At 38.2% G+C, this 128,417-nt stretch overlaps 1 long non-coding RNA gene and 1 pseudogene across 1 annotated transcript; both read right to left on the bottom strand.

The window, feature by feature from the left end:
- Positions 1–22,878: 22,878 nt before the first annotated feature.
- LOC121443741 lies at positions 22,879–77,205 on the bottom strand (annotated as a pseudogene).
- Positions 77,206–115,799: 38,594 nt separating this feature from the next.
- Positions 115,800–122,532, bottom strand: LOC121443718. Its single transcript, XR_005973691.1, has 4 exons — positions 122,401–122,532; positions 121,423–121,494; positions 119,479–119,587; positions 115,800–115,875 (listed from the first exon to the last, which is right to left on the bottom strand). It is a non-coding gene; the product is annotated as an uncharacterized LOC121443718 (long non-coding RNA).
- Positions 122,533–128,417: the final 5,885 nt, after the last annotated feature.

The following is a 128,417-nucleotide window of genomic DNA, read 5'->3' on the forward strand; positions in this document are numbered from 1 at the left end:
ACTAGGTACCACACTCTTCCATAGACTATATAGCCATTCAAAATGTGCTATATAATTTCATTTTGAAAATTATCTACCCTATATGTATGTTTGTATCTACTGTCTGTCTGTCTATCTATCAGTCTATCTATCTATCTATCTATCAATCATCTGTCTATGGGTCTATCTACGTATCTATCATCTGTCTATGGGTCTATCTATCTATTATCTATCTAGCCTACCATGTTTCTGAGGATTGAACCTGGCATCTTCAGCATACTCAGCTAAGCATGAATTCTGCCACACAGCTGCACTCCTGCCCCCATTATTTCTTTTCTTTTCTTTTTCTTTTTGGACTGGTATATTGTTTACAAATGTGATTTTTAGTTTCCTCTACTTGGATATTCCAGGAATGTTTATAATTGATGTATAATTTCATTTCATTGTGGTCAAAGAACATACTCTGTTTGACTTGAATCCCTTAAAATTTGTTTTGGCTTAAAATTGAAATTTATTATCTCATAGTCCTGGATGACAGAAGTTCAAGGTTACTTACATTGGAGCAATATCAAAGTATTGGCAGGAATCACTCCTCATATCATCTAGCTTTGATGGCTTTTGCCCTTGAATTGTGTCTTTTGAAAGTAGTAAGATATGGGTATGGTGCTGCATGCCTATCATAGCAGCACTTGGAATTTCGAAGGAGGATTGTGAGTTTGAGGCTGCAGACCAGACTGGCCTCAAAAGTATTGATTTGAGCTGGGTGTTGCATGAATAATAAAAACTCAGAGACAGATATTGGGGTTCAACTGGAAGATCAGAAAAACAGAGCAGCCAAGCCACTAGAGAGCTCTTACCTCTATGAAATCTTCAGACTGAGAGTAAGTTCCTGTCTCATCCTGCCTTTCTTGTTGTTGTTTTTTTGGGTTTTTTGTATGTTTTTTGATTTTTTGAAACAAGGTTTCACTGTAGCTTTAGAGCCTGTTCTGGAACTCGCTTGTGTAGACCATGCTAGCTTCAAACTCACAGAGATCCAGCTGTCTCTGCCTCTCAAGTACTGGGATTAAAGGCTTGTGCCATCACTGCCCAGCTAAATAAATAAATCTTTTTTGTTTTTCTTTTTTTCTTTTCTTTTCTTTTTTCTTTTTGGTTTTTCAAGACAGGGTTTCTCTGTAGCTTTGAAGCCTATCCTGGAACTAGCTCTTGTAGACCAGGCTGGCCTCAAACTCACACAGGTCTGCCTGCCTCTGTCTCCCGAGTGCTAGGATTAAAGGCGTGTGCCACCACTGACTGGCCTCATCCCACTTTATGTTCCTCTCTAGTTGATGGGGGAGTGTCATAAATCAATCTGTTGATTTCATTGGTTAAGCAATAAAGAAACTGCTTGGCCCTCATAGGTTAAAACATAGGTGGGAGGATTAAACAGAACAGAATGCTGGGAGAAAGAAGCTGAGTCAAGGAGTCACCATGATTCTCCCACTCCAGGCAGACGCACAGGTTAAGATCATTCCTGGTAAGCCAGCTTGTGGGCTACACAGATTATAAGAAATGGGCTAGTCCAGGTGCAAGAGTTAGCCGAGGAAAGGCTAGATATAATGGGCCAAGTGGTGTTTAAAAGAATACAGTTTCCGTGTAATTATTTCGGGGCATAAGCTAGAGCTAGCCATGTGGGCGGCCGGGTGCCCGGAACGTAGCCCTGCCGCTCCTATTACAACATCTAGTGCTGTGATTACAGGTGTGTGTCACCACTGACTGGCCTGTATGGTTGACTAGTGTGGCCATTTTGCGTTCAGTTCTTCAGGCAAGTTTTATTAAAATACAAATGAAATATTAGTACATTTCCCTTTTTTTGTCTAAGAAGGAAGGCAATAACTAATATATGAAAAATTATATATGATAAATACAATAACTATATACAATATATAAGCATTAAGTACATCAACAATGTATTTTGTTAATTGTAAATGTAAATGTAAATTCTCTATTTGCATTTGACAAATTCATAGAAAATACTCCATATCTGTCCTATCTTGGTGAGCCCAAAGTGAAGGTGTAAGTCACAAATAATGCCACACCAGTTTGGAATTATGATTAATAGGGTGGTATTTATTTAAAGGGGAAAAAACTTACAGATCACTGTCCCAGGCAACAGCCCTCTACACAACCAGGAAGGGAGTCTAGTCGTTGGTGGAGCAGGAAGTGAAGAGAGAGAGGAGAGGGAAGTGGCCGCTTTTTTAAAGGGAGAGAGACCACGCCCTAATGGGCTGGTATCTCAGCAGCTATAGGCTGGAGAAGTGGGAGGACCTCCCACAACACCTCTCCCTTTTGTTTAAATAAGAGAGTTCTAAACCTACTATGAAATTATATACAATAAGTACAAATATCCTATTCTAACTAGCTTGGTCTTGTATAATAAATAACTTGGCCAAGTCATGAGAGAAAGTAACTACATTTATATAGTCTTCAATCCCATCAAATATCTGAGAAACTGAGAAAGGAAATAATGTTACCCGGGTAATTAGGAAGTTCAGTAAAACAACTTCCAAAACATGCAACAAATCACAGAGACAACTAGCTACCTGGGCAATCACCCAAAGTCACATTAGCAGCGTTGAAGCAACCAACTTTGGCTAAGGCCTAACATAACTGAAATACCATTTTCAAAGGCAAGCAACTTTTCAAAACTATCTTACCCTGTCTTGGCAGGATATGACAGTCCTGTTTTACCCATTGATGCACGCTCTGTATCTTTGTCAGTGGTTGAGGTATGGGTATTTCTTTGCCCAAAGGCCAGTTCTGCCAAAAAGAAAGGCTCCAGGTGGAGTGTCTTTGGTGCTCAGCATTCTCTCAGGAATAGAGTGGTGTTGCCAGGAGCAGTTGTGTCTCACTACCACAAAACTCTGAGTTAGATTAAAGGCCATTTTCTACAGCTCTTTGAAGAAGTTGAAGATTATCTATCTATACTGAGTATAATCTCTATATATCTAAAGAACCTGATTAGTCTAATTATAAATGACAAACTTAGATGACTATTAGTCTATATAATTCTCAATATCTATCTAACTTAAAGACTAAGTAAATAAACGACTGTGAAACAAATGAGGACAATGACCTCCAAATATAAACAATGTACAAATATACATTGCAGTAGGTAAATATATATCAACACACAAACATTATATAAGTATCTTAATCAGAGGTAGAAATGTACACTGCAATATGGTAAATATATACAATATATATATATCAATACAATATATGTCAATACATAAAAATGTTTTAAACAGAGGTAGAAACATGCATGCATACAATAGTCAATATAATTTAACTTTGTATCAATATACAAGAATGGATACCAATATATTTGTCTAAAAACAGTAACTCACAATTACAAATCTATTATCCCATCATCCCTCTTTTTTTTTCAAAATGATCCCTGAGCTTATAAAATTCCTCCCCCAACCCTCAAACATATACTAATTATAATCAACCCCTAAATGATGTCCCTAAACCCAAGGGCAAACTTTACTGGGAGAGGGGACGTCGTCCTCTAGAATTACTTCCAGCTGTCATGGGGGCGACGTTCTTTCTGGGGGATCCTGTGAAAGTAAAATGATGGTTAAATTTCAAGATCAATGTCTTTTAAAATTGCCAATAGTCTCTGAGTATTTTGTGCTGGTCTGGCCAAAATGTTGTATAAGATGTGCACCATTTCAGCTAACCAAGTTGGAACTGTCTTGTGCAGCTGGTACCCAAAACAGGTCTTGTGCTATCAGTATCATGACGTCATATCAACCAGGGGGAGTTGTTGTTATGGGGCCTCATCTTCTTCCTGGAAACTTCAAATGTCACTTCAGGAAAAACTCATTGTTCATTGTGAAAAACTTAAACATTAATCATATAGACATATATAGACATACATATATATTCAATGAAAGGCATGATAGATATATTCAATGAAAAGTATGATAGATATGAAGAAAAGCAAAGATGTTTTCTAAACTCATATTTCTTTCTGTCCCATATCATGGCTCTTGACATGAGACAGAAACTCCAGAAACTCTGGGTTTTTCTCTTACTAACAGGCTTGGAATTGGAGAGGGATTGAGCCAGAGTCCAACTTCAAAACCAGCTTTATAAATTTAGAAATATTGTTTAATATATTTTACTTACACAACTCATTCAGTTTTCTTGATATTTCCTATTGGGCAGGTATTTTTCCATCTGTCAGTATCCAAACATCCAGGGTCCCTTGAATTTTTCAAAGATGAGTGTTTTCCTGTGGAGATAAGAACAGAACCCTGCCCCCATTTTATATGTTTTTCTTACCACCTGTATGAATATCATCATTGTGGATGAGTTGTCATTTCTCCTTTTCAAGAGGTTTCTCCTCTTCAAACCGAACCTTTATTAATTTTGATGGTATCCACAATTTTTCCTCACCTGTGGAGATAAGAGCAAAACCCCTTCCCCAACGTAGCACATCTCCTGGCTTCCACTGAGAGGTCAGCACATCTTTGAAATAAATCGGTTGATTTAGTTCAGCAGACTTTTTTTTTTTCGAGACAGGGTTTCTCTGTGGTTTTGGAGCCTGTCCCAGAACTAGCTCTTGTAGACCAGGCTGGCCTCGAACTCACAGAGATCCGCCTGCCTCTGCCTCCCGAGTGCTGGGATTAAAGGCGTGCGCCACCACCGCCTGGCTAGTTCAGCAGACTTTTCCATTATCCAATGTCTTTCTGCTGCTGTCGTTCCTTTCTCATTAGCGTTAAGAAAATTCAAGGTTAATAAAGCATTATGTAATCTATTTCTGGGGGTATTTTCAGTCCCTTTCTGTTTGTTCAGCATATCCTTTATAGTACGATTTGATCTTTCTATAACTGCCTGACCTGTAGGATTATTTGGTATACCTGTAATGTGTTTTATATTATAATAATCAAAAAAGTGTTTCATTTTCTTAGATACATATGCTGGACCATTATCTGTCTTTATTTGTGCTGGTATACCCATGATGGCCATAACTTCCAATAAATGTGTGATTACTGAATCAGCCTTTTCTGAGCTCAGGGCAGTAGCCCATTGAAAACCTGAATACGTGTCTATGGTGTGGTGTACATATTTTAATTTACCAAATTCCATAAAGTGGAACACATCCATCTGCCAGATTTCATTTCTCTTAGTACCCTTTGGGCTACTCCCTGCAGGCAACGGTGTTTGATTATAGAAAGAACAAGTAGGACATCACTTTATAATGTCCTTAGCTTGTTGCCAAGTAATGGAAAATTCTTTCTTTAGGCTTTTACTATTGACATGATGCTTCTTATGAAATTCTGAGGCCTGTAACACACTTCCAATCAATAATTGATCAATCTCAGCGTTGCCTTGGGCTAGAGGACCAGGCAGACCTGTATGGGACCGGATGTGTGTTATGTACATCGGACAAAGCCTGTTCCTGATTATGTCTTGTACCTGGATAAACAATGAAGTCAACTCTGTGTCATCTGGTATAAATTCAGCAGTTTCAATATGCAAGATAACTCTTTCTGCATATTGTGAATCTGTAACTATATTAAGAGGTTCTTTAAAATCCCTTAGCACCATAAGAATGGCATATAATTCTGCCTTCTGGACAGAATTATAAGGGCTTTGTTCCACCTTACTCAATTCATCTGACTTGTAACCTGCTTTCCCTGATTTATTTGCATCAGTATAGAACGTACGGGCTTCAGTTATTGGAGCATCATGTAGAATTCTAGGAAGAATCCAAGAAGTTCTTTTTATAAGGTTGAGTCTACCACTTTTGGGATAGTTGCTATTAATTTCTCCCCAAAAATTAGCACAAGCTCTTTGCCACGGTTCATTGTATTCCCATAACTTTTTTTATTTCTTCAGTAGTAAAAGGCACTATAATTTCTGCTGGGTCTATACCTGCTAGTTGACGAAGTCTCAGCTTACCTTTTATAATTAATTCAGAGATTTTTCCACATAAGTTTTTAATTTTTTACTTGGTTTATTAGGTATAAATATCCACTCTAAAATAATATCTTCCCTCTGCATTAGAATCCCTGTAGGAGAAATTCTGGAAGGCAATATGACTTGGATGCAGCTAAGATTTGGGTTCACCCTATCCATATGTGCCTCCTGTAAATTTTCCTCAATCATTGTCAGTTCCTTTTCTGCTTCAGCTGTCAGTTTTCTTGGACTATTCAAATCAGTATCACCATCTAAGGTTTTGTTTAAATGAACTATTAGATCAGGTGTTATCCCAACAGCTGGTCGTAGACTGGAAAAGTCTCCTAACAATCTTTGGAAGTCATTAAGAGTCTTTAACCGGTCTCTCCTAATTTGTGCCTTTTGCGTTTTAATTTTCTCTAACCCTATTCTGTAACCTAGGTAATTAATAGAATTTCCTCTTTGAATCTTTTCAGGGGCAATTTGTAATCCCCACCTAGGCAAGACTTTCTTTACTTCTTCAAACATCCTTTCTAAAGTATCTTTATTTGAATCAGATAACAAGATGTCATCCATGTAATGATAAATGATGGACTTGGGGAATTGTTTACGAATTATTTCCAATGGCTTACTTACAAAATATTGGCACAATGTAGGACTATTGAGCATATCCTGTGGGAGGACAGTCCATTGATATCTCCTATTAGGCTGAGAATTATTATAAGTAGGCACTGTGAAGGCAAATTTTTCTCTATTGTTTTCTTGTAACGGTATAGTGGAAAAACAATCTTTCAAATCAATAACTATACGAGGCCATCCTTTTGGTAACAGAGAAGGCAAAGGAATTCCAGATTGTAGTGGGCCCATAGGTTGAATTACTTTGTTGACAGCTCTTAGATCTGTCACCATTCTCCATTTACCAGATTTCTTTTTTACAACAAACACAGGAGAATTCCAAGGGCTGGTTGATTCTTCAATATGGTGAGCATCTAGTTGTTCTTGCACCAGCTGTTCCAATGCCTGTAGTTTATCTTCAGCTAGAGGCCACTGTTGGATCCATATTGGCTTCTCAGTTAGCCATTTTAAAGGTAGGGCTGTTGGTACCTCTAAAAGTTTGGTATTTGCTGTATGTTCTTGTACAGCCTGAATGGCTGGTGACCTTTTCCCATAATACCTCATCATATTCTTCCCAGAATTATGAGTTCCTGGAACTACAGGAATGTTAATCTGGGTATTCCATTGCTGTAGCAGGTCACGGCCCCACAAATTTATGGCAATATTGGCTATATATGGCCTTAGTCTTCCTATTTGCCCTTCGGGCCCTATGCATTCAACCCATCTTGTGCTTTGTTTTACACGAGATAGGGTTCCAATTCCCAGGAACTGAACATCTACCTCTTAAAGAGGCCAATTTGGATGCCAAGATTCTGGGGTAATGATACTTACATCCGCACCTGTGTCTAATAAGCCTTCAATAAAAGTGCCATTTATACAGACTCTAAGCTTTGGTCTTTGATCGTTAATAGAAGTCTGCCAAAATATATGTTTACTCTGTCCTACTGGGTTTTTTGACTCATCCTTCACACGTAATTCATCATTTAGACCAGTATTACTTTTTACAGCAGAAATTGGAGCTTTTAATTTTCTTGGTGAGGCACGTTCTCCACTGTGACTGGGAATGACTGGGCCACTGTTGGCTTGGGGGCCTGCGAGAGGCCCCCCAAGGAGTTTCCCGATGGTATCGGATTGCCCCGTCTGTCTGTTGTTGACCTACATTCGTTGGACCAATGCCGGCCTTTACCGCATCTCCTACACATACCTGAAGGCCAAGGTCTCCTATTTTTGTCATTCCCAGAAGAGATATTATTCCTAGAAATTCTGTGCCTGCAATCCCTTTGCAAATGTCCTAATTTACCACAATTAAAACACCTGGCAGTTTGATGTCTCCTCTTTGCTTTGGAAATTGCTTCTCCTACCCAAGATTCATCGTTATAGCTAAACGTCTCAACATTCATCGTATGCTGAATCCATTCATCCATAGGTGCTGATCTAGACTTTAAAGGCCCAATTATCTTTTTGCATTCTATGTTTGCATTCTCAAAAGCAAGAGATTCAAGAAGTATTCGTCTAGCTTCTGGGTCTGTTACCCCTATGTCCAGAGCCTTAATTAATCTTTGCAAAAAGTCAATAAAGGGTTCTCTCTGTCCCTGCCTAATTCTGGTATATGATTCAACCCTTTTTGCTGGATCTTGTATCCTATTCCAAGCATTTAAAGCTGCTTGGTGACATAGACACAGTACTTCATCGTCATAAAGAGCTTGGACCTGTGGATCAGCATATTCTCCTGCACCAAGAATTTGATCTTGGGAAACCTCAATACCTTTTGCTCTTCCTTGCTGTTCCATATGTTTGGATTCTTCTCTGAAATAAATTCCAAACATCAAGGAAGGTCCATTATCTAAAACTGCAGACACTAACTGATGGAAATCATGGGGAGTAGCTCTAGCATTAGAAGCCCAAGTCCTTATCATTTCCTTTACATATGCATTGTGCAAGCCAAAATTAACAACAGCTTGCTCAATTTCTTTCAGATCATTCATGGCTATTGGCATCCATCTAGCTTCTCTGACTCCCTTTGAGCCTTTAGAAGTTGATGCTTTGTCAGAATTAAGTATAGGGTATGTTGCTAGAACCCTGGGTAAGCCAGTTCTAATAGCTGGTGGGGAGGCATTGTATCCTGTCCTTGTGCCTCCTTCCTCTGTTCACCAGCTGCAATAATTTCTCCAATCTTTTCAAATCTTTTTATCATTGCCTCTCTTAAATCCTGAATCTCCTGACCTGGATATATTTCCAGTGATTTCACTGAGGCATCAATTTTTTGGTCCCCATTCTGCACCTGTGATTCCAAAGCTTTAATTTTTTCCTTCAAAGATAACATGTCCTCCTTAAACTTTTCTTGTATATCATGTAGATTCCCATCTTGGAGGTACATTCTGTCTGTTACCTTATCAAAACTTTGTGATAAAGTCTGAACGTCAAATTCAACAGCCTGAACCCTTTCAGGTAACTTTCTAGTACTCTTGGATATGGAGTCTATTTTGTCTGTCATAGTATCCACTTGTTCAAATAACCTCTGATTTTCAATAATTTTAATCCTGTCAATTAGTTGTTCATTATTAGTTCGTAAAGATTCTATCATTCTTAGGAGTGCCATATTCTTCCTTAATGATAGAATATGGAAAAGAAAACTGAAACCTAGTAACAAGCAAATTAAGGTATCCCCATAATCATATAAACCTTGTATGACATAATCCATTGTATTAGTAAATATAAATTTACTAATCCATTGTATTAGTGAAAACAAAGCAGTAAAATTTGTGTTAGAAATGAAAACTGCCATATTACCTATTATCTAGCAGGTGGCGCTGTTGCAGAGTTGCCGTGAAAACATGGTCCTGTTTCAGTGCCTTAGTAGATGTTAAAAACTGGAAAATGCGAGTTTCTCAACAAAGTAAATGTAATTAAATCAATTCCAGAGACAGAACCAGAAACCCAGAATCCAGGGGTAGAGAAGAGCAACCTGGAAGCCACTTATGCCTCCACGTGACAGAGTCACCCTGAGGGGTTGCAGCTTTCAGGAACCACGTGCTCTGGTTCATGCCACTTAAGAGCTGTGCTTGCAAGGGAGATTTAAAAACGACTCAGAAAAGAGCAAACCACACAGGCAGAGACTACACCGGGCCTGTGGAGTTTAGGCCTGTGGAGTTTACATCCACGTGGGGAGGCCAAGGCCACTGCTGCAAGGCACAGGCAGCGGCTGAGGAAGAAAGGGCTCCCGCCAAGCCGAAATCGCGGCCGGCAGCCGAGCGGGGAAAGGAGAGGTTCTAAAACCAAACGTTGGGCGCCAACTGAAGGCGTAAGTCATAAACAATGCCACACCAGTTTGGAATTATGATTAATATGGTGGTATTTATTTAAAGGGGAAAAAACTTACAGGTCACTGTCCCAGACAACAGCCCTCTGCGCAACCAGGAAGGGAGTTTAGTCAACGGCGGAGCAGGAAGTGAAAAGAGAGAGGAGAGGGAAGTGGCCGCTTTTTTAAAGGGAGAGAGACCACGCCCCAATGGGCTGGTATCTCAGCAGCTATAGGCTGGAGGAGTGGGAGAACCTCCCGCAACACCAAAGTCTTTTTTTCTCTACATGATGATGTTTAATTAATTCTTTTTTCCCCTCCATTTATTTATTTATTAAAGATTTCTGTCTCTTCCCCACTGTCACCTCCTATATCCCTCCCCCTCCCCCAATCAAGTTTCCCTCCCTCGTCAGCCCGAAGAGCAATCAGGGTTCCCTGCCCTGTGGGAAGTCCAAGGAACCCCCACCTCCTTCCAGGTCTAGTAAGGTGAGCATCCAAACTGCCTAAGCTTCCACAAAGCCAGTACGTGTCGTAGGATCAGAAACCCATTGCCATTGTTCTTGAGTTCTCAGTAGTCCTCATTGTCCGCTATGTTCAGTGAGTCCGGTTTTATCCCAGGCTTTTTCAGACCCAAGCCAGTGGCCCATTGTCTCAGTGTGTGGGTGCACTGCACCCCTCGCGGTCCTGAGTTCCTTGCTTGTGCTCTCTCTCCTTCTGCTCCTGATTTGGACCTTGAGATTTCTGTCCGGTGCTCCAATGTGGGTTTTTGTCTCTGTCTCCTTTCATTGCCTGATGAAGGTTAATATTCAGGAGGATGCCTATATGTTTTTCTTTGGGTTCTCCTTATTTAGCTTCTTTAGAATCACTAATTATAGGCTCCATGTCCTTTGTTTATGGCTAGAAACCAAATATGAGTGAGTACATCCCATGTTCCTCTTTTTGGGTCTGGCTTACCTCACTCAGGATAGTGTTTTCTATTTCCATCCATTTGCATGCAAAATTCAAGAAGTCCTCGTTTTTTACTGCGGAGTAGTACTCTAATATGTATATATTCCACACTTTCTTCATCCATTCTTCCATTGAAGGGCATCTAGGTTGTTTCCAGGTTCTGGCTATTACAAACAATGCTGCTATGAACATAGTTGAACAAATGCTTTTGTCATACGATAGGGCATCTCTTGGGTATATTCCCAAGAGTGGTATTGCTGGGTCCAGGGGTAGGTTGATCCCGAATTTCCTGAGAAACCGAAACACTGCTTTCCAAAATGGTTGCACAAGATTGCATTCCCACCAGCAATGGATGAGGGTACCCCTTCCTCCACAGCCTCTCCAGCAAAGGCTATCATTGGTGTTTTTGATTTTAGCCATTCTGACAGGTGTAAGATGGTATCTCAAAGTTGTCTTGATTTGCTTTTCCCTGATCGCTAAGGAAGTTGAGCATGACCTTAAGTGTCTTTTGGCCATTTGAAGTTCTTCTGTTTAGAATTCTCCGTTCAGCTCAGTGCCTCATTTTATAATTGGGTTGATTAGATTTTTACGGTCTAGTTTCTTGAGTTCTTTATATATTTTGGAGATCAGACCTTTGTCAGTTGTGGGGTTGGTGAAGATCTTCTCCCAGTCAGTGAGTTGCCTTTTTGTCTTAGTGACAGTGTCCTTTGCTTTACAGAAGCTTCTCAGTCTCAGGAGGTCCCATTTATTCAATGCTGCCCTTAATGTCTGTGCTGCTGGGGTTATAAGGAGGAAGTGGTCTCCTGTGCCCATGTGTTGTAGAGTACTTCCCACTTTCTCTTCTATCAGGTTCAGTGTGTTCGGACTGATATTGAGGTCTTTAATCCATGAGCCCGAAGTCTTGTACCTAATTTACTTTATAACAGAACTTGCTTTCTGTGTCAGGTACACAAGGAAAGCTATATCTATCTAGTCTTCAACTCCCTCAGAGACCCAAGAAGGAAATAATATTAACTGAGTAAGCAGGAAGTGCAAGCAAGTGACTCTCAAAAATTGTGAGAAATGGCAGAAACATCTGGCTGCCTGGATAGTGACCCAAAGTTCCTATGCAACATGAGGGCATCCATCTTTGGCCTACTGGCCTAGCATATAAAACAGACTTTTCCATGAAGCAGGATATTCTGTCCCTCCTTGTCTTGACAATGTTTGGCAGCCACATTCTTTTGTGTCCTGCTTGGCCAATAGGACAACTTTACTGTCAGCAGTGAAGGCAAGGGCATTTTCATGCCCAGTGGCTTACTTTTGTCACAAAGAAAGAAAACTACATGTGGAGTTTCTTCAATGCCCATTATCTACTCTAAAGTAGATTGGTGCTGCCAAGAACCAAGGTTATTAAAACCTTTCATATACCATATTCTATAGATATTCGAAGTATTTGAAGAGGAACTGTCTAAAATATATCTTTGACCTTGAAAACATATCTAATGTGAATACAAGTTTGATTATCTTAGGTTATTAACTACTAACCTATATTTCCTTATTATTGTAAACAGCTGGTAATAATAATTTTCAAGAACTAGAAATGTGTTACATTGTTAAATGAGTTGTATAGGTGTGATACCTTCAGCAAGAGTAGAAATGTATGTGTAGTATGTTCTAAAAAAATTAATCTCAAATTTGTATCAACATACAAAATTTGTATACAATATACAAAAATCCAATCCACTGTAAAATATTTAAAACTAGTAATCACTTTTTAAAAGTAGACTCAATATTCTAACATTTTATATTATATCTATATCCATTTTGCTTTTCAGAGTATATTCTACCCTTTTATCTACCCTTTTATCCTGTCATATCTATATCCCTATTTTTTCTTTTCAAAACAAGAACACTGGCTCTAATTTCCTTTCAACTTTCCTCCTGGCTGTAACCAATAACAACTTATAATCAATCCCCCTAAGCAATGACAAATATCCATAGTCCATTGAATGACCAAAACCCACCCCACCTCTTGGTAATGTGGGCATTGTATTCTTAAATTTACTTCCTGCTGTCTGGGAGGATTCTTGATGGAGGAAGGTCATTGGTTAAAAAAATAAAGAAACTGCTTGGCTGGCCCTCATAGTTTAGAACATAGGTGGGTGGAGTAAGCAGAACAGAATGCTGGGAGGAAGAGGAAGTGAGCTCATTCTCGACAGCTCTCCTCTCGGGAGCAGACATCTCAGAGAGACGCCATGCTCCCCTCTCCTGGGAGGACGCGAGAGCTCTGCTCTCTGAGGCAGACACGATTCAGCTCCGACCCAGGATGGACGTAGGCTAGAATCTTCCCAGTAAGCGCACCTTGGGGTGCAACACAGATGATTAGAAATGGGCTAAATTAATATGTGAGAATTAGCCTAGAAGAGGCTAGATAGAAATGGGCCAAGCAGTGTTTAAAAGAATACAGTTTCCGTGTAATTATTTCGGGGCATAAGCTAGAGCCAGCCAGGCAGCTGGGGTACTGGGACACAGCCCCACCGCTCTAATTACAACAGATTCTGAAGAGAAAAATATGTGTTAATTGTCAAGTCCTGTGAGAGGTAGCTATATCATTTGTTGTCCAGTTTATGCATAATGGGAAAATGCAGGAGTTGTCTCAAATCCTGGCTAGAGTAGTCTGTGAGACTGGATCATCTCAGCTAGCCACCTTGAAATTATTCTGAGCAGTTTGTAGTTCAAAGCCAATCTTTAGGTGGTGTTTTTCAGCTTAGTGGTATTATCATAGTCCTGGAGCAGTAGGAGTTGTGGGGCTCCATCCTCCTTATGGAGACTTCAAAGGTTGCTGTTAGGTGTGCTCATGATTCACTGTAGAAAACTGACAGAGACTCAAACCCAAAATGGTGTACAGGAAGGTAGATGAAACCTTTTTCTAGAATTAGTTGGTACTCTATATGACCATTAATATCATAGCAAAGTTTAATATATATATTATATATGATTTATAAACCTAATATATATATAATCTTATAAATCTTATACCTTAAGAAAAGCTGTTAAAGAATCAATATAAAACTAAAAGTTTATAAGATTAATGGCAATAAAGTAGTCCTTAAATATTTGTTTTTCTGCTGTCTGATATCAGGTGGCTCTTCTGACATGGGACAGAGATCTCAAGGTCCAAATCAGGAGCAGAAGGAGAGAGAGCACGAGCAAGGAACTCAGGACCACGAGGGATGCACCCACACACTGAGACAATGGGGATGTTCTATCGGGAACTCACCATGGCCAGCTGGCCTGGGTCTGAAAAAGCCTGGGATAAAACCGGACTAGCTGAACATAGCGGACAATGAGGACTACTGAGAACTCAAGGACAATGCAATGGGTTTTTGATCCTACTTCATGTACTGGCTTTGTGGGAGCCTAGGCAGTTTGGATGCTCACCTTACTAGACCTGGATGGAGGTGGGAGGACCTTGGACTTCCCACAGGACAGGGAACCCTGATTGCTTTTCGGGCTGGGGGGGGACTTAATTGGTGGAGGGGGAGGGAAATGGGAGGCGGTGGCGGGGAAGAGACAGAAATCTTTAATAAATAAATAATATAAAAATATGATAAAGCTAATAATGTTTACAATTTATATTACACAAATCCCATCTAAGTTAGATATTCTCATTTAATTGCTCCATTTTCAAACATTGTCCAGCATTTTATAATACAGAGATTCAAATTCCTCCAATGCAATGGTGTTTCCCATTTTATTAACGTGGGAAAAACTCTCTCTTTTAACTAATTCCTCCCTTTAATAATTCCATTTTCTTATTAAATCTACTGATGTTTATGAAGACGTGAGGTTTATTGCTGCTGCAGAGAAATGTAAAAGCCTGACTGGATTTCAAGGCAGCCACCTAGTTTGGCAACAGCCCGAGAAGGGGGTTCAGGGAGAGCCTGCAACCCACAGTGGAGATAGATAGATAGATAGATAGATAGATAGATAGATAGATGATACATAGATAGATACATAGATAGATACATAGATAGATACATAGATAGATAGATAGATAGATAGATAGATAGATAGATGATAGAGACAGCTGTCTGAAAAACACACAGGGGATTGTTTGGAAAAAGTATGTGTGGCAGATGCTGTCTGTACACAGAAGCAGCCAGTCTAGGCTAGGGTGGGTAAGTTCTGTGGCATTTGGAGTCCAGGTGCTTCTGAAATTTGGATGGCAGCTAGAGGCCACAGCAGGAAAATCCCAAACTCGCTCAGAGGCTTGGGAGAAAAAAGAAAAGAAAGACTAACAGGGTGGGGTTGGAACTCCACATGCAGTTCCTGCCTATGCTGGTGGCTAAAAAGCCACAGGCAAATGTTTCTTTTTGTTTGTTTGTTTGTTTTTTTGTTTTTGAATCTGCACTTGAAATGTTGGGTGCCAAATGTTGCATGAATAATAAAAACCCAGAGACAGGATCAACCTGAAGATCAGAAAAGCAAAAGCGTCAAGCCAATAGAGAGCTCTCACCTCTATGAAATCTTCAGACTGAAAGCAAGTGAGTTCCTGTCTCATTCTGCCTTATATTCCTCTCTAGTGCTGGGATTAAAGATATGCACCACCACTGCCTGGCCTTTATGGCTAACTACTGTGGCTGCTGGGATTAAAGGTGTGTGCCACTACTGCCTGGCCTGTATAACTGACTAGTGTTGATGTTTTGTGTTTTGGTCTTCAGGCAAGTTTTATTTATTAAAATACAAATGAAATGTCACTACAGGGTGTAGTTGCAAATGAGACTTTGGGTGACTGCTCAGGTAGCTAATTGTCTCTGTCACATATTGCTTGCTTTGGAAGCTACTTGATTGTACTTCCTGCCTGCTCAAGTAATATTATCTTCCTTCTCAGGCCTTCAATGGGGTTGAAGATTAGATAGTTGTAGTTACCTTCCTCTTATGATCTAGCCAAGCCATTTTCTATGTAAGACTTAGACTCCAAAGGATATAATGTTTATTAAAATATTTAGCATATGTTCCTTGCTTAATATTATTTATGCTGGTTGTAATTCTAATTATACTTGATATCTGTTCCTAGTATAGTAGTTTTGTATTGGGTTTGGAACTCTCTTATTTAAACAAAAGGGGAAGGTGCTGTGGGAGCACATTCTGCTCCTTCAGCCAATAGCCTTTAAGATACCAGCCCATTTGGGCATGGTCTCTTATATTGTAAAAGCAGCAGTAAACGTGCATCCGCTCTCTTGCTTTCGGCTCCTGATTCCGGCTGCTAGACTGTTACTGTTTGCACAGGGGACTGTTGTCTAGAACAGTGATCTGTAAGTTTTCCCCTTAAATAAATAGCCCTTTTATTAATCTTAATTCTGAACTGGCGAGGGATTGTTTTGTGATTTACGACATCACTGAGTCATCTCACTGGTCCTGTTTAATGTATTTATAGCTGTGACAAGGTATATACACATTTAGGATTGTTTATGTTCTTTTGATGAGTCTGTCTTTGTAGGCTATTCATACAGTGAATCCAGTCTTCTTTCGGTATATTTCTTTCTATTCTTTTATTCTTTTTTAAAAGTTAGGGTTTTAATGTACATCTCAGGCTGGCTTTCCAAGTTGGTATCTTGCTTTAGCTTCCTGAATGTTGGGATTACACTGGTATGTCACTATACCCAACCTCTATTCTCCTAGTTTTTAAACTATTTGTGTCTTTATATTTTAAGATTTCTTATTGGCATCATAGTGTTATTTGATTCCCAAGGTCTGATCAGCTATTTGGGTTCTCCAAGAACTCCCTCTCAAGCTACTTTCTTTCTTGGAGGAGGCTTTGCTAACTAGAGCATCATTCCTCACAATGAACTAGTACTCCCTTCTTCCCTCTCCAATCTGGTTGAACACTCAAGGATTTATTTATACTTTCCAAAAACACTGCTTCAAACAGCATGGGTATACAAACTTATGCCAACCCAACAAGCAGTGTCAGATTGATCATAAGCAGGTTTGTGGATGATTACCCAAGGACAGTTGAGAAGTACTTAGGGCTACACTGGAAAAAGTTGGGAGGGCAAAAATGAAAAAAACTTTCTACAGGAGATTTTACTGATAGAAAAAGATCATGTGTTTTCTACTTCAAGGAAGTATTTCAGATAAGAGAAAAAGTAAGGCCTGATGATATGTAACCCAGTGGTAGATAGCACTTTCCTATCACGAACAAGGTCCTAGCACTGCACAACCAAAGTGAAAGTACAGGACCAACTTCAGGGTATTTCAGCCCAAATAGGTCTGCTGGAAATGAGAACCTCTCTGAAAGGCTGGGGAGCACTTACTCTATGCTCAATTTATTAGTTTCCTACTTCTAACATAAAAAATTGTCACAAATTCAGTGCCTATTTTTATTCTTCAGAAGTCTAAAATGAGTGCGGGGGAAGGCTGAGTTCCTTCTGGAAACTTCAGGGGAGAATGTTACCTGGCTATACCTGGAACATAGCTCTTCCATTTTTTTTTAGCTCTTCCATTTTTATATATCCTGCTAGGATATCCTTCCACCTTCCTACTTTGTATAAAATACAAACAGATCTCTGTGAGTTCAAGGTGTAGTAGCATACACCTTTAATCTCAATGTCTGGGAGGCAGAGACAGGCAATCTCTGAGAGTTCAAGGACAGCCTGGTCTACAGAGTTATTCCAGGTCAAAGATATACAGAGAACCTGACTCAAAGCAAAAAATAAAAATAAACAAAATAGAGTTTAAAATAAAATGCACAAAGATGGAAAATACACAGAGAATCTTGATACTGTATGCTATTATGCTCTGTTTGAATTGTTTGAATGCTGAGGAAGGAGCAACAGCTGCTAAAAGATATTTGTTTATAAATGCTGCTGAACTAATCCAACATAGATATTTTGAAAATGCCTTGACTTTGAAATTTGGATCTAAGGACATGATGCTTTGGAAAGGAGTTTCTTATTTTGTTTTCACAGAGGGTGAGAGTCTGTGGATTGCTTCTTGCTCAATGTGGTATGATGGACCACGCCCTCCTGAAGGGTTGGTGTGAACACCTTCAAAAAATTGCTTCACTCAACTGCCGACTGAGATGACCCTGGCACACAGGTCACCCCATGAAAGATATGATTAACAGCACCCCCATTCAGCAGGAAACAGTTTGGAGAGAAAAAACTGCGCCCATGTTCCCAAATATGGTTTATAAACCTTCTTTTACATTTAAAGGGGGATATGATATAGGTATGAATAATTTGCATTGACATGGATTTTGCTTTAGTGATATATTTTTAAGGTCAATATTGTTATATATATATATATATATATATATATATATATATATATATATATATGTTTCTGATCTTGATTAAGGTATTGTGATTGTGTAGTTCACTTAAAATGTAATATATATAGCTTGTTAATAGATAATCATAATAGTCAAGCTTGTAGTCATGTTAGTTAAGATTTTCTAGATGTACATAGATATATTTTAGATAGGCATTCTTCATATCTTTCAAAGATTACAGAATAGGACATTTAATGTTTTAATAACTTAGGACTTTTCATGACAATGAGACACTCTGCTCCTGGCAGCACCAATGTACTTCAAGAGGAAGATGGGCATCGAAGAGGCACCTTATGGAGTTTGATAGCCATTTGGGCAAGAAACTGCTCTTGCCTGGACGATTGCATAAACTGGACACAGAGAACCCACAGAGAGAGGACTACTAAACTTGCCTAAGGTGAGATGATCTTTCGGGGTCCCTGATTCATGAGAGAGTCTGCAAGACATTCTGCAGGACACAACAGATAGTGACTGAACTGACTTTGAAATGTCCTGCTTCATGGAAATGTCTGCTGGATACTATGGGCCTGAAGGCTGAAGACTGATGCCCCAACGGTACAGAGGAACTTTGGGTGATTGTACAGGCAGTGAGATGTCTCTGTCATTTCTAGAGTTTTGAAAATTGCTTACTTTTTGTTTGCTTAGGTAGTATTGTATTCTTCTGGAGTCTTTGATGGAGTTGAAGAATAGATAGTTATAGTTTTCCATTGTTATGATAAAAGATAAAATAGATATAAATATTGTAACTGTAATTCTTGCTTGATAACTGTTTTGTTATATGTAATTTTGCTATGTTAAAGCCTTCCTTTTTGTTGTTTAAACAGAAAAGGGGAAGTGATGTGGGAGTGTCATATAGCATTCTCATTGTTTTTAACCCCTCTAGATCCTGTTTGCAGACACAAGAGAAATGGGGAAGAATTTAACCAGAGCTTCTGTTTTCCAAAGTAGAAGAGGAAAAGCTCAGGCAAAAACCAAACAAAACAAAAACAAAAAAACCCAACAACAAAACCAAAAAACCAAAAACCAAACAAACAAAAACCACAAGGATAGGGCACAGGTCAGGCAGGCTTATCAAAGGAAGAAGCATTTAAGGCCCACACTCCCATGAAGCAGTAGAATGATCTAGAATGGGTACTATCCAGCTGTGCTCATTTACATTCATTCACTGTTTTAGGGCTGAAGGCATTATTTCTGTGTAATTTTAAGTTTTAAAGAGTTTAAGGTGATGCTGGGTGGTGGTGGCACACACCTTTAATCAGAGGCAGAGGCAGGCGGATCTCTGTGAGGTCGAAGCCAGCCTGGTCTACAAGAGCTAGTTCCAGGACAGGCTCCAAAGCTACAGAGAAAATGTTTCAAAAAACAAAACAAAAAAAAGTTTAAGTGAGAAATGACTTAAGTAACCCGTGATTTTCATATGTGCTTCAAGAAAGTAACTCCATTACAGCTCAACACTTCAGTAAAAGGTGATTCTGAAGATGCTCTTTTTGTTTTAGCTTTTGGATGTCAGCTTGAGCAGCTCAAGGTTCATCTTTCCAGATTATTTCTAAGCTACTTGCCACTTACTTTTTTATTTTTTTTGGATATTAATCTTTTATTTATTTTTTCATCTTTTTTTTCACTTTTTTTCAAATTTATTTAATTATTAAAGATTTCTGTCACTTCCCCGCCACCGCCTCCACTTACTTAACCTAACTGAAACTGAAGGGAACTGAAGAAAACTGAAGGAAAAGTGAAGGGAAGGAGCCTGGTGGTCAGGCCTTGCAAAAACGCTCACACCCCAAATCCACCTCAACAAGGTGATGATGTGCTTATTCAGAAGCATAAGGTGGAGGAATTCAGCAGTAACTAGACGCAATGAGTTGTGTAATTACCTGCCCATTTTATTGTAAAGACAAAGTCTTTAGATTGTATAATCTCTACCATTCTGTGATGTAAAACCACTTGAACTCCCAGAAGCCTCCTTTAACAGTGCAAAATGAGTGTTAAAAGTTGGCTGCATAAGGGCCACTCCCAAGGTGGGATTTATTAACTAAACCTTCTTTTAAAACCATTATCACACAATTTCTGATTTTCACAAAACAATCCAACTGAGAAAATCAAGTGTTTATATCATACAGTTTTTGAAATAATACATCAAAGTTAATGGGCGCTAAATCTGCTTTTGCTGCTGTGTAAAGGGGCTTGGCAGCTCAGTGTGAGAGTGTTTATTTAGCACGTTCAGTCTTGGTTTCCAGTCTCACTACAGTAAAACAGAAAAACAAAACAAAATATAAAACCCAAATAAACAACCAAACATATTGAGGATTTTGATTTGGCTTGCTCTCTACATTTAAACATTTCTTTAACACAAATATTCACCTACCACTGGATATGTATACATTCTTATAAACCCAACAACCTTTTTTGGATGTAACAGGATATACTTAATAGTTTAAAATCTTCAGAATGAATTACTAGAACAGTCATCTACTAACAAGCACATGAGGTAGGTAGAGGCAGAAACAATCATTTTCATCTGTTTCACTACTGATTTACTTAATGATCCTTGACAACTTGAAAATATTGACCCTCTCAAAGTCCTGCCCAATGAGACCATATAACCTTGATTCCATGACAGACTCCCAGAGTTCTGCATAAAATGAGTATTATAAACAATTGTCTTGTGTATCCTGTCACGTTATGTCACTGACCATTTTAAATGTTGATCCTAAGGTTTTTATCTTACTAGCCTGATGAAATCATGGTTTCTGGGCAAAGTACAAAGGGTTCTCTTTGACTTCTGATATTGACCTGAATTGGGAATATGTGTTTTCTTTCTTTCTTTTTCTTTGAGACAGGGTCTTGTATCCCAGGCTGTCCTAGAAGTTATCTTCATGCCTCAGCCTTAAATGCTGGGAGTCTAGGCGTGCATTGCCATGACCAGATGATTTTGTGCTTTTAAACATTCAATTCCTCATCCTTGAACCTCCCTTCTAACATAAGTAAATTCATAGATTTTTAAAAATCAGTATGTCAAAACAGAAAATTACCACACTAACAGTAGTTTATAGTTTTCATAATTTAATGAAAAAGTATTGATAAAAAGGTGACATTTGAAAAAAGATTGAGCTTATCTTCAAAACTTGAATTATATAAGACAAGACAAAAAACATTAACAAAGGTTAAGAGGTAATACTTCAGAACAAAATGTTGCAGATGCATTTTGGGGTATTTGGAATGTATACAAACTGAAGGCTCATTTGTTACCCAGGAAAATTCTGTAAAAAATATTACCATTTTATTTCCCTGACTTGAATGATTTTTCAGGCAATACTCTCCCAATGGCATTTCATATGGAATTTGGCTAAAGCACTGTTTTCATGTTTGGTCACCCCCCCCCCCCAGAATTCAAAGGCATGAAAGCACACAGGCCAATTTACTGGCCTTTAATATAAGAAATTTACCACTCACCTCCATTATACTCTCATTACCATGAAAGTGTTAAATTTATATGTACCTAGAAGTATTCAAAAACAGAGGCCGAGGGTATTAAGAGGAAATTTTTTCCTCATTTTTCAACTAAAACAAAATTCAGAACACCTACTACACATGTTATAGTATGTTCACACATTTCATACATGTTCATAGGCACACAAACATTTTGAAGATGCAGCCAAAGGAAAGGCAAAATACAGGAGGGAGAGGGGGAGAGAGAGGGGGAGGGAGAGGGGGAGTGAGAGGGGGAGGGAGAGGGGGAGTGAGAGGGGGAGGGAGAGGGGGAGGGAGAGGGAGAGGGAGAACAAAACCCCAAAGATGCCTTTAACAAGGTTCTAAGAACAAAAGCAGGAGGGGCAAACTGCTCCACTGCATTGGCTAGAGGGCTACTGCCCTCACTGGCACCTACTGCTGCTTTCACCAGCATGAAACTTCAGAAATTGAAAATGGCCTCTTGTTTGAAAACTTTCTCCATATGTTCCCAAACTAGAAGAAAGAGAATATTATTTTAAGGCTAAGAAGAAAAGGGAGCTGAGAATTCCAGTCTGCCTCCCATTTTATAAACTGCTACTTTCCCCTTATCTTAAATGGGAAGCAGACCTATTTCATTCTCTAATTCAGAATTCTCTTCCTCTAGAAATGAATCAAGGCTGATTATTTGGTAATGTGGTATAATCAAGTTCTGAAAAATGGCTCTAACTTTTACACTTGGGAAATTGCCTTGGATTCAAAATTCATACAAAGCTAAATTATATCCATGTGTTAAACACATGCTTTCAAATTTGTCTGACAATAAAAATCTGTTTCAAAATTAAAGCAGGTAAGAATACTTAACCTTCTGCGCATTACACTATATTTTAATTATACCTCAATAAAAATTTTATAAACATTAAAGCAGGTATACAAAAACTGTCAGCCCAACTTTAGTCAAACTTATTTGAAAACAACACAAAAAACCCTGACCTGGTACAAATATCCCAGAAAAGGTCACACTTCAGGAAAGGCTCTGAAGTCTTTGCAAATGCCTTGAGAAGCAGAGCATTTCCTTGGAAGTAGTACTTTCGTAAACACTATCCACAAGTTAGCTTGTTAGCTGGATAAGAGAGTTATGAGTGTGTTCCCAACAAGCAGGTCTAGAAACAGGCACTGGACACTTAGGAGAATTGACTTTATACGATATGATACTGTGAAAGAAACTCAACCTTGCATGAAGCAAGGAAGACAATAGTGACAGTATCTGAGAATGCTGCTCTCCCAGTCTCTCCCTTAAAGAGGTTTATAGATACCAGTGGAATTAGAAACTTTCTACAGACATGAGCTCTAAGGAGTCACATGTTATAGTTTCAAAAGATAAGTAGCTTTAGTGTCTGTCATGTTCTCTCGCAAATCCATTGACAATACAATGATTCTTAATACGTAGTTTAATCAGTGTGTTAAGATAACTGAAAAGCGGTCCTGAAGTACTCACTGAGCAAATACTCTGGGCCCAACTGTTACCAGCAGCCTCCAACAAAGCAACCCCAGTCAATCTGCAACTCTTGTAATGTGCTTATAAAAACTAGACCTGAAACCTTTTCGAAACATCATACCATCATTTTCCCTGCAATTCCTCCTAATATACACTAGAATCCTTTGGGTGTTTAGATTTCCCCTAGAATGTGGGGCAAAGTCTGCTTAGGTATTTCTGATCACCTTTGCATTGAGCTGTGGGAATGAGGATGTGTCTCGCTTTTCCCATGGCATTCCCGAACAGAATCATGAGAAGGATTTTCTCGGTCAGAACTTTCTCTCTTTACCCTTGCTGTTTCTTTACTCCCTTCCCCTTCTGCTTCTGAATCGCTGGGCTCTAAATCAGGGCAATACCCATCAGTTTCCTGATATGGAGCTCTTCCTGCTGACCGCCTGAGAAGCTGTCTACCCCACAACTGCTCCTTAGAACTCACATTCTTAGTTGGTTTAGCACAGTACTGGAGGTCCTCAGTGGGCCTCACCCATGTATTGGTGGCCTCCTTAAAGGATCTGCTAAAGTGTTCTATGCCAGATTTTCTAATGTTGCCCTGACTGGGCAAGTGGGGGCTGAGCATTGACTCCTGGTCACAGAAAATCTCATCTAAATTATCTTTCTGGGTGATGTTTCCAGACCAGTTGCCCTCCAGACCATTGGAACCGGCAAGCCTGGAGTTAGGCTGATTCTTCCCATTACCAATAGAAGCCTGTCCGTGGAGGGCAGCCTGAAGGGCCAGAGGCTTTCCTAATGATTGCCCATGATAGAGCTCGGCAGATGGAGCTCTCTGAGCAGGACTGGAACTCTTGGCTTCACTTCGAGAATGACTGTGACTAGCCAGCAAACAGTTACTCTTGATTTCTAGTGGATGTCGTGGATACATTTTCACATTCATGTCCAGCGCCTCCTCAGGCATTTGTGGGCTCCTTTTATTGTGACCAGGGGAGCTGCTGCCAGGCGAGGAGGGTTGGTGTTCTGTTTCTGTGGAGCTGTCTCTGCAGTCTTCTGAGGTTGATTTAGGCATTTTCAACTTTAAGGTGATACGTGGTGGTGGGTAAAACAATGAGTTCTCTAGTGCATTTGTCAAAGAAAGTCCTGAAATCAAAAAGGAAGATTTGCTTAACAACTGATTTAATTATTAAGCATATGTGTATCACAAAGAGAGTTCATGAACCTATTGTTCCAAATGTCTAATAAGCAACTGTCTCTGATGAGCATGTATACCATGGTGAGCAGGTAAAGTGAGCTGCAGTAGAGGATGAACCCAGAGTCCCACAGTATCCATGGCTCTCAACCTTTACACCTAAAAAACAATAGCAACAACTAGTGTGCTCTGTCTTCTGTCTCCATTTCCATGTCTTTCATTTCTTGTCTGTTTATGATTGGGCATATGGGTAATGAGTAGGACTGAAGATGTGCCTCAAACACAAGACATTTCAGATTTTATTGCTCATTCTCTTCAGGCATTCCCAAACAAGCCAAATAGAAAGCCACATAGGTATTTTATTTAATCTGGCATTAGAAGCAGTGGGTGGTTCCTGAATACTTTATGTCCTTACTTTATAATATCCTGATTACAAATTCCCATTGTGGGGTATAGAATAATTTAAAAAATATTATTGGACCCATATATGGGCACATGTGCGATAGCATGCACGTGAAGGTAGATGACAACATTATGGAGTCAGTTCTCTCCATCTTTACATGGGTTCTAAGGATCAAATTCAGGCCACCAGGCTTTTGAAGCAAATGCTGCTGAATCATCTTGCTGGCCCTGGGAGAGGTATAGGATGCCTATGCTAGGATGCATTAATTACCCGGATATATTACTATAAAATTGGTCTTTGCCCATTATCTTCTTATAATATATAGCTTCATAAAAATGAGAAAGGATAGCTTGGAAGTATCCTAAAGGATAGCATGCATTCCCCAAGGGACCATTTCGAACAACTACAGCCTCCATCTCTGCTAGGGCTTGCCACATGTTGATGCTGGAAGCTGCTATATTCTTGTTTTTATTTTCTTTTTTGTAAAAATTAATTTATTTATTATATAGACAGTGTTCTGTCTGTTTGTATGCTTGCTGGACATGAAGAGGGCACCAGATCTCATTACAGATGGTTGTGAGCCTCCATGTGGTTGCTGGGAATTGAACTCAGGACCTCTGGAAGAGCAGTCAGTGCTCTTAACCTCTGAGCCATCTCTCCAGCCCAAGCTGCTATATTCTTATAATCAGAAGCCACTTGGCTGAGTCCAATCTTGTTATCACATAGAGGCTCCTCCCTGTTTTCCTTTACTTTTTATTGCTTTGACAGTCATGTTACGGGGTAACCTTGTGGCTGAGTATCCCTGCTACTTCCTGCTATACCAGTATCCTATAATGCAGCCACAAATACCCCAGGGGCTTTTGATGTCTACCTAACATCTTGTTTCTATGTTTTTTCTTATTTTATGGTTGGCTTTTAACAGGTGCTGATTTTATACATTTTGCCTAAGTTACCCTTAGTGATCAGGTTCTCCCACCTATTCTATATTAAAAGACACATAGGGAAGTGTCCTGTACATGACTGTCATGATTCTAGCCAAGCATCTACTGTATCATCATGTATCTTTATCATTAAGTGGGTAATGCAGGGATTTCTCTGTTTGACTGCTCTATCTTCTAGTTTAGTTCTTAGTTCCTAGTATAGTGGTATTCAACCTTCCTATTCTGTGACCCTTTAATACAGTTCCTCATGCTTAATGGTTCCCCAATCATCAAATTATTTCATTGCTACTTCATAAGTATAATTTTGCAACTGTTATGAATTGTAATGTAAATACCTATATTTTCTAATGGTCTTCCATGACCCCTGTGAAAAGGTTATTTGACCCCCAAGGGGTTGCAACCCACAGATTGAGAACCACTACCCTAGTAGGTTCTCAATAAATATTAGTGAATAAATGAAAAGATTAGAACTATATCTTTTAACTTCTAGCCAAAGACCTGTTTTAACAGATTACTTTTAAGATAAGGAACCCTGGAATTAAATGGTTTCTGGAAACTAGAATTTGGTGTTGGCTTCTTGATTTTAAATGAATTTGATAACTACAAAACACTTTCAGGGCTGTAATTAATAGATTATCTGGCTTAGATTTACAACTCTTCTAATCCTATCCTGGAATTTCTTTTCCTTCCTTTCATTTTTTTTCCTGGAAGGGAATTTCTACCCAGGAATTAATTTCTCATTGGAAGTTGACAGTGAAATAGGTCACATAATTATCAGAATTAGACTGAAGCATACAAAACAATTTTTAAGTGGCACAATAGATATAAAACCAAATTGTAAAAATGGATATAATCAGTCTCTATATTTGCTAGTACAATTTTAACACACAGGTTGTTACCTTCTGTAACTTCTTGGTTAATAAGCTGGACTTGCAAACCGAAGATCTGTTCTTGCACTTTGGTGTGTGAAAGTTTCAGCTTCTCTCGCCTGCTTATCATGTAGCATAGATTTCGAACCTGCAAGCCCAATCCCCAGTGAATAAAGATGTTTGTTATAATAAGCAAATTTACAGTTGAAATTGTTCAGTTACACTGAAGGTCACTGAGTTCCGGTGCCTGTGGGAGTGAGGAGTGAAGACAAGACCCAAGGGTCACAGACCATGACCCAAATCAAAGGAATTACTATAGCATGACAATCATCGGGACATGGTTCCCATGTCAATGGGCTTTAAGAGCAAGTGCTCCAAGATTCTCTCTGAAATCTATTCTCTAGTCTACAATTTAAGAGGATCAGTATTTATGTACACAGTCCAGCTGAGAAGATAATGGCATAATACGTTAGCCTCTCCTTTTTATCCCTGAGTATGAATGATAGCACTTGACATCTGTACCACCAAGCCTGGTTAATTTCCAGAATTAGACAATTATGAAATTTCCTAGGATAAACACAGTACCTAACTTTTCTCTCGATTCTTATAGCACTAAATTTACCTGGAAATCATAAATTAAAAGTTCATAGAGCAAGTACTTATGAAGCCTTTCCAATCCCAGTCAAAGTTTAAACAGAACCCAATGTATGGGACCACAATGAACTCACATGATAAGGAAAGACACAGAAGCTCACACTATATAATGGGGTGGTCATTTTAAAAATATCTTCTATCTCTATGTAGACAATAGTAAGAGCTGGTCATCTTACCCTCTCTAGGTCCTGCCGCAGGTGCATAAACATTCTCATGCGAGTATGGATGTTTTCTTCTTTTGGCTGTACCAAGCCATTTTCTTCATCCTCTTTGGGAGGAATTAATGGTTTGTTGAAGTTGCTTTTGCGCTTCAGTTTCCAGTAGTTATAGATAAAGTCAACAGTTAATGCAGATAGCCCCAGCTCTTTGGCAACATCTTCCACCTGGACCAAGGTGTAGAATTCTTCCTCTAGTTCACGAAGTTTCTGTGTCCGCAGGCTGGTTTTCTCACTTTTTGCCTGGCTCTGCTCAGCAACTCTATGGTGGTGGTACTCGGCCTCCCCAATTTTTGGCTTGTTTTGGCCATGCTTGAGGCAAAATGACTTGAATTTTACTTCATCACCGTCATCTAGGATAGTCTTCATTTCCAAGCCGTGCTCAAAGGCACAGGTGACATGAAAGGCAGTGAGACAGCTTTTCACAGAGCACTGAAGGAGAAAAAAATGTGTTAAGGCAGTAGATGGGAAGAGGATAGGGAACACCTATGTCTCTGCCCCCAACTGTGAGCTTATAGAAAGCAAAAAAGACAGGGGAAGGCTTGACCATGACAAATATTTTACAAATAAAAAAAGGAGAAACATATTTTACAAGTAAGAATTTTTTAAAAAATTATTATATGCTTCCCCCCCCTTTTTTTAAAAAAAGATTTATTTATTTATTATGCATACAGTGTTCTGCCTGCATGTATGCCTGCAGACCAGAAGAGAGCACCAGATCTCGCAAGGGAGGTTGTGAGCCACCATGTGGTTGCTGGGAATTGAACTCAGGACCTCTGGAAGACCAGCCAGTGCTCTTAACCTCTGAGCCATCTCTCCAGCCCAAGAATTTTTTTATGTTACCCAGGAAACTTGGTCATATAGAAAAGAGCAAAAATATGAAATTCCCATTTTAAGGTTTCAATTTAAGCTGCAAGTATTGAGTTGCTTTTTTTGAGAAGTCTCTTAATTTATGTAAAGTTTTATATGGTTTCTTCTCTGCGTCTTCCACATTGCCTATATATGCTTTTATTGTAATACTTTTCACACACTACCTACTAATAGCTGAAAAATTCCTGGACATAAAGCTTAAGACAGAACCTACATCAGCTACCTATGTACCAGGATGTCATGAATTCAGGCAATACCATAAACTACTGAGAAAGCAGTTGCTCAGAATAAATGAAAGAAAAGACATAGTTAATATTATTGCTAGGACAGCCATGGCTCTAAAAGGTCACAATAAATCCAGTATCTAAGTAACCTTACTTCCTGAAATTGTTCTAATACACCTGAACTATGCATTAGACCACAGTCATGAATGGCTACTTAAATTTATACTAACTTAAATGGGGCCAAGATGTTGAGCCATGTTAGAACCCTTCTGTTGCATGTGTGAGGCCCTGGGTTTCATCTCCAAAATTACAAAAAAGGCTAATTAAAATTACATACTATGAGGAACAATAGCTCAGCAGATAAGGGGTTTTGCCACCAAAACTGATGATGAATTAGATCCCTAGGACCTACATGGTAGGAGAGAGCTGACTCTTGCAAGTTATTCCCTAATCTCCACGTGTGCGCTCCCTCAATAAATACGTGTTATTTTAAAAAATGACATACATTGAAAAATTTAACTCCTCAGTTCCAAGAACCACATTTCAGCCAAACTAGACAACACACACACACACACACACACACACACACACACACACACTCCATCACTGTAGTAAGTTACTGGAGGATTTTGTCACAGACATTTTAAAATAAGTTTGTACTACTCTGTCATTCACATTACCATGGAACACACTGACTACTCACAGGGAGAAAGAGCAGGAAGAATCTAGCCCATAAATTCCTGTGCCTAAGCTAAATTACCATTTGTTATGATTAAAATGTTATAGCTTTTGAGTTGGGTGGTGGTGCATGCCTTTAATCCTAGCACTCACAGAGATCTCCGTGAGTTCAAGGCCAGTCTGGTCTACAAGAGCAAGTTCCAGGACAGGCTCCAAAGCTACAAAGAAACCCTTTATCAAAAAACTAAAAAAAGTTGTTACAGATTTCCTTTTAAGAGATCTTAAAATACATTGGTACACATATATGCTAACATGAGATTTTTTTTCTAAGAAAATAGAATGAGACCACATATACTGTCAAAACCTTTATGAATTAAATCAAATGTCCTTAATTTTCTGAATGAAAAGTTAAGAGCAAATATTATTTATTTATTTTATTTACTTATATACTTTTTCAAGACAGAATTTCTCTGTGTAGTCCTGGTTGTCTTGGAACTCACTTTGTAGACCAGGTTGGCCTCAAACTTACAGAGACCCACCTGCCTCTACCTCCTGAGTGCTGAGATTAAAGGTATGAGCCACCATGCCTGGCAAGAGTAAATATTTTTTAAAAGTAAAAATAAAAAAGAAAGAAAAAAGAATATGGCAGGACTTTTCATAGTTCAAGATACCCAATAAAAATGAAAACAAAATAACAGCAGCATTATTTTCTAATAGCTGGCTTTCCTCTTTACCACCAAAATGTACAAACTTTTAATTATAATATCACATGACTTTAAAAATATTCATGTGAATGTGTATGCATGTTTACTATGTATATGGAAGTCAGAAGAGGTGTCAGATCACCTGGAACTGGAGTTACAGAGTTGTGAGCAGGTCTATGTGGGTGTTGGGAATTGAACTTGGGTCCTTTGCAAGAATATCGAACTCTTTTAACTACTGAGCCATTTTTTCAGTTCCCAGAATGATCTTTTCTAAAAACTAGATGGGTTTTATAGCAGTTTGCTTAAGAGACATTCCTAATTATCACTTATGTATTTTTTTTTAATCTGGTGCAGTTTATATTTCTACATTCTATAACTTTGATCTGGGAGATGATCTGTTTTTAATACCCCACTGATAGTTGCTGAAGACTGTCTCATATTATTTGTTGTATAATTATTTCATTTTTCTTGAATACTCAATCCTCTTCTTCTAAGACAATACTGTCAACTAGTAAAGGAATTTTTCAAGACAGGTTTTCTCTGTGTATCCCTGGCTATCCTGGAACTCACTATGTAGACCAGGCTGGACTTGAACTCACAAAGATAGTCTGCCTCTGCCTCCCGAGTGCTAGGATCAAGGTGTGTAGCACCACTCCTGGCAGGAGGTTTATCTTTAAACAACTTCAAAGGATAAAAAAAAATCAGGAATGGGATATAACTCTAATATCATCTAATCCAGCCTTTACACTTACTGTTAATTAAACTTATCCTAAATTATGTGATTTAGACATGTCCATTTCCAATGAAGTGGTAATCTAGATACCTACTAGATTCTTTCACTGACAAAAGCACATTCTCACAAAACAGCCCTTCTTAGCTTTGGATAGTTCTTTTGGAAAATTTGGTTATATTACATAGAAATATGTATCCTTAAAATTTCCACATATTTGACAAACCTTATGAAAATGAGGATGATGTTAAGCTCAAGATGCATTTTTATCTGAGTATTTTTATTATCAATTGGCTTAAATCTATATACAGATACTTATAAACCAAATAGTAAAAGGCATATTTTAGCAACAACCAATAAAATGTTAAAAACGAATAAATGTCTTCCAGGATAAATTTATAGACTGTAGAGAGAGAAATTACACAAAAAAGACAAATACATGGATGATAATAAGGAATGTCTCTTAGCAAACTCTGCCGTAAAATCATCTAGTTTTATTTTTATTTTTTTTTTCTGATAGCAATAGAAGACCAATTAGGAGAGGAGTTGAGACGCTTCAGGTGGCTCTATATAACTAGGATGTGTCTTAAAGATGATGTGGTTAATTAGGTAGGAGAGAAATTATTTAATACATGCAGAGAATGGTAGAACAAAGTGAAGGTTATGTCTGGATTTTGAGTTGGACAATTACTTCAAGTTGTTTTTCATTATATTAGATGTTTTCTATTGCCATAGCTTCAATGTAATCTCCAGTTATGGTTTTTTTTCTTTTATTATTTTTTTTCTATTTATTTTTAATATTTTTTACAAATTTCCTCCTCCTCCCAGCCTCCCATTTCCCTCCCCCTCCTCCCACCCTTCTCCCCCTCCCCCCACTCCTCTCCCCCTCCCTCTCCAGCCCAAAGAGCAGTCAGATTTCCCTGCCCTGTGGTAAGTCCTAGGTCCTCCCCCCTCCGTGCATTTCTAGGAAGGTGAACATCCAAACTGGCTAGGCTCCCACAAAGCCAGCACATTAGGTAGGTTCAAAACCCCGTGCCATTAGAGTACTATGCTGCGTTAAAAAACAATGACTTCTCAAATTTTGCATGCAAATGGATGGAAATAGAAAACACTATCCTGAGTGAGGTGTCCCAGACCCAAAAAGATGAATATGGGATGTACTCACTCATAATTGGTTTCTAGCCATAAACAAGGGTCACGGAGTCTACACTTGGTGATCCCAAAGAAGCTAAGTAAGAAGAACCTTCATCTGGTGATGGATGGAGACAGAGACAGAGACCCACACTGGAGCACTGGACTGAGCTCCCAAGGTCCCGATGAGGAGCAGAAGGAGGGAGAACATGAGCAAAGAAGTCGGGACCACGAGGGGAGCACCCACCCACTGAGACAGTGGAGCTGATCTATTGGGAGCTCACCAAGGCCAGCTGAACTGTGACTGAAAAAGCATGGGATAAAACTGGACTCTCTGAGCATGGCGAACAATGAGGGCTGATGAGAACCCAAGGATCATCTAGTTTTAGAAAAGGTTATTCTGTGGTATTTATAATTGGAAGTCTGTGTACACTTTGGGGCTAAAAGAAGAAAGCACAGCCAACTTTTGGAGTCAAATATTGATTTATTGCTATTATAAAATAATGTTGCTATGAAAATTTATGCAGAAGTTTTTATTTATGTTTTCCTTTCTTTTGAATACCGTGTGGCAAAGGATTAACCTTGCCCAAAGAAGGGTTTGACCCTTTGCCTCTATTACCTGAGAAGTAGCAAGTAAGCCTTTGGAATGTTCTAATATGTAGTTTATGCTAACTGTGTGACTATGGTAGAGGCTTTGGGTTACATGATATCAACCTGACTTCCAGAAGGACCCAAGAACAAGGTGTCAGACAAATGGAATATTACCTCTGGCCTCCAAGGCTATGAGTGGAGAAATAAACACGGAATGCATGGTTTTGGGGGTGATATAGTGAGGAGCATAAGATATACACCTCCTTGGACAAGCTGTGGTATTTAGGCAGGGAATGGAGGGCATGGTGGTCACTGACCCTGACTACTCTAATGAGTCATAAACCCAGTTATCTTCAGGTTACCGTGGAGACTGAGAGCACAGAGTGGCCTTTGAGCTGATACTTTATAACTGGTACTTGGTCATTAGGTAGGCCTACTCTTGGGTTATCAATTTATTTCTGCAGCCTCCTTTGGGGTTATTAATTCCTGGGTAGGGTCTGGTAGGCAGAGTACTAGGTTTCCTTGATTCTTTCTGTCCAGTGCAGAACGTGGCATTTTTTTGCCTCCCCATTCTTTGATGCATTTGCAGAATACCCCTTAGCTTATGCATTAACTGGCCATGTAAGCCTTAAATCAAGTATGAGGATTTGGTGTGAATCTTGCCATATCCCCACTAGAGGGGGGAGAGGGAGGAAGAGAGGGAGGGAGGGAGGGAGGGAGGGAGTTAGAGACGGTAAGTGGCAACCTGCTTGGCTCCTATGGCCAGCACTGGCTTTTAGTAGCTAAACAGAGAAACTTCTAGAGCAATAACATAACGGATAACATATCCTGAGTAGGTCCAGCCCTATAGGAGCAGCAGCATGTAGCAGCAACTTGTACTGTGGGAAAAGAGAGGTATTAAGATAGATCCAGTTCTCTCCCTCTCCCAGACCTGGTACATTCTAGTATTTAAAGACTGGGAGCCAGGCGGTGGTGGCGTACGCCTTGAATCCCAGCACTCGGGAGGCAGAGGCAGTCGGATCTCTGTGAGTTCGAGACCAGCCTGGTCTACAAGAGCTAGTTCCAGGACAGGCTCCAAAGCCACAGAGAAACCCTGTCTCAAAAAACAAACAAACAAACAAAAAGACTGGGAAAGGATGTTGTGTCAATTATATATTTAAAAAATTCAGCCTATTTATCTTTTTACTATAGTTTTAGGTTTTTCAAAATTTTGTTATTTATAGTTTTATTCATATTTTATTTATATCTATTCACTTTTACCTGACTTTATTTACATCTTCTATATCTGTATTTTAAAACAGCTTACTCTTTTCCTCAGCTTCATTTTTTGTTTATTTTTTTCCTTTTTCCTACACCATCTTTATTTCATTTATTACCTTTATTCATTTTTTAGTTTAGGCTTAGCCTTGAACTTCCAGTCCTCCTGCCTCCCTGTCCCATGTGCTGGGCTTACAGGTGTGTACCACCTTTACTAATTATTTGAGACACGGTCTCACTATGTAAAACCTGGCTGGTTTAGCGCTTGCTATGGTAGACCAGGTTGGTCTGAAACTCATAGAGATCCACCTGCCTCTGCCTCTTTAGTGCTGGGATTAAAGGTGTGCACCACCACAACCTGGTTCCATCTTAACTTTTAACTCCATAGTTTATTCCACATTTTTGCCACTTTCTTTTCTTTACAAAGATTAAATTTTAATTTCAACTCTGCAGATATGCATGCCTTTATGTGGTTATATGCATAATAGTGCAGTGTCTTGATGATAATGGACTAAACCTCTGAACTATAAACCAGCCCCAATTAAATGTTTTCCTTTACAAGAAAAAAAAATAGTGCAGTGTCTTGGAGCTGGAGTTATAGGCAGCAGCTGTAAGCAACCCAATTCACGCTGGGAACCAAACTTGGGTCTTCTAGAAGAGCATTATATATTACTAACTACTGATATGTCTCTATAGCCTATTTTCTTTTCTACAGCTACTGGTGGTATAGTCGTTTGACTTTTATGTTTCATACTTGCTTTGTTTTGGTGTTATGATGATTAATCACTAATGTCAACTGCCAGGGTTTAGCATCATCATGAAAACACTCTGTGGTGTCTTTGACACTATTTCTAGAAATATTTAGCTGAGTAAGGAAGGTTGACAATGTTGGTGGAACCATCATCATTGGTTAGTGAATTACAAAGGAGAAATTGAGTCGAACATTCATCTCACTTTCTATTTTCTGACTACAGACACAGTATGACTTGCTGACTCATTCTTCTGACACTGTGCTTTCCCTGCCAGGGTGGACTATACCTTCAAAGTGTGAGCCCAAATAAACCTTTCCTTCCTTAAGTTGCTGTTGTCAGGTATTTTGTCACAGGAACACATAAAATTAATTAATAGATATGTTGCTGTTACAGCATTTTCTTCCTGCCTAGCTATTGGCCATTCAGTTTTTTATTATACCAATCACAGCAACACATTTTCACATAGCATACAAATAACTCACAACAGTTTACAGAAACGATGCCATAAATGGTCTACTCTTATACTCTAACATCTACGGTAACGACCAGCTCTTATCTCTCAGCCCTACAATCTGAGAAGAGATGTCACTGAAGTGTTACCTAACTTTTCCCATTTTTTTTGGTTTTAAAATTGGATGGCTTGACTATATAGCCAAAGTTGGCTTTGAAGTCTTCTACCTCCCAAGTGTTGGCTTTACAGGCATGTATCACATCATGACTAGCCCATGTTTACATTTATCTCCCCTTAAAATGTTTTGAGCTCCCAAAGGCAGAGATTATAACAGTCTTAGAACAAGAACAACTTCCATTAATGAATTGTGAAATATATGAAAAAAAAACCAAAAAAACCAATGACATGCTTCCCTAGGTGGGTGGAGGAGTGCTCTTTTATGTGTGGAGACTAGAGGTTGATGTCCTTAGTTGCTCTCCACTTTATATTTGAAACAAAGTCTGCTTCTGAACGTGGAGCTCACCATTTCAGCTTACTGGCTAGCCAGTTAAGCGATTCCAGGATCTGCCTGCTTCTGCACATTACTCCCAGAGCTGGGATTACAGATGTATGATGCCAAACATTTAGTTTTAAATAGGTGCTGGGGATTCAAATTCAGGTTCTCATGCTTGTGCAGCAAGTACTTAACCACTGAGCTATCTCCTCCACCTTCCTTTTAATCTTAGTATTTCATTTTCCTTATTGTGTCACTTTTAATAGTCACTGGAAAAAAATGTACTTTCTTATTTACTAGTTCTCCACTTGAAGATTTTATCTTTTAGAAGTTAATTTCCATCACAATTGAACTCATATTGGCCTAACAGTAAACTCGTGCTAGTTTACCAATTTAAATTTTGTATACTTGTAAGTGACTTCAAACAGGCCCTTATCTCTCTACCATCAATCCAAACCACAAATGTTGGATGATTCTATTTAGTTTGGCTAGCCAAATACATGTTAGAGATTTTTATCAGATAATCAGATTTACTCTAGGGAATAATAATATGGGCATATACAATTACTAGCTGTCCCATTAACATGTATATTTATCTGTTAGGTACTATGCTATGTTCTCTGCCATCTTAAGTAATTACTATTATTGTCTCCAATTATAGTTGTGGAAACTGAAGCCCAGAGATGTTAGGTAACTTTTCTAAGCTTACATAACCAGCAAGAAGACCAGGTTTCAAATCCTGGGAGGCTGGCGCCAAAGAGTATATCCCTCCTCTTCTCTCCTCTCCCCTCTTTCCACTTTCCTCCATCTTTTTTTTCCCACCTTGTGTTTTCAGACAGGGTCTAACTATATGGCCTAGGCTGGCCCACAACTGGTGGTACTACTGCCCCAGCCTTCCAAATGTTAGGGCTTATAGGTGCATGCTATCATACCCAGCTTCAAAGCCATTTTTTTTTCTAGACACAGTCTCAGTTCATAGACTAGGTCAAGCCTCAGGATCTAGATAGAATAGGAACTCCAAAATAAGATATAGAATAGAGAAATTTGGGAAATCTGGCAATTAGAGCAAGTATGTCTAGAAAGCTGGGCAAAATCCAGACTAGTGTCTGCTAAAGGATTATCAGAAGCCTTCATGCTCAAAAAGGCTCTTATTTAAACACTGTCTATGGCCACATTGCAAAGTTGAGTGGCTGTGACAAGAAACTACATGGTCTACAAAGTCTAACATATTTACTATCTTGCTATTTACAGAAAAAATTTAACAGTCCTTCCTCTAACCATTAAAGACCCATATAATTTCTTTGATCTTCTTTCCCAAACATTCCATATTCATCTTGCTGGATTCTTTCTTTTTTATCAAATAGGCCAGGCACACTCCTATCTCATGGCTGTTTCCTCTGCCTGGAACACTTTCATCCTAAACATCTACATAGTTTTTTTGTCTTGCACTGAAGTCTTTGTTCAAATGTTACCTCCATAGTTAGTCCTACCCTAACCCTCAGCTTAAACTTGTAACTCACACTCCCTGCATCACACTTCCAAACTCCTTACTGACCTCCACAGTCTTTTCCACAGCAGGTATCACCTTCTAACATTTTATTTAACATCTATTGCTGTCTACTTTTACAAACTAAAATATAAACTCCACAGTTGTAGACCCAAAGTAAACCCTAGTATACAATTAGGCATATACAGTTGTTGAGCATATTAAATTTCCTTATACTAAAGTTTGTTATAAGGATGCAGTTCAGTGGTAAAGCATTTGCTCAGCATACTTGAGATCTTGAGATTAATCTCCAGCACCACACAAAAATAGAAGTGGGAGGACCTTGGACTTCCCACAGGGCAGAGAATCTGGACTGCTCTTCATTCTCGAGAGGAAGGGGGAATGGAGTGGGGGGGAGAGGGGGAGGGGGCAATGTGTGGGAGGAGGGGGAGGGAAATGGGGAGAAGGCAGAAATTTTATTTTTCAACAACTAAAAAAAATAAACAAAAAAATAAAGAAAAAAATGCATAATAGCAGCATAGACACCAAGAGAAACAATAAATGGGACCTCCTGAAACTGAAAAACTTCTGTAAAGCAAAAGATGCAGTCAGCAAGACAAAATGGCAGCCTACAGAATGGGAAAAGATCTTCACCAACCTCACATCACACAGAAGACTGATCTCCAAAATATGCACATAAGTCAAGAAATTGGTCATCAAAATAACAAATAATCCTATAAAAAAATGGGACACAGACCTAAACAGATAACTTTCAACAAAGGAATCTAAAATGACTGAAAGACACTTAAGAAATGTTCAACATCCTTAGCCATCAGAGAAATGCAAATCAAAACAACTCTGAGATTCCATCTTACACCTGTAAGAATGGCCAAGATCAAAAACACTGATGACAACTTATGCTGGAGAGGTTGTGGGGAAAGGGAAACACTCCTGCATTGCTGGTGGGAATGCAAGCTGGTACAGTCCCTTTGGATGTCAGTGTGACGATTTCTCAGAAAATTAGGAAACAACCTTACTCAAGACCCAGCAATATCACTTTTGGGTATATATCCAAAGGATGCTCAATCATGCCACAAGAACATGTGCTCAACTATGTTCATAGCAGCATTGTTTGTCATAGCCAGAACCTGAAAATAAACTAAATGCCCCTCGACTGAAGAATGGATAAGCAAAATGTGGTACATTTAAAGCAATGGAGTACTGCACAGTAGAAAAAAATAATGACATCTTAAAAATCTGCAGGCAAATGGATGGAGCTAGAAACATCATATTGAGTGAGGCAACTTAGACCCAGAAAAACAATTATCATATGTACTCACTCATAAATGGTTTTTAAACATAAAGTAAAGCAAACCAGCCTGCAAATCACAATCCCAGAGAAACTAGACAACAAAGAGGACCCTAAGAGAGACATACATGGATTTAATCTATACGGGAAGTAGAAAAAGACAAGATCTCCTGAGTAAATTGGGAGCATTGGGACCTTGGGAAAGGGTTGAAGGGGAGGGGAGAGGAAGCAAGGGGAGCAGAGAAAAATGTATAGTTCAATAAAAATCAATAAAATGTGTAATCTTGCCGGGCGATGGTGGCGCACGCCTTTAATCCCAGCACTCGGGAGGCAGAGGCAGGCGGATCTCTGTTAGTTCGAGAGCAGCCTGGTCTACAGAGCTAGTTCCGGGACAGGCTCCAAAGCCAGAGAAACCCTGTCTCGAAAAACCAAAAAAAAAAAAAAAAGTGTAATCTTTTCTAAAAAAATGCATAATAGCCTCAATTTAGTCAGAGTTCTCTAAAATCAAGAATCTGAACTTTAAGAAATAAAATTAAAAACCGTTGGTCTACAGACAAAAAAACCTCTAGAATGTTCCATCTACTCATCTGTTTATCTATTAGCCACCCATTAATCTAGTATTTACTGTATGTCTAACCATGTCAAGGTGTGGGGAAAGCGTAGAACAAAACTAGGTAAGATAAAACTCATAGATGAACAATATAATAGAACACAGAATGTGTAGCCTAATGCTGCAATGCAAACTCAGATCTGCAAAGGATAAGGCCAATGTTTTTTTTTCCTCACTATGTTATTAATTACTGATTGCATAAAAATAATCTTTAACAGCAAAATAGTGGGAAATGTGGGTGCCATAATGAGGAGAATAAGTAATTTTTTGAATACAAAGTCAATCTCCACTGTAAAATTATTAAATAATGCACATGGAAAATATTGTTTTGATGGAATATATGTATTATAAATTAATTCGATACAAGGAAACATATGCATTTATTTAATGAACCCTAAATGAATACTAATGGTGGAATGGTATCATCTTAGCCTTTAAGAGGCTCATATATGGAGAGCAAACAGGAAAGAACTTAAACAAACAGACAATGTGATAGGTTAGTGGCTCAGGGTTTCTACTGCTATGATAAAACACCAATACCAGGCCTGGCACAGTGGTCCGTGAACTTAATCCCAGCACTTGGGAGGCAGAAATGTGTGGATCTCTGTGAGTTTGAGGCCAGATTGGTCTACAAAGCGAGTTCCAGGACAGTAAGGGCTGTTACACAGAGAGCGCCTGTCTCAAAAAACTCAAAACCAGGGAAAACAAAGTAACAAACATCCTCACAAAAAAACAAAAATCCACCATAATCAAAAGTATCTTAGGGAGAAAAGGGTTTATTTCATCTTACAATTTGCATAATCCAAGGAAGTCAGGACAGAAACGCAAGGTGGGAAATGATGCAGAGGCCGTGGAAGAGTCTACTGCCTTGCTCCTATGGCTTGTTCAAACTGCTTTCTTATAGTACCCAGGACTAGACTGGGAGTGGCACCCCCCCCCACACACACACATGGTGGGCTGGAACCTCTCATATCAGTCATCAATCAAGAAAATGCATCACGGGCTTGTCTATTTATGGGCATTTTCTCAATTGAGTCATTTCCAAAATAACCCTAGCTTGTGTTGAATTGACATAATATTAGACAGCAAAGTCCATAAATATTAGGGGGACACTTTTCCTTTATAAATACTAAAATGTTATAGCTAAGATAAATAAAATCAGCCAAAAGAAATTTTTAAAAAACATGACAAGTGCTCATATTTGTTAGATAACAAGTCTGCAACCTGATATGCTAATCAGCAGTGAACACCTAGTGTCATTGTCTTAAGTTATGACATTACAGAGACTCCTTTCTCTGAAGGTGTACAGGAAAATCTAATTTCAACCGTCTGCAGCTTACATACAGTAAGACTATGGAATGGAAGGTCAGTCCTTCCTTCCCACTTACAAGCAGTACCACCTTAGTATGTTTGGAACAGAAAGTGAAGTGATACTGTACCTCAGATATTTTAGAAAACATTACTTGTACTGCCATGTGCAACATAGAAGCCTATGAGAATGATTTTCAAAACTAGTCACCAGACTATCTATTCAAATATACCTTTCCATACTCAAATGTTTATAGAGCCATCTATTCAATCATTCTGGATCTTAAATTGACAATTAATGAATTTACTGAACATGGACTTATAGCTTAGAGTTATAGGCTTATAGCTTTAGAGTTATAGCTTATTCCTACTAAGAATGAAATCACTCAGCTTCAGAGTTCAGTTAATTCATGAGCTCTGACACTAAAAGGTTAAATACCACTATGAGTATTATTTTGAGAAAGGATCTCACTATGTTTTTTCAGGTTGGCCTTGGACTCCTGAACTGAACTGATTCGTCTGTCCCAATTTCCCGAGTAGCTGGGCCTAAGGTGTATATCACTATGCCCACAACCAATATGAATGTTGAAAGGAATAGGCTTAGTGGTAAAACCATTTATTGTTTTTTCAGAGGATCCAAGTTCCCAGCTATGCTGGATGGTTCACAACAACCTGTAAATCCAGTTCCAGGAGATCCAACATCCTCTTCTAGCCTCTGGGGGTACCCACACACATACACATAAATAAAAATAAATCTTTAAAAAAAACCATGAGCCGGGCAGTGGTGGTGCATGCCTTTAACCCCAGCACTCGGGAGGCAGAGGCAGGCAGATCTCTGTGAGTTTGAGGCCAGCCTGGCCTACAAGAGCTAGTTCCAGGACAGGCTCCAAAGCTGCAGAGAAACCCTGTCTCGAAAAACCAATCCCCCCCCCCCCCCAAAAAAAAAAACAAAAACCAAGCTGAATAGCCTGGAAGCAACATCTGAAAAGATTTCCACACATGCTCTGTGGAATGACACCGTCCTGCACATGAGAGGGGAGACTCTTGGTTTTAGCTCATTCCACTACTTCTCAGGGCACTTACCTGAATACAAGCCCCTGTCTTCAACTTGCACAGGCTGCAAACTAAGGCCCACCGGCTAGGTGGAATATGGGAGATTTTTGTGATGGGTTCCATTCTCTCAGGACAAGCGATGCTGACCTACAAATAAAATATCATAAGGCAGAAGCACCAAGGCATCTCAGAAGTACTTTTCACAAACTATAAATGATGTTATATGAAGCTGAGAACATTAAAACAATGAGGTAAGCCGTATCTTCCAAGGTTAGTATGAAACTAAGAATAAACAAAACAGATCTCTTTTCATTGCTCAGTCCTTCAGTTACTTCTAGCAATGTAAACAATTCATATATGTGATGTGAGTGCACGAGGGTAGACTAGGTAGTCATGGTTACCTTAAAGAATCAAGATATATCCATCTTTACTTAGGAACCAAAGAAAGCTACTAAGGAAAGGAAAGAAAGTTTAGAAATTCTAGTATCTGTTTTATGTTAGAGATGGTACCACATGCCTTGCTATTTCATTTAATCAACTAAATATAAAGACAGGCGGTGACAGATCTTTATATTTGGTTCACAAAGCAGGATAATATTGTTGGAAAGTAGCAGCAAATTTATGTAATGAAGAGACTGCAGCATGTAATTAGAAAGAATGAGGATGATATCACTTCTAAACCCCAATCTTTAAAACTATGTAACTATTATTAGCTTACCCTACTCTCTCAGCCAAAGTAGCTTCAAAGTGAAATTAAGTCTTTGGGGATGCTGAAAGGAAAGGTATACTTTAAAAAAGATGAAAAAATTCTTTTCCATCTGGAAACAAAGGGTCAATCTAATTACTGCTAAAAATGTGTTCTTGTTTCTCTTTTATAACTTTATACATGCCTTTTAAAAGAAACTGTTTTCTAAATATTTATTCTATTTGTATGCATATTTTGCCTGCATGCATATATATGTGCACCACACGTATGCCTGGTGCCATGGATCCCCTGCAACTGGAGTTACAGATAGTTGTGAGCTGCCATATGCGTGCTGGGACTTGAACCTGGGTCTTCTACAGCCACAGCTAGTGCTCCTAATCACTGAGCCATTTTTCCAGACCCAAGAAATAAATATTTAAAATTATTATTTTTTGTTTTATTTTCTGTGTATGAGTGTTTAGCCTATATGCATGTCTGTACACCATATGCATGGACTGTCTACAAAGGTCTGAAAAAAAAGTATTGAATTCTCTGGGAATGGAGTTACAAATGGTTTTAAGCCACTATATGGGTGCTGGGATTTTGGTCTGGAAAAGTAGCCAATGCTCTTAATCCCTGGACCATCTCTCCAGCACCAGAAAGAAACAGGTTTTAAACAGTGAATAACTATCAAACTAAGATGATTCATCTAGTACAAGTTATATCCAGATCAGGAAAGAGAGATCTTTAATAATTCAAAATCTAGAAATCAAGAATTAGAAGCCCTAAGAGAAGTTTTTTGAAAGTTTTTTTTTTCTTTCAAAACAGGGTTTCTCTGTGTAACAATTCTGGTTGTCCTGGCACTCACTCTGTAGACCAGGCTGGCCTTGAACTCACAGAGATCCACCTGCCTCTGCCTCCCAAGTACTGGGATTAAAGGTGTAAGCCACCACTGCCTGGCTAAAAGTTTTAGTATTTTTATTTTTGAGATAGCATCTATGTAACTCAGGGTGGTCCTTAACTCATGACCTTCTTATTTCAGCCTTCTGAGTGTTAGGATTATAGATGATTTGTTTTACTTTTATGTGTGTGGTACTAGGGATCAAGTCCAGGCCATTGCACATGCTAAGCAAGTGCTCTACCTCTGAGCTATATTCCCTAGCTCTTGTTTTTTTCTCTGAGACAAGGTCTCACTATAGCTTAGGCTACTCTTGAGTTTACTATGCAGCCCAGGCTTTGAACTTTTGACTATCCTGCCTTTCCAACCAAAGATGTAGGTTTACAGGCATATGTACCAGGGCTGGCTTCAACCTTTTTAAATTTAATTTTTTGGTAATGGAGAGCTGCTTTGTTCATATTAGGCAAATACTCTACCACTAGCTACACCCTAGCCCAAATCTGTGGGTTTTGTTTGTAGGTTTACAGGGTCTAAGTATGTAGGTTGGCTTTTAGCTCACTAGACAGTTCCAAGCTGGTTTCTAGATCTTAATCTCCCAAGTATAGGGATTACAGGAATGTACTACTATGCTTAGTTTAGAAGCCATGTTTTAATTAAGTTAATGAACAATAGCAGGATGAATAAACAGTATATCCATAAAATGGCAAACTACTAAGCAATGTAAATTGGTGAACTACTGATACATATTACAACATGGAGTGCTAGCCAGACATAAAATAATACTTACTGTATGAATTCCTTTTACATGAAGCTCAAAAATATATAAAACTTATCTATAGCTGATCAAAATCAAAATGGTTATTATTCCCAGGAAATAAGGAAAGGAGGGGATATAAGGGAGCCTTCCAGGATGCTATTAGTATAGTTCTGTGGTATTTCATGTTTTAGACTAATTTGTGGCTACAGGTGTTTTTTTTTTTTGAGACAGGGTTTCTCTGTAGCTTTGGTTCCTGTCCTGGAACTCACTCTGTAGACCAGGCTGGCCTCAAACTCACAGAGATCCACCTGCCTCTGCCTCCTGAGTGCTGGGATTAAAGGCGTGCACCACCACCGCCTGGCTGTGGCTACAGGTATTTTAAAGTAAGGTAAAGTTTACTTTTAAAATGTTTCTCACACTTTGTCTTTTTTTTTAAAAAAGTAGTGTGTTTATTTTAAATATAGTAAATAGTTTTAAAATATTTGTTTATAAAAATATTACTATATGTGTATATGTGTAGAGGTACTTCTGGAGACCAGAGGTCATCAATTCCCTGGGAAGCAGAATTAAAGGCAGTCAGTTGTGAGCTGCCTGACATGGTATTGGAACTGAACTCAGATCCTCTATAAGAGCACTGTGAGCTCCTAAGAGCTATGCCATCTCCATCTCCCACACTCTGGTCTTTTATGCCTCTTCTCTCAAACAAATTTATCAAACACCACTGAAAGTACCATTCACAAATACATAAGTTTGGGCTAAAATGCACACTTGTGTCCAAGAAGACCTGAGGTGGCACAGAAATCTCAGAAATATAGGTGAGCAGGAAGCATTTCCATGACAAGTATCTGTCTGTCTAAACATCATGGGAAGTAGGACACCCTGGAGTAAATGGTCCCAGATTCAGATGGTTTCTTACTTCTGGTATCCACAGGGCACAACTGACATGGGCCCATTTAGTCCCTGTCCTGGTGGTCTTCATAGCTCCACCTTTCTTAGGACACAAAACACACTGTGGATAAATGCCCAGGACACAGGAACGACACAGCCAGCTGCCTTCTGGAATCTTAAGGATGCCATAGCAAGCCTGTAGGCATGAGGAAGAGAGGGAAGAATGGTCAGTGTATCTGTATTAGCACTAACAACAATTTTGACATAGTTAAGAAAATATTCTCTGTTTTGGGGATAAAGACAAATCTAGCTGAAGAAGTTCTTATCTAGGATTTAGCAATTTTTAAACACTAAAAACGAATGTAGCAGCATTTGAACTAAGATTAGCATGCCTATCTAGATAGAAAAAGACAAGGTGGAGATTCATCCCAAAGTTAGCGAATTATTAACAGAGAGTTGGGTTACAGACATTTTTATTTTTAAAAAAATGGATTCTTTTTCCTGTTTTCCAAATTGTCTCCAATGTTTATATATTGTAACAGGTCATCAAATCAGTACTGGAGTAACTTCAACATGTCATGTACTATTGTGATCAAGAAAAAAGGTGATAGAAAATAGTGAACTATATGAATACAAATCAGCTAATGTTTATAAAGAGTCTAATACGACCTGGTACATGAAAAACATTCAGCAAATTGTAGAAATTATTTGTTTAGGTTGAACCAGGAGACTTGTGAATTGAATCACAATAATCCATAATGAGCTCTGAGAGCTTTTTTAATTCTTTATGTAATGATATTAGAAAATAATAAACTCAGGGAGGTGGAAGATACTTGAAATTATTCTAGATCCCCCATCTTCAATTCTGTCCAGTTCCCCTCTTAATTGCTCTAATGTATTTCTGAAAAAAAAATGCTTCCAAAATATTTTGCCCACTTTGACTACTTGCCATGAACATATTCTCTTCTGACTGAAAAGACCTCTGTGGTTTGACATACATTTTGACATTCAGCATGAGTGCCACTTGTTGGAAGTTGTTTTTTAATTTTTATCTCTTCCATGCCATTTCCACATGCATTTATAATCTATAAAATCAGCTGGTGGAGAGGTGGTGGTGGCACATGCCTTTACTCCCAGCTCTCAGGAGGCAGAGACAGGCAGATTTCTGTGAATCTGTGGCCAGCCTGGTCTACAGAGTGAGTTCCAGGACAGCCTTCAAAGCTACAGAGAAACCCTGTCTTGAAAAACAAAAACCAAAAAACCGAAACAAAAATCACCTGGCACTCTGGTAAACTGGTAGTTTCTTTTTAATCATTATACTGTGGTTTTCTTGGGGGAAGGGGCAGAAAGTATAAAGTTCTTCATCACTGTGTCACCATAATGCAGCATGGTCCTGGCTCATAGATGGTGCTTAGTGCATTTACAGTATTTGTTACATAAACTAATAATACGAATAAAATATACAATATGTTCAGAAGATTAAAAATTTAGTTAGGTAGAAGTCAAGAATTGAATTGAACTACATCTTGGAAGATATGTACACTTTGATAACCTAAGGTAGGAGACAAGACTGTGTATGGGTATCCTTGTGTGTGTGTGATTGAGTAAGTGTGTGTGCTTGTATGTGTGTAGGAAGACAAGACTGTGTATGGGTATCCTCTTGTGTGTGTGTGTCATAGGTTAAGCTGAATGTCTTCCTCAATTGCCCTCCATATTGTTTCTTGAACCAGGGTCTCTTAAGAATTTGATTCAGCTAGATTGGCTGGGCAGCAAGTACCAGGGATCCTAACGCTGCCTCTCCATGTGTGCCCCTGTAACTTAGTTCTTTATGTGTGTTTTGGAAACTCAGGTTCTCATGCTTTGGCATCAAGTACTTCACCAACTGAACCAACCACCTGTAGCTCTCTCTCAGAAGATATTTTTAAATTCAGACATGGCTGTAAAATGAAGACAGGATAGTGTTAGCAATATTCATCACTGTACCTCAAGTGACTTTGTTTTACCACAGAACAGAGCATAGGATATGGGTAAGAGTTGAAACAAGTGCTGATATCATTAAAGCTAACATTATTAATATGACAGTGTGACAGAACAAGTGTCAACTAACTTGTGTAAAGTCATTTAACCTTTCCTTACATTGTTTGTAATACTAAGATGAGAAAAATCTCCAATGTAGATGATGCAAGAAGCATAGGGACTTCCTGAGTGAATCAAATGAGAAAAATCTCAATGGTCTAGACATGAAATGACACAATAAAGGCCTAGGTTTAGCCTCTTGGGGGAATATTAGTAGGTAAAGCAGCTTAGGGACCACAAGCAATGTTTCTAGAAGTACTGAAGAACAGCAAAGCCTAATTTTGATTTTCACCTTTAAATATAAGACATTGTTCAGATATGAGTGTTAGAAATAATAATCACTGAGCTTCAAAAATGCTGACCATTGGAACAATGAGATATCAGATTAAGGACACTTGGACTAAGCCTGATGATTTTAGTTTAAACTTCTGAACTCCAATACTAGAAGAACCAAATCCCAAAAGTTGTCTTTTGACTTTAACACTAATATGTTGACCTTGTATGAGGGGGCAGTCTCCATTTCCACTAACCTGATGCACACAGACGTTACACTTATCACAGAATACCATATCATTCCCTTCTTCACTGTCTGGAGACCGGCACACGTCACAGATCACATCTTCATCATATTCTATTCCTAGCCCTTCTTCTGTCTCAATAGCATGGTTCATATTTTGATGGCAGTGGCGTTCTAGAACTTCTATTGTTTTTTCCATAAGCGTCTCATCAATTGGCCCATAACCTGCACAAAAATAAAACCAATAACTCTTCTGTCAGCTGTCATTCCCAAATCATCAACTGCAGGGGTAGGCAGGATGCTAAGGGACAAAGCCATCTTTTTTTTTTTCCTGATCTAAAGCAACCAGATTTCAAGGATTTTTTTTACTAGAGAAATTCTAACATTGAGTAAAATAAAATTAGTGTTTAATACATTAATGAAGAAATACATCACAGCACATTTTCTTAAAAATTTACAGATGCTTACATTTTTTTTTTTTACTAAATCCTAGTCAGGGGGCTAGTGAGATGACTCAGTGGGTAAAGACACTTGCTGCTAAGTCTGATGACTTGATTTTAATTCCTGGAAACCTCATGGTGGCAACAAAGAATCAATTCTCAAAAATTCTCCTCAACACACATATACATAAATAAATATAAAATTAAAAAATAAATCCTAGCCGGGCGGTGGTGGCCCACGCCTGTAATCCCAGCACTCGGGAGGCGGAGACAGGCGGATCTCTGTGAGTTCGAGACCAGCCTGGTATACAAAGGGAGTTCCAGGACAGGCTCCAAAGCTACAGAGAAACCCTGTCTCGAAAAAAATAAAAATAAATCCTAGTCAATCTCCTGCTAAAACCTTAATTAATTTTCTCTTATTCCTACTAATAAGACTTGAACCAAAGGTGTAACTTTGAACACTTTAATTCGTAGCATTTAAATCTTTTACTTGTTTGAGCACAAATAATGTATTAGTAACTTAGCTTCACTAAAAATACTTAGTGGTCATAACAAGAAGTTTTCATTTGATAATGTATTAACCCATAAAAGAAAATCCTAGGTAATATGTATATATGGATATGTATATGAAATACTGTTTTTCAAAACTGATTTAAAAAAATCAAATACCATTTTTCAATAACAAGCAATAATAGAAACCTCTCAACATTCACAAAGATTTAAATGTAATTCTGAAATTACCCCTTTTCTTTCTGATTTGTTTTTCTTTTTATACTTTTATTTTTCTCCTCACCCTCCATATTTAACCCAACTGAAAGATTCATAGGGCTGATATTGGTAAAAACTAAGTATTTTTCTTCTTAAGAGGACCAATGATTTTTGGAACATTATTTAGTTACTTTTAGAAACTAAGGAATAATTTTCAAAATGATTCAAGATAAATTTATCCAACAATATTTTTAATGTAAGACATCTAAAGAATTTTAAAATATGTATGAATTACCTTTTAAAATTTTATCTACTTACAAAGCAAAGATTTTCTCTGGCTTATTTTCAGCCTAGACATACCATATACATATACATATACTTACATACACATATGTATATATCAAATACACATATAGATATGCAGGAACAAAGCATATAGTGTCTAGTCTGGATATATACTCAAAGAATTCTATATCCCATCACACAGATATTTGCATATCCATGTTTTTTACTGTTGCTCTATTGACAATAGCAAGAAAATGGAATCAGCCCAAACAAATGCTCAACTGATAAATGAATAATGCAAATATAGTATAATTTTATCAATTCATAAAGAAAAAATGAAGTTCACAAGAAAGCGGAAATAACTGGAAAATATATTGTGTGTGGTAACATGGTCTCAGAAAGATAAGCACCATGTTTTCACTCCTATGTGGAACCTATAGTCTAATTTTTAATATATTTATATTTGTGTAGGAATGATTATGTAGAGTTCAGGAAAATAGAAAGGGACCTATGACAGGAGAAAAAAAGAGGCCACAATTAACAAAGATGGGTGGGAAAGGTAATAGATTTGAAAACACAAGGGGGAATACCAAATATAAGGGTTTAAGCAGGGATGGGAAGTGGGGAGATGAGGGACTGAAGACTGGATAAACTAAATTTTAGTATGTATGAAAATTTAATAAACTTGCTACTTTATAAGCTAATTTTAAAAAGCAGAGTTATAGAGTCTAGTTATAAAAACTTGGATTCAAATTCCAACTTTATCTCATATTAGCTATGCAAACTTTGTTATCTTACTGTTCTTATCTATAAAATGATAATACTAAATTCATTAACTTGTGAGGATGGGATGTTTGCTCATTGGTTAGTATTGTACCCAGTATATAACCAGCATACACATTTTAAATTCTTTAACTTGAGCAAAAATGCTTAATTTAATATTTTTAAAAGTTTATTTTAAGCTCTAAAATGTGTGACTATAACATCATTCTTCCTAAGGAAAAATCCAACACAAGGCAATCCTCCTCAACAACTCTGGATCACTTGTTCTTCTAGAGGACTTAGGCTCAAGTACCAGTACCTACATGGTGAATTGCAACCATCTGTAACTCCAGTTTTGACGGAGGAAGGTCATTGGTTAATTATAATAAAGAAACTGCTTGGCCCTCATAGGTTAGAACATAGGTGGGTGGAGTAAACAGAACAGAGTGCTGGGAGGAAGAGGAAGTGAGGTAAGACGCCTCAGACAGACACCATGCAGCTCATCGCCAGGGCAGATGCGATGAAGCAAGCCGCCAGGTCAGACATGCTGAATCTTTCCTGGTAAGACTGGTGCTACACAGATTACTAAAAATGGGTTAGGCAAAATGTGAGAATTAGCCCGTAAGAGGCTAGAGCTAGTGGGCCAAGCAGTGTTTAAATGAATACAGTTTGTGTGTTGTTATTTCGGGTAAAGCTAGCCGGTGGCGGGAGCTGGGTGGCGGAATGCAACCCACAGCTCCCTCAACACAGTTTCAAGGGATTTGATGCCGACTTCTGGCCTTTACAGATACCAGGCATGTATGTAGTGCATGTACACACATATAGGCAAAACTCTCATATAAATAAAATAAATACATCTAAAATATTTAAAAACTAAAGTTCAATCAAAAACCTATTTTTTATTTTGTTGAGATTATAATATATTCACATCATTTCTCTCTCCAAACCTTTTCATATACCTTTCTCATTTTCCTTTAAACACATGGCTTCTTTATTGCTCCATGAATATATGTCTATAAATATAGGTTCCTAAATATAACCTGGTCAATCTGTATAATGCTACATGTATGTATGTTTTCAGAGTTAAGCATTTGGTACTGGATAACTAGTCACTGTGATCTCTGTTTCTCTTGCTCTCAAACATTCATTGATTGCCCGTAGTTCTTTGTGTAGGGTTGAGTACTGCACAAGAACACTAAGAATGCAATAGTGGTATTCACACCTTGCTGGTTAACCAATAGCTCTCTAATTGAACTTAAAACCCACTTAACTTACTTTCATTGGTCAAATAAAAAAAAACAACCCACTTAACAGAGGGAAACCGTACTGGAAACCTAGCTAATTACTCAATGCAAGCAAAGTCATGGATATTGAAGGAGAACCTAAAAATCACTACTTTATTAAAATCACTACTTTATTAAGCCCATATAATCCCTAACTACATTCTAAACATTTGTCCTTATATCCACAGATAAGTGTAGTCTTCACCCCTCATCAAGGAAACTTGTCTTTGAAACAAATATAGACCACCACAGAAAACCACAACCAATCAAAATGTAGAGTTGTAGAGCCAAGTCTCATTTGATATATCTACAAAACATGTCTGCTCAAGCTAAGGGAACATTTCAGATGAGGGAGCAGTATGATTGTAAAAGCAAGAAGACCAGACCAGGGAGTTTGCTGTGAGATTGTGTCTCCTAGTGATGTCAGAAGCTACACACACAAAATCTCACCAACATGAATACCTATACATGATCTGAACAAGGATGACACAAATAGACATGCTAAAGTAGACAGGGGAAAAAGCCCATGAAGCCTCACCCCTATACACACAAAACATCTCTTCTAAGATTAAATGAAATGTATTGTCCTGGATAGGATGGGATCCTAGACAAGAAAAAGATTAGTAGAGAAAAAATAAAAAGCCCAAAATTCTGGAACATTAGTTAATGGTGATGGTTTCTTCATCCTGACAAATGCATCATGGCAAAGAAATATGTTAATATTAGGACACAGAATATACTTTAGGTATACATTTGTATTTTCTGCACTGAATGTCCATTTTTTCTGCAAATCAAACTTTTCCATTATAAAAAAATATAATCCTCATCCAAAGAGAATTAGTTGTAAAACATTGAACTTATAGGGCAGTTTCTTATCAAAAGAAGCACTGTGATGGTTGTGTTATCATGAATTCCATTTGCATGCAAAACCACACACTGTGGTACTTGATTATGTCTTTGTCCTTCTTTTATTCCATTCTCTATGATTTACACTCTAAATTGGCCACACCCTTATTCCTCTTAGAGAACAAATAAAGAAGAAACAAAACATACTAAGATTATAAAACAAAAATTAAGAAGTAGTTGTTGGCAGAATAGCTTCCATCGCCATGCCAAAGAGGATTTAATATAATTTTAACTTTTTCCACATGTATTCATATACTAGCTTTAACATAGAGAACAAACTGAAGGTAGCTAAGAACTACTTTGGAGATATTTTTCCATAGGCCTACCATTCTGGGCAACAAAATTATAAGCCTTATATTAAAGGACAATGGTCATAGTAACCTGTCACTTGTAGTAGGATAGTGGGTACTGTTAAATACTGATAAACCTTTTTTTCTAACACCTGAGAGACACACCTCTATGGACTTGTCCATTATTAAGAGTGATTTTCAGGACTGATCCACAAACAGGTCTCAGTATCCTTTCTAACTAGAAGTTCAATCAACCATCACTACACTAACATTTAGCATTATGAAGCAACTTCATGAAACTTATGTGCTATCTGTATCTATGCTATTATACTGAATAAATGAAGGATCACTTAAATTTTATTACTCTATCTTAATACTGATTAAAATTAATACTGATAAAATACTGCTATACTTTATACATTTGAATAAATAGCTCATTTCTTCAAAAATAAAAATAAGTGAAAGGGTAGGTAAGAAAGGAAAGCAGATGAAAAAAGTTTTACAGAGTTCTACCAATTTAAAAAAAAATCACTGGTGAAAGTCAAAGCACAATTTACTTTTAAGAAAACAGCTTACCCATTTCTCCAAGGTCTTCATTGAGTTCTTGAAGCCAGAAGGTGTCCATGTCATCTAGGTCATATCGGCATGTAGATGCTGCCAGCTCTAGGGTATTGATATAGCCAGGCTCTGCAGACTCTGGGCTAGAGCAACGGATATATTTCCGCGGCCGGACAAAGAGAACTTCCTTTACCCTTTCAGATATAATCCTAGAAAAGCAATAGAAAGACATCGGCAACTATCAACAAATGACAGATTTCAGGTACTGACAGGATAAGCCAAATGACTCTGGCTACACAAGGGCACATGTCTTGCTATTCCTTCTGGGAGATATGGCAGATCCCTTTCTAGAATCAAATGATTCTGAAAATTCAGTTTCATCATCTGCTGTGAACTTATTGACTGATAATGATATGCTTCATTCACCTACACAGATCTGGGACCCTACTACTATTTATTCTAATAAAATGTTGATGTATTGTGTGTTCTTGACCTAATGGTCACCAAGTATATTTAAAAGGGAAAAATCTGGGATTGAGTGTTAGCTGCACAAAGGTATCATGTTTAAACATACACCTCAGCAAAACCCGTGATTTTTTTCTTCCATGGACAGACTAGGTTTTAGACTTACACAAACCTGTTTCTTTTTCCTGTCATTCATTTGTAAAGTGGTTCTGAAAAATTACTTAATTTAGATAAGGTTCAGTTTTCTTTATGAAAAAGTAGGGAAAAGAATAATAAATTATTAAATAACACCAAACTTGTAAGATTATTATGCTTACATGAAATAAAGTATTTGTTATGGCATATAATAAAAACATGTTTCAGTAACACTAGTGTTATATTTCTTACTACTTTCATTATGCAAATGAGTTAAAGTCAAGAGATCCTAGAGTTGCATAAACTCAAGATATGAGAGCAGCCATAGGTCTGAGCCAGGGCTACATGATGGAAAAAAATTCCTATTATTCCATCAACTTTTGTAGTGAGCTTGAGCAAATCCATGGCCTTTCTGATACCTAAGAACTCAAGGCAAGAAAACCAGTCAGGGAAAGAAATGTCTACAACTTAATCTATAATTGATGGTTTAAGTACCAGATGAGGCATCAGAAAATATAACCAAAAGGAAATCTGGATTATCTTTTCTTTTCTTGGCAATTTTAAAGAACAGTGTGGGTTATCTAAAAAGGGGGGGGGGGGAGAAATACTCGTATTATCATAAAATAATGAAAACCATTCCTCTGGAAGGATTTTAGAGCTAATTTAATTCTAGAGTCATTATATGTGTAGGATAATTAATAAAACAATATCAATACATGTAATATATATAATTGACCATGTAAGTGCAGAAAGTACATATTTTCTTCTAAGCATTCTTCCCAAAGCTTATGATTTCAAATAAAGTATCTTGAATAGTTAACAAATATATATATTTGTACATTAAAATTATTCTATTATATGGAAATCCAAAAGCAATAAATATTGGAAGAAAATGCAGAAATCTTAAGCATTAACTGCAGCTAAATTTTAAAACTTTATTCAGAGGCCTGCTTCTAACTGAAAAGGACAAAATACATGCTCTCCAGAGACTTCAAGATCAAATAAATATATAGTGTGCTTCTTTGGTGCATGGCCTTACAAGGAAATTATAGAATATTAACTAATGGTTTATCTCAAGTGCTTTAAACTGTACAAGAAAAAAGTTGATTATAAATTTTCTGGAATGAAGCTTTTGTTTATAAGGCTTCTGGAAGAACACAGAGGAGAATACATTTATGACATCAGGATAGGCAAAGATATTTTACATGAAACACAAATGCCACCAAACACAATAGGAAAAGATTGAAGAAACATACACACTAAAACTTTGGTTACAAAAAGAGAGTGAAAAAGCAATTTTTGGGGTAGACGATATTTACAATTAAAGATATACAAAAAATTCAATTAAAAACTAGGCAAAAGATTTAGGCAGACACTTCATAAATAAGGCTACCTCTTGCAGCAGATAAACAAAAGGCTCTCAACCTAACTAGCTATCATAGATATTGAAATCATAATCACTGTTATCTACCAGAACGGCTAATATTTAAAAAATTGACCCCAAACTGGTCTTTGAAGGTCTAAGTGATGGTAAGAAACGGAAGCAAATAGACCTATTGTTACATTGCTGGCTTGGGCATGAATTGATATATGCCACTTTGGGAGCAAATACAGTTATAAGATATGTACAGGATATGAACAGATATATATGTTCTTTGACCTAGCAAATATATTTTTATTATATTTAAATTTTAAATATATTTTTAATAAAAATGTACAGACATTTTATTATTACAGAGGGTAAAAAGGTTCACTTTCTACAATAGCTGGAAACAACCTAAATGTCTTACTAAAGGTGAATGGGTAAATTGTGGCATATTCAAACAATGAGATATGATGCATGAGTGAAAAATGAACTACTACATGCAACAGCATAGATGGATCGCACAAGCATAATGATAAACAAAACAATCCACTCTCAAATGAATACATACTATAGGATTCTATTTATATGAAGTTCGAAAACTGGCAAAACTGTTACCTATGGTGAGGGAGGTCAGTTACTGGCAGGGAGCAGAAGAAAGGCTTCTGGGGTGTTGATAATGTTCTATTTCTTGATCTGAGTGGCAGTTAAATGAATACGTTTAATTCATAAAAATTCATTCAGCTGTACAAAAACACATTCTATATTTTCTGGATGTACATAATACTTCAATGCAAAGTTTATCATAATGATAATTAAAATGGTGATGTTACCTTAGTCATTTTTCCATTAAGTATAAGTAACTAAAGTCTGAATCTAAGAACAGAAACAATAACACCAAAATGCAAGAAAACACATAGGTAAAAGGTTAAATTAATGTAAATTTACAAGAGAAGTTACTGAATTTATTACAGAAGAGAAGATCTGTGAAAATGTTATTTTGGGATTTTTATCTTACTTTTGGCTTCTTGAGACAGGATCTCACTATGTAGCCCTGGCTATCCTGGAATTCAACATGTAGTTCAGGCTAGTCTCCAACTCACAAAGAATCCACCTGCCTCTGTTTTCTGAGTACTGTGATTAAAGACATGTGTTACCATGCCTGGAGGATTTTATTTATTTATTTTTTTGAGACAGGCTCTTGCTATGTTCCCTGCTTCAGCCTCCCAGGTGCTGGGATTATAGGTGTGCTATCATTTCCAGCCTGGGACTTTTTAGAAAACAGCTTAAATCATCATCATTTACACATGCACACATGCAGGCTCATGCACGTGTGTACACACACAAACACTTCCAGTTATCAAAAGACATTTTGCTTCATGTGTGTGCCTGTGTGTATGATTGCTGTACCGGTGTAAAAGAATGCAGACAGATTGTAAAAATATATCTATAGCTTTAATGGAAAAAATAGACTTACAGAACCACGGTTCCTGCGGAGACCAGGAAAGCAGAAGTGAGCGGGCGAGCACACTCGCCAGATTTATAGGTAAACATTCGCCCGAGGTGAACTTATCCCTACAGATTGCTATTGCTTTAGAGCAGTGGTTCTCAAGTTTCTTAGTGCTGTGACCGTTTTATATAGTTCCTCATGTGGTTATAAAATTGTTTTCATTGTTACTTCATAACTAATTTTGTTACTGCTATGAAATGTAATATAAATATCTGACATGCAATTCCCAAAGGGGTTGAGACTCACAGGTTGAGAACCACTGCTTTATAGGAAATCCTAGAATACTATGGTTTTCTTTGCCAGTCACTATGGACTAGGTATAGAGACACTATGAATGGCATCAGATCACTGACCATATCAGCAAATGTTCACAAACACAAAGGTTTAAGTAATTTTGTTAGAACAACATAAGCATAGCTTTCAATTTAGATCCTTTAATATAACAGAATGTCGTAGTAACTTTCTAGGTGACTGGCTTTTGGTAAAGTACCCATATCCACTTCTCTATAGAAAGGTTTATTCACCTGTTCTTCACTAGTAGGTTCGAGTGGCTGGAATATTATTAACTCTGGCCCAAGTAAACACTGCTGTGCCACTGAGGAGTCATTGAAATGAAATTATTATTACTGTTGTTTGACCTAAAGCTTAACATAGTGTTCTTTTAAAAAATTCTTTTATTCTTTTTTTTTTAAAAAAGAGAACTATCTTTTTTCATTTTACACACCAATCCCAGTTCCCACTCCCTCCACCTATCCCACCCCACCCTACCCCCTATCCACTCCTCAGAGAGGGTAAGGCATATGGCTTTGGAGAAGGTCCAATGCCCTCCCTACTATATCTAGGCTGAGCAAGGTATCCATCCAAAAAGAATAGGCTCCCATAAAGCCAGTACAAATAGAAGGGATAAATCCTGGTGTCACTGCCAGTGGCCCCTCAGTCTGCCCCAGTCTTGCAACTGTCACCCACATTCAGAGGGCCTAGTTTGGTCCTATGCTGGTTCCTTCCCTGTATGGAAGTTGGAGTTGGTGAGCTCCCAATAGCTCAGGTAGATTGTTTCAGTGGGTGTCCCCATCATGGTCTTGACCTCTTTGCTCATATTCTCACTCCTCCCACTCTTTAACCGGATTTTGGGAGCTTAGCCCAGTTCTCCACTGTGGGTCTCTGCCTCTGTTTCCATCAGTTGCTGGATGAAGGTTCTATGGTGATATTTAAGATACTCATTAATCTGACTGCAGGGCAAGGCCAGTTCAGGCACCCTCTCCTCTATTGTTTAGGGTCTTAACTGGGATCATCCTTGTGGATTCCTGGGAATTTCTCAAGAGTCAGGTTTCTTGCTAGCCCCATAATGGCTCCCTCAATCAAAATATCTCTTTCCTTGCTCTCACCTCTGTCCTTCCACTATCTCGACTATCCTGTTCCCTCAAGTTCTCCTCCCCCCTTCCCCTTCTTTTTTCCCCTTCCCCTTCCACTCTCCCTTCTCCTTCCATCCCCAAGCTCCCAATTTTGTCAGGCAATCTTGTCTATTTCCCCTTTCCAGGTGGATCTATATATGTTTTTCTAAAGGTTCACCTTGTTACTTAGCTTCTCTTGGATCATGAACTATATAGGCTCAATGTCCTTTGCTAGCATCCACTTATGAGTACATACCATGTTCATCTTTCATGCTCATCAGGATGTTTTTTCTAGTTCCATCCATTTTTATTGACAGTGACCTTTCAGGGACTTTTCAAATGACTTTCAAATACTTTGAAAGATAGAGACTATGCTGTTTCCTAATGAGTGCCTAGAATTACTTTTGAATAATACAGAAACTATATAAAAATCACACTATAGATTTTTAAAGGTTTGAGATGAGTATTTTAAAATTAACTAGATAATAGTCTCAAAAATGCCTTTTTAAAAAAGATATGGTCTTAACTTTGTAAACTCACCACAAAATCCAGGCTGTCTTCAAACTCATGCTAACCCTTATGTCTTTGCTTTCCAAGTGCAGGATTTATAGAAGTAAACCACAACCCGTGACTTCATAAATATATGTTTAGGCATAGTCTCCTCCAAATGCCCGTTAATCTTGTTACTTTGTGATGACCTCTTCTTCCCAAATCTGTGACTTAGTGTATGAGACAGTTACCGTTTCTACGACATAATGGCATTTTCCAAATCCCACATATCTTTAACAATGTGACTCTGATATTCTTCCAGTTCTAAAGATTATTTCTCCTCTCTTTGAATAAGGGATGGCTTATGGTGGTTTTGACTAGCAGAAGTACTGCTATGAGCACCGTAAGACTGGGTCATAAAAAGGAATGCAGCCTTCACCTGGCTGTCCGGAAGGAATCATATGACTGTGCTGAGATTGTCAGACTACGAGAGAGCCAAGTTATATGTAATTCTCATGTAATGCCACTTTAAGAAAAAGGCCTTTATAGGTTTCTAAACTTGACCCCCAGCTACTGTGCAGCCTTCAAAATTCAAGTCTAGTTGCTCTGCGCTGCTAAGTTTGGGGTCAATTTACTATTAGCACTGAAACTTATAATGGGAACGAACAATATGGACAGCTTTAAACTTCAAACAACATAAAGATATATGAAATGCTTTATGTATTGTACACACTACTCAACTTTCATAAACAAAAATCAAGAGTGGTAGAATTCTGTAGCCTAAAATTGAATGGGAAAGATATGGGAAGACAGAAGGTAGAGGAAGTAGTTGAAGGTGCAAGAGGCCCAGATGCCCAGCAAAGTTAAAAGACAAGTTTGTGTACTCATGCATCATTAAGGGGTATTTTCCTTCCAACTTCATAAACTTTGCATGCATTTTGAAAGTAGTCAACAGGATCCTACATATGGAAACTGAATATGGGTCATAGGACAATAAACAATAAAGATGATCCCAATGATGTTTATCTCCAAAAAACCTTATCTCTTAGAATATTTACTATTAAAAGCATTCTCTCTCTCTCTCTCTCTCTCTCTCTCTCTTTCTCTCTCTGTCTCTCTCTCTCTCTTTCTATGTATGTGTGTGTATGCTGGGAGGTCCTACTGATTGGAGGCTGCAGTCTACCATGGCCTGGTAGCTCTCTCTGAGGTCAGCAACATGGACGCCTCCCCCATCCCCACTCCCGGCGAAAAGCATCCTGTTCTCTACCAGACCTTATTTGGAGACTGTCTTTAGGCCCTGATGCCTGTCTTATCTCTAGTATGACCCTTGACACAGTTTCCTGCAGAAGTTTTACCCTTGCTGCTGTCCATATGGTAACTAGACATTGTGCTAGGAGCATTACAATAGGACTGTGCTTCCACAGATGGTTCACTGACGTTATCTCCTGAAGAGCTATATCCATTGTGCTCACAGGCCATACAAAGCTCTCTACTGTCACTTCTGCCCCTTGTCCTTGTGGACTGGTGGTGAACAGGATGAGAGGAAAATGCCCCCCCCCCGTGTGTGTGTGTGTGTGTGTGTGTGTGTGTGTGTGAGAGAGAGAGAGAGAGAGAGAGAGAGAGACAGACAGACACTGAGGATCGAATTCAGTCTAGTAAGCATTCTAGCACTGAGCTACTCCCACGACCCCTTTTTGGAGTATTCTTGATAAGTCATTTCTTATTGGGAACTAGATATCTGGGGCATTAAAAACCTGGGGCCTTATTTAAACCTTTAGTTTTGGTGGGTTTCCAACCAAACTACTATGGTTGGTCATCAGAGTAGGAGTGGAAGTCATAGTTTACCACTTTTCCTATATGACAGGGATTTTCTGTTACTAATTGGGGTGAGTTCTGGCTCCCAAAAGGCCTTCAATGATACCTCCCTCATTGAGATTAGTAAAAATGACTGAATGGCCTTGACTGATACCACTAGGGAAGGAGGAATTCCCATTATTATCATGTAGAAATGAAAACTGTTTGTCCATTAAGTTTTTTGTCACAACCCTTAGATGGGTTGAATCATTACTGACTGTGGGGTTAAGTTAAAGTCTAGGCTTCTTACTGCATCTGTGCTGCAGGAGAGGGCAGAGTGACAGCCTAAAGTATTTTCATGGTGTTTGACTGGAGATGAACAAACATTATCTGAAAGATTTCTGTTTTGATAGGCTTTCCCTTTCCCAGTCACTAGGAAGAATAGGTTTTTCGTATTTTTTTTTAAGTTTTTCGAGACAGGGTTTCTTTGTAGCTTTGGAGCCTGTCCTGGAACTAGCTCTTGTAGACCAGGCTGGTCTCGAACTCATAGAGATCCGCCTGCCTCTGCCTCCCGAGTGCTGGGATTAAAGGCGTGTGCCACCACCGCCCGGCTTCTTATATGTTTTTTAAAATCATCACTGGCTGGTTGTTTCTCGGTTGCTACCTTTTCCAGTATTAAGTCTGAGAACAAAAAGAAAATTCAGGGAACACATGTCTGTGTTGTTTCAGAGGTTATGTCTCAAGAACCCTAGATCTTCTGCTATCTTCTTTTGAGCTTTTAAAAGACCAAGATTTGTGTTTTACAAGCTGCTCCGGACTTTTAGTTGTACTTAATGGGGGAGGGGAGTGGTCAAAGGGAAAATTCATCTATTCAATCTTTGTGGGAGTGAAATCTTGGCCAAGACTATCAAATTTAAATATGACAGCAATAGAAAGAACATATGAATATATGCATACACATAACTTTGACAACTTAGATCAAACAAACTAAGTAGTTAAGCACCCAAGTACTAAAAGTCATTCAATATGAACTAGGTAACTATGAAAGATTAAATTTATAGATAAAACACCAAAAAAGCAAATTCAGAGTATTTCACTGGAGAATTCTATCAAACATTTAAGTAAGAATTGGAGTTGGAGAGAGAGAGTTCACCAGTTAATGTCTCTTGCAAAGAACCTGAGTTTGGTTACTAACATCCATCTAGCAGCTTACTACCAGATGCTATTCCTGGCTATGAGAAATCTGTAGGTAGCATTCCATGCTTAGCTTTAATGCAGGGGGGAAGGGCTTGTGAAGGCGTAAGTCATAAACAATGCCACACCAGTTTGGAATTATGATTAATAGGGTGGTATTTATTTAAAGGGGAAAAAACTTACAGATCACTGTCCCAGACAATAGCCCTCTACGCAACCAGGAAGGGAGTCTAGTCACCAGCGGAGCAGGAAGTGAGGAGAGAGAGGAGAGGGAAGTGGCCGCTTTTTTAAAGGGAGAGAGACCACGCCCCAATGGGCTGGTATCTCAGCGGCGATAGGCTGGAGGAGTGGGAGGACCTCCCGTAACAGGCTTGGTCCTGCCCCAACTTATTGTCCCAGACTTTGTTGACTTCCCAGGGGAGCCCTTACCCGCTGGGGGTTTGGACTGGGGGGATAGTGGAGACGGGAGGAGGGATGGGGGGAATTGTGTATAGAATGTAAAATGAAATAAAAAAATCTGATGCCTATGGCCTCTACATACATCTGCATATATGTATACATACCCACACTCCTCTCTAAATGACATAATTAAAAATAAAAATAAATTTACAAAGAATCAATACTAATTTTATACAGTATCTTCTGAAAACAAAAAGGCAGAATATCCCCCAATTAAATTGAAAATTTTAACATAATACTTTTATTAATTTGAAATTTTTAATATATTTCTGATTTATTTTATTACAGTCAGCCTTCACTCTCCTTGTGAATTCCTCCAAGATCCATCTCCTACCTCCCTCCTAACTTCATGCCCTTTATTTTTGTAGCCCACTGAGTTCAATTTGTGTTCCCCATATATTCATGGGTATGGGAGCATGATCAACCTGTCAAGGGACCATATCGTTAAAAAAAATGACTTTTCTCCAATGGCTACCAACTGCCATTAACTCCTCAAATAGAGGTGGAGGACTTAAGAATTCCCTCCTCCTTCCATATCAGGCTGACTGGACCTTGATCTTGTTCAGGCTTCATGTGGATATTTTCTGAATATGACAGACTGTGGCATTCACGAACTCACAGCAGCTTTGGAAGCCTGCACAAGGCCTCCCCAACTTTTTTATTAGGGGTGTATCACCTCCATAATATAACAATAAAAATACCATGAGAAAAGAAAACAGAGCTTTTTTCATGTCAGGAATACAGACAAGAAAATTCTTAACAAAATATCATCAAATTATATCAAGCATTATACCAAAAAAATTCTAAATCCAAATTAACTGGGTGTCATGGACTGAACTGTGCCATTCCAAGCCAAAAAAACCTAACCTCAATGTGACTGTGTTTGGAGACAGGGATAGTTAAAGTTAAATGAGTCTATATAGATAAAGCTCTAATCCAATAGGACTATTGCCCTTATCAAAGAAAGAATTGATTCTCTCTACATGTTCACTAAGAAAAGGTCATAATAGCAGGAAGGACTAACACCCTTATTAGGAGTTAAATCCTACTGGATCTTGATCCTTAGAAGTTCAGCCTTTAGAATTTTGAGAAATAAGTTTCTGCAGTTAAAGGCATCCAACCTATGAGATTTTATTATGCAACCCAAGCTATTATAGGAAGACTTATTTCAACAAAACAAGTCTATTCAATATTCAAAAACTTCCGTCACAATCTACGTTATTAACAGGCTAAAGGTGATAATCCCACGTTTCTATCATTTGATACAGAATGAGTATATGAGATGAAAAAACTTATAATAGATTAGGAGCAAAGGTGAGTTTCTTCAACTTGATAAACAACATCTATAAAAACCGTAAAAATTAATATTATGCTTAATACTGAAAGACTAAATGGTTTCTACCTAAGACTGGAGAGACAGTAAGAGTCTCTGTTCTCAATGTGATACTGGAAATTTTAGCCACTGCAATAGTCAAAGAAAATAAAAGATGAAGAGACTATGAAGGAAGAAGGAAAACAATTTTATTTTCAGGTGACGTGATAGTATATGTAGAAAAATCCCAAGGACCTGAGAATTTAGTGGCTCATGCCTATAATCATAACACTCAGGAAGCTCAGGTAGGAAGACTGCTCATGAGTTCAAGGCCAGGCTGGGCTGTAAGCAAGACCCTATCTCATAGTTTGCTTTTTTTTTAAAGGTTGCTGGAGAGATGGTTTAGGCATTAAGAGCACTGTCTGCTTTTGGAAGACCTTGTTCAATTTCCAGCACCTACATGGATGCCCACACTGTCTCAAACGCCAGTCTCATGGGATCCAAACGTTTTTCTGGCCTCTGTGGACACTGCACCAACATATATGCAGGTAAAACACCCATACATAAAACAAATAAATACAAATTAAAAATAGCTTTAAAAAGACATACAAAGAGGCAAACGCCTATATGCATAAGAAATAAAATAATTGAAAAAAATTTAAAAAGTGAAATTATGAAATTTGCTGAAAATGGATGGAACTGGAAAATATTGAGGTAACCTAGACACCCAAAGACAAATGTTCTGTGTTCTCTTTCATATGTGCATTCTAGCTTTGAAAATGTAGATGCTGTGTTAACCTAGAGTGTCTGTAAAGACCAGAAATCTAGAAAAGTGCCTTAAAGAGGAGGAAATAGTCGGACATAGTAATACAAAAGATAACTCAAACTTAGGAGATACGAAAAATCCATATAGAAACCTAACTACTAAAAGAGCTGGAGAATAGAGAGAAGTGCTGTAAAACTCTTGGACATGATATGGCTACTGCATTCATGAAACCACAGCAACTATGATTAACTTCAGAAGAGCTACAAAATATTTGGTTCTTCAATGTTCCATCATGGACAGGGAGCAGCTTAAGAAGCAGCACTCTTCCCTTGAGTAATGAGCTATTAGCAGTTAATGGCTACTGAGGAAGAAGATCCATTTTCTTCAGTGGTGTAGCCAGTAGATGTTGCCTATGCTCTAGTAAATAACCTTCTACTCATGCTTATATAAGCAACCCTAATTAAGTTTGAAAAATACACACTAAAGCAGGAGGGTTATTTGTTGGGAAGAAGTGCTTTAATAGGAATAGGAGGGGGATTAGAAAGAGAATTAGAAAGTTGTAAATAATCAAAGTATATTTGCATAAAATTGACAAAGAGTAAACTTTAAAAATTAACTCAAAAGAGATCATACATTTAAATGTAAAGTATAATAACTATAAAATTGTTAAAAGAAACACATGTGAAACTCTTTGAAATGGATGGAAGGTAGGTGAAAATTCATAGATTTGACACTAAAAACATCCTAAAAGAAAAAAAAAGGACCTGGAGTAAAAATACCTTTACTTTCTAAAAGACTATTAAAAGAATGAAAAGACAATTTGCATCCATAGTAAGCTGTAAGAAAGTAAATACAAACCACATTTTTTGAGGCAGAGGCTGTCTATCCTAGAACTAGATAGTAGACCAAGCTGGCCTTGAACTACCAGAGATCTGCCTGCACTGTCTCCCAAGAGGTAGGATTAAAGATGTGCACTGTCACACTGGGAGCAAACTATATATCTGACAAATGATTCATATTGTAAATGTAAAAATAGTTCGAAGACTCAATAATATTACTAACTCAATATTAATAATGCTGTCAAGGTGGCTCCATAATTAAGGACACTTGCCACCAAGCCTAATGACCTGAGATTAATTTCTTGATCCTACATGGAGTTGGAGAGAATTGACTTCTGAAAGTTATTCCCTCACCTCCACATACAAGTGTGTGCGACTAAAAAATTAAAAAGCAAAAAAAAAAAAAAAAACCCACAATGAATCAGAAAATTGTCAAACATCATGAAGATACATTCCACTAAAGAGAATCAGGTCATATACAGAAGCCAGTCTTGCAGCCATTTGATGTTATGGGATCAAATAAGCCTGATACAATAATATAAAACTTAATTAATTTGATTTTATTTTTTGAGTTAGTGTCTCATTATGTCCAGGTTGGCTTAGAACTTTTGCTTCCTAAATATTGTACACACCAACCTGGTTAAATTTGTCTTTTTTTTTAATTAAAACTTTCTACCTCCTTTAAATTTGTCTTTGAAAATATAGATGAAGGCATAAAAATGTATTTTTTCAATATTCTAATATCATGTCATAAAGACTTAATTTTTACTTTTTATTGATTTGTTTGTTTATATTTTTAATTTTTTTTTGTTTTTCAAGATAGGGTGTCTCTGTAGTTTTGGAGCCTGTCCTGGAACTTGCTTGTAGACTAGCCTGGTCTCAAACTCACAGATATCTGACTGTCTCTGCCTCCTGAGTGCTGAGGTAAGAGACATGTGCTGCCACCATCAGGCAAGACTTAATTTTTGAAGGTGGCCTACAAAGGCCAAAGAAACCATAGAACAGTTTGGCTTCTGAAAAATATGGTTATTAAGAGTAGCAGGTGCAATAAGCAGTTATAACTGAGATCAGGTACTTCAAACATAAAGTTCCAATTCTGTAATTGAGCCTCTAAATATGGTTGATTACTACTTAAAGCCAAAGGGGAATATTCAAAGAATCTTACAAAAGTACAAACTCCAGGGGCTAGGAAGACATGAGGTGGTAAAGTGCATGCTTTACAAACACAAGAACCTGTGTTTGATATATAGGACCCTCATAAAATAAGCAAACAACAAAAAAAGAAGCCTGGCATAGTGGTGTGTTCTTGTAATCTCAACACTGGGAAAATGGAGACAGGCTGATTCCCTGGGGCTTACTGGGAATTCTCCAGTCATCATATTTGGAGAATTTCAGACCAAGGAGACACTGCCTTTAAAAAAGAAAAAAGAACCGGGAAATGGTGGCGCACGCCTTTAATCCCAGCACTCGGGAGGCAGAGGCAGATGAATCTCTGTGAGTTCGAGACCAGCCTGGTCTACAAGAGCTAGTTCCAGGACAGGCTCCAAAGCTACAGAGAAACCATGTCTCGGAAAAAAAAAAAAAAAAAGATTAAGGCTTCTTCCTCTAAGCAGCTTGAGGTGACTTAATTAAATAGTTTACTATTTTCTTGGCCCAGAAAACTCTATAAAACCATACAAATAAAGAGGATCAAATCTTTGTGTTCCCTTGAAGCTGTCTAGGTCATCAAGGGCATGCATATCAGAAAAGATTAACTATGTCACTTTAAAAAAAGTAATGTGTGCCTTTCTGGTAGTATATTGTGCCCAGGTCAAGCAGTGGGGCTGGACTGGGTCTGTGTTTCAAAAACAACGCTGAATTTTTGCTCCATATACTTAAAAATACACAGAATAATGCTGAACTTAAGGTTTTAGATGTAGAATCTGTAGTCATTGAACACATACAGGTTAACAAAGTATCTAAGAAGGGCTGTTGAACTTAGAGTTCATGGTCTGATTAACCCACACATGAATGGCCTCTGTCACACTGAGATGATCATCACTAAGAATGAACAAATTGTTTTTAAGTCAGAAGTTGCACAGAATGAAAAGGTATCCCTGAAGAAGTACGAACACTTATGGCTTGGGAATAAATTTAGCATAAAATAAATACAAATCAAAATTCATATAAAAAAGATGGATGTCACCTGAAGAATGACATCCAAGGCTGTTTTTGGAACTCCACATGCTTGTACTTAAATGTGCACGTGTGCATACACACACAGACACACACATGCTAAATTCAATTAAGTTCAGCAAATATGATTAACATATTCCATAAAAATTGTTCCCAAAGTGTCATACTCTAGACTATTGGTATAAACACTGTGCGAGAAACTGCTAGACATGTCTGTAATTCCAACACTTGGGAATCCCAGCACAGGAGGTGGCAAGGAGCTACACAGTGATACCCTATGTAGATCAACAAAACAAATCAAACTTAAGCCTCACACTTCAGAGTTACCAAATCAAAAACTCTGAGGATATGATTTAAAAGTCTTCTTTGAGACTAGGTTCACTATGTGTAGCCATGGCTAGTCTGGGAACTTGCTATGTAGTAATAGAGATAAGTTTGTCTGCCTCTGCTTCACAAATACAGGGATAAAAGGCATGTACCACCATGCCTCCAGCAAGAAATCTGCTTTAACATATCTTTTAGGTACCTTTGCTAAGCAAAGGAAATATATATTACAAAATTACTGATACCTTCTAAGAAACTGAAAATACAATCTACCTATCAAGTTCTGAATTTCGTTAAGGAATTTATATGATCATTAATTAATTTAGTAGCTTACCTTGATCAATTAAAATTAAGGGCTTTATAAGATAGGCAAAGAACTATGGGAAACAGAGGGTATTTACTAAAAATTATAACATATAAAATGATAAATATCCTAAACTCTCAGAAGAAATATTAGAGCAGAGTGCTCATATGACTTAGGGAGTATATGTCTCGGTGAGAGGAAGCTAACTCTCAGTGTCTAAATTTACTCTTATTAAACCATCCTAATTTTGTTGTGCTACTTATCAGATAGATATAATTTTTAAAGTAGTACATTCTCCACTTAACTTGCAAAAATTAAACTCACCCCAATAAAGTATATTTGATATACTGACTTAATATCAAGGCCAAACATTGAGGTGTTTCAATAATCCTTGGAGTGTTAATGGAAAATACAGTACTAGGGCCATTATATTTATGTAAAAAACAGCAAAGGCATGAAAATATGCCCCTCGCTCTTCTTTTTCATTCCTGGTGTTACTCTGTTTAGGAAGTAGGAGACGGTATCAATGATAAACAAGTGAAGCTTGGAACGTGTGTTAAACTAGAAAGGGTTTGGGAGTTTTCCTTAACTGAGTGTGGGGTGCCTGGGCCTGCATTCCTAGAAGTGATTCAATAGGCACTTCTAGAGCATTAGCAGGACGTATAAACATGCTGACAAGAGTAGAGAAATTGGGGATGTTTATCTCTAGCCTTTAAGAACTAACATGTGCTAGGTGGTGGTGGCACACACCCTTAATGCCAGCACTCGGGAAGCAGAGACAGGTAGATCTCTGTGAGTTCAAAACTAGTCTGGTCTACAGAATGAGTTCTAGGACAGGCTCCAAAGCTACATAGAGAAATCCTGTCTTGAAAAACAAAACAAACAAACAAAACAAAATAGAAAGAAACTAACATGTATTAGGCATGATGACATACGCTTGGAATCCCAGTACTCAGAGGGCGAAGGCAGAAGAACAGTAGTTTGAGGCTATTCTGGGCTATACAGTAAGTTCAAGGCCTGCCTAGACTATATAGTGAGACACTACCTCAAATAAAGTACTTTATTAAGTAGTAGAAATAAATGTAGAATGAGATTTATACTTTCTTACAGTAACCAACACGTTCTACCATTCCTTCATCTGGAGCTGTGTGTTCTATTTATTAATTCTTGCATTCACTCAGAATTATACTGAACATTCTACTTCACGTCAGACTTGTGGAGAGCACTGGGAACACCAAAATCAGTAGGATAAAATGGTTTCTAAAACCAGCATTACTTTGAAGAGCTTACAAATTCCTTTGGAATAAAATCTCTTTTCCACAAAATCTGTCTTTCTATCTTAACTGTTTTCAAGTCTTTGAAGTGAAGGTTATGTGCTTACAGTCACCCCAATTATTCTATTACTCCCTTTTCATTTGAGTTCCTGTTTTAGAAGCTATATGCTTTGGTTACTTACTAGTAGTACCATCACTGATGAGACTCCACTTACATTGAAGCAATTTCCTATGAGAAAGTTATCTCTTCAATTAGTCTTCAAAAGAAGACTAATTAGTCTTCAAAAGACTAATAAATGCTACTGATGGCTGAGTCAGATATGTAAATCTTGGGGAAATCTTTTCCTAATTTTAGATTGGACTTCAGAGCATTTCATCTTATAAATTTCTTAGATAAATGAGCTGAAATTTATTGATCAATCACGACCTGGTTTAATAGTTAGGTTAACTTTGTACATTAGAAATGTGTAGCTACTCCTCAGTTTCGCCACAAGAAAACACACAAAAAACTAAAAGAGCTCTTTTCCTAAGTCAAAGTTGTAAACATGCCAATACCTGAGAGAAGGTGTTGGAACAGAGTCTGGACTGGCTGGCACTTGTACTCCCTTTTCCCACTCTTCTTTCCATGTGTCAGTAAAGAGGTAATAGCTGTCAGGACTAACATGGTGAGAGTCAGGGATTTTCATCGCACTGATGAGGTCCTTTCGGAATACCTGGGAAGACACATTGCACATACTTTAAAATCACTATGAAACTGATACTGTTTAATGTTCTTTTAAAAACAATTATCCTAGAGAAAAAAATAAAAATAATTATCCATGCTCAATATCTATTTCTTTCTTTTTTTTAATAAATATTTATTTATTTATTATGTATACAATATTCTGTCTGTGTGTATGTCTGCAGGCCAGAAGAGGACACCAGACCTCATTACAGATGGTTGTGAGCCACCATGTGGTTGCTGGGAATTGAACTCAGGACCTTTGGAAGAGCAGGCAGTGCTCTTAACCACTGAGCCATCTCTCCAGCCCTCAATATCTATTTCTATTAGGAGAAACATCTCCTGATTCCTAAATGGGCATGACAACTTCTGTTTGGGAAGATTTGGCATACTGACTGGATTTACTTTAATGAAGGGTAAAAGGAGTCCTTCCATCATTTTTTTGGCTCCTTGAATTTAAATAAACAATTGTAGGTTATTCCAAAGAAGCCTTTTTATTTTAATAAAAGACTGGATTTAATTTAATGAAGGGTAAAAGGAGTCCTTCCATCATTTTTTGGCTCCTTGAATTTAAAGAAACAATTGTAGGTTATTCCAAAGAAGCCTTTTTATTTTAATAAAAGAAACAATCATTAACTCTCTTAAAGTAACACATATCTCCTGATAATTTACAATTATTTAGGCATTATCTCATTTAAAATTTTACTTAGAAATAATTATACTGAGACCACCATGGCCTACAGTCTTAAATCCTGTACAAAAAAATTATAAAAATGGCACAGCATTCTTATGTATTCTTCAGTTAGTTTTGCACAATATTAACATCTTAAATACAGGGTAAATTGCTCATTTTTTTTTGTTTTGCTTTGACACAGGGTCTCATTGCATAGCCCTGACTGACCTCGAACTTGCTAGGTAGATCACCAGTTTGGCCTCAAATTAAGTGATTCTTCTGCCTCTGGATCTTAATGTTGGGACTAAGGGCATATGCCAGGATACCTGGCCTTAGAATAAATTTATCTAAACCATAAATATTCTTATTTAATTTTGAAAAAAGATCACACTAGCTAAGGTTGATCTAGAACTTGCAGGAATCCTCCTACTTCAAGCCTTGTAATTGCTGGGATTACAGGCCCAAGTTGTTACACTGGCTCCTAAACTAATAAATTAACATTACAGTATACTATTGCCTAATCTATAGACTTCAATTTTCACCATTTTTCCTTAGCATCTTTTTGCTTTGGAGTTCAACCCAGGATTCTGCATTACAACATAGTTGTACCTTCCTAGAATCTTCTAATCTGTGACAATGTCTCAATCTTTTCCTGTCTTTCATGACACTTGAAGAGTATTTGTAAGATATTTTGGAGTGTGTTCTGCCAATTGGGATTTGTCTGTTAATATATCAGAGATGTTAAATGTCTTCTTTACTGAAATATGACTACTCAGTTCAGACAGTATCTTGTCAAATTCCTTCAGATGTTGTCTTACTGGTTTTCATTGCTGTTAGGTTAGCATATTTTCCTTTTGTAATGTAAATATCTTAGACTAGACACTTAGAAGCCTAAAAATACCTTGCTTCTCAAATTGTAAATAGTTGCTTGTTTCCTATTTAAAGGAAATTATTGATGTTTTTTTTTTTTTTTTGTTTTTTCGAGACAGGGTTTCTCTGTGGTTTTGGAGCCTGTCCTGGAACTAGCTCTTGTAGACCAGGCTGGTCTCGAACTCACAGAGATCCGCTTGCCTCTGCCTCCCGAGTGCTGGGATTAAAGGCGTGCGCCACCACCACCCGGCTGAAATTATTGATGTTTTATAAAAATATTTTATCTTATTCTGGATATGTACTTCCAGGGTACCTGAGGAAGGTATATTTTTTTTAAGATTTATTTATTTATTTATTTATTTATTTATTTATTTATTATGTATACAACATTCCTTCTATGTATGCTTGCATGCCAGAAGAGGGCACCAGATTTCATTATAAATGGCTGTAAGCCACCATGCGGTTGCTGGAATTGAACTCAGGACCTCTGAAGAGCAGTCAGTGCTCTTAACCTCTGAGCCATCTCTCCAGCCCGGAAGGTATATTCTTTACTGTCTATTTTGGTAAAAATGCAATTTGATAGATATTAGTTAGATCTACTTTACTATGTATGTTCTTTAGAACTTCTATTTTCTGATTTGTTTTCATTTACTTAATCTTTACTTTAGTCTGATACTTTAAGATATATTCCGTTTAACTTTTCCGCCTGTGGTGCTGGACATAACCCTGGGCTTCACATCTACCACTGAGCTGCTTTATCTATTCTCCCATTTTGTTGTTTGTTTTTTTTTGTAAAGCAGGACTTAATACTGTAGTCCAGGCTGGTCTCAAACTTGAGGCAATCCTCCTGCCTTAGCCTCCTATGTACTAGTATTATAGACATGAACCACCGTGCATAATTCTTCAACTGTATCATATTTTACAATTACATGCATTATAGTTTTCTGTTTCTTTCTTTCTCCATCAGATGCGCATTTTTTTTACTCACATGCAAACACAAGTGCATGTTTGCGCACCTAGAGATACATTACACTTCAGAAAGTTGATAGTTTTATTCTAGTTTTCTTTATACTCAAGACTTTATTTTAGCCAGCTTATCCATGTTTTTCACTATCAGTGAATTACTCAAGGGTAAGAAGGATATGAGTAAGTATGATGTGGCAGGTAAGAGACTCCTAGTGAAGGATTATTGGAGTCAGAGGGGTCAAGGACACCACAAGAAAACCTACAGAATCACTAACCTGGGCTCAGGGGCTCACAGAGTCTGAAACAACAACCAGGACTGACTTAGGCCCTCTGCATATATGTTACATTTGTATAGCTTGGTCTTCTTGTGGGATTCCTAACCGTGGGAGCAGAGGCTGTTTCTGACTTTTTGCTGGCGTTTGGGACCATCATCCTCATACTGGGCTGCCTTGTCCAGATTTCAACTTGATATGTCATATTTGGTTGGTATCTATGGGAGGCCTGCCCTCCTCTTAATAGAAATTGAGGAAAGTGGATTGGGGGGGGGCAGAGGGGATGTGGGAGGGGGACTAGGAGGAGAGGAAGGAGAAGAAAGAGTGACTTGGTTGTAAATAAAGAACTAAAAAATTATGTAGGATCTAAATATATAAATCCAAAATATAAAGTAGGGTGGAGATGTAGTTCAATAATACAGTACTTGTCTAGCATGCACAAGGCATAGGTTCAATATCTAATACTTATGAAAAACCTAAAATATAAAGCAAATACATATAAGCCCATATTAAAAATTATATAATTAAAATTTTTTTCATTTATTTATTGAGTACACATGGTGTGTGTGTGGATGTGCCATAACTCAAGTGTCACGGTCAGAGGACAACTTGCTGGAGTTGGTTCTCTCCTTCTACCATGTGACTTCTGGAGGTAGAATTAGGTTCTCAGACTTGGCACCAAGTGCCTTTACCCACTGAACCATCTTATCAGTCCTATATTTTTTTTAAGTCAGTGAGAAGTTATAAATTTCTACAGAATATCATCAAATGTATTTGTTAACTCCTTCAGCAAGTGAATCTTTGCCTAACATCATTCCTGTCCTGTATTTTAGTATACCAGTCTTAGTGAAAAGAACAAGATAAAGGGAGAAAAAAAGTAATGTTATACTGGAGAAACCTCATGTTAATCAAATAATAATCCTTGATATAATGTTACAAGAAGGGCTCTTCATCCCATTATATCATTCTCCCAAAACTTAATTATAGTCTAATCATAAGACAAATATGGGAAAACCCAAACTAAAGAAAATTCTATTGAACACTCAATATTGTTCTTAAAATGGTTTTTTAAGATTTATTCTCATATGTGTATGAGTGTTTTGTCTGCATATATGTATGTATAATACATGTGTGCCCAGTGCCTGAGAAGGTATCAGATCCCCTGGAAGTGGAATTACAGATGGTTGTGAGCTTTTGAAGAAAAGCCAGTGTTCTTAATTGTGAGAATGAGTGGAACCTATGATTTGCTTCTAACCATAGACTATTGCAAATGTTTTAGAAGATAAAACAATTAAAAAATACTGATGTCATATAAAATTTCAGTCTAGCATATGGGATAGAAAGATTCTCTTTGTTGCCTCTGAGAAAGTGGCCCTGTTGTGAGAGAAGGCCAAATTGCAAGAAACTATAAAATCTTTTAGGTACTGGGTGCTTTCTGTCAAAAGACTGCAAGAAAACAAGGATTTCAAGTCTTTCAGCTTCAAGGAAAGGAATTCTGCCTATAACTTGAAAGTGAATTCTTTTCGAATCTCCAGTGAGAACATCCCAGTGAACACAGAGTTTGCAGCCTTAAAAGACTTTGAACACAGAATCTAGCCACACTTAGTACAGACTACTTACTCACAGAAACTGAGATAATAAATGTATACTATTTTAAGCCATAAATCTTGTGATTATTGCCAATGCAGGAACAGATAACTAATGCACTCTTTTTTCCTTTCTAGCCAAAAATGTTTACTCCTACTAAAACTGAAGGAGCACAGGGTCAATTTTTCATAATTTAATTTCCACTGAGGAAAGTCTGTATGATCCACTAAATGCAAGTACAGTTCTGATAGTTTGATGATCTTGGGGCAGATGACCAGCATAGGAGAAGTGAGCTAGTAGTATTTGAAAAGCTGTCAGGACTCAGTCCTTCCCTCTCCAAATACAACCTCTTTACCTAGCCTCTTCTTGTACTATCTCCCATCCTCTAATGTAACTTTTTTCAACACTAGGCTATAAGAGTTTGAGATACTTCATAGATCTCCAAGTCTAGCTCTCTTTGATTTCCTGGTTCGGGGAGGACAGCTGTAGAGCTGGGAACTAATTCCTCAAATGAAATCAGTGTGAAGAGAGTGTCTGGGTCCCTGGCTAGAGGGCCCTATTCTCTAGGCCCTCGCCCTTGGAGGTACATCTGTGCCCCATCCCCACCCAGAAAAGTTCCAGAGGCCTGAGAGGAGACTCCCCACACCTGCAACCATCCCCTACTGCATCTGAGACCATCAGAGCCTTGGCCCCACTTACACTTTGAGAGGTGAGTGTCTGGATTCCCAGCTGGAAGGCCCTACCCTCTAAGCCCTAGACCTTAATATTAATCTACATATCTATAAATACCTGATGTTTGACAAAGAAGTCAAAAGTATACAATGGAAGAAAGAAAGCATCTTCAACAAATGGTGCTGGCATAACTGGATGTCAACATGTAGAAGAATGCAAATAGACCCATATCTATCTCCATGCACAAAACTCAAGTCCAAATGGATCAAAGACCTCAACATAAATCCAGTTACACTGAACCTAACAGAAGAGAAAGTGGAACGTACACTTAAACGCATTGGCACAAGAGACCACTTCTTAAATATAACCCCAGTAGCACAGACACGGAGAGTAACAATAGGTAAATCGGACCTTCTGAAACTAAGAAGTTTCTGTAAGGCAAAGGACATGGTCAACAAGACAAAACAGCAACTTATAGAATGGAAAAGAATCTTTACCAACTCCACATCTGATAAGAGGGTTGATCTCCAAAATATATATTAAAAAAAACCTCCTAAAGAAACTAGATATCAAACTACAAAATAATCCAATTTTAAAAATGGGGCACTGAACTGAACAGAGAATTTTCAACAGAGAAATCTCAAATGGCCAAAAGACACTTAAGCAAATGCTGAACATACTTAGCCATCAGGGAAATGCAAATCAAAATGACTCTAAAATACCATCTTACACCTGTCAGAATGGCCAAGATCAAAAACACTAATGAAAGCCTTTGCTGGAGAGGATGTGGAGTAAGGGGAACATTCCTTCATTGCTGGTGGCAGTGCAAACTTGCTCAGTCACTTTGGAAATCAGTATGGCAGTTTCTGAGAAAATTGGGAATCAATCTACCTCAAGACTCAGCAATACCACTTTTGGGTATATACCCAAAGGATGCTCAATCATACTACAAGGACATGTGCTCAATTATGTCCCTAGCATTATTTATAACAGCCAGAACCTGGAAACAACCTAGATGCCCCTCAACCGAAGAATAGATAAAGAAAGTATGATATATATATTATAATACACACATACACACACACACACAATGGAGTACTACTCAGTGGTAAAAAACAATAACATCTTGAAATTTGCAGACAAATGGAGGGAATCAGAACAAAAACCATCCTGAGTGAGGTAACCCAGACTCAGAAAGACAAACATGGTATGCACTTACTCCTAAGTGGATATTAAACATAAAGCAAAGGATAATCAGTCTATAGTCCACAACCCCTGAGAAGATAGGAAACAAGGAGAACCCTAAGAGAGACATACACGGATTCCCCAGGAGAGAGGAAGTAGACAAGATCTCCTTCATAAACTGACAGCATGGGGGAGGGTATTACGGGAGTGGGTAGGAAAACATGAGGGTTCGGGAAGGTTGAGCTGGGTGAAGGACAGAGAGGGAGAGCAAGGAAAGAGATACCTTGAAAGAGGGAGCCATAATGGGGTTAGCGAGAAACAAGGCACTATGGAAATTCCCAGGAATCCACAAGGATGACCCCAGCTAAGAATCTAAGCAATAGTGGAGAAGCCACCTTATCTGTCCTTCCCCTGTAATCAGATTGATGACTATCTTAATTGTCATCATAAAACCTTTATCCAGTAACTGATGGAAGCAGATGCAGAGATCCACAGCTAAGCACTGGGCTGAACTCCTGGAGTCCAGTCATAGAGAGGGAGAAAATATTATGAGCAAAGGAGTCAAGACCATGATGGGGAAACCCACAGAAACAGCTGACTCAAGCTAGTGGGAGCTCACTGACTCCAGACTGACAGCTGGGGAACCTGCATAAGACTGTACTAGGCCCTCTGAATATGGGTGACAGTTGAGGGGCTTGAGCAGTCTGTGGGGCCACTAGCAGTGGAATCAGAATCTATCCCTAGTACATGAACTGGCTTTTTGGAGCTCATTCACCTTGTTCAGCCTAGATTGTTCGGCCTCAAGTGATGTGACAGAGTTTGTTGGCTCACCATGGGAGGCCTCACCCTCTCTGAGGAGTGGATAGGGGGTTGTGGGGTGGGGAGAAGGTAGGGGGAGTGAGAGGATGGGAGAGAGGAATTGGGATTGGTATGTAAAATAAAATTGTTTTAAAAATAAAAATAACTCCAGTCAAACAAAAAACAAAAAAAAAGAAATCAGTGTAAAAATTACCATCTCATAAAAGAGAAATGAAATATTTCTTAGAAACTAAGTACAATTACCAGAAAATGAGCCTATCTATCCAGTGGTATATATTTTACTTTGCACATTTTCAAATTCTGGGTATTGTAAGTATGTTGGAAGAAGGTAGATATTGGCTTTTAAATGTGAAATTAAATATTTAATCTCACCTCAGCAGACTTCTTATGTTCCTTGGGATTTTTTGACATCTTCCTATACATTAAGCTAGAAGTAAAGGAAGTAGAAGGACCTGCAAAAGATAATTAGAAAAAAATACTGAAACATATTAACCACTACTTTAAATAAATGTTAACTAACTAGATATATGAAAGACAGGAGATCACATAGATATCATACTAATGAAGAAAAAATTCAATTGTGCCCAAGAGAGAGAATCTTAATGGAGTTAAACATTAGTGACTACCCAGACTATAAAAGCTTTAATAATGACTGTGAAGATTCAACTTGGTGTTAATCCTAATTCATGTTCTGCCAGGAGAAAACGATCTATCAACAAACAACCACCACCTCCCCAAAAAATTATAGAAAAAACTAAGAATGTGGTACAAATAATCTTTTAGAAGCATGGGATAAAACTGGACTCTCTGAACATGGCGAACAATGAGGGCTGATGAGACAGACGCAAAGGACAATGGCACGGGGTTTTGATCCTACGTAATGTGATGGCTTTGTGGGAGCCTAGCCAGTTTGGATGTTCACCTTCCTAGATATGGACGGAGGGGGGAGGACCTAGGTCTTACCACAGGGCAGGGAACCCTGACTGCTCTTTGGACTGGAGAGGGAGGGGGAAAGGAGTGGGGGGAGGGGGAGAAGGGTGGGGGGAGGGGGAGAAGGGTGGGAGGAGGGGGAGGGAAATGGGAGGCTGGGAGGAGGTGGAAACTTGTTGTTTTTTTTTCTCCTTTTCTCAATAAAAACAAACAAACAAACAAAAAACAAATAATCTTTTAGCACTTACCTAAGGGTACTGTTAAGATTTTAAACAAATCAATGTTTGACCCACAACCAAATATTTAGCACCATAGTTATAATCAAAATCAGGATCTATAGTTTATATTCCCAATACTTTTTTCTTCCTTTCAGAAGTTCTATTAAAGCATTGGTAGATTTAGCTTTTGTTACACTCATATTTAATGTAAAAAGGTGTTATATTACATATAAACCAATTCTATTTATTTTTTTAATTTTTTTCTATTTAATTTATACATTTCTAATGAAATTAAATAAATAAAAAATGGATCTTGACCTTTCCTTTTCAGAAAGATTTAAATTGTTGAAGGAAGCACGCAACAGTTTATTCTCAAGTCAAAGAAGATATCCTCAGTTGGCAAAGATACACAGGTTACTAGCTAGTTCTACTCACACTCATCTGAACTCTCACTGCTGCTGAAAGGTCTCTATCGTTTCATCATGGTGCATCCTAGGAAAGAGAACAACACTGAGTGAAATGATCAATATAGACTTGTACTAGATGTCAGCCCACACCGAGAAGCTGACATTAAAGAACTGCTATGAATTCAAAGCCAGCCTAAATTATAATAGTGAGACTATCCCAACAAATTAATTCAAAGAATTCCAAAGGTTGAGTGAGACCATAACATTAGTCCAAACTACAGATGCTGAGTGGTACACTGCTGGCCAGAATCAAATTAGGGGGTGTCAGCTGAGTTATCTCCAGTTAGAGACCCCAATAAGAACATGAAAAGAAAAAGCAGTCATGAAGGCGTAACTTTCAAAGGCCTAGGTTGAAAGGCATAAGAAAATGGCTGAAAGGAAACACACCTCATTTTTTAAGAGAATGACCACACAGTCTTTCTTCCTGCCTCCTTTCCTTTTTCCTTGTTCCTATTTTCCAAACAAGAAGCCTAATCTACGCCAGGCAGTGGTGACTCGTGCCTTTAATTCCAGCACTTGGGAGGCAGAGGCAGGTGGCCTCTGTGAGTTCGAGGCCAACCTGGTCTACAGAACAAGTGCCAGGACAGGAACCAAAGCTACAAAGAAAAACCATGTCTTGAAAAAAATTGGTGTGTTGAAAAAAAATCAAAGGGAAAAAAAGAAACCTATTCTAAAATATCTCTATGTACATAGTAAGTTTTCTTATAAAAAGTTCCAATATTGTGAAGCTTTGGACTACATCTTCCCTGAGTGTTGTTAATAACAGACTGAGTCTATCACCTTTCTGAAAACATACTTACACTAGAGTTAAGGAAGACACAAACACTTAAAATGAGAAAGTGTAACATCTGTCTTCAGGTCATAGTGTTAGTGGTGTTGAACAGCAAGGAACAAATTAAGAATGGGTGATGCTGAGGAAGCCAAAAAGATTTTTGTTCAAAAGTATGAGAGGAAGACAGGTCTGCTGGATTCTCTTCCACAGATGCCAACAAGAACAAAGGTATCACCCAGGGAAAAAATACACTAATGGAGTATTTGGAGAATCCCAAAAAGTACATACCTGAAACAAAAGTGATCTTTGCTGGGATTAAGAAGGGAGATAATAGCTTATCCTAAAAAAGGCTATTAATGAGTAACACCATATATTACAAAACAAACGTCTTGTGGCTTTTAATGTGTACCGTAATTTAATTCATACAACAGAATTTAGATCATGAACATCTAACAATGTTTTTATTGGACCATCGTGTTTAAATAAAATTGACTCGCAGTAAAGTGGATATGATGTTTCTAAAAACAACAATTTCAATTGGCATAAATACTGTTACTGCTTTCTCAAGATAGGGCTGGACAAAAAGAAATCAGCAACTTAGGCCCTTACTTTTAAATTCTTTATTATCTAAAACCAAGATGTAATTCAGAATTGCCTTAAACACCCATTCAGAAACACACAAAACTGGAACTACTATATATGTGATTGGTAGCATTCTTTGCCACTTTATTAAATGGAAATATTAAGAAAAAGGAGATAGTTTGTAAGTCGTCAACAGCAAGAAGTTAATTAAAACAATCACAGATCATGAATAAAAAAACAAACACTTAAAATCATAAAATATTAAAAACACAAAGTAGAATTGACTTTTGTCAGTTAAGGAATGACAGTCACAGAAAAAAAATGATAGTACACACTACAAAGATACTGACTTCAAGCCACTCACAATCTACCAAGGTGGTAGAAGTTCAAGTCCATGGCCACTACTGTGTAACCATGGGCAACAAGAGACACAAGACTTTACGTTAAAAGGCTTGTCCAGTTCTACTTCTGGCATAATTGTATATGCAGTTCTGGGGACTCATTTCTTAATAAAACTGGTAAAGTTATTTCAATTAAAACCATAATAGCCAAACATCAGAAACCTCTAGAAATGGTCTTAAGGGCATATAGCAAAGGAAGGAACATCTGTTCAAGATAATCTACTAAAACTCAAGGTAAATAAATGTCAATATATGGCATTTGACCTCAACTCATTCCCTGTCTCTTTAGCATAGACCTCATGCCAGACTGGTGCAGCTAAGAACATAGAGTTTCCTCTTCCTTAAATGCCAGTTGGAAGTCTTTCTTCCTGGGAGATCAGTACCATCAATACTGTTTATTCTGTCACCAGTTATTAAAAAGTTGTGTGGGGCAGACTCCTTTTTTATTAAAGATTTCTGCCTCCTCCCCGCCACCGCCTCCCATCCCCCCCTCCCCCAAACAAGTCTCCCTCCCTCGTCAGCCCGAAGAGCAATCAGGGTTCCCTGCCCTGTGGGAAGTCCAAGGACCACCCACCTCCATCCAGGTCTAGTAAGGTGAACATCCAAACTGCCTAGGCTCCCACAAAGCCAGTACGTGCAGTAGGATCAGAAACCCATTGCCATTGTTCTTGAGTTCTCAGTAGTCCTCATTGTCCGCTATGTTCAGCGAGTCCGGTTTTATCCCATGCTTTTTCAGACCCAGGCCAGCTGGCCATGGTGAGTTCCCGATAGAACATCCCCATTGTCTCAGTGTGTGGGTGTACCCCTCGCAGTCCTGAGTTCCTTGCTCGTGCTCTCTCTCCTTCTGCTCCTGATTTGGACCTTGGGATTTCAGTCCGGTGCTCCAATGTGGGTCTCTGTCTCTGTCTCCTTTCATGAAGGTTAATATTCAGGAGGATGCCTATGTTTTTCTTTGGGTTCACCTTCTTAGACTCCTTTTTTTCTACCTAGTCCTCAATCATGGGATGGAGACAATGCCTTGGGTGTGGTGCCACTAAAAATACTGAGTCCTTGATTGTCTTAGTCCCAGCTTGAGGGGTTGAGATTCTATAGGAAGGCAAGCTCAAGAGACATGGAGCTACCATTCAGAAGGACATTGCTGTGATTATTCCCCAAAAAGGGAAGTCAGAATAGAGGGCTCTAATTCTTCCCCCAGTGGATATGACTTAATTTTCAAACAAGTTATGGCAAGTTCAAGGATAGGTTGTCAAATACACCAAAGCAAACAAGAAGAAAAGAGGGGAAGGAAGAGTCTCTTGGGAATCAGAAGAAACCTCTCTCTACAGTGTTGGGATTACATCAACGGCCCTGTATATGCTCTGCAAGTACTCTACTACCGAGGTATACTTATTCCACTCCAGAAGAAATCTCAAACACCAATTATCAGGAACTATATCTTCAAAGGAGTGCTAATTTGATCTTACTGGTCTGTGTAGCAATTTATACCCCAAGCAAGATGTATTGAAAATAGCAAAACGGGGGCTCCAGAGACGGATTGGTGGCTAAGAGCATTTCCTGCTCTTGCAGAGAACCTGGTTTCAGTTACCAGCATCCATATGACAGCTCACAAACATATGTAACTCCACTTAAAGGGGTTGTTATGCCTTCTTCTGGTCTCTGTGGGCATCAGGTATGCACATGATGTATATACATATATACAGGCAAACCAATACATCTAAAATAAAAATAAATAACCATTGTTTTAAAAAGCAGCAAAAAAAATAGCTATCAATGAGTGGAGTTTAGAAGTGAAATGTGGGGCAGGGTGACACAAACCTTTAATCCCTGAATTCCAGAAACTGAGGCAGGTTGCTCTCTAGGACTTCGAGGCCAGCCAGGTCTACATAGTAAGTCCTAGGCCAGTCAAAGCTACTTAGTGAGACCCTGCTTCAAACAACAATCATAAAAATAAAAGAAAATGGAGTGTGGTTAGGGAAGGGAAGAGACAAAGGAACACTTCTCAAAAACACCATCTTCCTAGGGTGACTATGGGCATAAACCAAGTTCAAATGGCCAAAAGACACTTAAGGTCGTGCTCAACTTCCTTAGCAATCAGGGAAATGCAAATCAAAACAACTTTGAGATATCATCTTACACCTGTCAGAATGGCTAAAGTCAAAAACACCAAGGATAGCCTTTGCTGGAGAGGCTGTGGAGAAAGGGGTACCCTCATCCATTGCTGGTGGGAATGCAATCTTGTGCAACCACTGTGGAAGTCAGTGTTTCGGTTTCTCAGGAAATTCGGGATCAACTTACCCCTGGACCCAGCAATACCACTCTTGGGAATATACCCAAGAGATGCTCTATCATATGACAAAAGCATTTGTTCAACTATGTTCATAGCAGTATTATTTGTAATAGCCAGAACCTGGAAACAACCTAGATGCCCTTCAATGGAAGAATGGATGAAGAAAGTATGGAATATATACACACTAGAGTACTACGCTGCGGTAAAAAACAATGACTTCTCGAATTTTGCATGCAAATGGATGGAAATAGAAAACACTATCCTGAGTGAGGTATCCCAGACCCAAAAAGATGAACATGGGATGTACTCACTCATAATTGGTTTCTAGCCATAAATAAGGGTCACGGAGTCTACAATAGGTGAACCTAAAGAAGCTAAGTAAGAAGGTGAACCCAAGGAAAAACATATAGTTATCCTCTTGGCTAAGAACCTTCATCTGGTGATGGATGGAGATAGAGACAGAGACCTACACTGGAGCACTGGACTGAGCTCCCAAGGTCCCAATGAGGAGCAGGAGGGAGAACATGAGCAAAGAAGTCGGGACCACGAGGGGTGCACCCACCCACTGAGACAGTGGGGCTGATCTATTGGGAGCTCACCAAGGCCAGCTGGACTATGACCAAAAAAGCATGGGATAAAACCGGACTCTCTGAACATGGCGAACAATGAGGGCTGATGAGAAGCCAAGGACAATGGCACGGGGGTTTTGATCCTACGCAATGTGCTGGCTTTGTGGGAGCCTAGCCAGTTTGGATGTTCACCTTCCTAGATATGGACGGAGGGGGGAGGACCTAGGACTTACCTCAGGGCAGGGAACCCTGACTGCTCTTTGGACTGGAGAGGGAGGGGGAGAGGAGTGGGGGGAGGAGGAGAAGGGTGGGAGGAGGGGGAGGGAAATGGGAGGCTGGGAGGAGGTAGAAACTTGTTTTTTTTTTCTTCTCCTTTTCTCAATAAAAAAAAAGAAGTTTGGTGGAGGAAATTTCAGGCCAATTTAACATCTAGGCAATGATATGGTTACTGCTCACTGATCTTAGCACTGTTAAGAGAGCAGTGATCTATGAAAAGCAAGCAATTTAGTGAGAAGCATGAACAAGTTTCAAGTCATAGAGAAGATGTGTTTAGAGAAATGAACCTTTAAAAAGAAACCTCACACTTTCGTATCAGGACTATAGAATAGGTACTCTGAAGTCTTAGGACTCCACCCACCAAATGCTCCAACATGTAGAAATGCAAATTCAATGGAATGAGAGAGGTGAGTTGAAAATGCCACTGAGGTGGGTTCTTGGTTCAAAAACAACTTCCTGTGAAGTGCTTGCCCTATTTCAGCAGCCAAGATTTTGTACAGAGTCCATTACAACTATTGTAGGTAGGGGCCAGACTATATCATGATCTGGCAACAGAATTTGGCAGCATAAACCACATGATATTGATTTTTGCAGTCATACAAAATACAGGAGTGCAGAGGTCATGGAAGTTTCCAAAGCTGATGAGGCTATGCTGCATGTGAAAGAGATTCCAATCAAGGAGACCCTGAGAAGTCACTGTAGAAAAATACTGAGGCCCAAATTGCAATGCAGACCATAGAATGCTAGAGATGCAAAGATCATGAAACATGCACCAAGGATAGCTGCAGGCAAAAAGTGGAGTTATCCCAATAGATAAATTACATGTGCTACAGGGAGAAGAACTGGAGGGGCAGGGCTTCCCAAGCCCATTGGAGCCCACATGATCACAAGTTCCAGATGTTAGATATGGAGTTACAGGATCTGATGTTGTCCTGATGAGTTTCAGTCTTGCTTTTGGCCAATTTTTCCTTGTTATATCTCAAGTTCTCCCATTTGGAATGGGAGTGGTTTACACATATGCAAAATATAAGATGGAAGGGGCATCGAGGCTTGCACTAAGGTTGTGTCATTGTACACTGAAAGTGATTTGTTTTGCTTGTTTTAGTTAAAACTCTGTACTTATTTGTCTCAACAATGTTTTGTTAAGACTTTTAAGAGGACTTTTGAAGATGGATTAGATATATTTTGCCATATGAGATGAGCCTGAGGCTTTAAGGGCCAAAAGTGAAATATTAGTATTTAAAGTGATAGTTTGGTATCAAGTTGACAAGGAGAGGACTTGTTAATCTTTAATCTTAATGGTTATGGTAATTACCTTAGAACATATACCTCTGGATACATTAGTGAGGGCATTTCCAGGTAAAGATGGAAAGATCACCTTGAACATGAGCCACACCATCCTGTAAACTGGTGTGATTTATCTCTCTCTGTTTCCAGACTGCATATGATCTATTGTTATATGCTTCTGCTGCTTCAGTCAACAGCTGCTACTGCCACTGCTTCCATGTATTCTTCACTATGACACGAATAAAGTAACTAATACAAATATTTGTATCTGTCTATAGTTCGTTTTTCTATAAATAATACTCGATTGCTTTCTTTCCCTTCACTTGAAAATGTTTGAAAAATAGTCTACAACCTGTCTCTTCTTTTTCACTTATAGTCTGTCTTTGCTTGGCTTCTATGACAGACATCTTAAACAGGTCACCTATTTGCATGTTTCCCAACCCTTGTCTGTGTGTTACATCCCTCTTGAAACAACTCCTTTGGCTTCTAAAAGCTTTGTTCTGGTTTCCTATATTATCATCTAACAATCTGACTATTTTATAAATGATGGTAGTTTCCTGGAGTGCCTTACATTCTTGAGGCTTTAGAAACAGCATCTTTTCTCTCCTTCCACTCTGGAGCATTTTGTAAAGTTTGAGATTTGGGAGAAAGGAAGAACAGTAGAAAAGAAAAATAAGGGTTAAGAATCGAAAAGCATGCATGAAAATGCCACAATGAAACCCTTTATTTTATACTATATATATATATATATTCTTTTATATATATAAAAGAAAAACATTAGGAAAAAATTAAATAATAGAAGAAAATAAAATCTGAAAATAAAAAAGTCCTGCCAACCAAATATATTAATATAAAAGATGACCAACCTTGATGTGACTATCTTCTCTACTGTCTCTCTTTTCCTGTAGTCTCAGTAACATTCTCTTTAGTTAAAAAAAATTAGAAAAGTTTGTTTTTTTCTTTACCTCACTCTGTAACATCTTATCAATCATTAAATCTTAGCATGTCAACTGCTAAAATAATCTTCTAAATGAACATTCCTTCAAACCTAGAATACAACAGTAGCTTCCTAACTGACTTTAATTGTCTTCAAATTTATCCCCTTCCTAACTGCTATAGAGACTTATCTAAAATAAAAATTGGATCGCATTACTTTGTTCTAAGACTTTAATAGGTGCCCTTTGTTCCTAAGGCCTTTACTAATATCCTTGTCAAGGCCAACATGACCTGCCACAATTAAGCAGCATCTATTTCTAGTGTGATCCCTCTCCATACTCTGCCCCAGTTTTATGTCAAACAATGCTAAACCTGTGTCTTACTCCCATGATTTACATGCTCAAACTATCTTTTCAAGATCCTTCATCAAAAATACTTTTTAATTTTTCAAACCTCCTAAGATATAGAAAAAGATGGTCAGTGATAGGTTACACAAGCAAAAAACCATTTGCTGCTAAGCCTGACAATCTGAATTTGACCTTTGAGACCCATACAGAGATGGAAGGAGAGAACTGAGCACCTCAAGCTTTCCTCTGACCTCTACAACTCTGTGGTGCGCGCGCGCGCGCACACACACACACACACACACACACACACACACATGGATTAAGTTACTTTATTAACAGGAAAATGAATGCAACCAAAAAGCCTATTTCAGGGAGGCAAATATCACATGGTGCACACACACAGACTCAAAATACACGAATGAATAAACCAATAAACAAATACATCTTTTAAAAAGAGTAAAAAGAGAAAATTGTGAGTTTTCTTGGCATACATACTTGAGTTAACGTTTGTTTTTGTGTGGGAGATGGCCTAACCATTTTAAAGATTTATATTTTTGTATGTATGAGTGTTTTATTTGTATGTATGTATCAAAAAGTAAGCAGCATAAATGAATGGGCATGAGTGTATTCCAATACAAAATATTATGGACCCTGAAAAGGCAATTGAACAAAATTTTATGTGTTACAAATTATTCTTACTTCATTTTTTTAACCATCTAACTCTAATCCAGAGGTGACAAGAAATGAATGAGCCTAAAAACTTGTCAATCTAATGCCTCTACCTCCCTAGTATTGAGATTATATGTATATGACACCATATTCAGCTTTTACATTTTTATTTTCCTGGCTCATTCATTCCCATTCATTTATGCTGCTTACTTTTTGATTATTGTATAAAAAAAACACTGTAAAATTTAGAGTTCACCACTTTCTCACCCCTTAAATCCTGTGGGAGAGGAAATCCGAAGAAACTAAGGATTGCTTTTTCTATGTGTAAAACTTCACAATGCATCTCTCAGCTGAGGAGATTCAAACAGATGGAATCATCTAAGGGTTTTTCACTCATCCGGAATCTCTGACCAAGATAGCTGTACTCAGACTGAAACCATCATCAGGGCATTTATATTATATATTATATTTATGGCCTCAGTAGTATATCAGTCATTTTCTCATTGCTGTGAGCAAAAGATGAGCGAAAAGATTTATTTTGGTTCTTGGTATCAGTCATAACAAAGAGTTTGGAAGGACAGAGAAATTAAATTCAAGGCATCCAAAAAAAGGGGCTGAGGAGTAGGAGTAGGAAAATGCCAAGGGCAGGCCAGTAACAAACCTAAAAGGAGAGAGACAAAGACAGAGAGACACACAAACACACAGACACACATGTGTGTGTGTGTGTGAGTTGCTAACAAGCTTTTTCCTTTCCCCTATAGTCTATCAGAGCACTCAGCCCATGGGATTGTACTAATTATATTCAGAGTAGGTCTTTCCACCTTATTCTTTCCTAGTTCCTTGAAAATCGGATCAAATAAATTATTAATATTAACTATCATGGGGGGGCCATGGGTCAAAACATTTGGTGGTACCAGGAATTAAATGTAGAACCAAGTGCTCTATCATTGAACTACAGCTCCAGCTCTAGGTAGACTTCTCATATGACAGTTCAAAACTGTTCAACTTAACAAGGCAATAGCTGTATCACCTTTTATGTCTTAGCCTCATAAGTAAACTTACTCTATTGTACTTAAGGGATCACAAACTCATTCAGATTTAAGTCAGGGATATAAGCCCTATGTCTTGATGACATGAGTACCAAGAATTTGCAGCTATATTTATACCTCCAATTAAGTTTTTCACATCATCTATAGTAAGGACCCACAATTATTACTCTGACCTAAACAGAGGAACATATAGGTATGTAACCATGCAAGTTTTACAAAGGACTGTAATCGAGGTCCTGACCATAAAAAAATTGAATACCTTCCTGTTTATTTCTGATGAAAATACAGATGATGTACCTTAGTAGTAGCATGTGCAATGTCTGAGGTTTTATTTTCCTAGAACTACAAAAAGATAAAATATCTCATAGGAGTAACTTTTAAGAATATAGAGAGGCCAGGTGGTGGTGGTGCAAGTCTTCAATCCCAGCACTCAGGAGGCAGAGGCAGGTGGATCTCTATGAGTGTGAGGCCAGTCTGGTCTGCAGACCGAGTATCAGGACAGGTTCCAAAGCTACAGAGAAACCCTGTCTCAACCCCCATACACATCAAAAAAAGCATCTAGAAATATTGGGGTGTAGTAACATTCACTTATAACATCAGCACTTAGGCAGCTGAGGAGGATCATAATAAAGCTAACCTGCCTTTTCTTCTTCTTTCCCTCTTATTTTTTTTTGAAGGAGGGCGTGAGACAGGGTCTCATATAGCCAAATCTGGCCTTGAATTCCTGATCAACTGCACAAGTGGTATGTATGATCATAGTATTATATCATCATATCCAGCTCTACATTTTCTTTTATTGGTGTCTTTTCAAGGTGACTTTACAGCACTTTGATTCTAGATTACCTTCTGACTTGGTTAGAGAGAATATATCAGAGGTACAGTGTAAGTTCTAAGTCTAGGCTTCAAGAAGCCTTTCTGCTTCTCATACTTATAAACTTTCTTAGACACTATAAACAAGTCAGGGCTAGTTGCTGTTAGATGAATGAATAACAGATAGCCTAGAGTTCCTATCCTTTATCTCTGTCCCAATTGTCAGATACCCTACCTTTGAAGCAGCTCCCTGCTTTACTGTAGTTGATCATCGGCATAATGGGGATTAGCTGAGAATAGCAAAACTGCTCAACTGAATCCAACTTACTTAATAAAACCACAGGTACCAACTACTTTTCTAACTAGTGATATAACATAGTTAACTGGTAGAACTCAGAAGACAATTATTGATTATCTGTGCTTACTATTAGTGAGTTAATTTAGATACAAGCTAAACTTACAAAGTAGAGACCTTTACTAGGATCAAATAAGGAAGGTGATAACTAATGCTATGATCATGGAATGGTAAAACACTTGGTCAAAGATGAGACCACAAATGTGAAGTGGTCTCATATTATCTAAGGCCAAGGCAATCATAAGATTTTTCCCAGACCAGAGATAATGGCACCTGCAACAATCAGCTAACTAGAACATCAATGCTAACATTATAATTTCTTATCTCAAGAGTTTTAAGCTCCATCCTGAGAACTCAGCATTGTTATTAGAATCCTTCTCTTTTTTAGTTATAATCACCTTCTTATTTCCATCAGTGTTACCCTTCAATACATTCCAGTAAAGACAGATACCAACTCAAAAAGATTAATTATACACATGTAACTATAACATAATTTTTGTTTTCAAAACAAATATACCAAAACACACACATCCAATTACAAGCTTGTTTCTGAAAAAGCCTCTAGAGTAGCAAATGTTTGTTGCAGCAATATAGTCTCTCTAAATACACAGGACATTTTTTTTTTTGGTTTGGATTTGCCTTCTGTTCCTTTGGCACAGTATTTCTTCAAATAAAGGTCAACAGAGACATTTTTCTCTTTGAGAATGAATTTACATTTTGGAAGCAATCAAATGTTATTCTAAGTACATTCAAGCAAAGATGCCATTGAGGTGTGTGAAACCAGTTTTAATTAGAAACAAGGCAGGAAAACATATTTCAAGGCTAATTTATAATTTCAATTGTATGACCCAACTGTCTTAGTTATCAGGCTAAAATTCAAATGAGTACACACATACACAAAACAAGTAAGCAAGCAAAACCAAACCTTAAATTCTCTATAGCTCAAAAATGCAAACTTTAAGTTTCTAGACTATGGATTTGAGGAACTTTACAATGTGGCCAGAGCTAGCTTTTCATCTCACTTTCCTTATACAGTCTCCTCTTCTGTGACATTAAGCCTTCACTTAAGTGCCCCATTTTCATGTTTTGGTGCTATTTTAAAATTAATTTTATTTCATGTGTATGAGTGTTTGCCTGCATACAAGTGTGTGTGCCATTGCCATGTGTGCGTGCAAGCATGTGTGTGGGTGAATGTGTATGTGTATTTACTACATGAGTGACTGGTGCCTGCTGGAATCAGAAGAGGGTATTGAGTTCCCTGAAATTGTAGTTACAAACAGTTGTGAGCCACTATGTGGATCCTGGGAACAGAACCCAAGTCCTCTGCAAGGGCAAGTGCTCTTAACCTCTTAATTCATCTTTCTTGAATGGATGCATTTGTGCATATTCCTCTCCTGGACCACTCTCTATGTCCACATCATCTCTATTCCTGCCCCATATAGTGCCCAAAACTCTGATACTTACTAAATGAAGTAAATAATTCCTTTGGTAGTTTAGTGGCTTTGAAAGTAACTTAAAAAAGTATACTTCCAAAAATATTCTGAGTGGTAAATAGCTAATTTCTAACACACATTTAAAGGATGAAATTATGGAATGCCATGAAGCAACTGCTTTGCAGTCATACCTAAGGATTGATACTCAAATATTGAACAGAAACAAAAAGTTCCAGCAATATTCCATTCTACGTCGATGATAGATCACACTGTGTATAAAATATGATGGATGTCACTGTATTTTAGACATCAGGGTTCTGTGTTTTAAAAATTCTCCCCCAAATAATACCTAAGAGCAAATGCTACTTTGATAGGATATGGGCATATAACAAATTATTTCAAAGAATAAAGATTCTAGAGCTAGGCGTGTTTCTTGGTTACTTTTCTATTGCTACTTAGGGAGGGAAGGGTCTATTTCAGCTTACACTTCCAGGAAACATCAATGAGAGAAGTCAGGGCAGGATCTCAAGGCAAGGACCTGGAGGCAGGACTTGATGCAGAGTTCATGAAAGAATGCTGTTTACTGGTTTGCTTTCCTCAAGGCTTTCTCAGTCTGCTTTGTTGTACACTCTAGGACTACATGCCCAGTGTTGGTATCACCAGTAATATGCTGAACCCTACATTAATCCCTAATTAATAAATTGTACCATAGGCTGGCTCACAGGACAATCCGGTAGGTGTATTTTTTCAGTTGAGAAACCTTCTTGTCGAGTTGGCATAACTAACCCGTTTTTCATTTGAGGTACCTTTTGTCGAGTTGACATAAAACTAACCCGTATAGCACAGTAGCTGTGAATTTGTAATCCCAGAATTTGGGAGGCTAATAGGTTCATAAGTTTGAGGTCAGCCTGAGCTATACAATGATAAATACACAATAATAAATTGAGAATATTTTCAGAACACTGGTATGATGAAATGTAAAAATTGCTATTTCTATAAGTCAAAATGTTTAAGCATCAGCAATTCTATATGGTTCAATATATTTCAGGATTTTGTTCACATACAAAAACAAGCAAACAAAAAATTCCTTCCTTTGGTTTTCTTCTTTCATCTCCAAAGTCGATACTCACTTTAGAGAGCTTAAATTCCAGTGAGGTATCCAATCTTTCAATATACACCTCAAACTTCTAGGTCAGATCTGAGTACCAAATTTCTAATCCACTAGCAAACCATTTTATTATAGTGGCTTTGTTTCAGGTCTTAATCTTATAAAACAAAGTCCCTTAACAAGATTTCCTGATTCACGGGCATTTATTCTTTCCAAATGTTATTCTAATTATAAGACTTGGTGTAACACAGTTTGGGCACAATAAGCTACCTTTATTAATTCTAGGAATGAATGGCAGAACACTCCTGAAAATCAAGTTCCCAGATGAAAGTACAGGGTCAATCCTGTAAACATGCTCTTTCAAAATAAAGCCTACTATGATAACACATTTTTTTTCTTTTGCAAAGATGCCAATCATTAGCATAGCTGGGTACCCAGATTTTCTTCTCAGACTTAAAAACAGGTATACAAAACTCTGACAGTACTGATCAGGAGATTAAAGGAACAAGAATGGAGAAACACCTACCCTCCCCAAGCATGGTAGCACAAGCTCCAAATCCTCAAGTTGGGAGGCAGAGGCATAAGGATTACTCTAAGTTCAAGGTAAGCCTGAGTTGCATAAGACCCTGGGACTTGGGGGCAAGGAAAGAAAAGAGAGAGAAATTCCTATCCCCCTTCCTAATAACCAGAAATGGAATAGCTTACTTCTCAAGATAAAGGTTTGTTTGGTTAACTAGCCAAATTCACACACTTGGGATTTAAACCTAGGCACCACACAGGATCTATTCCATGGGCTGTGGCCATCCATCACTTATATTCCTTGATTAAACTCTGTATGGCTTCCAAACCTCTCAGGATTACACAGCTGTCAGAGGTGGTGCCAACCTTTTTTAACTCCACCTGTGTCCCTGCAGTCTCTGTTACCCAACAATTGGTTTCTCTTTCCAGTGCCTGCAGCATGGTCTTTTCTTCTCCCATGGCTTTGTATATACTACCCTATCCTCTTTACTCTGAACTGCTCATCATTACTCTACCTTACTAAATAGATCACTCTTACTCACATCAGGTTTCAAGTCCATCAACATTTCCTTCTCTCACTTGCCTCAGAGTGGCTAAGAACCTTTGTTATTTGCTTTTCAGTGCCAGTAATTTGTCCTTTTTAAAAATCAATGTGAGCACATTAGAGTATAGCTTTAACATGCCCACTATACTTTATGAAAGTAAGACTCATCTGTGTCATTCATGTTGATAACTCTAGAGCCTAATACAGCATTCATTACATAATGAATACTCAGTAATTGTATAAATGAAAGATTAATGAGGACCTACTTAAAGGCCATGTGATTGGAATCTGAATAACTTCCCTTTCCCCCAAATGCATATAAATATACCTCCTGAGTCTAAAACATAGGACCCAAGATAGACCAGCAAGTTATAATGTTTAATTTTTTCTTTTTGGCAGTACTGGAAGTAGAGCCCAGCGCCTTATGCATGGTAGGCAGGTAGCATACCAGTGAGTTACACCTCCAGCCACAGCCTAGTGTTTGAAAGAGGCACTGTATTTGACAGATATTCTGATTTGAAGAAAACTTAAAATCAACAGTAGAAAATTCAGGGCTGCTCCGGGTACTGGATATAGCCATTCCCAAAAGCAACAGCAATCTGTGGCCTATTCATATACCAGAAAAATCTTTGTTTCTTAGGCTAACTTAAGTTAGATCTGACATGTGTTCTTAAAAGTCCAGCTATAAAATCAGCTAGAACTAGACATAGAGTTGGTACAAAGAACAAAAGAAAGCCTATCAACAAATCTAATTTGTGGTGACTACTAGTCCACAGAGTCCTTAATAGCTCCTCAGATGAACAGGCTTGGTCATGCTATATGACAAAAAGATGAGCTAGGTGTGATGGCACATACCTAAAATCCCAGGATTTGGTAAGTGGGTATGGAGTATCAGAAGTGCAACCCAGGCATGGGGTAATGAGCTCTAGACTACCCTGAATACAATGATACCTTTCACAAAATGAGGAGAATAAAAGACAGGAAAACAAACTGCCCTAGCTGGGAAGCACAGCAAATATCCAGGCTGGTTATTATCTTAAAAACTAATGTATTAGTAGAAACTAAAACAGAAACTAGATACCTAATAAGCTAGTGAAAGAAATAGTAGTCGTTAGTCGCAGTACAGGGTTCTCTGAAAATATGAGTCTCTGAACTTACTTGCAGACTTATTTTTGTTCTAGTCATTCAATTTATTTATTGAGAAAATTACAGATATATTATATGAAGAAGCAGCTAATATGTCTCATAGGATTTTTTTAAAAAGAAAATCTAGTAACTGCTTACGTTTCTGTCAACAGGAAAACAGCTACACAGAATAAGATCTATTCAGACTCTGGAATACTTGCAGAAGTTAACAACAATGAAATATGTCTACATATTAATTACAATGGGGTAAGAAACCCAAGTGGTATCATACAACCAAAGTCTTCTGCTACATGTTTCTCAAGAAACTTGAGAATGTGGGGGTTGAAAAAAAACTCAGTGGTTAAGAGCATTAGCTGTTCTTTCAGATAAAACAAGTTAAATTCCATAAACCACATGGTGGTTCCCAATCATCCAAAACTCCAGTTCTAGAGGATTGGATCTTTATCTTCACAACACCAAGCATGCATATGGTATAATACATATATGCAGGCAAAACACTCACATGTAAAATGAAATGAATAAATTCTAAATGAAATTTAAAAATTAAAATAAAGTGTGTTGGACAAAGAAGTTATTACAATTATTCTTGACCCAGGCTGTCAGAGGCTCCACCTTCATCACTAGAAGAACAGAATGTAACAAAGCTCATACTGGCTCTTGAACTTCCATTTGGAAATACACCCATTAGTTTTACTGGCACTTTACTGACCAAAACAAGTTGCATGGTCACATCTAATTTCAAACAGGAATGAACTGTTGCTTATGTATGCCTAAATAACACACAGGCCAAATTAAATGCTCCCTCACTAGCACTCTCATGTGTAATAATTAGTACAATATGTACTATGGAGATATTAATAGACACATGAAAAGAGAGAGCTAAGCTACATGCTTTGCAATGTAGAAAATATTCACTCATAATACCTCTATTTGTGTAAATGAAAATGCCTATATGAAACAAATCTATATACTTACACACACACACACAAAACTGAGAATGGACTAAGAACACCAGAAATAACCAAAAGGAAAGTAACTATTTGTATGTTTTAATTTTAGTTAAGAAAATATAACAAGGGGCCGGAGAGATGGCTCAGAGGTTAAGAGCATTGCCTGCTCTTCCAAAGGTCCTGAGTTCAATTCCCAGCAACCACATGGTGGCTCACAACCATCTGTAAAGAGATCTGGTGTCCTCTTCTGGCCTTCAGACATACAGACAGAATATTGTATACATAATAAATAAATAAATAAATATTTAAAAAAAAAAAGAAAATATAACAAAATATTAATTACTGGTAAATTTACTGATGGAGAGGACGTTCATCATATCACTCTTCTTCAAAATTTTTCACTGCGTTACAATCCTTGAAAACAAGTGTTCAAAGAACCAGAAATGTTTCAGTCTAAAAAGACCACGGGTGAGAGACAGGGAAATAGGAAGTAAAAACATTTAAATAATGTGAATAAATTTGATTTTCTCTCTGGCAACTAAAGGGAAGACATTCCTTTGTAGCATAAAAGTATTAAGGATAATGAGTGAGTTTTCTTTTGAACTAGTTGCTTTGGCTACTGTCAAAAGAAAAAAATTAAAGTTTTACTAATAGAAAAGAAGTACCAAAGCTAATAAGGTCATAACTCAGACAGCTCCACAATGTTAACTTGCTCACAGGCAAGAAGACAATAGATTTCAATTGTTTTAAATGAATAGGGCAATGTGCTATGCCTGAGACTCTTCTTTGTGAAAGATATCAGTTTTTAATTCAAGTTTGTTTTTTCTGTACATAGTTTATACATGCCTTTGCATGCCTAGAACCCAGTGATCCTTAATAGACAATGTGGAAGCTTACTGTGGTTTTTAAAGCACATGTGTTTCCACCATAAAGATAGTAATAAAAACACATGCAATACCTATGCATTTTGGTGCATTTAGGTTCTCCTTTCTTCAATGATTCTGTATCATATAACTAAGAAAAGAAAAATTATTTTATAATTTTTCCTATAAAAACAAAAAATATGGACAAAACAGATGGATCAGTGGTTAAAAGCATGTACAGTTCTTCCAGAGAACCTGAGTTCAGGATCCAGCATTCACATTGCTCAGTTTACTCCAGCTCCTATAACTCTGGAGTTATACTCCAGAGGATCCAACAACCTCTTCTGGCCTCTGCACATGTCCCCACCCAAACACATACATAAATCTTTGGGGGAAAAAACTGTCCATAAAGCTTTTAGGTGTTCTCAAGTTAATGAAATTTGAATATACTGGAGTTTCATGTGTCCCGGCCCTACTATCCTCCATGAAAAAAAAAAAAGCCCTTCAACTGAGGAGAGTTGGGAGGAGAGGTATCCTTCCCCACAGAAGAGCACACCAATTGGTTATCCAGTGCCCTGAAGACATTGTGTGTGTGTGTGTGTGTGTGTGTGTGTGTGTGTGTGTGTGTGTAACATTATATAGACTGAGCAGATTACATTTAGGAATATATATGTATATAGATATACATACACACATGCAATAACAATTAATGAAAGAAGAGGCCATGAATTTGAAAGATAGTGATGAGTATATAGAAGAGTTTGGAGGAAAAAAATGGAAGTGAGAAATGTTGTAATTATATTATAATCTCAAAAAATTACAAAGACCTAATATTCTGGGAAAATAGCTTGCCACCAAATAATAGCTACTAAAATGCCTGCAGGAAAAAAAATCAGTACTAATCAATGAGCTACAACTAATTATCTAATACCATTAAGGCTTTCTAAGTCTACTACCATAAATCCTTAAAATGCAAGCATTTATATCCTAAAATTTAACAAAGCAGTGCATTTATCTTTGGAAGACAGAATTGGGTGACAAAATGAAAAGATGCAACATTGGGAAGAAAAAAGTATGGGGAAACAAGAGATGAACATGAGAGCTATGAATGAACGTCCAGAAGTCAGAGGTGGCAAAAAGATAGCTGTGCAGAACAGCAAATGTCAGAGAGGAATCTAAGAAAACCACACACAGTTGGTGGTATAGCAGATAAGAACAAAGAAAATACATTTTTTTTGTTTTTTATTTTTTTTTAAAGACAAGAGAAATTTATTTGGAATTTTTATGCATAGAAAATTCAACTATAGTCTTTTGTTCAATCATTTGGTACGTTTTAATATTAACATATAGTAAGCAGTGTTTGTTTTGTGGATTGTATTATAATCTAATGTTATTTTTTTCTGAGTTTTCTTTGCATTTATGTTGTTTATCAACATAGCACACACATGAGCACATATTCTTACATGCACCATTTTTTTTGCACAATTTGAAAGCAGTAATTGAAATGCAAGAATGCAAGTACAATTCCAATAACTAAACAAATACAAATAAATTCAATAACTTAAAACTATTTAAAAAAATCAGCAAATGTTCATGTAAAAGTAATTCCTATTTGTGGTGGGTATTTATTTGTTTCAGTAAAAGTATAGGGCACTTGAAATCCCTCTTAAAGACAGAAGAACATACATTTTTGAATGAGGATGAGATTATTAAAATGTCTTCAGGCCCGGCAGTGGTGGTGCGCGCCTTTAATCCCAGCACTTGGGAGGCAGAGGCAGGTGGATCTCTGTGAGTTCGAGGCCAGCCTGGTCTACAAGAGCTAGTTCCAGGACAGGAACCAAAAAAAGCTACGGAGAAACCCTGTCTCGAAAATAAAAAAATAAAAATAAATAAATAAATAAATAAATAAATGTCTTCAGAAAAGTGACTCTGCTTGTCAGTGGATATTTAATATATCCAGTCAATAATACAGCTCTCCTTGCAAAAACTAATGCAGCTCCCCTGTTTAGCAACTTTTGGCTGGGAATGGTGGTGCAGACCTTTAATCCCAGCACTTTAGGAGACAGAGGCATGTATGCTTTGAGTTTGATGCCAGTCTGGTGCCAGAGCTATACAGTGAGACCCTGTCTCAAAAAACAAACAGAAATTTGAGCCAATTTGTCTACCCAATTATGCCAAACACTCTGAAAGAGAGCAATCAACCCAAAAACATCCAATAAAATACCACTTAAGACTTCTGGTTACAAACAAACAAAAACAAGTGTTTTTTTCCTAATAAAATGGGATACATACACAATCACCTTTTTTATCCACTGGATTCAACTATAAAACCTGCAAAGAATGAAAAGGCTGTGTGGTGGTTTGCATGTAAATGGCCACTATAAAGTCACAGGGAGTGACACTATTAGGAGGTGTGGCTTTGTTGAAGTACACGTGGCTTTGTTAGAATAGGTGTGGCCTTGTTTGAGGAACATGGGATGGGCTTTGAGGTCTATCCTTAAGTTATGTCCAATGACACATTTCACTTCTTCTTGACTGCTGATCAAGATGTAGAACTCTCATGTCACACCATGATAATAACTGAAAAAGACCTCTGAAACTATAAGTCACCCCAATTAAATGTTTTCCTTTATAAGAGCTGCCATGATCATGGTGTCTCTTTACAGCAATAGAAACCCTAAAACATTCAGGCTGGCCCAGAATTTAATATGTAGCCCAGACAAGCCTCAAACTAGTGGCAATCCTTTTATATCTCTTCAATGCTGGAATTATACCTAGCCTAGAACTCTTAAAAGTCTAACAATAGAGGATCAGGAAAGAGTATCAGAATGTAAAGGTACAACTGGATTTTTCTCTCCTTTTTCTCCTCTCTCATGATGGGGGCTATGGCAGCAATGATAGACTAAAGGAACTAAAATTCCAAAGGAGAGTAAACTTTCATTCCATATGATGGAATCATCAATGGCTGGAAAGAGTAAAATTATATTTTGTTTAGCTTTTGAGATAGTTCTGAGTTTGTAGCCCAAGATGACCTGGAATTCACTTTGTAGTCAGTCCATCACCTGTACCTGCTGAAGGGTAGCTTTTATCCTAATAGGGACAGGTCCGTACAGTACTTCAAAGACACTGACTGATGAAGCAAACTGGAACTTGTAGTTTGAATCTAACTAGGTTAACCAATGCTAAAACAAATGTATCAATAGCCTTCATTGGTAGTTTGAATGTAATTGGCCCTCATAAGCTTATAGGGAATAGCACTATAAGGAGGTGTGGCTTTGTTCGAGTGAGTATGGCCTTGTTAGAGGAAGTGTGTCCCTGTGGAGGTGGGCTTTGAGGTCTCATATATGCTCAATCCATTCCCAGTGTTTCAGATTACTTCCTGTTGCCAGCAGGTCAAGATGTAGGACTCTTAGTTCCTTCTCCAGCACTAGGCCTGCCTACACACCACTCTGTCACACATATGGACTAAACCTCTCAAGCTGTAAGTCACCCAATTAAATGTTTTTCCTTTATAAGAGTTGCCATGTTAAAAAAAAAAGAAAAGAAGAGTTGCCATGTTTTGTTGATACTCACTGGAGATCTGCCCTTTCCTAAACAGAAAGAGAAGAGGGGTGGATTGAGGGGTGAAAACAGTGTGTGTGGTGGGGTATAGGGACTGAGAAGAGGGAAGGAGGGGAAACTGCAACTGGGATGGAAGATAAATAAACAAATATTATTAAAAAAAAAGAGTTGCCATAGTCATGGGGTCTCTTCTCAGCAGTTGAAACCCTAAGACAAATATGCAAAATTTCCAGGGTAAAAATCTAAAATTATTTGTTATATAAAAAGAATCATAAAAATGCCAAGTTACACACTGGAAAAGACAACAAGACAAACACTGAAATTATTTTTCCCCTAGGACAAAAATTTTAATAAGAATGAAAGAGGTGGGAAAAGGGGGACTAGCATTGTTTATGAGAGATTCAGGTGGCCCAAATGTTGAGATGATCTAATAACCTTCAATCAGCTGTTATAAAAATTCTCAAATAAACAACATCAAATGTGAACCCATTCAAAAAAATGCCAAAATAAGATGAATACAGTGGCACACGTTTATAATCCCAATAATTGGAAGGTGGGGGCTGGAGAATTAGAAGTTCAAATTCAGTCTGGATTATATGAGATCATTTCTCAAATGAAAGCTAAAATAATAAATACCAGTAAAAAGTCCACAAAAATATAAACAAGGCTTGGGGAGATGGCTCAGAGGTTAAGAGCACTGGCTACTCTTCCAGAGGTCCTGAGTTCAATTCCCAGCAACCACATGGTGGCTCACAACCATCTGTAATGAGATCTGGTGCCCTCTTCCTGACTGTAGGCATCCAAGCAGACAGAATACTGTATACATAATAAATAAATAAATAAATCTTTAAGAAAAATATAAACAAATTGAAACGTCAGTAAAGGATATTGAAATAACCAAAATTAAAATGGAAGACAAAATAGACTTAAAGATAAATAAATCATTCAATCTAAATGACAGGAAAATGGAATAAAGAATAAACATCAGGAATATATGGGATAACAAAGGATCTAACATTTCTGTTCAGATACAATACAAAGAAACAAAGTATAACACCAAAAAATTTGAAAGAAAAACAAATTAAAATTTGCTGAAAAGTGGAGAGAATACCAAACAAAATAACTCAAACTGAGACACAAAAACTACAGAAACTAAAGACCAAGAACTGAAGAAACAATTCAACTTCACTCTTGATAATAGAACTAGAAAACCAGTAAGAACACAGAAAATTTAATTTTTCATGTACCCAAGGCAAGTATCAAACTTTCTATGTAGCTAAGGCTGACCTTGGGTCTCCACCTCCCATGAGCTATAAATGTGCATTGCCACATCCAGCAGTAGTTTCTTTTAAAAGCTAAATAAACATTTATCACATAGCCCAGCAATTCTACTTCTATGAATTTACCCAAGAGAAATAAATATAGCTATGTCCATACAAAGGCATGATGGAGGTAGGTCTTGTATTTATCTGTTGCTTTCATTGGTTAATTAATAAAGAAAAGTGCTTGGTCCTGATAGGGCAGCAAATTAGGTAGGCAGAGTAAACAGAAAAGAATGCTGGGAGAAAGAAGCCGAGTCACTGAGTCTCCATGATTCTCCCACTCCAGATAGATGCAGGTTAAGATCTTTCCTGGTAAGCCAGCTCGTGGTGTTAGACAGAATATTAGAAATGGGTTAGATCAATATGTAAGAGCTAGCCAATAAGAGCTTATAACTAATGGGCCAGGCAGTGATTAAAAGAATACAGTTTCCGTGTAATTATTTCGGGGCATAAGCTAGCCATGTGGGCGGCTGGGTGCCAGGGACGAAGCCCCGCCGCTCCTATTACTACAAAGGCATGTACCTGAATGTTCATGACATCATTATTCATGAGAACAAAAAACTCAACATTCCAAATATTTATCTATGGCAAATACATAACCATATATATTATATCTATATAACAGAAATTATTTCCCATTTTATTATAAACTACTAATACATGGTAACAATCATTGATAAACTTCAAATTAGTATGTTACATAACAGAACTATACAGAAAAGTCCATATATTATATGTTGTTACTTATGACATTTTCACAAATCTACAGAAGCATATAATGAGTGCAACTATGGCAAGGCTAGTTGACAATAACAGGCTAAAGAATTTTATTAAGTGATGGAAATGATCTCAAATTGGATTTTAGATCGTGCAACTTAGTAAATTTGTTTTAAAAAGTATTAAACTATACATTTAAATGTAAATTTTGTGGCAAATTATACTTTGAAAGTTGTAATTTTAAGACGTCTACAAATAAAACTATATAGTATGTAAAATTCTGAGATTGGTTTTTCTTTTCATTCAACATTAATAGTGTTGAGATCCATTCAAGTTGTCAAGTTGTTTCATATAGTAATAATTACTTTTATCCTGTATGGATGAACCATAGCTTACTCATTCACCTATTAGTATTTAGGAGTCTCTAGTTTATGTTTATTACAAATAAAGCTGCTATAGACATCCCTTCATGGTTTTTATGTATATCTGTGCACATGTAAAAAGTATTTTTTTTTGTTGTGAAAGGGTTTCACTATGCATTCCTGGCTGACCCAGAATTGGCTACAGAGACCAAGCACAGATGTACTTGCCTCTGCTTCTCAAATGCTAGGATTAAAAATATTTACCTTTAATGTTCATTTTATTTTATATGTGCTGGTGTTTTGCCTGCATATTATGTGCAGGTATCACATGTGTGCCTGGCACACTGTGGAGGTTTAGATTAGGACATAGATTTCCTGGAACTGGAGTTAAGAGTTGGTTTTGAGCTGCCACGAGGGTGAGGGAAATTGAACCCAGGTCCTCCGGAAGAGCAATTAGTGTATTTAACCACAGAGTCATCTCTCCAGCTCACAGATGTTCTTAGGACAATGAAAGTTTGGCATTAGACTAGAATGGATCAATATTCAGTCTATATAAAGAGCTAACACTTGAGCAGGTTCTTTATTACATATCAGCTAGCCATCAGGGAACTACATACTAAAGCTACAATAAGGCTTCAAAAGAAGAAAATATTCATTAGTAAGAGAATAATAAATTGTGTTACCTTTATACAATGAAATACAAGCAATAAAACAGGGTATCATAGATGAATCTCAAAAACATTGCAGTAGCTCCTCCTTACCCACAAAGGAGATATTCCAAATCCATAGCAGATGCCTAATACTGTGTATAGTATTGAATACAGTCATGTTCTACATAATGAAGTTATAATACAGTCAACAATAAACCACAATGATATAGTGGTATTCCCATAAGATTGGGTGACATCATGATTATTTCAGTTTGAGTAAGTACATACTATAATATTTTCACAACAAAATTATCTAGCAACTCATTTCTTAGAACATATCCCAATTTTTAGACAATATATATTTATATATACACATACATACATACATATATACATATGAGTTTAATCTAGAAATTAGGCATAGAAAAATATTAACAACAACAAATATAACAATATAGTGTAATAGTGCTGGGTGTGCTGGCATATGGCTTTAATCCCACCACTCAGGAGACAGAGGCAGGTATATTTCTGAGTTAGAGGCCAGACTGATCTATAGAGAGAGTTCAAGGATAGCCAGCGCTACATAGAGAAACCCTGTCCTAAAAACAATTAACAAAAACAAAAAATGGCCAAAGTAGTGTAATAAAAGTTTTGTGAATATGACCTTTCTAAATAACTTTTGTAGATCTTAGCTATTTCAGCATGTGATTTCACTGTCATAAATTCAAGAACTTTCGCCTTTCTACTTAAAGGAAGAATTTTACAGCTTCCCTTTGGCATATTTAAATTGCTAGTATCACTACTCTTAAACGTCGAGCCATTAAGTAATATGAGGGTTACTTAAATATAAGCATAGCAATACCTTGACAATTATTCTGATAACAGGGACAGCTTAGCACTCAGTGAATACGGTGGCTAGTGTATATAATGTGGATAACCTCTATTTAACATGGATAACCTGTATAAAGTGCTGATTCACATGCTGGGCAGTACAATGCTCATCAAATCATTCAAAACAGTATTCAATTTAAAACATAAATTGTTTATTTCTGAAATTTTATATTTAGAATTTTTCAGGTTGTGGTTCTAGTGGTTAACTGATGTGCAAAGAGAATCTGAAGATAAGGGAAATAACCTAAATCAATCCAGACACAAAAATATATATGGTATAATTTCATTCATATAAGTGTATTAACAGGAAACACTATAGTCTACAGTGAAATAAGTTAGAAAAATGATTTACCCTGCTTGCAAGGAACTGACTGGAAAGATATGGAAGTACTTTTCACATATGCACTTGTCAGAACTAAGAAAAAGCTACCCAGGAATTAACTCTCATTGTAAAATCTGAATTTAGATAGTGTACTAGTTTGCTGCTGTGTGTGTCGGGGAGAGACTGACCAAACTAACTCCGAAAAGGAAAGGGTTTATTTGGCTTATACGTCTACATTACAGTCCATCATTGAGGAAAGTCAGGGCTAGAACTCAAGGGAGAGACCATGAAAGAACTTTGCTTTTTAGTTTGCTCAACCTGTTTTCTTATAAAAACTAATTGCCCAGGAGTGACACACACAGTGGGTTAAACTTAAATCAAGAAAATGCCCTAATAGACATGACAAAAGGACAATCTGACAGAGATAAGCAACTGAGGTTTCCTCTTCCCAGGTGACTCTAGCTTGTATCAAGTTGACAAAAACCATCAGAGAGGGAAATTTTAGTCTTAAAAAAAACTCCACATGCTAGCTTAGCTTACTTTTAATTTCACAGGCTTTTATTCATTATTTCATTCACACTAAAATTTCTTTAGGGGACTGACACCAGCACTGATTCTATAAATAAAAGGAACACATAATTGCAAGGTCTGCAATCTCAAGTTCAAAAGGAGGGATTAACAGAAGGAAACTAATTACCAATATCCAGGATAACAGGGTTATAACAGAAAGCATGGCTCTAAATTTCCTTAGCAGCATAGAGGGCTAACATGTTAGTCCTCCTCCCACTCATTCTGACATAATACCTCTGCAAAATAACTGAAAAAGAAAGATTATTTCAGACCATTCAGTCAATCATAGTGAGGAAGGTGTGGTGGAGCAGAAGAACTCTGTGGCACAATCTCAAACAAACAAACACCAAAAAAGATAAAAAGAAAAACAAAGAAGTAGCTGGCAAAATAGCTCAATAGATTAAAAAAAGTACCTGCTGCATACTCAAGTTTGATACCCGGAATACCAATAAAAAAGACTAATGATGGTTCTCATCTATAATCCCTGCCCTAACCTGCCTATGGAAAGATGGGAGACTAAGACAAGAGAATTGGCCAAAAGCTCATACACGAAGTGCAGTGGCAGAATAACAAGAGAGACTCTGCTCAAAACCAAGGTGGAAGGAGAGAACTCCTGAAAAGTTCTTTACTGGCCTCTACACATGTGCCAAGGCACAAGCATGAATGCACGAACACACACACACACACACACACACACACTTTAAAAACCAAAAAGAAACTTGACAAAATGATAAAAATGAAGTATAAGTTTGATAATCATTTGAAGCCTATGATTTTGCCCAAGTCACACTACCTAAGTATACAGTATATAAATGATTTGCAAGGAAACAGAAATATAACCATGATATTGATTTATGAAGAAGTTAATTATAAGCTATCTATGATAACTTATAAACCTAACCAGGAAAACTTTGCTGGAGGCTGAACACTTAGTTGGAGCTAGCAGAATGAAGAACCATCAGATTTGAGTACAAATAGATCCAAAGGTACCAAGGCCTGAGGGCATTTACATCACATAGTGCTTGTGTCCTTGGGACAGGGATCAATGTTTCTTGATTGGAATGTTAACTTCTTAAATATAAGAAAAGTAAAATTCATAAATATTTGATTTTTTCTGCCGTTTTCTTTATTTGGTCTAATTCTACTGCTTTTTGTTTAAAACACAGCCATTATATTTTGTTGGAAGCCTTGCTTAAATTCTCCCTTCCACTCTCAACCTTTTGTCTTTAATATTTACCCTCACAGTGATCTGATTATCTGACCATGTCTTCCAGTGTACTTTAAATTCCTGGAAGGTAAAGAGTATGTCAAACCTTACCTTTGTGTCTATTAACTAGCCTTAGACTTGATAGCAGTTGGATCTTTGTGTAGGGGGGAATGTGCATGTGTGTGTAGATACTTAAGAGGTCAGTGTCAGATGCCTTTCTCAACAACTCTTGTTGATCTTTTTCTTTCAGATTAGAGCCCTTACCACGGATGATAGAAGAAAGCACCGGAGTCCTCGTAGTTGGAGTTATAGGCAGTTGCACATTGTATGACATGGATGCTGAAACCAAACTCAGCTCCTTTCAAAGAGCAGCAAGAGTTCTTAACTGCTGGGCCATGTCCCAATTGCCCTCCACTGTCTACAGTATTTTTTGATAGAGTCTATTACTGAAAATGGAGCTTACAGATTCACTTAGGTTGGTTGGCCAATGAGCTCCAGGTGTCTGCCTATCTCCCTCCTCCTCTTCCCACCTCACTGCTGGAGTTACAGATGCACACCACCACAACAGGCTTTGAGTATTGGGAACCCAAATTCAGGCTTCAGGATTATGTGGCATTTAACAACCGAGTCATCTCCCTAGGCCTCAGTGAGTGTTTTTAATCAAACTTGGGTGATATCATTTGAACAAGGTCAAAGAACTACTTACATGGCAAAAGAAGAACTAGAGCTCAGACTCTTAATTCTTCATATGTAAGTAAGCTTTCAGTTATATCATATACTAAGAAATCATTTAAACCGGGCAGTGGTGGCACACACCTTTAATCCCAGCACTCAGGAGGCAGAGACGGGCAGATCTCTGTGAGTTCGAGGCCAGCCTGGTCTACAGGAGCTAGTTCCAGGACAGGCTCCAAAGCTACTGAGAAATCCTGTCTCGAAAAACCAATAAAAAAAGAAAAAGGAAATAATTTAAAATGAGTGTGGCGGCACATGCCTTTAATCCCAGAACTCTGGAGGCAGAGGCATGTTGATCTCTGTGAGTTGGAAGCTACCCTAAATCTACATAGAGTTCCAAGCCACTTAGGGACACACCATGAGACCCCATCTCTTAAAAAAAAAGTCACATAAACCTAGTACAAATCTAGTAAATGTATTCTAGAAGTAGATACTGAATTGATCTCTGAGGGCTAGAATATATGAATGTTCTAAATAAATCAATGAAGTGATTGGCAGAATGCATTAAAAACATGTCCTATTTTATATACTATATACAAAAAACTTACTTTGAGTCAAAAAATGAAGGAATAAAATGCAAACATTATTCAAAAGAAATCAAAGTGGTGCTGGGTGGTGGCACAAGCCTTTAATCCTAGCCCTTGGGAGGAAGAGGCAGGAGGATCTCTGTGAATTTGAGTTCAGCCTGGTCTATAGAGTGAGTTCCAGAACAGCCAGGGCTACACAGTTACCCTGTCTCAAAAAAACAAGAGAGAGACAGAGACAGAGAAAGACACAGGAAGACAGAGAGAGAGAGGGGGGGGGGGAGGGAGAGGGGGCGGGCGCATATTTACATATACCTGCAAAGAATAATAAGAAACTGAACTTTTGTTTCTAATTAACATCATTACTGTCAAAGAAACCAAACACTTGTGTATAAATCTAACAATAATTTATGAGATTTTATGCTGAAAACTACAAAACAATAAAGAAAATCTAAACAAATGGAGAAACGTACCATATTTAAGACTCAATATTAAAGATTTTGATTCTGTTTAAATTTATTAAATTTTAGTTCCAACAAAAGCATTCTAACAGGAGTTCTGTAGATTTATAAATAAGCTGTTTATAAAATTTATTAAGAATAAGAACTAAAACAGTCATAAAAAGAATCAGAAGAATCAGCTGATTGTGAGTGGCACAAAGTTTAACTCAGCATTCAGGAGGCAGAGGCAGGTGGATCTCTTATCGATTAAAGGCCAGCCTGGTTTACACAGCTAGTTCCAGGATAGCAAGGACCACATAGTTTCAAAGAACAAACTATAACAAAAATGAATGGGCTAGTTCTGGGACAGGCACCAAAGCTACAGAGAAACCCTGTCTCGAAAAACCAAAGAAAAAAAAATAAAATGAATGGGAAGAATCACATTAACTAAGTTTATGACAGCTACCATAATCAATATAGGGGTACTAGCGAAGTGATAAAAAAAACATAGACCAGTGGACCACAAATGAAAATACAGAGACTGACCTACATAAACAGAGGGCACTCATTTTCCACAAAGAGAAAAATAGCAATTCAAAGACATCTACATGTACAAAATAGACTTTCACCTAAACCTAACATTGCATAGAACACAAGATAGATATTTATAAATGGAAAGCTAAAATTTCAGAATACAGTACAGAATCCTCACAACTAGAGTTTAAAAGGTGTCTAACATTTGAGTGCAAAACAAAGCCTTTTTAAAGTGATAAATGACAAACTGGACTTTGTTAAAATTAGAAATCTTAGCCAAGTGTGGGAAAGTGTGATTATAACTCCAGACTAGGAGGGAGAGGCAGGATTATGACTATGAGATCAACCTAGGATGTATAACAAGATACTGTTTCACCCCCATCCCTACCACTAAATTAAGATTTTGTTTAATAGACATTGTTAAATCAATGAAAAACGATGCTACCAACAAGAGGAGAGGTGGAGTAACTCAAAACATTGTAGTAATTTGGATTTTTAAACTGGATTTTGAATACAGAGCTTCCACATACATGATAGGTATTTTTTAATATTACTTTTATTTAAATACATTTTTTTCATTTATTTTACATACCAACTAATTTCTCTTCCCTCCTGTCCTCCCATTCCCTTACCTTTCCCTTTTACCCCATCTACTCCCTCCTCCATCTCTATTCATAAATGGACAGACTTCCCATGGGCTTGCACAAAGCATGGCCCATCAAGCTGAGGCAAGACTGAGCTCCTCCCCTTCCGTGGAAGCGGGGCCAGGTAGTCCAGCATGGGGGAACAGGTTAACAAAAGCCAGTTAAGCACCAAGGAGAGATCCTGATTTTACTGTTAAAAGCCTAAGAGACCAATTACATTGGTCTCACACCATGCAGTGGGCCTAAGTGGGTCCCATTTAGGCTCCCTGAATGTTAGTCTCAGTCCATGAGCTCCGTTCAGTTGTCTGTTGGTTCCCCCATCATGAACCCCCTGGCTGGTACAATCCCTCCTCCCTTTCTTCCACAAGACGCAGAGCTCAGAGTAGTGCTTATCTGTGGCTATCTGTTTCTAATTAGTTACTGTATAGAGTATCTATGATAACACTCAGGGAAGTCACCAATCTGCTTACAGTAGATGGCCAGTTAGGCACCCTCTCTCTATAATTGCTAGGAGTCTTAGTTGATCTTTGGGGGATCCTGAGTTTTCTCCTGGCACCAGGTCTCTCCCTAACCCTGAAATGCCCCCTATCAAGATGTCTCTTTTGTTACTCTCTCCCTCCATCTTGCCTCCAACCCAACTCCCACACCAGCTTGCCCAACCCACTCCCTTTAGTTCTCATCCCTCCATCCTCCACCCTACCCCACCCTGGCCCCCAGTTTACCCAAGAGATCTTTTCTACTTCTCCTTCCCAGGGAAATTCATACATCCCTCTTTGGGCCCTCCTTGTTATCTAGCATCCATGATAGACAAGTATTTTGTCACTGAGCTACTTCCCTAGCAAACCCCAAAACTCAATGGAAAAAGAATAAGTAACTCCCATTTTAAAATAGGCAAAATATTTGAACAAGTATTTCTAATATATTTGAGTAAAATTCCCTGGTGACAAAAGTAACAAATTTAAAATTAGCCCAATTTTTTATAAACTGGAAAGATTGGAGTAACACTCTTTATAGCTCTCTACATCCTGAGGCAGAAGTTGGCCCAAGTGATTAGTTTTTTTCAAAATCACTTGGGAGGCAGAGGCAGGAGGTTCTCTGTGAGTTCAGGGCCAGCCTGGTCTACATAATGAGTTCCAGGATAGCCAGAGATACACAGAGAAACCCTGTCTTGAAATACTTAAGAAAGTGCTCAACATCCTTAGTCATCAGAGAAATGCAAATCAAAACAACTCTGAGATTCCATCTTACACCTGTAAGAATGGTCAAGATCAAAAACACTGATGACAACTTATGCTGGAGAGGTTGTGGAGAAAAGGGAACACTTGTGCATTGCTGGTGGGAATGCAAGCTGGTACAGCCTCTTTGGATGTCAGTGTGGCAATTTCTCAGAAAATTAGAAAACAACCTTCCTCCAGACCCAGCAATACCACTTTTGGGTATATATCCAAAGGATGCTCAATCGTGCCACAAGGACATGTACTCAACTATGTTCATAGCAGGATTGTTTGTCATAGCCAGAACCTGGAAACAACCTAAATGCCCCCCCGACCAAAGAATGGATAAGGAAAATGTGATACATTTACACAGTGGAGTACGCCACAGCAGAAAAAAACTAACGACATCTTGAATGCTGGTATTAAAGGCATGTGCTATCATATTCATATAAGAGGTAAGTTTCATGTGAAACAAGTAGGATACAGATGTTTACTATATCTATTTATATTTTAAAGCTAGCCAAATAAACATTAAAAAAGATAGCCCAAATATTACATAATGGACAAGAATTCCAGCACTAATTTTAATACTTGGAAGGCAGAGGCACGTGAATCTCTGTGACTCTGAGGCCAGGTTGGTCTATATAATGAGGTCTAGGAAAGTCAGAGTTACATAGTGAGACCCTGTTTCAACCATGCCCACACACACAAAAAACAAGTGCTGGAGAGAAGGCTCTTGCAGAGGACCTGGATTCAGTTCCCAGCATCCACAGGGAAAGTTCGCAACCACCTATAACTCCAGTTCCAGGGGACTCAATGCCCTCTTCTGGCGTGTGTGTGTGTGTTTGTGTGTGTGAAGTAATAAGGGGCGGCGGCGGGGCTGCATCCCCAACACCCCAGCCTCCTGCCCGGCTAGCTTATGCCCCGAAATAACAACACACAAACTATATTCATTTAATCACTGCTTGGCCCATTCTCTTCTAGGCTAATTCTCACATATTAATTTAGCCCATTTATAATCATCTGTGTGTAGCACCCCAAGGTGCGCTTACCGGGGAGATTCTAGCCTAGTCCATCCTGGGTCGGAGCTTCATCCCGGGAGCGGGGCATGGCGTCTCTCTCTGAGGCATCTGCTCCCGAGAGAGCTGTGGAGTCTCTGCCCTCACTTCCTCTTCCTCCCAGCATTTTGTTCTGTTTACTCCTCCCACCTATCCTCTAACCAATAAAATGGGCCAGGGCAGTGCCTTTATTAGCCAATGACCTTCCTCCATCATGTGTGTGTGTGTGTGTGTATGTATGTACATGTGTATGTATTCAGTTTAGCTGTTAATTGAATAAAAAGCAGCAATTCTCCTCCATACATTTTTGAGGAATAAAATGTAGAACACTTCAAGTGTCCTATACTCTACAAATAGCAATTTAGTTGTATGCCTGCAAACAATACATATGTAAATTGGTTACAGGATAAGGAGGTATGACATTTAGGTGCCATAATGAGTAGGAAAAAAAAACAAAATTTAATGGAAGTTTGAAGATGGATTAAGGGATGATATCCAACAGAGTAGAATGAATCTGAGGCAGTATGTAGTGGGAGGTCCTTTGCTGACACAATATTTGGAAGGCACTGTCCCAGATAAGATTGACAGGGCAACAAAAGAACGGTGTTTCAGCTGTGAGCAAAGGTTCAAGGTATGTGAATATGAAAATGACAGTTAAGGGGGCTGGAGAGATGGCTCAGTGGTTAAGTGTACTGACTGCTCTTCTGAAGGTCCTGAGTTCAATTCCCAGCAACCACATGGTGGCTCACAACCATCTGTAATGAGACCTGGTGCCCTCTTCTGGCCTGCAGGCATGGAGGCTGAACACTGTGTATATAATAAATAAATAAATATCTTTAAAAAAAGGAAAGAAAATGACAGTTAAATTACTGGTAATGCATAATGCACAGGAGGGGAGACAGCAAGAAAACAGCTCAGAGGTAACACCTGAAACGGACTACTTGAGAGTTATTTCACCTAGTTCTCCTGAAATCTGAAGAAGAAAAGAAGTATTTGCATTTGAAGATATTACAAAACTGAACTAACAGACAATAAAAAATGAACATTTATGTTCCTTTTTCCATATAGTGAATTATAGCCACTGCTTGGTGAATTAACAGGTGGAGAAAATTCTCCAGGAGAGATACATCTTCTTTGCCCTTGGTGCTATTCAGACTGAGCCACCATACTACACAGAAACCATAGGGGGAAAGTAAAATTCTGTTGCATATTCTAATGATAAAATATTATAGGGAGATATTTGAGTGGGTATGCAAAATTTTAAAATTTCATCCTCAATATGCTTCTCAAAATTGAAGAGGTTTCCTGTAAAAATGCTTTTTAATGTAACACTTGAGAAATTATAGAATAGGTCTCAGGTTTAATCTCTAGCATTAAAAAGATAAAGTTATAAATGGCTTACTTTTGGGGGAGGTACTCAAGTTAATACACTCGATAAATGCTTTACCTAGAATTTCCTGTATAGAAAACACAATTCAATGAATGTTAGTTAATTCTGAGCTATTTTCATAGCTTCTTGTATAAAATATGGCAATACACTCAATTTTTATGAACATGATTCTTCCATGTTGAGAACACAAATAAAACCACCAAAACTTGCCATTTGATTCAACCTCTGAATGTTACACAGATCTCTCATACATTCATATTTACTATGGAAGAGTTTTAAATTTTTTTTACACATTTTGAAGATAAAACTACCAAGAACACCATAGATTATTTACTCTTGCTTTAATTAATCAAATGTTTCTGAAAAGAAACAATTCTATTAAGCATAATAATGTAATGAGTGTACTAAACATTGTTCAGTCTTTTATCTTTAATATACAATAATCCTAGATATTATTTGTTTTACAAATAAGAGACACAAATAAATTAAATTCATTCAAGGTTGCACAGCTAACAGTGAAAAAAAGCAGGATCCAAACATGGGTTTCTGCCATTCTATTCCATCATTCAAATTCTAGTTAACTAGCTATTGTGAATTATAGTATAATTCTAACAATCTCATTCCCAGGAATTACTCTAGAAAAATACAAACTTACATGCACACAAATACTTACATGTATTTGTGTACATGATTACTACACATAATCACCAAAACTCAAAAATAATTCATCTGACCTTCCATGTTGAACAACTAAACAAATTGTGATATATCTATACCATGGTCTATTCTATGCAGCAATACAAAGGAAACAAAATATTAATATAACAATTTTTATGTGAGTTCTCAAAAGCACTACGTTGTGTACAAAACCAAGATTCATAAGATGGCATCCATTTTATATATTAAAACAAAAAAATTATAATGGAATACGAATTAATGGCATCCAGATATTAAAGTAGGAAGATTCTGTGATTAAGCTAGTATAAAAGAATTTTCTGGGGTAAAGGAACCCTTCTGTACTTAGATTGAGGTGGTGGTTACATGAAAGTATACAAGTTAAAATCCATAGGAATTCAATACAACCCTCAGAATTTCCATTTAGCTTTATAATTTTTAAAGACACGTCATCTTTTTGGTTAGTACTAATTGCTGTACTCCTATCTTCTATATACATTTACTAGAATTCTACCTACCACTACAATAGGATTTATTATTAAAATAGATTAGAATGTAGACATTTTAGAAATTATAATATCCTTCCTATGATGGAATTTTTATTGCCCTTGGGGACCCTTTACTTTACTTACCAGGATGGGCCTGTATTGTATTAGACTCAAAATTTACTGTCTTGTTCATAACACAAGGTGCAACCAACCAGTGTTTACTAAACTGGCTCTGGCAATGTGGACGAAGTGACAAACACATGGTCATTAATAAAATCTCTACTAGATAGACTAAATCTAGCTCTAATTTCTAATGAAACAATTACATCTAGATAGGCTAAATCTTGCTCTAATTTCTAATGAAACAGTTACTAAATTGTTAAAGATTTGCTCAGGAACTAAAAGGCATAGAATTTAGAAAGGAAGCAGACAGCACACTGCCAGTGGTACAGAGGTTTTTAAAGCCTAAAATAGGCAGAATCTAAACAACAATTACTCCATGCTCCCTAATCATAAATTTCAATGGGCTAAGTAAAAGATATATAAAGAAAGAGGTATGTACTGACTTTCTAGATATGTGATGTCTTGTAGTAGGCAACTTATTTTAAGGGATCACATGTCTGCTCATATATGTAAATCTTTCAGAGGCCATCATCCTACTCTTAAAATAAAAAAGATTGCCAAGCTGAAGGAAAATCTGGCAGGGAAGTGAAGTTGCAGAACAAATTACCACTCTCATATCCAAAGAGACCAGGAACCTACAGAGATACAGGTTTGGGCACATAAGCCTGTAAGAATTTTGAATCAACAATTCTATGATTAGCCATAGTGTGAAACTCCTGTGTTCCACAGAGTAGTTTCTACCCCTTTAAAAAGCTTTTCCTACAGGAATCTCACCAGACTTTCATGGTGAAGACAAGGGAAAATCTAAGAGAAAGCTCCTGTAGTGGTACTTGGCTGGCTGACTGCAACAGTCCGCCGTGAAACTCACCCAGACCATGCTCTCTAATATTTAATACAGAGGAAAGGGATAAATCCTCAGGGAGGAGAACATTAGTTACCAAATGGGGTGTGGTAAGGGGTAGGAGCAAAGAGAAGGAAGCCCTACACAAGAAGAATGAACAGGTAACCTTGCTAGAAACACACTCAAGACCCAGGTTCACTAGAACCTGACCAATCAGATAATTAGAGAACACCTTCTCCTCAAACAGTCACACCTGACATACCATCTAACTAGTAACAGTGGGATACAATTAGAAAAACTATAAAAACCTACTTTTGGAAAGCATCACAATGACAACCCAAATCAAGTACTGTAAAAATGAAGTTATCATGGTGGTTAGAAAGATGGCTCAGCAGTTAAGAGCACTGGCTGCTCTTACAAAGGACCCAGGTTCAGTTCCCAGGAACCACATGGTGGTTCACAAACATGTTCAACTCCAGTTTGAGGGAAATCCAACCTCTACAAGCACCAAGCACATAAGATAGCACACACACTTTTAGGCAAAACACTCATCCACATAAAGTAAACACTAAAAATAATATCACTAGAGGAATAGGAACTCTCTGGTGTCCTTACCCTGCCTTCCACCTACACAACCCAGGCCAACAAAAAACACGGAACAGGCCAACTCCTCACTAAAGACCTAGAAAAAGAATCAGAGCTTTCCAACTACTAAAAATTTATCAGAATCTCTTGCCCATGTGTAGTTTTCAGGATGTTCAAAAGGTAAGAAAATACCCCAAGTTACAAAGGAGTCACTGGCTCCAAACATAGTAATACAGATGTTGGGACTATAAAAAACTGAAACATAAAATAATTATGATTTGTTAAAACGTCTAATGAATAAAGTAGATAATATGGAAGCCCAGATAGACAACTTCAGCAAAGAAATAGAACCTACGAGAAAAAGTATATTTACTAGAAATACTAAAGTTTAAACAACAACCCAGTGGGCTCAACAGTAGATTTGATGCAGCCAAGAAAATTATCAATGATCTCGAAGGTCATGTTTATTGATCAGGCCATTAAAAATTAAAACAAAAGAGGACAAAGGAGAAAAAAAGAACTAGCACACAAGGGCTGGAGTAATGACTCAGTGGTTCAAAGACCACAAAAATTAAACAAAAGGGTAAAAAGGAAGAAAAAAACCAGCATGAAGGGGTTGGAGTGATGGCTCAGTGGTTTAACCCATTTGCTGCTCTTGCAAAGGACAGAGAACCAACATGCTGGCTCACAACCATCTGTAATTCCAATTCCAGGGGACCTGACACCCTCTTCTGGACTTCACAGATACTGCAGACATGTGGTGCAGACATGCATGCAGGCAAAAATAAACATAAAAAAGAAAAACAGCATACAATATTCAAGAACTGTGAGCCACCAACAGTACAACAAACTTGGAATTGGAATCCTAGACAAACAAAAAAAGCAAAATACATAGACTTATTTTAAAAAATAATGGCTGAAAGCCAGGCGCAGTGGTGGCACACACCTTTAATCCCAGCACTGGGCGCAGGGGTAGAGGCAGGCTGATCTCTGTGAGTTCAAGGCCAGCATGGTCTACAGCGTGAGTTTCAGGACAGGCTCCAAATTTACAGAGAAACCCTGTCTCGAAAAATAAAAAAAAAATGGCTGAGAAATTACATACATAAAGCACAGAAAAATTGCTTTCTACACAAAAAGACATAATTATAAAACAAAACCAAAATTCTACAGCTAGTGTTATTATTGATGAGAGATGGGGACAAGTTAAGTGTTCCCTTTTCACTACAATTCTTTGGAGAAGAAAAATGTCAGAATACTAATATTACTTATTTCAATACTCACTACAAAACTATAGTACTCAAGAAAGTGTGTTAACATAGTGTATCATGGCTGGGGATGAGGCTCAGCAGTAGAGCACTTGCCCAGCATACTTTAGGTAATGATATCTGCCCTCAGCACTGCAAAAAAAGGTAGTATAATTAATGGAAAAATGGTTAAGACACACAGATTCGTGGAGCACAGCAGTTCAGGAACAGATGCACAGATGCAAAGGCAATTTAATAAATAAATGGTGTAATAAAATATCACATATGTGGGAAAATGAACTTCAACACATATTTCACTTTCATGGCTTACTGGAATACAAATTGGTAGAACCACTTTAGAGGACAGTTGGTCCACTTCTGTCAGAGAAAGATCAGCAATTTCATTTCCATGTATTTATCCAAAAGGAACTGAAAACTTATACTCACACAAAAGACCTATAAGCTAATATTTGCCACACCTGTTGTCCTCTAGTTTACACACATGCAATTCAAAACTAGAGGTATAGTTCAGTATGTATCTTGTACAAGGAAAGCCCCAGACAGACTCAATACCCAGCACCACAAGAAAAAGCCAGAAGTATACCAAGAAGCATTTCTAGGGGAAAAATTTTACCAGAGTCACCATATGCACCATATTTGTTTGTCTGTTTTTTTTAAAGGACACATGTTTGTTTGTTTTAAGACAAGGTCTCATATAGTCCAAGCTGTTCTTGAACTTGTTATGTAGACCAGGTTGGCCTTGATTTCTTGATCCTCATGCCTATTATGTTCCATTCCCTTAAGAGCTAGATATATATATTGGTACAAGAATAGATGTGATCAAGTCAAGTTGGGAAGGAAACCATGAGAGTTCCCATTACTATATATAAGGTCTCTTTTTAAAAACACATTTAATTTTTGAAATAGGAAAATAAACAATACATCTTGAAATTCAAAAAGTACACATTAGAGCTTATGCAATGAAAAGTCTCATTTTCAACCACTAGCCCAGGCCACCAAACTGTCAGTACTTAATAAGCCCTTCAGAAATTCTGTGTCTATGTAAGCAAATATATATATATATGTATTTTCTTGCCCTCAACTCATTATCTATTTTACATGAATGGCAACACCTCCTCTACTGTTTTTTGGTTTTTCTAATTCTATATACTATAGATTACAAAATATATAGTGTAATACTCTTGTAAAACTAAGCCCTGACTGATACTCAATATATCACCGATCTTCTGCTACTATAGGCAATATTCCAAGTAACTTCTAAGTATTTGTTGAATAAATTCTTGGGTAAAGTGCTAAGTCAAATGTTATGTTTATAAATATGGACAGCTCTTTTCAAGTTACTGAGTTAAATATCAGGAATTCTAAAATTTTGTCTTAGGAGGACATAAAATCTAAGATTATGTCATTGCACAATTTTCAGGAGAAATACATAACCCCTACAATACACAAAATGAGTATTTTACTCAGTTCCCCATGTTTCTAAAGACCATTATATTTCTATATAATGAATTTCATCCTGCAAGTTGTTGAAAAAAAATCTATGTTATGTAAAGAATGTTACCTTTGAGATCGTCTTCCAGAACAAAGGCCAAAGCCTGATGCTTCACACTGGTGGATCTTGACCACTCCACAATATGATACTGGATTCTTCACTGCAATCACAGGGATACTTCAAAATTTGAATAAATAAAACATAATTACAAAGAATCCTTTGCCCTTATTATAATGCCCAAATAAGCATTTCTTCTTTTAGGTAAAAATTATTTTGAAAAGGGCGAGGAGCTAATGGCAAAATTGCCAATGTTCCTCTCATTGCATGGTGGTGGATTCCCTAGTATTTCTTCATAACTACAAAACATAATACACAAGAATTTTGTGATAAAACTTGAATGGGTATTGAGGAAACCCAGGAGTTCCTTTGATAATAGTTGTTTAAGATGAGAGAGCGGTTGACCCATTTGTGTGCATATGTCCTTCCAAAACCACACTACCTCCCTCTAGCTTTTCACTCATTACCAATTATGTATAATTGCTGTAAAGGTTCCCAATTTGTTCACAGTTCCTTTTATCCACTTTTTGAATGGTCTCCCACAATGTATCTGGACTTGGTCACGAAAGCACTCTTGTGATTTACCAATGTAATAACAGCAAATGTGACAGGAGCAGACACTTGAAAAAAGTACTTGTGTACTGGCTGGTGCTTGCTTTTACTTGCTTCTCTCTTTTGAGACTTGGAGACTACTACACTAATAAGTCCAGACTAGCCACCTAGAAGAGACTACCACATGGAGTGATGAGCCATCCAAGCTTAGGGCCTCCTACCAAAGCAACTAGTCTACCAAACACTAGTTGTCTATGCAAGGCCACCCTAAATCATCAAGCCACTAACTAAGCACTTTCTCTTATTCCTAAAATCTAACTAGAACAGGCTACATAAAAGTATGTGATCCAACACATACAGCAAGAGGAAGAGGTTTACACTATACATAAAGTTTCAAATATAAAAACTTCCACCAGCTGAATGAAAAAATATTATAGAAAAAAATGTTTCAGTCTTCCAAAGTCTCACAAATGTGCTGTCTGCCATCACAGATGGCACACACACAAAATTAAAAAAATGACAAATTTCCATTTAGTCACAGAAGTATCTTAATTATGATATATTTAAAACAAAGCCTTACACTCAACAGTTCTACTTGTAATGATAAATCCAGAATTCCAGAAATTACTTTTCCTCTTAATTCCAACTGTTTATCTATTTTGCAGGCTTAATGAAAACTGAACAATTTCCCTTTATGAAGCCTAAAATGCAAGAGATATGAACCTAATTAAACCTTTTTCTGGGGCTGGAGAGATGGCTCAGTGGTTAAGAGCACTGTCTGCTCTTCTAGAGGTCCTGAGTTCAATTCCCAGCAACCACATGGTGGCTCCAAACCATCTGTAAAGAGATCTGGCGCCCTCCTCTGGCGTGTGGGTATACCTGGAGGCAGAAAGTTGTATACAGAATAAATAAATCTAAAAAAAAAAAAACAAAAAACAAAAAAAACCTTTTCTACCAGCATTCTTAAGTGGCATCTTCTAGCATCATGGCATCTCTTACCAATACTCACAGAAGATAGTAAAAGTCATCTATCAACATTTTGGTGGAAGTTTATATAGAAATATCACCTCTGTTGGAATGAAAGGTGGAACACTGAGGAAATGACTTAAAGTTCTTTTAAGCACCATTGGATACTTTTCTGAAGTACACACACATGCCATTTAGGAAAAGTTTAATACCTTTAAGAAGCATCTGCCTGTCTTTGAAATAAAGCACAAGCTCTTTAATGAAATTCCACAAAGCCTGTCAATTTTCTGCTTACCTTTTTTCCCAGATCCAACCAAACCTGTGTGAACCCTTTATTCCTCTTTCCCACTTCAACGCTGTCACAACAACTGCTATTTCCTCTGCCTGGCAATCTCTTCTCTCTACCGTATTTATTCATTCTCGAGGCTCCAAGGGCACTCCACTGGTTTCAGTCACAGAAAAATTAATTCTATCTTTTTCTCGCTGTGTGACCTTTTGCAAGTTGGCTCTGTTTCACCATTTTAAGATTCACATGTCTGAGATATGCTCTGCTCAGAGAGCTATCCAGTGCACAACATAAAGAAAATTGTTACCAAATCTCTGTTGCTATTATTTTTATTATTCCATAAGGTAATCGCCATTGTCTTTCCTAGAACTAGTAGTCAGATATTATCTGTTGAAAAAAATAGTTCCTTGGATCCTACCTTAATACCTAACACTTTAAATGTTATTTCCAACAAACAGCATTTTAGGGAGTAAGGGAAGATGAAATAAGAGGTTACAGAGCAAATATTACTTCAACTAAATTCTCACCACCATCCTCAAAGATATGATTTGGCACATGAAGAAACTGAAGCACAGAGAAGTAAACTAGCCAAGATCAAGTGGAAGAGCAGAATATGAGTCCAAGTTTGCCTGATTCCATTGCCTGTAGTGGATATATGACATCAAAGGATTCCCTAACTCATGGACTTTGTCATCCAAGAGCAGAAGGCCTTAAAGATGGATATGTACAGTTAACATACTGTTAAGTGACTCCCAGATATCTATTATCTACTCTTCAGATCCTTAACCAGGCCTCTGTTCCCATCAGCAGAACATTCCTCCTCCTAACTGCTGAAAAGATTCCTCAAATTCTTTCCACTGGACATTAAGCTCTTACTTAAGGGGATGAGTATATTTCTCCCTTTTTAGCTCTAGCAAATAGAAAAAACTATGTTTGCTGAATGAATTAAGTGGAAATTATATTAATGACCACAAAGTTGAGAGTTTTCATAGTACTAAAATTTGACATAGGGAAACACACAACAAGAACAGTGAAAGGGAGAGGATATCTTAAATACTTTTACCATTGGTTATGATTTCTCTATCTAGTATCAGAGATTAAACTTGGTTTACAAACATATGATTGGTAGCTACAGTGAGACTTTACCTCTGGGGCCCTGCCCCACCACCAATGTTCTGCTATACCAATGGTTGCCTCTGAGACACTCTTCACGACCGGATGGCCTTGACAAGTACCACTCTTTCAGTGGTTACCTCAAATGATTTGTAAAAAGAAACAGAAAGAGCAAATGAAGGCAAACAGCTGATAACTAGTGACCTTGGATAAAGGGAATACAGTGAGTTTTTGTACCAATCTTGCAACATTTTTAAAATTATAATATTTTATCAAAAATTAAGTTTTCAAAATCTAATACCAGCAAGTTTCCCAGGAGATTTCAGCACAAAGGGTTCAGTGTATAAGTCAAGCTGATATCACATTTTCTTGTTAGCTAGTCCAAAAACAACATTCTAGCCAACCATAGTAGCCCATACTTTATAATCTCAGCACTCAGGAGGCTGAGGCAGGAGGATCATGAGTAGGAAAGCCAGTCTGGGCTACACAGTAAGCCCTGTCTCAAACTAACAAAAAAGCGACACTAGCTTAGGTTTGTGGGCTTTTTTTTGTTGCCTATCAGCAGGTATCAGAAGAAAATGACCTTTATGGGTAGTGGGGCATAGCCGTGGCTTATGAGTTGGAGTGGAAAAATTATTTGTAGCTTGAAGGGTACTTATGATATCATAGATGCCTTCTATTTGCCAAAGTCCCAGTATAACTAACTCTCCCTTGACAGATCTTTTTTCTTCAGGGCATATCAGAACCACCCAGTACCCACAAGGACATGCCCTCATGTTCAGAAAAACAGCATTTTGAGTTCTTACCTTTCCTTTCCCAAGTCTGGAAAATTAGATCATGTAAGTTTTTTCCAAAGACTAAGCACAGAAGCCCTTTTGATTGTAGGATCCTTGCTTCTGTTGTCTATGGATAGCCCTACAGAAAGGACAAAACAATAACCATGGGGGAGTCACAAAACCAGAAAATTTAAAGCAGTAGTTACTTGGTCTATAATGATCACCTGCTAGCATCTTCTTATTCATTCAGCACTTCTAAACCACCCATCCTAGATTCTCCCCACCCTGAAAACCTTTATAAAGCTGAGAATGCTTTAGCTTTCTCATCCACAGTAACCAGAACAATATAACTTATGAATGAGCCAAATGTCCCCACTTTATAAGGGTATCAAGGTAAGGGGTAGGTAGCTCAGTAGTAGAATGTTTGCTGAGTATGTGCAAGACTCTGGTTTCAATTTTCAACACCAAAAATTATGGTTAGGATAGTGCCAGATGGGTATCACCCAACACCCACCTCTCACCTAAAAAAGTGAGGCAAGCAAAGATCACAGTAAATTATCCCAATGAGAGATTTTCTTAATATAAGTCAGACTATCAATTCTATCTTCTTCAGTTCCTACTTTTTATAAGCTCCATGGAGAGGTAGGTACATTATGTCCCATAATAATATTCAACCTCATTTTAGCCTCTCTCTCTGCATTCCTATCAAAGCTTCTAAGAGCTCTCTAATGTCACATCTACACAAACACCTGATGTCTTCTGATTTCCTCACCAGCACCAAAATATGTGATTAGTTTCATTTAGACCTCAAAGTAAAAAAAGAAGAGATGGCTTTGTATAGCTTAGAGGACAAACATTTGCTATGGTTGGTAGAACACAACAGAGAGGAAAGGCAAGCATTACTAAAGTAGATGGCCATACTAAATCTGACATTCTTGTACTTTAGCTTTCACTAACTCATATGTCTTGGGTGTAATAACTGCCCCAGAATCATCAGTTGTGATGGTCCTGGGACTCTCCCCTATAAGCCAGAAAGTGGTTTACAAGTGCCTTGAAAGCTATTTCCAAGTCATTCCTGGCTCCTTCACTTTGGACAAGAATCATATACCACACTGCCATGGTCTGATTCAATAAAGAGAAAACTAAGTATGGATTCTGGAATTAGAACACTGTAACCTATATTATTCCAGAACTAACTGGCTAAAAAATGTGAGAAACTCTTTTAAGGTGACAGTATTGGAATAAGAGCTCTTCTCTAGTGAACAGAAGTGAAAGAAAGGTGGCAATGATGGTTCCCAATGTTGGGAATTGAATATGAACTGTGCACTCCCCAACTTAATATGATCAGCATTCCTCCAACTTCTGTAATCCTTGAGTGAGAATTTATCCTCTAATAATTCAAGTATTTAAACTCAGAGCTCACCTTAAATCGAAAAGAAAATGATAATTATGGAAGTAGGACACTCTTAATGTTAAACAGAAAAATATGCTCTTTTCCCCACCCCCATTCTCCAACCCCCAGGGCAGACAAGAAGTGGCTGCAGGCAAGGTATTTAAGAAGTACGCTGGGAAAGTGGATTCTGGTTAGCGCGAACTAGGCAACGATGTGGTGTAACCAGTTTTTACCTATTTTTTTTTCATTACTTTTCCGAGTTTAGAGAGTAGCAGCTATCTTTATCTGACTGAATGCAGGGAATGAGGTCTCTTTTCCCTCTAGGTCACTGGAATTACTGTCACTAAGGTTTTGATTTCTTATACCATCTGTGGAGGACAGAGGGTGGGGGTCTCATCCTCAACTTCACAAGGTGGGTGAGGGTCGACACACATCTCAGGACATGTATGTCCTTGTACCTTAGGCCAATGGAGCAGCCAAACAAGTTTCTTGCCAAATCCCTACAAGTGACAAGTCCTAGGGCTGCACAGAGATGAACTGTTAAGCACGTCTTCACAAGGTGGGTGAGGGTCGACACTCACTTGAGATGCCACTCCACTTTCTTCCTGACAAATAATGAACGCAGGGTGCCAGTCTCCACCAAAGCCAAGGCTCTGCTCCGAAACGCAGGGGAAAAGATGGGAAGATTAAACAAACAAACAAACAAACAAACATATAAATGTGGCCCCTTCAGAGGAGGTCATAAAAAACGAATTCGAGAGCTGGAAAAAAGTTAACAACTGTACCATGCCCGGTGGCAGAAAAACCTCCCCGTAATGGGCGATTTTCCCACCTCCAGGACCGCAGGGCGCTAGGCTGCTGCGAACACTCACAGGGTCCTAACAATGACGGCAGAAAGGAAAGTTCGCCGTCCGCCAGCCCGCAGGGCGCCCGCGCTCCCGCTAGCTTGGCATTTGGGCTCTCGGGGTGTCTGGTTGCTCCCTGCACTGCCGGGCTTCCCCGCTCCAGACACTCGGTGTCTTCCCGCTCGGCAAGGCTCAACCAGCCAGGGTGCGCCCTCTCGCTGCTAGGACTGGCCAGCCGCAGGCGGCAGAAAGAGCATGCCCTCTAGCCCCGAGGTCTGGTCCCCACGAGTCCCGAGAGCACAGAACAGGCACGGCAAGGGGCGCCGGGAGGGGAGTCTGAAGGCAACAGCCGCCACAGTTATGGCGCTCAACGCCTTCCGAGGTGGCCCAGAGGCTGCAGCCGAGCTCGCGTGTCCGTGTCCGCGCCCCCCCCGCCCACCCCCCAGCTCGGGTCACCAGGCACAGCGCGCCACCAGCAGAGGGGCGACTGGGCACTTTACCTCAGCCCACACAAGCTCTCCGCTCCACGGCTCTCGGGGGACACCGGAGGCAACCGCTTCGTGGAACTGGAGCTCCCCCCAGCGCGGCGAGGCCGGGACCCCTAGCTCCACGCCGCCCTCGTCCCACTCCTCGAGGCCACCTCTCCCGCCGCCAAAGCTGCACTACGCCCACAACCTCGCTGCCGCTGCCGCGGTGACCCTCGGGAGCGCCTACCTTCGGCGCCGCTTCGGGCTCCGCTCCTTTCCTGCCGCACTCAGGGGCCCCTCAACGTGCCGGGCGAGTCCGGCTAGGGTGGTAACCGCCCCCTAGCCGCCCGCTTTCTTCTCTTCCCTCCCTCGCACCTGCCCCCTAATCTCCTCCTCACCCCGCCCTCCCGCCCGGACCTCCCAGCCGCCACGGGGGCCGCCCCTTAGCGCTGTACTCCCGCCCTCCGCCTGGGCTGCCTGGCCTGTCAGGCCTCAGCCCTGGGCAGGCTGCTGGGCGGCGGCGGCCGAGGAGGCACGGAGCACTATTGTATTCCTGACACTGTGCGCTCCCACGCTCCGCCTCTTCCCTTTCCTTCCTCACCACCGCCACTCCCCCCCCCCCCCACCGCCGGCTGCGCTCGCCCTACCCGACCGACTCCCCGCCGTCTGCTCGGCGCGCGCTCTTCTGGCGGGCTGGGCGCCGTCGCCAACGCCACCGGCTTCGAGGCTCCGCCCACTTTGGGCTCCCGCACGCGCGGGGCGGTGCTTCAGGTGGGTTCTCCTCCCCTCCTGCTGCGCGCGCAGCTGCCCTGAGGAGTCCCAGCCCCGCTAGGCGCTAGAAAGGGCGAGGTGCACTGGCTCTATCACCGGCCAGACTTAGCTTTTCAAGTCCCCGCTTCAACTTCAAGTTCTGCGTTTATAAACTCGGTGACCACCATTGATTTGTGTCATTTCTGCTTGAAATATGGAAAAATAATAAAGGCAAGGAGACAATTGACAACACATTTATCCAGTTGCAAGCAAACATGTTTTATGAAGGTGTCGGCTGCTTTTCTTTTTTTTTAACTTCTGATGTCTATATAGCTAGCCTACAGCTCCCAGTTATTCAAACCTCCATACAGGTGTTGCTGTGGAGGTATTTTGAAATATAATTAAAGGCCGGTTGACTTAAAAGTGGGGATTATTTTCTCGTTTAGTGTAGGTGGCCTGTCAGAATTCTTTAGAAAAATCCTTTAAACCAGGGCTGAGTTTTTCCTGAGACAGAGAGGATTGGACGGAGAGTTTAAAAAGTTCACCCAGGGACGCCTGCTTTAGTCTGTGCCCCTGGGTTCCAGCTTCCTGATCTTATCTTCCTGGTTGCCTGCCCTACAGCTTTTGTTTTATTAACCAGTATTACAATTAAAGAAGACAATAGCTTCTAATGAATAAGTGGGAAATGACATATATTATTAATATATAAAATAAGTGTATATAATTTACTAATGATTCTGACCCTTTGAATTCTGATAAATACAGAAGTTTGCAAGCAACTTACTATTTACCTTTCTAGAATTGAAAATACATCATGATTATGATAAACTCATAGTCATTTTCACTTATATTTCTAAGATAAACAATGTAGATGTTTGTATTTTGTCTACTTTGCATACTGTAGATTTAATTCTTCATTATATGCAAATGTCTGGAAAAATATTCATAATCCTTCACATTTACTGTTATACTTGATTTATTTTAAAATAAAATTCCACAGGGAGATGTAAACATGTTAGAAGGGTCTCATGAAACCCTGTAAGTACCTCTCAGACTTTTCTCCCAATAGTAGTCTAACATAACTATATCAAAAGCAAGATAGGGACACTAGTCCAATCCATAAAGCTCATTCGGATCTCATCAACTTAGCAAGCATCCATTTCTCAATCTGAAAATTTAAGTTCTCCACAATTTTTCCACCTATGTGGATTCCTGTGACCAAGACAACCATCTCAAAGCAAAGAGTCTCCCTGATATGCCTTATCATCAATCACCTCCTTTTCTTAACATAATTCCTGGCAACTCCTAATATGTTCACCACGCCATCCCTCTAAATTTGTTACTTCAAACATATTATATAAATAGAATCATACATTTTGAAATCTGTGGGTTTTTTTCCCTCAGCACAATTTCTTTAACATTCATCACTGTTTTTATTGCTGAGTGATAATCTACAGTGTGGCTATACCACAGTTCATGCATTCAAGGACATTGGGACTGCTTCCAACTTTGCCCGTTAAGAATACAACTGCTGGGCTGGAGAGATGGCTCAGCGGTTAAGAGCATTGCCTGCTCTTCCAGAGGTCCTGAGTTCAATTCCCAGCAACCACATGGTGGCTCACAACCATCTGTAATGAGATCTGGTGCCCTCTTCTGGCCTGCAGACATACACACAGACAGAATATTGTATACATAATAAATAAATAAATATTTCTAAAATTAAAAAAAAAAGAATACAACTGCTGGGCTATGGGGACGGCTCAGTAGGTAAAAGCATAGCCACCAAGCCTGATGACTTTTTTTTTTTACCCCTGGGATCCAAAAGTTGAAAAGAAAGAACGCCCTGAGTCCTGAAAATTATCCTCTGATGTTCACACATAGGACACACACACAAATAGGTGTAATGAAATTTTTCAAAAAAAGAATAGCAGTGCCGTAAACAGTCTTATAGAGATTTTTGTGAGAACAGTTTCATTTTCTTACATCAAGTAACTATAAGTGCAGCTGGGTGGTGGTAGTGCACGCCTTTAATCTCAGCACTGGGGAGGCAGAGGCAGGTGGATCTCTGTGAGTTCGAGACCAGCCTGGTCTACAGAGTGAGTTCCAGGACAGGCTCCAAAGCTACACAGAGAAACCCTGTCTAGAAAAACAAAAACTAACAAATAATAATAATAATAACTGTAAGTGCAGTTGATGGTCAGATGCTAAGTGTGTCCTGAGTGTTGTAAGAAATGGCCACATTTCCAGACCAGTTGGCCCATCTTGTTTTCCTAATTGCCGTACAGAGGAGATCAGTTTCTTCTTTACTCTTCCTTAGTATTTGTTTGAAATAGTCACTATTTCTGTTTTCGCCTTCCTATGCTGATAGCTCATTTTAAATTGGCTTTCCCTAGTGGCCAACAATGTTGAACTCCCTTGCATGTCTTTAGTTGCCATCTCTTTGGTGATGTGTCTGCTTATGCCTTTTGGATATTTTCTAATTTGATTATTACTTACTAGTAAATTTGGAGAGTTATTATATATTCTAAATATAAGTCCTCTGTCAGATATGTATATGATCAGAAAATAATTTTCCCATTCTGCAGCTCATCTTTTCATTTGTTTAACATGAGATTTTGCAAACTCTTTTTGGAGGGCTTCAGCTTATCCAGTTTTGCGGTTACATATAGTGCTTTTGGTGTCATACCTAAGAAATCTTCACCTCATCCCATTTGCCTTCTCTCGTGTTTCCTCTAAGAAGTAGTATAGTTTTATGTTTTAAGTCAGTAGTTCCCTTTGAATTAATTTTTTGTTAAAAACTTGGACCTAAGACAGACATTTTTAATTTTGCCATAAACAGTCGATGACTCGAATAAAATGACTGTCTTTGCTTCATTAAATTGCTTTCGTATCTCTGTCAAAGTCAATTGGGCCATCTGTATGGGGCCATTTCTTGGCTCTATTAATCTATGTGTCTCTCCTGGGAATACTAGTTTAATTGTGATAGAATAAGTAGATAGAGCAATCCCTCCCACTTTATTCTTTTTCAAAATTATTCTTGCTATCCAAGTTATTTTGTCTTTGTTGTTTTTTGTTTGTTTGTGGGTTTTAAGACATGTAGCACTGACTGTCCTGGAACTCCCTTTGTAGACCAGCTGGCCTCAAACTCAATAGAAATCTGCCTGCCTCTGCCTCCCAAGTGCTGGGATTAAAGTCCTGCGGCACCACACTTGGCTGGTAATTTGACTTTTCCTATAAATTCTGTAATGAACTTACTTTGCATTTATAAAAACCTTGATGGAATTGTAAGAGAAATGGCATCAAACCTATATATCCTTTTGGGAAGAACTGACATCTTCCCAACATTCTCTTCTAACCCTTTAGCATGATGATCTCCATCTTTCCATTTAGTTATACTCCTCATTGGCATTTTGTTGATTGTTCACTGTCAGTATAACATAGAAATGCAATTGATGTTTGTGTGTTGATCTTAATATCCTGTGACCTACCGAACTCAATTATTGGTTCTATGAGTCTTTTGGCAGGTACTTTGGAAATTTCTCTATAAAAAATTATGTTATTGGACTTGTAAAATGGCTCAGTGAGTAAGGCACTTGCTAACAATAAATGTAATTGTAAAAAAAAGAAAGAAACTTGTGTTGTTTGGAAATGGAAATTGTTTTATCTCCTTTCCAATCATATGATTTTTATTCCTTTTCCTGCTTGATTGGCAGCATTTGAGTTATATTGACTGAAAGTGATAAGAGTAGACACCTTTGTTGGGATAGATCTTAGGGGGAAACATTTCATCTTTCACCAGTAAATGTGATGCTAGCAAGGTTTGGGGAGATATTCTGTATCAAGGTGAGAAAGTACCCATCTATCTATTCATAGTTTGCTTAATTTTTTAACCATAACTGAGTGCTGAAATTTTTTAAGTATACGATTATATCATTTTTCTTCATTAGCTTAATAGATATGCTAGATTACATTGATTGAATATTGGGCTTTTAATTTTTGTTGTTTGGGCTTTTTATCATTTGTGGTTTTGTTTTTTGTTTTTTTGTTTTTGTTTTTGAGATAGAGTCTCAATGTGTAGCCCAGGGTGACCTCAAACCTGTGATCTTCCTGCCCATGAGTAAGGTATGTCTGGCATTTTTGTCTGATAGTTTTTAAACTATTTTGCATATGTGTATGTGTGGGGGTGTGTACATAGGGAGTGAACATGCACATGTACACATATGTGGACCAGAGATTGATACTGGCTATCTTACTTGATTGTTCTCTACTTTATTGACTGAGGCTTGCTTTGGCGAGGACATCACAGTGTGGGATGTCTTCTCTGTGATGGGCTCACAGCTAGGCCACTGACCTGCCGAGCTCTTTCCATGGGCCCTGGGGATCTGAACTGTGCTTCCCATACTTACACAGTAAGTGCTTTCCCCACAGAGCCATCGTCCTAGCCCTACTATTTTTTTTTATTAATTCAAAGCTTTGCATGGTGATGCATGCCTTTAAGCCTAACACTCAGGAGGCAGAAGCAGGCAGATCCCTGTGAATCAGGTCTATATAGAGTTCTAGGATAATCAAAGCTACATAGGCCACTTCTAATATAGTGTAGAAAATTGATTTTTCTATTCTTTGAGGCTAGTCTCACTTTTTTTTTTTTTTTTTTTTTTTTTTTATTTTAATTTATTTATTTATTAAGAATTTCTGCCTCGTCCCCACAACCGCTTCCCGTTTCCCTCCCCCTCCCCCGATCAAGTCCCCCCCCCTCATCTGCTCGAAGAGCAATCAGGGTTCCCTGACCTGTGGGAAGCCCAAGGACTGCCCACCTCTATCCAGGTCTCCTAAGGTGAGCATTCAAACTGCCTAGGCTCCCACAAAGCCAGTACGTGCAGTAGGATCAAAAACCCACTGCAATTGTTCTTGAGTTCTCAGTATTCCTCATTGTCCGCTATGTTCAGCTAGTCTGGATTTATCCCATGCTTTTTCAGACCTAGGCCAGCTGGCCTTACCATTCTGCTTTTAAAATACAAGTTTCTTATTTGCCTTCTGTATATAAAATAGACTTTTCTTATTATGTCTTTTAGATTAGCCCTACTGTCAGGTTGTAAAATTTTGCTTGATTTTTGTATAGAAAAACATACAAGGAAAAAGGTAGTATATTATATTTATTCTGAGTGTTAGGTAAGTCATTGTTTTCCTTCCTTTCTAAAGTTCCAAGACTCTTTCTGGTATCATTTCTTTTTGTTTGGAGAGCTTCCTTTAGCCACTCATTTATGATACATCTGCTAGTGAAACGTCTATAAATTTCCTCTGTCATCTGAGACTGTCTTTATTTCCCTTTCATTCCTGTAGGATATTTTCCCTGAACATGGAATTAAGAGTTGACAGTTCTTTTCTTGCATTATTTGAAAAATGTACCACTTCCTTCTGGCCTTTCTGGTTTTGGATGAAAAATCTGCTATCATTTAAATCAGCATTCCCTTATAGGTAATGTATAGTTTTCTCACTAACTGCTTTCAAGAGGTT

The sequence above is a fragment of the Microtus oregoni genome, unplaced genomic scaffold (genome assembly GCF_018167655.1).
Source record: "Microtus oregoni isolate MIOR12 unplaced genomic scaffold, Mior012 000112F_ref0000385, whole genome shotgun sequence".
Lineage (NCBI taxonomy): Eukaryota > Metazoa > Chordata > Mammalia > Rodentia > Cricetidae > Microtus > Microtus oregoni.